We start from the raw sequence: 126,921 nt of genomic DNA, 5'->3' as shown, positions 1-126,921 counted from the left end.
TTCCAAGTAACAAAACTAGTAGTGAGATGAGATGGAAATACTGTATCGCTCTATTCAGGGAAAGAGAAAAAGAGGGTTAGCCATGCTAACTGTTATCTGCCATGTCTCTATACACTTTCCTCTTGTCCCATGTCCACACCCTGGCTCAACCTTAACCCGAGCCATAACCCTAACCCTAACCTTAGCCTTAGCCTTATGTTCAACCCTAACCCTAATCTTGGTTTGTCACACTTTTATCCTACTTTGCTCTGTGGACCCATAAGGTGCTGGAACTCAGCTCAGCCTGGCTCTCCCTTTGACCCAAGGTGCAGGAATCTGGCTCCGGATAGCTGGGTCGTTCCACTAAAAGAGTTCCTTTTGCGTCCCTTTGATATTTCAAGTAAAAATTGTGCACCAATATTGCATTTTAAAAGCCTGTTATATTAAATGAAGTGCCCTTTAAGATAGATCACATTGAGAATTAAATAAATTCAATTTTTTTATGAACAAAGACTTGCTAAAGTGCCAAAATCCATAATTTTGATATGTCCCTCTGTGCACCCTCTGTCACTTCTAGAAATATTTTAACCTTAACCCACACATTTCTTCAAGTTTTCACCATCATTGTAAAGCCCTAGTTATTATGTTGCTTTGACAAAGTCACTGCTGAAGATTATTATTTATTTAGTGTGATTAGTGATTCATTTTCGTTTGTCCCTCATTTTAAGGTCAATCCTGTTACGTGAACGGAACTCTCATTTTAATATGGTGAAACTATTCCTTTAAAAATATTTTTCAAAAGAAACATTGAATATCTAATAGTCAAATCAAAGTGTAAAAGCATGTGAGCTTGTTCTACTCTTTTTGGCCATTTTCTGGTGTTTTGTGGTGGGAAACTGAGCTGGTCGAGCATAACACATCAACCCTGTTACCCATAGATAGACAGGCTAGAAATATTTTTACAATAAAACTATTTTTTTGTGAAGCTTGCATTCAATTGCCACTTCCTGTTGCAATTCCCCCAATCAAAAGGTGATTTATGACTGATTTAAGATGAAATCGTCAAACCTGTTACGGTCAACCATATTACTTTATTTGGCGCTTAATGTCGAGGCACAGATCTGGGGAAGGGTACCAAAAAATGTCTGCAGCATTGAAGGTCCCCAAGAACAAAGTGGCCTCCATCATTCTTAAATGGAAGACGTTTGGAACCAACAAGACTCTTGCTAGAGCTGGCTGCCTGCCAAACTGAGCAATCTGGGGAGAAGGGTCTTGGTCAGGGAGGTGACCAAGAACCCAATGGTCACTCTGACGGAGCTCTAGAGTTCCTCTGTGGAGAAGGACAAATGTCTCTGAAGCACTCCGCCAATCAGGCCTTTATGGTAGAGTGGCCAGACGGAAGCCACTCCTCAGTAAAAGGCACATGACAGCTCGCTTGGAGTTTGCCAAAAGGCACCTAAAGACTCTTAGACCATGAGAAACAAAATGCTCTGGTCTGATGAAAACAAGATTGAAATCTTTGGCCTGAATGCCAAACGTCACATCTGGAGGAAATCCCTACAGTGAAGCATGGTGGAGGCACAATCATACTGTGGGGATGTTTTTCAGCAGCAGGGACTGGGATTGAGGCAAAGATGAACGGAGCAAAGTACAGAGATCCTTGATGAAAACCTGCTCAGGACCTCAGACTGGGGCGATGGTTCACCTTCTAACAGCATAACAACCCTAAGCACATAGCCAAGACAATGCAGGAGTGGCTTGAACCCAATATAACATCTCTGGGGAGACCTGAAAATCGCTGTGCAGCAACACTCCCCATCCAACCTGACAGAGCTTGAGAGGATATGCAGAGAAGAATGGGAGAAACTCCGAAAATACAGCTGAGCCAAGCTTGTAGTGTCATACCCAAGAAGACTCGATGCTGTAATCGCTGCCAAAGGTGCTTCAACAAAGTACTGAGTAAAGGGTCTGAATACTTATGTAAATGTGATATTTCTCAATTTTAATAAATTAGCAAGAAATTCTAAACCTGTTTTTGCTTTGTCATTATGGGGTATTGTGTGCAGATTGATGAGGGAAAAAAACAATTTAATCAATTTTAAAATAAGGCTGTAACGTAACAAAATGTGGAAAAAGTCTAGGGGTCTGAATACTTTCCGAAGGCACTGTATATTTAATTATGTGTATTCCCACCAATGCAGTCTGCTTGCTCTATAAAGTTCATACCTTTTCAGATGCTGTTTATTCCATGCAAGGGAACACGGTTGACCCCTAAGCCCAAGGCGGGAAGGGAGACCTATTGTATTGATGCAAATCAGGGGGACCAATTTAACATTCCACAATTCGATTAGACATCTGCATATTGAGCATCTGCTCCTGAAATCTGCCAATACCCCCCCCCCCCCCCCCCCCCGGGTAGCCCCCACGACCCCAGGGCAGCCTCTGTCCCTGGTTCCTCCCGCCCCATGACCCTGTCAGACCCTGGCACAATTGTTGACCCCGCCCTAGAGAAAGAGCAGCCGGAGTTCAAGGTAAATGTCCTTTTCTCTGTCTGTCTGCGGCCTGCCCAGTCCTGCCTTTGCCCATAATAATATGCACCGCTCTTTTCACTTTCTCACAGTTTTGTCAACCTTTGGACTAGATATGACTGTCTTGAAAATGAAGCTTTTCAGCTCCAAATCGGTGGGGTCTAATTTGGACCCCACCGATTCCTTTTCAATGGTAGGAATGATACAAAAGTGTGCCATAAATTGAAAGCAACATACAACAGACTGTATAAGTGGTGGGATTTTATGAAAATGCAACCCTAAAAACATAGATATACAACGGATGTAAAACATTTATACATTTTAAGACATACACACAAATTACACATGGTTTGTGCTAGTGACAGCAGATCACATTGCTTTTCTATTTCTTATGAATAACCCGTAGCAATGTTAATTTATTTTAACAGAGCAGGAGAAATTTGCTGGAGTTCTTTCTTTTTTTTGTAACTCGTTTTCTAAACTTGAAACAATCATGCACCTAAAAACCTACCTTCATATCTTAAAGGTCAATGCAATTGCTCACAAACACTAATCTAATCTACTAATTTAAGAATTTTTTATATGGTAATCTTTTCAGTTTTACTAGCTGTTAATAGAGGCATCAATATTCAATTGGTGGAATATGTTTTTATATATATCATATTTATATATCATATAAGTATATACTATACAGTGGGGAGAACAAGTATTTGATACACTGCCGATTTTGCAGGTTTTCCTACTTACAAAGCATGTAGAGGTCTGTAATTTTTATCATAGGTACACTTCAACTGTGAGAGACGGAATCTAAAACAAAAATCCAGAAAATCACATTGTATGATTTTTAAGTAATGAATTTGCATTTTATTGCATGACATAAGTATTTGATCACCTACCAACCAGTAAGAATTCCGGCTCTCACAGACCTGTTAGTTTTTCTTTAAGAAGCCCTCCTGTTCTCCACTCAGTGGCGCAGTGGTCTAAGGCACTGCATCGCAGTGCTAGCTGTGCCACTAGAGATCCTGGTTCGAATCCAGGCTCTGTCGTAGCCGGCCGTGACCGGGAGACCCATGGGGCGGCGCGCAATTGGCCCAGCGTCGTCCAGGGTAGGGGAGGGAATGGCCGGCAGGGATGTAGCTCAGTTGATAGAGCATGGCGTTTGCAACGCCAGGGTTGTGGGTTCGATTCCCACAGGGGGTATGAAAAAAATTATAATAATAATGTAAGTCGCTCTGGATGAGAGCGTCTGCTAAATGACGTAAATGTAAATGTAAATTACCTGTATTAACTGCACTGGTTTGAACTCGTTACCTGTATAAAATACACCTGTCCACACACTCAATCAAACAGACTCCAACCTCTCCACAATGGCCAAGACCAGAGAGCTGTGTAAGGACATCAGGGATAAAATTGTAGACCTGCACAAGGCTGGGATGGGCTACAGGACAATAGGCAAGCAGCTTGGGGAGAAGGCAACAACTGTTGGCGCAATTATTAGAAAATGGAAGTTCAAGATGACGGTCAATCACCCTCGGTCTGGGGCTCCATGCAAGATCTCACCTCGTGGGGCATCAATGATCATGAGGAAGGTGAGGGATCAGCCCAGAACTACACGGCAGGACCTGGTCAATGACCTGAAGAGAGCTGGGACCACAGTCTCAAAGAAAACCATTAGTAACACACTACGCCGTCATGGATTAAAATCCTGCAGCGCACGCAAGGTCCCCCTGCTCAAGCCAGCGCATGTCCAGGCCCGTCTGAAGTTTGCCAATGGCCATCTGGATGATCCAGAGGAGGAATGGGAGAAGGTCATGTGGTCTGATGAGACAAAAATAGAGCTTTTTGGTCTAAACTCCACTCGCCGTGTTTGGAGGAAGAAGAAGGATGAGTACAACCCCAAGAACACCATCCCAATCGTGAAGCATGGAGGTGGAAACATCATTCTTTGGGGATGCTTTTCTGCAAAGGGGACAGGACGACTGCACCGTATTGAGGGGAGGATGGATGGGGCCATGTATCGCGAGATCTTGGCCAACAACCTCCTTCCCTCAGTAAGAGCATTGAAGATTGGTCGTGGCTGGGTCTTCCAGCATGACAACGACCCGAAACACACAGCCAGGGCAACTAAGGAGTGGCTCCGTAAGATGCATCTCAAGGTCCTGGAGTGGCCTAGCCAGTCTCCAGACCTGAACCCAATAGAAAATCTTTGGAGGGAGCTGAAAGTCCGTATTGCCCAGCGACAGCCCCGAAACCTGAAGGATCTGGAGAAGGTCTGTATGGAGGAGTGGGCCAAAATCCCTGCTGCAGTGTGTGCAAACCTGGTCAAGACCTACAGGAAACGTATTATCTCTGTAATTGAAAACAAAGGTTTCTGTACCAAATATTAAGTTCTGCTTTTCTGATGTATCAAATACTTATGTCATGCAATAAAATGCACATTAATTACTTAAAAACCTCTACATGCTTTGTAAGTAGGAAAACCTGCAAAATCGGCAGTGTATCAAATACTTGTTCTCCCCACTGTAGCTGCCTTAATTTTGCTGGACCTGGGATTTCACAACACAATACCTTGATCGCGTCTGGCTATGATTGAACCCACAAACATATATCACTTCAAGTGAAGATGCATGCTTCACTTCAAAAGCTGTGTTGGAGATACGGGATTTGACAGACAACTTTGAGAGCCAAATGACTTAAGAGTTTTGATGACAAGCTATATTGAATACATTTAATTGGCCAAGAGGACGTGAAACGTTCATACAGACGTAAAGGGGAACAAATAGTATCGATGAATGTGTCACGTTCGTTGAAGGACGGGTCAGACCAAGGCGCAGCATGAAATGCATACATGTTTATTTATCAAAATAAACACACGAACAAAACAACAAAACGTTTAGTCCTCAGGCTAAACACAATACAAGCCTATACACGGAACAAGATCCCACAACCAATGATTGCCAATAGGCTGCCTAAGTATGATCCCCAATCAGAGACAACGAGCGACAGCTGCCTCTGATTGGGAATCACACCAGGCCAAACATAGAACTACACAACCTAGAATGCAACATAGAAATAATAACATAGAATATCCACACCCTGACTCAACATACAAGAGTCCCATGAGTCAGAGCGTGACAGTACCCCCCCCAAAGGTGCGGACTCCGACCGCACAAACCTGACATAACAGGGTAGGGTCCGGGTGGGCATTCCACCTCGGAGGCGGATCCTGCTCCGGGCGTGACGACCACATTCTCTCAGCCTCCCCGTTGCGCCCCTGGTCTGGTCTGGACCTCGGCACGCTGCTTCCCCTCTCCTTCCTCCCACGATGTACCAAGTCCTGTCTGGACCCTGGTGTGGGAGACCCCGAACCTGGAGAGGGGCTGACGTCTGAGTCTGGACTGGAGCCGCTGACCGGAGCTGGACTGGGCACCGGTGGAGCGGACTGCTCTGGCTCCGGAGTGGAGCTGCTGACCGGAACTGATCTATGCATCGGTGGAGCGGACTGCTCTGGCTCCGGAGTGGAGCTGCTGACCGGAGCTGGACTTGGCACCGGTGGAGCGGACTGCCCTGGCTCCGGAGTGGAGCCGCTGACCGGAGCTGGACTGGGCAACGGTGGAGCGGACTGCTCTAGCTCCGGAGTGGAGCAGCTGACCGGAGCTGGACTGGACCCCGGTGGAGCGGACTGCTCTGGCTCCGGAGTGGAGCAGCTGACCGGAGCTGGATCAAGCACCGGTGGAACGGGCACGGGCCGTGCCGGACTGGACACACGCACCACTGGTCTGGTGCGAGGAGCAGGCACGGGCCGGACCGGACTAGGAACACGCACCACTGGCTTGGTGTGAGGAGCAGGAACGGGCCGGGCCGGACTGGCGACACGCACCACTGGCTTGGTGCGAGGAGCAGGCACGGGCCGTACCGGACTGGGGACACGCACCACTGGCTTGGTGCGGAGAGCAGGTACGGGGCGTACCGGGCTGGCGACACGCACCACTGGTTTGGTGCGAGGAGCAGGGACAGGCCGTACTGGACTGGGAACACGCACCACTGGCTTGGTGCGAGGAGCAGGGACGGGCCGTACTGGAGGTCTGGAGCATAGAGCTGGCACAACCCATACTGGCTGGATGCCCACTTCCGCACAGTACATGTGTGGCGTGAGCACCGGACGCACAGGGCTGTGCACGCGCACTGGCGATACAGTACATAGAACCAGCGCAGGATATGCTGGACCGAGGAGGCGTACTGGAGACCAGGAGCATTGAGCCAGCACACCCCATCCTGGCTGGATGCCCATTTTCGCACGGCACGTGCGTGGCGCTAGCACAGGACGCACTGGACTGTGCCGGCGCACTGGCGACACAGTGCGTAGCTCCGCATAACACGGAGCCTGCACGGTCACACGCTTCCTAGCGTGAGTACGGGGTGTTGGCTCTGCTCTGAACCCAGGCTCCGCCAACCACCACGTGTGCCCCCCCCCCCCAATTTTTTTTATTGGGGCTGCTTCTCGGGCTTTCGTTGTGACTGCGTCCTCTTGGGTCGCCATTTCTCCTCTCCTGCCTGGGCTTCCTCCTTCGCCCAGGGTCCTCTATCGGCTACTCTTTCCTTCTCCACCCTCATCCCTTTCAGGGCCTCCATCTGCTTGGCCAGATCCTCTCTAATCTCCCCCCAAGTTCATGATCTCTGCTCCACTACCTGTGTCCAGGGTGTCTGCTGCTCCTGGGCACTTTGCTTGGTCCGTGTTTGGTGGGATCTTCTGTCACGTTCGTTGAAGGACGGGTCAGACCAAGGCGCAGCGTGAAATGCATACATGTTTATTTATCAAAATAAACACACGAACAAAACAACGTAACGTGAAGTCCTCAGGCTAAACACAATACAAGACTATACACGGAACAAGATCCCACAACCAATGATTGCCAATAGGTTGCCTAAGTATGATCCCCAATCAGAGACAACGAGCGACAGCTGCCTCTGATTGGGAATCACACCCGGCCAAACATAGAACTACACAACCTAGAATGCAACATAGAAATACTAACATAGAATATCCACACCCTGACTCAACATACAAGAGTCCCATGAGTCAGGGCGTGACAAAATGTAAAAAAAAAAAAAAAAAAAAAGGTTATCATCTGAGAGTGACGATATAATAATATAAATGTATGTAACTGAAGTGGTTTGATAAAATGTAACTGAGTAAAAAGTAAGTTACTTCCTTCAGAAATTACTTGAGTTAGAGTGCAACTACAGCTCACAGAGAGTAACTACAGAGAGTAACTAGAAATGTACTATACTGAACAAAAATATAAACACAACACGTAAAGTGTTGGTCCCATGTTTCATGAGCTGAAATAAAAGATCCCAGAACTTTCCATACACACAAAAAAGCTCATTTGGCAGTATGTCCAACCCGGCCTTACAACCGCAGACCACATGTAACCATGGCAGCCCAGGACCTCCACATCCAGCTTCTTCACCAGCGGGATCGTCTGAGACCTGCCACCCGGACAGCTGATGAAACTGAGGAGTACTTCTGTCTGTAATAAAGCCCTTTTGATTGGCTGGGCCTGGCTCCCCAGTGGGTGGGCCTGGCGCCCAAGTGAGTGGGCCTATGCCCTCCCATGCCTACCCATGGCTGCACCCCGGCCCAGTCATATGAAAATCGTAGATTAGGTCCTAATGAATTTATTTCAATTGACTGACTTCCTTATATGTACTGTAACTCAGTAAAATCGTTGAAATTGTTGCATGTTGCGTTTTTATTTTTGTTCAGTATAGTTCTTCCAATAATGTACTTCAGTACATGTAACGTGTTACTTGTAGTGTTTTACTACCCACCTCTGGCTAGAAACTCGTTGCAGGTTTAGAAAATACCTTCTTTTTTTTATCCTACCCTGTGATGTCACAGAAAAGCATTTAGGACCTTTATTCTTATCTTTTTAACCATAGATCATAGAAACGCGCTGTTTTCACATATGTAGACACTGGTATGGTGCTGGAGATAATGAATATGAGGTTGAAAAGGGGCGGAATTGCCCTTTAAGTATAGTTTAGAATTGTCTTTTACTTTCAATAATTAAAGGAAAACTCCACCCAAGAACTATCTTTTGGTATTTGTTTCATTAGTCCATTGTTGACACAGTCCCAAAATGTTTTGCTTGTCAGGAATGTTTGGTCCTTCTCCCAGCCTGCACTGGGGGAGAGGACGGAGGGGCAGAATGGCACTCTGGGTCACTTCAACATGGCAAGAGATTTAAAGAGATTGAACCCAGGGAACTTACAATTTCCTAGAGATGTATCCCTCTTTTATTTGGCTCTATAAACTCAAAAGAGCAAATGGAAGTGGCACATTTCATGTGGTTATGGCATTGCTGCATCTAGCATGAACAATGGTCAGTAAGGGGCGGATCCTAACTTCCACTCTAGTCAAATGTTCACTTAGTCTCCTATTGATATCAATGCATGTGTTATTTACACTTTCATTAAACATTTTGTACTGTGGGTTTTAAACGTTTATTTCATACCTTTTTTAGCATTATGAAAAGCTACATTTGAATATTTTACTTGTTCAAATGGTAACCATTGGACTAGAGATTCACATCCTGGTATAAATCTGACTGGGACACAATCTATCGATAACAAATCATGTTCATTGAATCATCAAACTACGCTAAGGCATTTCATCAAAGATACATAAATTGTTTTCCTTATTTCCTTATTTATTCCATGAATGATGGGATATAGCTAAAAAGATACATCTGGGATTGAGTTGTCAAATCTCAGGATCAAATTTGATTCCTTGTGTATCTTAGCCCTCCGCTCTCTCTTTTCATATATCTGTAGCTACAACACAATGTTAAACGCTTTTGTCCCTCATCTTCTTGCTCTGAACAGTGTTTCTGGCGAATCACAAAACGTGTCAAACGGGGGCATTGGACTTGGTCTGCCATGTTCTCCCATGGCTGCCTTTAATCCTATTACTGTCGGCCATGGCACATGGATCATGGCCTTTCATCCTCTCCCCATTAGGGTGTATTGGCTGTGCTGTTTACTACGGGGGTGGTGGTGTAGCTTTAATTACATTGTAAGCTATTCACCCCATCCGCGTGTCATAACGTGTTATCCTCCGATTCAGTTATATCCCGCCGTTTGGATCGTAGGGCTGAATGGGTTCGCTGTTGGGGCAGTGGGGCATTTTCAATCTGTTTCTTACCATGTTAGTTTTGACTGAATTCATGTTTCAAACTTGGTACTTAAGTTCTATAACATTTTGAACATTTGAATGTTTAGATTGGCATGATAACGAACTGCAGATTTAAAAGCAGTTGATATGAAATGAATGTATCTTAAGGCCTGTGGTGGAATGGAAATGCAGGCTGTCGAGTTGTGGTGGTTTGGTGTTCAAGCCAGTTCCTTACAGTCCGTGTGTTCCAGGTTGGAAATAGCTTTTTGCTACGTTTAACAATTGTGATACATTGGCCTCATTCTTTCCTATTGGATTTTTTATTCAAAAGCAACTGGAATGAAATATTCGCAAATACTATTTTTTCTCCCTTGAGTTTCACTTATCTAGGCAAAGCGCCGGCACACACACAACCCTCCGTGGCTCTCAATAGCCACATTTGCATGGACATTGACCAGAGTCAATTGCCTGTCAAATGCTATGCGTGATTAGACACCAGTGGATATAGGGCCTAATGCAGGGAGCCTCCTATAGAGTCCGGACAGTGGGTCCCCTCACCCTCCTCGCTCCCCCCCTCTTCTCTTGAACTTTTATCTCACCGCTCAGTTCAATGTTAACGTCCAGCAGTGTCCAGTCGGCCAGCTCCTGCGCAAAATCGTTCCTTCCCTCTTTTCTCACCCTCGCCTCCTCTTGTGTGCTGTCCAGCTGGCTGTGACCTCTGACCCGGAGACCCTCACTCCTGACCCTTGGACTCGTTCCCACGCCACACCCTTTTGTGTGGACCGCGCCATGGCAACGCCGCGGTCACTGCTGCCACGGTAACAGATGGACAGGGCCCTGGAAATAACTTCATTCGAGCCGCGGACAATCTGCCCAGGGGTACCCCCCCACATACACCCCAAAGCCCCCCACACACTCCCAACCCCTCCACCCCTGCACTCTGCGCCCGCAATTCCTTCGATTAATTCCACTGCGGTACTTCTGGTTATGCGATCTGATAAAGTCATTACCATGGCGATCTCAGATTTATCCTGGCATGTGCGCAGACAATGTTCATAGAAATAAGAAGAACATGTTGGCAATGCAGTAAGCCACGAAAAGCACTAACAAGATACACAAATATCCTATTTCATAGTGCTGGTATTTATGGTAGGGAGTGGTAGTGGGAGTGGTAACTAACTTCATCAGTTAGTTGTAATTATTAGCTAAACCACTTTTATTAGTCCTATTGTTTTTCTCACATTCTGCAAAGGGTAGCTTTAAGGAGAGATGTAAAGAGACAGATTGGAGAAATAGGGATTTGTATGCTACTCTAAAACAAATGGAAAGAATAATGGTATCATTAACATACCCAATAAGGTGCTTGCAGAACATTTTGTGAAAATTACATATCACTAATTACATTTTTTGACTTGACCAATTAAATAAATTCTGGGACAAATGTGTTAAATAAAACACAGGGATTGTGTTTAGTTGTGTTGAATGGGCCTGTGACCATGTTGGTGTTGTGGGCAAGTTTGTGTTGTCAAAACATACACTTGTCCTTTAAGAGCAGTCTGATCCTCAATGCCATTTCACCTCCCACTCAGAGTAAACAAACAAACACACAAAATGGCTCCTATTAAAACTGTCGAATCCTTCCAAAACCATCATATTTCACAAATCTGTACAATTAGGTTTGTAAAGGTAAATCTCATAGGCTGCATCTACACAGGCAGCCAAATTATTTTTCTTTCTTTCTACTAATAGATTTTTCAGAGCTGATCTGATTGGTCAAAAGACCAATTAATGACAAGAAGATCAGAATTGGGATGCCTGTATAAACACAGCCATATAGGCCTACATGAAAACAACAACACTACTAAAAACAAAATGATCTCTCTGCCTTATAAGAACAATTTTATTTTTATTTATTTTTTCTAACACTTTTGTACAGGGAGAGGTTAGTTGAAAATTCAGTATAAGATTCAAAAGTGGGAGACGTTTTCAGCTCAGCCCAACAGACTGACTGACCAAGGGGCGCCAATGGCAAACCCAAAAGACGGACCATTGAGGCAAAATCACACAAGCGCAGCCATTTATTGAATTTTGGATTTTGTATCCCTCTGTCCCGCATCTGCATCACTATCTTTGCCTCTCATTCCACCCATCCCTGCCCCCTGCCCCTTGCCCCCCCCCCCCCCCCCACTCCCCCCCCCCCCCCCCCCCCCCCCCCCCCCTGCCTCTCGCCCAGTTCATTGTACCAAAGGAGATTTTCTTCATTGAGGCCCAGTCTCTTAGGTAACCCCAGTGCTGCATGAAATGAAGAGAGAGACAGAGAGAGAGGGGGGGTGGGGGGTGGGGGGGGGGGGAGTGAAGGAAATTGAAAGACAGAAGGAGGAACAGGCAGAAAGGGTCGGAGAACGCGAGGGAGAAGGATGCAAGAGCAGAGAAGGCAAGAGTAAAGATGCTAAAGTCGGACAAGTGTGTCAGACATTGAACGCAACGCAGCTAAAACAAGAACACATCTGATGGAAGAAGATTAAAAAAGATTTCAGGATGAATTTCTACACCTTTGAGCAGCAAGGTTTTTATTTGTTATAACTTGTCAATGTTTTTAGGCCTCAACTAAGTGTAGTAGGTTTTTTTGTCTTTAAGGTACATTCAAGTATCTCAACATAGCTTGGACAGCCATGTCATAGACCAGATCCAGCAGTTTAAATCTCGTTGGATTCCTTGCCGGGACAGTGGAACAACTTCACTGCTGATCAACAGGTAACTATCACTTTGAAGAAACTTCTCAAGATGAATGGGTAAAAATGGGTGACTAGCTTTTATTTTCCAGCAGTGGCTGATATTCAGGAAGGGAAATCAACTTTATTGAACCTTCTAAACATCCTCCATGCAAAAAAATTGACGAAGTATTGTAAAAGTACTGATTTACTTTTTGATATTTAAAAGAGGCTAATTTAACCAGCTGTTAAGCTAACCACTTTTTTCTGTAATCAAATATTTAAGTAAAAGGGCATTTTCTGAATTCAGAAGAAAAACAAGACTTTATAAGACTTTTAAAAAGATTACTTTTTAGTTCAATAGTATCTACTCAAACAAATAACTGTAAACTTTAACTTTAAGGATGTGAAATACTTTAATTCTCTTTGTGGGGCATGCTGGGCTGCTCTTCAATTGTGAGCAGCACATGGAGCATCAATGAATGGCTGAGGCCTTTCGAAAGCGGCCCATATTAGTAGTTTTGAGACAGCTCACATAGAGACAACTGTTGCATAGAGCAATTCAGTTTGGGGGGCTAGTTTTGTTTCAACTTCTCACTTTTGTTTCCAGCTCTTACCTTGGCTGCTCATGTGTTAACACTCAGCTGCACTAAGTTATCATAGGGAGCTTTTGTCTCTTTGATCCGTGTGACCATGGGGAGCCCTTTTGTATGGGTCACATTACTACTGCCTTGGGGTGCTGCCCTGCAAAGTGACCCTGCGTTCATCATTGTGTCATGAACACACAGAAAGGGTGGATGAGTTAGGGATTCAGAGGCCTTAACTTCCCTATACGTTTCTCTGTGTCCTCTGTCTATCCAAACGTCCGCCCATCCATCCCTGCTATGTGCTGACCCAGGGGGTCCGGAGCTGATTGTCCAAACGCAATTCTTGTGTCTGCCTCCCTGAAACCAGGAGTTGTGGATGGACATCACGCCCCTGACCTCCAGAAATCTCCGGTAATGCAGACATGGAAGGGACAGAAGGAAACTTTTACCACACTGGGCTTTTTCCTCATAATTATTTGTACCTCTACTATTCTCCAGCTTCTAAATGTGGCTCACAGCGGCGGTTAAGAGCCACAACAAGAGGTTGAGTCTACTTGGAGGCTGAAGTCATTAGATGGAGAAATGAATAGCACTTATAATGTTAAGTACTGTTGAATATGTCCGGTTTGCATTTCAGTCCCTGTTTTCTAAGTTGCTTTTTCTTTCAAAGCTATTTAGAAAAGGTCTCACAAGATACACACTTCTAGCAGGAAAGGGGAGAGAGTGAGAGAAAATTAGATTCAATGAATGAAGTGAGGTGTGTGTGTGTGTTTGCATTTGCCTGTGTTTGGCAAAGTTCAGGGGTCAGGCTACGGAAGAATAGGGAAAACGAGAGTGAAAGTAAAGCAAATAAAGGATTTGTAGAAGGTAGGGAGAGACAGGGCTTGGGGCGAGAGAGTGGGATTATCAGGGAAGGAGGGATTTTCGAAGAGAAAGAAGGAGGAGAAAAGGGCAATAGGACATTTTTGGAGGGAAAGACAAGAGAACAAGGAAGAGAGAAATGTGTAAAGTACGAAGGAGAGAGAGAGAAGTACTAAATAATGAAGTTGAGAAGAAAATTGCCAGGGAGGAAGTTCGAGTGAGACTCGGGGAAATATCTATAGAAAGAAAAGAGAAAGAGAGAGGGAGGGGAAAAGAGAGAGAGAGAGATCAAGAGGGAGGCAGCATTAATATGCTAATGGCCTGGGTGAATGCACAACAGGCCCACTGACCAGGCTAATCACGGGTGGAAACACACTGGGGCTAAGCCTTCACGCAGCTCTCTCATCCACACTCCCGTGCACACACTGAGCACACACTACTGAACACACACACACAACCCATCCACACATACACTATTTGCACTGACCCACACAAATAACCTCATTTCTGAACGCAGATGCTTATAGACCACATTTAGCTTGTAATAGCAAAAAGTCACAGGAACATAGACGCACAATGCTCTCTCTCTCTCACTCTCACACACAAACAGTTGTTCAGTCAATGACCATGGTTATTTAGCTCTCTGAAGCCATGATTGGACTCTGTTGGCAAAATGTGTCCTCTGATGAGGTTTCTACCACTTGTTTTGTTAGGGTTTTCTCTTTACTCTGAGCTGGAGTCATTGAAGCCACTAATATTTACTGAAGAGATTGGCTGCCATCTGTCTGTCTAACCCAGACTGAAGGAGTGGAGTTTTTGAGTGAGCACGGGAAAGTGATGTCCGTTATTCCAAACAATTCCTGTAATAAATGCTGTGTACATGTTTATTAGCTATCATGTTACATGTTATACCATGTCTTTCACTAAAATAAACACTAATCAAATTAGTTGATGTGACTTTTTCCGTTTTTTTCCTCAAAGTGATTAGTAGCTATATATTGATGGAAACTAAATGCTTTATATTAATTGTCTTTGTTATCCATCTCAAGAGTTGAGTTTAAAACAAAAAAACTGTCACACTAAAACTATTATCTACAGTAACACAGATATAACCTGACAAAGGGTTAGGATTTAGGTATTGTATCTTGAGCGCTCAGTTGGCTACCCAGGGTAAGAACAGGCTACCACTCAAGTCGAGTGGGGCTTAGAGGGGAGCAGTGGAGACAGGTGGTGGTTGATATTAGAGCAGTACCTAGGGGCAACCTAGTCCTACACTGACATATGATCATATGGCTCAGCTAAGCTAGGCTAATGCTAACAGTGCTCTTGCCAACTCTTATGTCTGGCAGCAATTATGACAACAATGACCATAGGAGTGTCACAAAACCTTTATTTATAAAATATGTTATTCTACATTGCACAAATAGAGCTCTTTAGGCAAACAATATAATAGTCCTGTGTTAATTTTGTTAAATGAAATAATGAGATAAATCCCATAATGCAGTTAAAACATGATGGTAATAATACAATCAAATAATAATCAAATAAATAGTAAGGAAGTGTAGCCATAACAATAGCAACACCAATGGAAATGTAACACTCATTTAATTTGATTTTGTGATGATTCAAGTGCCCTCAAGTCCAAACCAGTCCCATCATATCTGGAAAACAAAAAACGGACCTAAGGTCAACGTCTCTACGGTCAACTTCGGTTAGTGCTATCCGGAAACCTTGGGAAGTCCCTACCCTAAACCCTAACCCCTACCCTAACCATAACCCTAACCTTAACCTTAACCCTAACCTTAACCCTTAACTTTTTACAACTTTAAATGTTTTAAATGTTTTAAACATGTTAACTTTTAACTTCAATGGGGTGACATCAGAGTTGGACATCCTAAGGACCCCACTTATACTTTACAGTCAACTTCACCCTACTCTGTCCCCTGGGCTGCTCTCTCCTCTCCCAGTCTGGCTTCAGCTCTGGACTTCAGAGAAACCATCTCCAAGTTCACCCCTTCCACTCGCTTTGGCCTCTTGGTGGGCTAAGAAAACACTGCACCAAGAGTCAGTAATATAACAATTCCCAGGTAAAGTACAATCCAACTGATTTATTCAGTGATTAAACCAAGACTTGGCTTCTAAAATATACATTTTGTTCACCTGACTTGTCACTTTTTAATGTCTTTACCTTGATGTACAGATAGGTGGTGGAGTTGGCTGTCACCGACAGTAGAAAGCTGTCAGTGGAGAGGCTGCAACAGAAACACATTTAATCAGGGGATTGATTATCTGTGGAAAGTCTGCTAATGTCAAAGTTATAAGTATGGTTCATTTTCAGTTACCTGTGACAGTGAGGGAGAGGAGCTCACTCTCAAAAGAGAAGTTATGTGAAAAAACATAAATCTCATAAACACAGCTGTAGTTCCCTTGGTGGGAGTAATCTGCAGCGGGAAAGAGGAAGGCAGCAGAGTGATTGACAGCTGGCTGAGTCTGGGTTGTGTTGGAGTCAGGGTACGCCCTGAGGAGGAAGGAGCCACCCTGAGTGGAGCAGGTGATGGTGAAGCTGTGGCCCCTGAACACCTCTAGTCCCCTGGTGGCCCCTGGAGACCCCTCCCATTGAGATGGTCAGGGAGATATCAGGCTTAAGCAGGAGATCTAGAAAAATTAAACAGAATTTTTTTTAAAAAACTCTTTATAGGGGCAATCAGCTGTTGCTACATCAATTTCTTGACTTATAAATTAATGTTATTTACCCATTGATTCTTGAAGAATATAATTATAAATGGCTCCTGAGCTTAGTTTGACTTTTGTACCCCATCAGAACCCCAAATATAAGCTTGTTTTACTCCAATGTTTGTAAATAAGATAAATGTAAACAAACACTATATAGCCTCAAAACATCATTAAACTAAAATGTTGATATCATAGATGGTCAGTCCTTGCATCCATAGCTCTGTCTATGAATTTGAAAGTGGTTACGTTTCTCCAAACCCCATCCCTAGCTTTTTATAGAAACAGGGGCGGGAGTGGCTTTGTTATTGTTTCAACTGCTGATTGCCGCTTTAACTAGTTTCCTCATATACTGTAGATATGACCATAACATCAGCATGTAACAGTGCTTGCCTGCCTCTCTTACAGGGGAACATCAGTGATGGGCCTATAGTGACTGAAATTACATTAAAATACAATAGAATTGTGTGATACTTAAGGTTGCATTGCTATTGAACTATTAATAGTTCATCATTATTAGAAGCAAAGCAGCCATACAAGTTAAACCGTGAGATGTGTAAAGGAAGTTGTATTTGTAAAAAATATAAAAATCCGCTGAACATCATTACTTTAGTATTACCTGAGCAGATCACCTTTAATGGAGTCACCAAAGTTGGCCCTGTGCCTCTTCCACACTCCCTAAGTGCAGGCTCAGGTCCATCACAGTAAACTTCAAACCCTTCAGTGCGGTTTCCAAGTAGTGTTGAACCAGTAGAGCCACAGCCCAGCTATCTGCACACTACATCAGCAACATCCTTCAATTTCAAGCCATATCCCACAGGCCACATAAATAAATATGCCATTTAGCAGACGCTTTTATCCAAAGCGACTTACAGTCATGTGTGCATACATTTTTGTGTATGGGTGGTCCCGGGGATCGAACCCACTACCTTGGCGTTACAAGCGCCGTGCTCTACCAGCTGAGCTACAGAGGACCACATATTCCCCTCTCCCTGTTGGTACCACTCCACTCTAGCAGCACAGCGACTGCCTCCTCCCACCAGCCTCACATCATCAGACTCTGGAGAAAGAAGAGTACATACTATTTATTTATATATTCTCAACAACAAAACACACATATATTGCTTCTCATATTAACTCCAGGTGAGAAACAAAAGTGAGTGAGTCAGAACTAAAGAGGCACCACAGCCAACCTCCCAACAGACTACCTCTGCATCCTGCTAGTCAAAGTCAGCTTCACACGCTGACGTCCAGGACTGATTGGACTTCAACTCCACTCTGCCAGAGCAGAAACCAGCTCCATCCACAAACTTTACAAAATCTGAACAAAAAGAGATGGTTGAACATTCAGTTTTGTTGATGATACTAGTATTTTCAGCCAATGAAATATGAACATTGAATATTAAATAAATAAATAAAATATCCTCATTTTGTTTCATACCATGTTTAATACAACACCTATCAATCTTACCTGAACAGATGGCATTAGCATAATTATGCTTATGATCACAGACACCATCTCCATATGAGGCTAATGTTCACTTCTCAAGAGTAGAATCCTGTCCTTAGAAATCAATAAACGCTAGTTAGTATCCTCCACTTCCCTCCAAACTGAGGTCTGTAAATTGCAGCTACAGTATTCCCACAGTCCATCTTTCTACACACAATATTAGCTGCTTTCAAGTCCCAATACAGTCCTCCAGTATCCATAGAAAAACACCTCTTGTTACGGTCCGGCTCTGTTGGTCCTGTTCCTGTTGGTGTTCCTTTCCCTTTTCTCCCCTGTGTGTGTTGTTTGTGTCTGTCTCCCCCTGCTGTGCAGTCAGAGGTTCTAGGTCAGCGGGCGTGGCCATTCTATCACCAGAGCAGTTACATCAAGCTGCAGCTCATTGGCACCAATCAAGCAGCAGATATCTACCCGGGCTGGACACCTCTCCAGCGCCAGTTCGTTCCTACACTTCCAGTGGTAACTTGGCCGTACAGCACTCTCAGTGTAGTTGTACTCTCTCAGTATTATTGTTGTTCCTGCCACGTTTTGTAACCTGTCTCTCCTTCGACCAGATCTCGTCTGTTCCTGCTGCCTACCTGCCTGCCTGCCTGCATGCCATTCCCACGCCGCTACCTGCTCCTCTGTTGCCTGATATGCTCATTATCCAGCTCTCAGGACTACTGGCTCTCCACCCCACTCAGCTCCTACCCCAGCCTGAAGCTATTCCACCCTGACTACTTCTCTCTGCCATACACGTTGAATAAACTACATCCTAATTTTACTCTCTTTGTCCGTGTGTCCGTCTCTGCACCTGAGTCCCCCACCCAACCTAATAGAACGAACTGGCCAAACATGGACTCAGCAGAGATGCCACATGAAACAACGGATGATGGCGTACAACACGCCCTCCATTCACAAGGAGTACTATTGGGACAACACGACCAACTCATCCGGACTCTATTGGATAACAACCAGCAGTTGTTGGATCAAGTATCTCATCTCACCTCTCAGGTAACTAACCTGGTAACACTCACTACCCTTTCTCCCTCTGCTTCTCCTCCGCCTGTTCCTCCTACAGTGGCTCCAGGCTCGGCTTCCGCTCCTGTCCTTCGGGAACCCCCTACAACCGCACCCGAACCTTTCACCGGGGATTTGAACAAATGCCGTGGGTTCCTGCTTCAGTGCCGCTTGGTGTTCCAACAGAAGCCCCTGTCTTTCGCCACGGAATCCTCAAAGGTACATTACGCACTGGGGTTAATGAGGGGCAAAGCTTTGATGTGGGCAGAAGCGGCTTGTTCTACTCAGCAGATTACCAGCCTGTCGTTTGACGATTTTTCCTCTCAATTGAAAGTTGTGTTTGATCACCCGGACTATGCCGGAACCGCCACAAAGAGACTATTGAAGCTACGACAGGGCACGGGTAGCGTGGCTGAATACGCTATTGATTTTTGGACCTTGGCAGCCGATTCCAAGTGGAACGACGAAGCTCTTCAGGGAGCGTTTGTTAACGGTCTAAGTGACACAATTAAGAATGAGCTAGCTGTTCGTGATGAGCCTGCTAACCTTCATGTTCTCGTTTCCCTGGCTACACGTATAGACAACAGGCTACGGGAGAGGAGACAGGAGAGTGGCGGTCGGGTCCACACCTCTAACGGGGCTCCCTCGCTTTCTGCAGTCCGAGCTACACCACCACTCGGACACCGACCACACACCTCAGCGGATCCCTCCACGGAACTAGACGAGCCCATGCAGCTGGGCCGTGCTCGTCTGTCCCATGTCGAAAAGGAACGGCGCCTACGGGCTGGTGAGTGCATGTACTGTGGGGACCGCACTCATTTCCTGGTTAACTGTCCGATTCGCCCAAGAAGACCAAGCTCGCAGGTTAAAGTGGGCGTACTTGCGAGTGTTATACCAGACTCAATGCCCACAGCACCCCGTCTAGTGATCCCAGTTACAGTCCAGTTCAGGAATCTATCTCTCCCACTAACTGCTCTCATCGACTCTGGTGCTGAGGATAGTTTTATTGACGCTAGCCTGGTTACTCAGGCTGAGATCCCTGTTAAGCCCCTGCCTAAGCCTATTACAGTAACCGCTATTGACGGACATCAGTTTGCCAACATCACCCACCAAACTGTCCCCGTTTCTCTCATGCTGTCCGGCAATCACAAAGAAACCATCCAGTTCAAAGTAGTCTCCTCCTCGGCCTCCCCCCTTATCCTCGGTTTTCCCTGGCTTAGCCTTCACAACCCCCATATTGATTGGCAAAACCACAAGATACACAGTTGGAGCACTCACTGCCATTCTGTTTGCCTTGGGTCGGCTATTCCGCCCTCGGTCGGCTCCCCTGTTTCCCCTGTCAAAACCCCAGACCTCTCTTCAGTCCCGGAGGAGTACCGGGACCTGGCCGAGGTATTCAGCAAGTCCAAGGCACTTTCATTACCACCTCATAGGCCATACGACTGCGCTATTGAGTTACTGCCTGGAGCGCCTTTGCCGTCCAGTCGGCTTTTCAATCTGTCCCGTCCTGAGAGGGAAGCTATGGAAACCTACATAGGCGACTCCCTAACCTCTGGCATCATTCGTCCCTCATCGTCCGCTGTTGGTGCTGGGTTCTTTTTTGTTGAGAAGAAGGACAAAACATTACGCCCATGCATTGACTACAGAGGACTTCATAACATCACAGTCAGAAATACATACCCCCTGCCTCTCATCAACTCAGCATTTGACTCCCTTCATGGTGCCACTGTGTTTACCAAACTCGACCTACGAAACGCTTACCACCTCGTTAGGATCAAGCAGGGAGACGAATGGAAGACTGGGTTTAATACCCCTCTCGGACATTTTGAATACCTAGTCATGCCATTCGGTCTCACTAACGCCCCAGCAGTGTTTCAGGCCATGGTGAACGATGTGTTGAGGGATTTTCTACACCGTTTTGTGTTTGTCTATTTGGATGACATTCTGATTTTCTCTAAGTCACAGGATGAACACGTCTCCCACGTCCGTCTGGTTCTCCAACGCCTCATGGAAAACAAACTGTATGTGAAGGCAGAAAAATGTGAGTTCCACCGGCAGTCCGTCCCCTTTTTGGGCTTTATCATTGAGCGGGGACAAGTGTCACCAGATCCTGACAAGATCAGAGCGGTTGTGGAGTGGCCCACACCCACGTCTCGGAAGCAGCTACAATGCTTCCTGGGCTTCGCCAACTTCTACCGCCGCTTCATCAGGGGTTTCAGCCGAGTGGTTGCCCCCCTGACCAAGCTCACCTCCCCTAAGGTGCCATTCCTATGGACGCCTGAGGCCGAGTCAGCCATGAGTACATTGAAGAAACTGTTCACTACCTCACCTGTTCTTATTCATCCTGACACTAGTTTGCAGTTTGTTGTGGAAGTGGACGCCTCAGATTCGGGGGTGGGGGCTGTTCTGTCACAACGTTCCCCCACGGACCAGAAGCTCCATCCGGTGGCTTTCTTCTCTAAGAGATTGACCCCTGCTGAGAAGAACTACGACGTGGGTAATCGGGAGTTGCTTGCTGTCAAGTTGGCGTTGGAGGAATGGAGACACTGGCTAGACGGAGCAGAGCAACCCTTCATAGTCTGGACGGACCACAAGAACCTGGCTTACATCCAGTCGTCCAAGAGGCTGAACTCCCGTCAGGCCAGATGGGCTCTGTTCTTCAGCAGGTTCAAGTTTATCTTAACATATCGTCCTGGCACACGTAATGTCAAGCCTGATGCTCTCTCTCGCCAGTTCACAGACACTGAAGACTCCAGCAATATTGAATCTGTTCTGCCCGCTTCCTGTTTGGTGGCGGCTGTTCATTGGGAAATCGAGTCCCTCGTCCGATCGGCACAAGAGTTGGAACCTGGACCGGCCGATGGGCCTCCCGACCTTCTCTATGTTCCCGCAGCCGTGCGGCCGCAAGTGCTCAACTGGATCCACACCTCACGCTTCTCCTGCCACCCTGGTATGAAACGAACACTATCGCTACTCAAGAGGCACTTTTGGTGGCCATCCGCCGAGGCTGACGTCCGGGAGTACGTGGCGGCCTGTTCCATCTGTGCCCAAAATAAGGCTTCTCACAGGGCTCCTTCGGGCCTGCTGCGGCCTCTCCCTGTCCCGAGTCGCCCTTGGTCTCACGTGGGCTTGGACTTCGTCACTGGACTTCCTATGTCTGAGGGTAATGACACTATACTCACCATTGTGGACAGATTCTCTAAATCTGCCCATTTTGTGGCATTACCTAAATTACCATCTGCCAGTGAGACAGCCGACCTCTTTGTCATACATGTATTCCGTCCCCATGGAATACCTGTGGACATAGTGTCCGATAGAGGTCCACAGTTTATTTCTCGGGTATGGAAGGAGTTTTGTTCGGCTCTGGGTGCCTCTGTCAGTCTTTCATCAGGTTTCCATCCCCAGTCTAATGGCCAGACTGAGAGGACCAACCAGGACCTGGAGGCTGCTCTACGCTGTGTGACATCCCAGAACCCGTCCACCTGGGCCAAACATCTCCCGTGGGTCGAATATGCCCACAATTCCCTCACCTCATCTGCCACGGGCCTCTCACCATTTGAGGCGGCTTTGGGGTACCAACCGCCATTGTTCCCGTCTCAGGAAAAGGAGTTAGCCGTTCCGTCAGTTCAGGATAACCTTCGTCGCTGCCGTAAGGTGTGGGTGGACACCCGTGAGGCTCTTCTACGGACAGAAGAGAGAAATAAGAGGGTGGCGGACAGGCACAGGGTAGTCGCTCCACAGTTCCAGCCTGGTCAACGTGTCTGGCTCTCCTCCAGCAACATTCCCCTGCGCACTGACTCCCGTAAGCTGTCGCCCCGATATTTGGGTCCTTTTGAGGTCGAATCCATCATCAACCCTTCGGCTGTTCGGTTGAAGCTTCCCCAGGCCATGAGAGTCCATCCTACATTTCACGTGTCCCAGCTGAAGATGGTCTCCTCCAGTCCTTTGTGTCCGCCGGCGGATCCCCCTCCGCTACCGCGCATTATTGACGACCATCCAGCCTACACGGTTCGGAGACTGCTGGACGTCCGGAGGCGTGGTAGAGGGTTTCAGTACCTGGTGGACTGGGAGGGATACGGTCCCGAGGAGAGGTCCTGGATTCCCAGACGTTTTATTCTGGATCCGCAGCTAGTGAAGGACTTCCATAGGGACCACCCTGACAAGCCGGGTGGGTCGCCGGGTGGCGCCCGTTGAGGGGGGGGTACTGTTACGGTCCGGCTCTGTTGGTCCTGTTCCTGTTGGTGTTCCTTTCCCTTTTCTCCCCTGTGTGTGTTGTTTGTGTCTGTCTCCCCCTGCTGTGCAGTCAGAGGTTCTAGGTCAGCGGGCGTGGCCATTCTATCACCAGAGCAGTTACATCAAGCTGCAGCTCATTGGCACCAATCAAGCAGCAGATATCTACCCGGGCTGGACACCTCTCCAGCGCCAGTTCGTTCCTACACTTCCAGTGGTAACTTGGCCGTACAGCACTCTCAGTGTAGTTGTACTCTCTCAGTATTATTGTTGTTCCTGCCACGTTTTGTAACCTGTCTCTCCTTCGACCAGATCTCGTCTGTTCCTGCTGCCTACCTGCCTGCCTGCCTGCATGCCATTCCCACGCCGCTACCTGCTCCTCTGTTGCCTGATATGCTCATTATCCAGCTCTCAGGACTACTGGCTCTCCACCCCACTCAGCTCCTACCCCAGCCTGAAGCTATTCCACCCTGACTACTTCTCTCTGCCATACACGTTGAATAAACTACATCCTAATTTTACTCTCTTTGTCCGTGTGTCCGTCTCTGCACCTGAGTCCCCCACCCAACCTAATACCTCTGCTCTCCGAGCGCAGGAGCTGGTTCCATTCACCACTTCCTGAGGGCACGGAAGTTGCCTCGGACTTCTCCGCCATTCCCGCGGACTACCAGGACCTCCGGGAGGTGTTCAGTAAGGCCCGGGCCACTTCGCTTCCGCTGCACCGACCCTACGACTGCGGAATCGACCTTCTACCAGGCACCACTCCACCCCGGGGACGACTGTACTCATTGTCTGGTCTGGAGACCAAGGCTATGGAGACCTACAGTCGTGGTCAAAAGTTTTGAGAATGACACAAATTTTAATTTTCACAAAGTCTGCTGCCTCAGTTTTTATGATGGCAATTTGCATATACTCCAGAATGTTATGAAGAGTGATTAGATGAGTTGCAATTAATTGCAAAGTCTCTCTTTGCCATGAAAATGAACTTAATCCCCAAAAAACATTTCCACTGCATTTCAGCCCTGCCACAAAAGGACCAGCTGCCATCATGTCAGTGATTCTCTCGTTAACACAGGTGAGAGTGTTGATGAGGACAAGGCTGGAGATCACTCTGTCATGCTGATTGAGTTAGAATAACAGACTGGAAGCTTTAAAAGGAGGGTGGTGCTTGAAATCATTGTTCTTCTTCTGTTAACCATGGTTACCTGCAAGGAAACATGAGCCGTCATCATTGCTTTGCACAAAAAGGGCTTCACAGGCAAGGATATTGCTGCTAGTAAGATTGCACCTAAATCAACCATTTATCGGATCATCAAGAACTTCAAGGAGAGAGGTTCAATTGTTGTGAAAAAGGCTTCAGGGCGCCCAAGAAAGTACAGCAAGCGGCAGAACCGTCTCCTAAAGTTGATTCAGCTGCGAGATCGGGGCACCACCAGTGCAGAGCTTGCTCAGGAATGGCAGCAGGCGGGTGTGAGTGCATCTGCACGCACAGTGAGGCGAATACTTTTGGAGGATGGCCTGGTGTCAAGAAGGGCAGCGAGGAAGCCACTTCTCTCCAGGAAAAACATCAGGGACAGACTGATATTCTGCAAAAGGTACAGGGATTGGACTGCTGAGGACTGGGGTAAAGTCATTTTCTCTGATGAATCCCCTTTCCGATTGTTTGGGGCATCCGGAAAAAAGCTTGTCCGGAGAAGACAAGGTGAGCGCTACCATCAGTCCTGTGTCATGCCAACAGTAAAGCATCCTGAGACCATTCATGTGTGGGGTTGCTTCTCAGCCAAGGGAGTGGGCTCACTCACAATTTTGCCTAAGATCACAGCCATGAATAAAGAATGGTACCAACACATCCTCCGAGAGCAACTTCTCCCAACCATCCAAGAACAGTTTGGTGACGAACAATGCCTTTTTCAGCATGATGGAGCACCTTGCCATAAGACAAACGTGATAACTAAGTGGCTCGGGGAACAAAACATCGACATTTTGGGTCCATGGCCAGGAAACTCCCCAGACCTTAATCCCATTGAGAACTTGTGGTCAATCCTCAAGAGGCGGGTGGACAAACAAAAACCCACAAATTCTGACAAACTCCAAGCATTGATTATGCAACAATGGGCTGCCATCAGTCAGGATGTGGCCCAGAAGTTAATTGACAGCATGCCAGGGCGGATTGCAGAGGCCTTGAAAAAGAAGGGTCAACACTGCAAATATTGACTCTTTGCATAAACTTAATGTAATTGTCAATAAAAGCCTTTGACACTTATGGAATGCTTGTAATTATACTTCAGTATACCATAGTAACATCTGACAAAAATATCTAAAAACACTGAAGCAGCAAACTTTGTGAAGACCAATACTTGTGTCATTCTCAAAACTTTTGACCACGACTGTACAATGTAGAAATTAGTAAAAAATAAAGAAAAAACATTGAATGAGTAGGTGTGTCCAAACTTTTGACTGGTACTGTAAGTGACAACGTGACTCTTTATTTACGTGAATCAAACACTTCTACCATCACTAGCTACAACACTATTGCTTGTAAACCAGTACTATGACTACGACATCCAAGCGAGTTCATCACAGCTGATCATTTCTAATATGAAAGTAAGTGGTCTGTCTACTTATATTTTATCCTTTCGCACCATTCTTGCTCTTCTTCTTCCAAATGACGACCCCAACAAGAGCAACGATGTCCAATAGGAGGAGTGCTACCAACACTCCAATGATGGGGGTGGAGCAAATGGTGGTTGGGTCATTTGCACCTGCAATCATCAGAATAGAGCTTTTAGATGGTTACTTCAAGTCACACATAGTAATGAATGTTTAATTTTCATCTACAAGAATCCCCAGCCACATTCCTCTGTCAATCTCAATAACAGTCCAGGAGGTCAGTATAAGAACATGGTCCTCTATGGAAGGAGGTATACTATGCAGGTGAGTATGGTTAGAAACTAGGAATATCAGGCACATTCAGTAGAAGGGTTCCTTGGGTGTAATGGATGTTGAATCAGTTAATCTCTCTCCTTATTTTACCCCTGTTGGACTTTCCCCAGTTGGTCTGGATCTCAGACTGAGTCAGAACCTTGATGAAGTCCTCCTTTGATACCAGTGACCTGAACCACACACTGATACTTGTTATTCTTCCACTCCTCAGACGTCACTGTGAGGTGGGTACTTTTCTGGAAGGTTCCATTATTGTTGGGAAGAGTCTCTCCATACTCCACATCTTCATGCTGATCATGTCCGTCTTTCTGCCAGATCACCATGACTCCACTGGGGTAGAAAACTGTAGCGTGGCAGGTCACTGGAGAGGAGGGGGTGGGGGGGGCAGAGAGAGAGAGGGGGGGGGGGGAGAAATAGACTGTTAGGGAGGTAAAGAAAAAGGGAATAGAAAGGGGAAGGACTTACATAGACAGAGAGCAGAGAAAATAACAGAGGAGGCAAAAGAAGAAAGAAACAAATAATAACATTGTTTTATTCAAAATTCTCAATTGTAGGTGCGAGAGAGAGAGAGAGAGAGAGAGAGAGAGAGAGAGAGAGAGAGAGAGAGAGAGAGAGAGAGAGAGAGAGCAAGAGAAAGAGAGCGGGAGAGAGAGAGCGAGCGAGAGAGAGAGAGAGAGAGAGAGAGAGAGAGAGAGAGAGAGAGAGAGAGAGAGAGAGAGAGAGAGAGAGAGAGAGAGAGAGAGCAAGAGAAAGAGAGCGGAGAGAGAGAGAGAGAGAGAGAGAGAGAGAGAGAGAGGGAGAGAGAGAGAGAGAGAGAGAGAGAGAGAGAGAGAGAGAGAGAGAGAGAGAGAGAAAGAAACCGACATACAATTTACAGAGAGAGAGAGAGAGTGTTTGTGTGTGCGTGCATGCATGCGCGTGCATGCGTGCACATGTGTGTCTGTGTGTGTCTATGATTGTGCATGTGTGTACATTCCAATGTGTGCTTGTGATTGTCTCTATGTATGAGTATTCCTGAGTTTGTTTGTGTTGTAACTGGCAGTGGGTTGTGGTATGTTCATAAAATTCAGGGAAGTAGGCATAAAAACATTGATTTTGGCATATTATTCCATCATTCATTAGAAACGTTTTTACTCACCGGCAGTGGCGGCTCCTGAAAAAATTCTCAGGAGGGGCAATTTTTCTGATGATTTAGGTGACCTACACACATTTAAAAAAAAGATATGTCCAGCAACAACATGAAGACAGGGGCAGCATATAAGTCAATACCAGAAGCATTTATTGACTGATCTCAAAAGTGTTGGCTTACCAGGGTTGGTGGAGCCCTCAGTTTCATCTTTGCCTCGCAAAGCTAACTCAAACACTCCGCAAAACTTCACACACTGGATTAGCCGGCTGAGGATGTGGCGGTTCTTGCTAATGTCGTAGTAAATATATTTGTTATAGTGAATATGGAATATGATATGTTGAGTAAAATGTTGTGCTAAGATCTATTTAGGTCAGGAGCTGGTTATAAGTTCTGTTCCTATCCAATAACAATGGACAAAAGGGTCCTATCTTGTCAGCCTTGTCAGCAGGTGGCCAAGGACAACACCCACGCCATAGGCCTCTCAGTTCTTCCAACTCACGAGTTCTTGCTCTGAGGACACACACACACACAAACACACACACACACACATCATCACTGTTAAACACACACACACACACACACACATCATCACTGTTAAACACACACACACACACACACAAAAATCCCCTCTCTTAGGCTGAACATTTGAAGACAGAGAACCCGACTCAGAGCCAATGCAACAGTGACAGTAGCCTGGAGGTGACCTCGCCCAACTCATCAGGACCAATCAGAAGATCAGAACTACTAGATTGAACCTACTTCATTTATTGCATAAAATGTCTGCACACAATGTTTCGGGGCTCTCTTCAGATAATAATAATAATAATAATAATAATATGCCATTTAGCAGACGCTTTTATCCAAAGCGACTTACAGTCATGCGTGCATACATTTTTGTGTATGGGTGGTCCCGGGGATCGAACCCACTACCTTGGCGTTACAAGCACCATGCTCTACCAGCTGAGCTACAGAAAGTGGATACTCATGGATGCGCATTGCAATTGTAAAATGTCAACACAATTGGAGACACCACGTCATTTTTGGAGACATGTTATTGACAGTAAACTATTGTAGATGCGACTGCTAACTAAATAAAACATTTTAGCTGGCTAGCTAATCATCTTAGCTAAATGTGGGGCAAACAATTCAGTTATTTACCGTTAATTTGAGGGATTGGGGTGAAAGAAATCGAGTTACATAGTGATACTTTACGATATACTGTATTGACAATATCGCAATATTTTAGCGCTAGTTGGCTGTACCTGCACCAAAACACCATTATTGTTCCTTCATAGCTTGTTCTCAATCTTTTCACATTGGGAGCCAATTAGTTTTCAGCACTTTTATTTCCATGACTGATCAAAACTCGTTCTCATGGCTTTCTGATCCCTCTGCAACAGACATATGGTGCGCAATAAAATCACAGTATCGAATCGCAATACGTATAGAATCATGAGACTCGCAATGCTGATGCATATATCTTATCGTGAGGTTCCTGGCAATTCCCAGCCCAAGTTCATTTGCCACAACAAATCTCTTCGCTAGCAAACGCGATGTCTTCTCCAAAACGACAATGTGTCTCCAGCAATGTTTACTTTTTTGACGTTCTATGGCATCTCCACTTTCCAAGCATATATGACCACATGTAATATTTTGGTAAGTGATGCAAATAGTGAACTATGTAGGGCCAGGATGTAAAATATATGTAGCTGCAGCAATTTCTCTTATCTGATATGGTAAGTAATGGGGCTTAATTTATTGCTCCCTAAGAGTTTGACGAACGGGTCCGTGAACGCGATTCCAGATATATTTACCTCTGAATAAACTGCCTTTATTACACCATATCCACATCCAGTAAACTTGTGATTATCAACACTAACCTCATCGTTGTGGCGGCGGACAGCTAGCCTGTATCCCTCGTCATCCAGTTGAGTGGCAATGTCTTTTTTCGTTCGTACCAATTTTTGGAAAATCCTCGGGTGTAGGACTTTCCGCCTTTAGTAGAAACCTGTTGAATTATTAAATTTGGTCTGGGAGGTCCTAATTGTTTCGTTGCCAATTTATCTTAATTTGTTCGCCGACAAAAAGGAACTTCTTTCAAAGACACAATCGAGTTGGACTGAAGCCTAGCCATTTTGATAGTAGTAGTGAATTGATTGAGGCTGCTACCTGGTCTTTTCTTAGTTACGTTCATTCGTGGTTACGTTATGTATGACGAAAGCGCGTAAGTGCAAGCCCACAGACACCCATAGAGAATGTATTGAAAGCTTTGAAATGTGAAAAAAATAGATTTTACATGACAGGCTATGAGAGACTTCTGGGCGATTTTCAACCTGACTGAAATCGCCCAAAAAACGGGCGGGGCCATTTGAAGCACGACTTTAGCCTGATTTGACATTTAGTGGCTGTCAGATCAGACGTGAACACTGATAACTGCTGTTGCCGTGATATAATTTTTTATACATTTATAAAAAAAATATATATATATATATTTTTTTTTTTGTTGTTATAATTGATTAGAAAAAAAATCCCTTCCTTTTCCCGTTTGGCAGTGCGTCGCCCATATCGCCCTATTGAACAAGCCGTCCCTGCTCACCGGTTAATATAATAACCACCGGTTAATCAAAAAAATTACATTTAGCGTGAAAAAGTTATTACGTTAACCGTTCAACATTTTATTACGTTAACCGGCAAGTTATTACATTAACCGGTTTTATTACATAAATAATGTGTTATTACAAATAGAAAAGTTATTACATTAACCAGTGTTATTATTACATTAGCCGTTGTTACAAGGCCTATTCAGCTAGCTCAAGCATCAGTAGCCTAAAATGTGGGTGGAACCAACCAGCAGAGGTTGACTTAAAAAAAAAAAATGTTTTACAAAACTAACAGTAAGTTGTAAGAATGTAAATCAACCATTAGGCCCAAAACAGTGCTCTCCTTGGGCCTGGAGCAGGGGGTCTAGATATTTTCACTAACTTTGAGGGCTTAGTTGCAACTCTTGATAGTTTATGTCTCCAGATAGTGCATGAAGGTTCAAATATAGTGATAAACTAAAGGCCTATAAATGACCAACTTCAATAATTAATTATTATTTATGTCAATATCTATGTCATTACCTCACATGCCTCTTGAAAGTCTACATTAGAGTATGCTGGTTCATTTTCATGGTCATCAGCACCAGAGTTTGAGGCTGTTGTTCATCTCTGTTCTATTCCTACTTCTGTTACACTGAGATCATGTATCTAAACAGAGAGCATCCCAAACAGCATCACCCCAGCACAGATATGACTTTGTAGCTTTCAGTATCAATATGTCATGAAAACACAGCCCATGTTGTAGGGGCAAATGAGGACAGACAGAAGATTGAGACACGTAGACAAGCAAACTAATTGAAAACTGTATTTAGTCTGAAACAGAAGAAAATGACTGATGACAGTCATAGTGTAATTATACCAAGTCTATGATAGCCATATGGCGTTAATACAGAAACATACAGTAAGGCCATCACCTCACTGAGAGGTCCTTACACTCTTTAGAATGACCCTGTATTATGACCAGACTTGGGAATGAGAAGACATATCTTGATATTTGCCAGGTTCATGTTGTTGCAGTTTCCCATCACTGAAATTCACTACAATGTGTTGAAAGGTCTTTCTTTTATATCTGATGTTTTGGAATAAAGGGAAAAAAAACACATACAGTATCAGTGTCTTTGTGACAATTGACAATGAAGTATTATATATATAGCCAGTTTAGATAACCTGCAAGCATATTCTGGTAAGCCTAAATACAGGGAGGTATAGCAGCAACTTGTTGCTGTAGGATTAGTTCTTACAATGGCCTTTACTCAAATCAATAACATGGGAGGAGGATTACTTTGATGTGAAAGAGGAGAAACAATGTATTCTTCCTATAGGATTCTCAGAGGGCTTGTGGTTTGGGAGGGTGACACAATTGAGCTATCTCAGGCTGTCTATGGAGCTTTATTTGGCATACTGTATGTGACCCATTGAAGTAGGTGAATCGTCTTGGATCTAGCTCCATTTGATATAGTTTTATATCATCACATTGAAAAACACAGCAATAAAATAATACAGCATAGAAATGCAATGGAAAGTACCGCACACAGACAAACGCGAGCAGCGTGCAGCGCATACACACACACACACACACACACACACACACACACACACACACACACACACACAGATAAGGGTGGAGTCAAACAGTATTGAGGTAAATACCACACCCTTTCATGTAAGAGCATCAGCATGCATCTTGTGTCTATCTATCCTCAATCATAAGATGGCCGACACATGGATGTTATTTCATATCCAAACTGCTGTGTGGGATGTCGGCCTATTACACTGACACATTATTTTCATTTAAGAAGTGCTTTTGTCTCACAAAGACTATAGGCTACTGAAATAAATAAAACAGTGCCAGTGGATACTAGCTGAAAACTCTTTGACCATAACTACAGTAACAGGCCTTCAAGTCTAACCAAGTCATCTTTGGTCATCATTTATCATTTTCTCTCCACAAAGAAAATGTGTTCTGGAATTCTTGACCACTCCCACAGTGTGCTCTGGTATGTGTGACAGGAATAAACAAATCAATAACCAAATCAAAAACCAAATCAAACCCTGATAAGAATCATAAAAGGGACAAACCATCAGTCACATAGACTACAGTGAACGATGGACAATGCCACAGTGCCATCTATAGGTAGACTGTAACTCTCCTCACCACTGTTTCAAATAAATCACTTGACTTTTGGGTGTCTTTGTAGCTCCGGGGGAAAGTTTCCCCTAGGTACAGATCTAGGATCAGCTTCCCATCCCCTACTCCTAACCTTAACCATATGTGGGAAAAATGCCAAACTGACCCAAGATCAGCATTTTAGGACAACTTCACCCTACTCGGTCATGCTCAAAGTAGAAGTTGCCTCTCATCACAAATTTTGGATCAGATTACCCTACTGCAATCCTAACATAATAAATGGTGGTGAAATAAATATCTGACCCTGTCATAGACTTCTTTATTGTCAACAGAAAGCTGGCATTTGGCACATACACCAGGAGGTAAGAAGGACAGAGCTGAGGCCATAGGTTGTTTATCAGATAAAAGTCTCAAGTCATGGAATCCTTCTTGCCACTTTGTTTCTCTGCATTTCGCAAAACAAACAGGAAATTATGTGACATTACAACGCAGGAAGAATGAAAAACATATTTTCTATTGAAAAGACAGCTGATTTCATCTGTTGATTGGATATGCAAAACATAATAAGCCATATTTGAATGGGATTAGAAATTGAATAGGGTTACAATGTTTGCTATAGAGTTATGTTTGTTATTTCACACGTAAAGAAAACGCCATATGGCATGAGTTGTTCAAAATCTATTTGTATCTATTGGTATGTCTTATAGGTGTGTGTGTGTGTATGTGCGTGTGCGAATGTGTGTGTGTGTGTGTGTGTGTGTGCGTGCGTGCATGTGACATAAAAGAGGTATACGCTCTTTTCAGTCTATGTATTGCGTCTGCTTGTTGTCCTCGGATGACCTAAATCAAATCAAGTGATTTTGACCATTCTGGTGAGCGTTGTAATGTTGGAGCGCCATCTTGTACTGAGTGTGCATTCTGCAGTGTTGACTTCGTGTTATTGCTTTGCGAAGAAAATCATGTTGTGTTCGAGCTCTCTGAATTTGCAACACAATTTATTTTTCACAACACGTTTTTGCATTTGTCCCTCATAAAATCAGTGTATGACTTAGTTTTACCACAGAGTTTCTAAATGTACATACTGTACTATTTTCACTTTCTACCATGGTGTTCTATCTATGCCTCGTCTGGCTATGCGCATGTCAGTGTCTGACTGTCTGCAAAATTAAAGTGAAAGGAGAGTTTGCTGTTGGGAGTTACAGGGGAAGTCCGACGTCAAAATCGTATTTCTCCTAATTTTTTTCTCATCCATCAGACTACAAAATAGTCGAGGACACTATCAAAGACAACCAGTGCTTGACTTGGAATGGCGGTACTCAATTTGGACATCTCTGGAGAGACCTGAAAATAGTTTTTCCAGAGACGCTCTCCATCCAACCTGACAGAGCTTGAGAGGATCTGCAGAGAAGAATGGGAGAAATTCCCTAAATTCATGGGCGGGCCATAGGGGGCCGGGCCCGCCCCCAAAAATGTAGTCAGTGTAGCCGCTCAACAGTTACCGTGCATTTTTGAAAGCTGGATGAGTTTTCGCCGGTTTACTCGCTTCAGTTTGTCATGGATATCCGTAAGTGGTTGAAAAGCCCACCAACAGTCTCCTCTGCCAAATTGGATACGACACCGACGCCTCCTGATGTTGTAGTTGGAGAAGGAGAACCTGGACGACAGTCTGAGCCTGATGCTAGTAACTCGGTGGAGGCCGACCCTGGGCCTGGCAGGACCTGCAGGTCAAGTGCAACCGCGACTGGGGCAGCATTTGGGCCACAACTGCCTGTTGAATCAGTGGGTGTGAGTGACCTCGGCATGGACAAACCCAAACAGGTTGTGTTGAGGAAATATCCAGTCAAAATGTTTGGTTAAAAAAAACGATCATTTTCCTCTAGCTGGTATTTGAACAGGGACTGGCTTGAGTACTCGGTGGAAAAGCACTCCGCATTTTGTTATGCATGCAGGATATTCAAATCTGTATCATCGGACGCGACCTTCTCGGTTAAGGGATTTAATGATTGGAAACATGCAATTGGAACAGGCAAGGGCTTAAATAAGCATGCAGCTTCAAAAGAACATGTAGCCTGTGAAGCAATGTGGAGAGATTCAGAAAAACGTAGAGAGACAGGAAAAGAGATTTCCACTCTCTTAAATTCAGAGCAACTGGCTCGCAACAGATACTACATGTCAGCTGTAATTTATATGCTGGAGTTTTTAGTGGTGAATCAATTGCCGTTACGTGGAGATAATGCTGGTTTTGCCAGTGTGCTAGATGATAATAGCTCAATGGGGCTGTTTTTGTCTCTCTTTGAGTACACCATGCGCAAAGATCCCGAACTGACACGGATTACAAAAACAATCCCACAGAATGCATGCTATACCAGCCCACAGATACAAAACGAGATTATCGAAATTATGAGCAAACTCGTGACAGAGGAGATAGCTGGTATTCAATTAAAGTGAATGGCACACGGGATCCTTTAGGCCAAGAAAACATATATGTAGTTGTGCGTTTTGTTGACAAAAACTATGGTCTGTGTGAGCGCCTCTTGGTAATGGCCACATCTGAGAAAGGTGATGAAGAGGCTCTGACAGGTGTCACCATTGATGAGCTCACCAGCGCCGGACTCAGCACAGACAAAATCCTGAGTCAAGTTTATGATGGCGCATCACTCATGTCTGGCAGGCATGGTGGTGTGCAGAAATTGCTCCAAAATAAGCTGGATCGTAACATACCATATATTAACTGCTTTAATCACCACCTTCATCTGGTTGTGATTCATGCCATGTCCAGTGAAGCAGCTGTCGATGATTTTTTTTGGAGTATGCAACATGCTGTACAACTTCATCAGGAAGCCAACCGTGGCTAATTCTGTACAAAGGCGATACCCTGAAACGTCTCTTGGACCAGAGATGGACTGGCCACTTGGCAACGGTCAAAGTTGTGGTGAAGAGTTTTCACGACATATCCACATTACTGTCTGAGGTGGAAAACACACGACATGTTGCTGGGCTACAGAGGCATGGGCCTCTCCAAGGGCAGCATGATCGTTGGCTGGGACAATAAGGTACAGGGAGGGAGTGGAGTGTGTGTGTGAGTGGTGTGTATGTGAGTGTTTATTTGAAAGCCTGATTTTTATAGCTCACATTTTCATCCTGATGGTACCCACCATTTGTGACTACCATTGGATTGTCTCCAGTTGTCATGTCTGTTGATGAGTATCAATATATTTGTGTCTTGCTGTCCAGGGCCCTGGTTTGTACTACATGGATGATTGTGGACTACAGGAAAAAAAAGAGGACTGAGCACGCCCCCATTCTCATCGACGGGGCTGTAGTGGAACAGGTTGAGAGCTTCAAGTTCCTTGGTGTCCACATCACCAACGAACTATCATGGTCCAAACACACCAAGACAGTCGTGAAGAGGGCACGACAAAGCCTATTCCCCCTCAGGAGACTAAAAAGATTTGGCATGGGTCCTCAGATCCTCAAAAAATTCTACAGCTGCACCATCGAGAGCATCCTGACTGGTTGCATCACCGCCTGGTATGGCAACTGCTTGGCCTCTGACCGCAAGGCACTACAGAGGGTAGTGCGTACGGCCCAGTACATCACTGGGGCAAAGCTCCCTGCCATCCAGGACCTCTATACCAGGCGGTGTCAGAGGAAGGCCCTCAAAATTGTCAAAGACTCCAGCCACCCTAGTCATAGACTGTTCTCTCTGCTACCGCACGGCAAGCGGTACCGGAGTGCCAAGTCTAGGTCCAAAAGACTTCTCAACAGCTTCTACCCCCAAGCCATAAGACTCCTGAACAGCTAATCATGGCTACCCGGACTATTTGCACTGCCCCCCCACCCCATCCTTTTTACGCTGCTGCTACTCTGTTAAGTATTTATGCATAGTCACTTTAACTCTACCCACATGTACATATTACCTCAACTACCTCAACTAGCCGGTGCCCCCGCACATTGACTATGCAACGGTACCCCCCTGTATATATAGCCTCCCTACTGTCACTTTATTCTATTGTATATATAGCCTCCCTACTGTCACTTTATTTTTTACTTCTGCTCTTTTTTTCTCAACACTTTTTTGTTGTTGTTTTATTCTTACTTTTTTGTTTAAAATAAATGCACTGTTGGTTAAGGGCTGTAAGTAAGCATTTCACTGTAATGTCTGCACCTGTTGTATTCGGCGCATGTGACCAATACAATTTGATTTGATTTGATTTGATTTGGATGATATCTCCCGAGTGGCGCAGTGGTCTAAGGCCACTAGAGATCCAGGTTCGAATCTAGGCTCTGTCGTAGCCGGCCGTGACCGGGAGACCCATGGGGTGGCGCACAATTGGCCCAGCGTCGTCCAGTGTAGGGGAGGGAATGGCCGGCATGGATGTAGCTCAGTTGGTAGAGCATGGCGTTTGCAACACCAGGTTTGTGGGTTCGATTCCCACGGGGGGCCAGTATGAAAAAAATAATGTATACTCACTAACTGTAAGTCGCTCTGGATAAGAGCGTCTGCTAAATGACTAAAATGTTTTAAAAAATAACGCCACACGTCTCTCTGGTCGTATGTTCTCTACTGGTTGTGGTAGCAGCTATGCATACGGAGTGGAGGACATGACGTTAGAGGAGGCGTACGAGCTGGGCCGCGGTGGCATCACCCACGCACAGAGACGCCTACTCTGGAGGTGTGGTCAACCGTGAGTGACCTTGTTCTGAACCTATACTCATTCTATAATGATTAATTTCATTTGACTTGACTTGAAGTCAGTTCATGTGAGACCATGTGAAGCATAGATAGCTGCAGGATTGAGTTTGATGTATGTTGAGATATTGTTTGTTTTGTTGTGTAAATTCCAGGTGTGAATTCCATTCAAGAGGTTATAACTAAATATAAAATTAAAATCTAATCTCATAAGTATTTATCCATATTAAAAAGTATTCATATGCTGAATCATAGGAAAATAAAATGTAAACAATACCTTTAAAATGCATTTATGTGTAACTGTGTCTGTGTTTGTCCAGTGTACCACATGCAGGAGGACGGCTGGATAAAGGTGTGTAAGGAGGACGTGTCAGAGCTGATCCACCACTACAGGAAGGGCATGTTCTGATCCCAGATCAGCCTCCATATCCACACAGACCACACTGTGTTCTCTCTCAACTGATCCTAACACTGCTCCAAATAAAGACTGTTTTCAAACTGCATACTCTGGCCTCCATTGTATAACCTGAAGGTCTTGCATGCCTAACAATGTTTTTGTACATTATGAGAATTTTCCAATTATTTACCAGTCCCAGTCATTGGAAAAGGTTTGTAGGATTGTTTAATACGATACTACAAACCTTGATTTTTATTTTCTCTGTAAAGTCTGACTCCTAATCGGGTTATCTTGCGTATCTGTCTCCTACATACTGTTGCCCTGAAACCCAAATACACGTCCCAATCCAGTCGAATGTGTTTGCCAAGGTATCTTTTGGTTGGCACCATACAGTCAACTTCCACTTTAGTGCAAGAGTGTATTGTACAAACTCTACAAACAACATTTTTGTAATATCAGGACATTTAATAGTGACGTGGTCTAATAAGGCGCTTGAGAAATTAATTTGCCAAAAAAACACAAGTAGCCTATTTCTCCCATATTTTGTTAATTTGCTCAGCATGATGAATCGGTTCCTGTAGATTTGAATAGCGCGTGCAGTAGTTACATTGGGAGTATTCTACAGGTCCCAGTGGGTTATTATAAATGGTAATTACATCCCTTATATCAACACCAGTCCATTAAATATTATTCAGTATCAACAGTAGCATCATTATTTTCTGCCTGGCTGTTTATTGATCAATAAATATGATTTGTTTCGTAGGTCAGAGTTCACTCACCTCGTTTTCCAGGTTTGAATCAGTCCCTGATTAGAAGAGAATGAAAATGAGCAGTGCTGTGGTCAGACAAGTGAAGATACTGAACATGATTTGTTCTAATCTCTATCATATGATAATGTTTAGAGGACAAAAGAGACGGAAAGCACAGATTATCCCTTTTTGTTTTTTTTTAAAAGCATTTTTTTTCAAACATTTACCAGACTCTTATTTCCAGAGCGGCTTACAGGAGCAATTAGGGTTAAGTGCCTTGCTCAAGGGCATATCGGCAGATTTTTCACCTAGTCGGCTCTGGGATTCTAACCAGCAACTTATGTTTCGGTTACTGGCCCAACGCTCTTAACCGCTAGGCTATCTGCCGCCCCATCATTTTTCATACAGGTCATCAAAATATATGTTACATCTTCTTAATCCCATATACAAAATAATATTGTTGCACTTCAAGTCCTTTGCTGTTTAGAACATATCTTACTGCAAACATTATTAAAAGACCCAGTATGACAGTTTCATTCCAATTTTGTGGACATTATTGAAAGGTCTCAAATCAAATCAAATTTTATTTGCCACATGCACCGAATACAACAGGTATAGACATTACAGTGAAATACTTACTTACAAGCCCATAACCAACAATGCTGTTTAAGAACAAAATTAAAATAGCAAATAATTAAAGAGCAACAGTAAAATAAAAATAACAGTAGAGGTTATATACAGGGGGTACCGGTTAGTCGAGGTAATATATACATGTGGGTAGAGGTAAAGTGACTGTGCATAAATAATAAACAATACAAATAGTCTGGGTAGCCATGATTATCTATCAAGCCATGGGTCTTATGGCTTGGGGGTAGAAGCTAGTTGATTATGTATCTCTTAAATGGATCACATTAACAATCCTGTTTTCAGGACTTGCATTAGATTTGGTCGATCATTGCTCTATGTGTAGAGCATCCATAATGTACAAAGTAGAAACACTTGCAATAAAATACATGTTCACTTGCCCCATCACCAACTTATTTCTACAGAACGTACAGTCAAAAAGTGTTAAGTCCCATCATAAATCAAACGATTTTCAGTAAAAGAGAAATATGTACAAATGGAACATGTGGATAGGCCTTGTCTGGCTTATGGCCATGCAATTAAACAAGTTACTGTGAGCAAAGTTATAACATGTTACACAATTACTGTATCACCAAAACCTACACGTGCTGCTCCACTACACATTCAAACAAATATATTTTGTTTTTCTAGTTTACAGCAATATATATTAAATGTGATTGTTTTGGTGGCTTCAGTTAGGGGAAAATCAAGCTAATTTATGTTTTATTTGTAGAATAATATAAATTCAGATCTTAATTTAACATCGCTCAACAATCGAATCCTTTCCAGAAACTTTAATGGCGTTCCATTGATTATATTATACCCGTAAGACTGAGATACATCTATCACACAGTGGCAATATTACAAGATTTTTTTTATATATGGATTCTGTGTTTACAGTGTGTGTGTGTGCTTGTGTGTGAGAAAGGTGTATGTGTGAGACTGATGTGTGTGTAAGTATACATATGTGTTACGTTCTTGGGAAGTTCAATGTTTGTTGTTTCCATTTAGTTCCTGTCCTCTTCAGCTCCTTCCTAAAACACATGAGAAGAGAGGGGTTACACACATTAACACATTCCAAACAGTAGCAGTGTGTTCCAGTGTGGTAGTGGTTGTTTCTCTAGTTTGCTCATTAATATGAGGACACCTTAAGTGACTTACTCTGATGTTAAAGAAGTGCAGAGAGGTCTCAAGTCTTTTGGACACCTTTCCCAGAGTTGTCAGAGTCAGTGTCGGAAGCTAAAACAGAAATGAAAGCAATGTATGAAAAAGAGACTGATTGAAAGATAATGAGTTCAGGTTCATTTACAAGTTCCTAATGCATGGTTCAGGGTAAATAAAACCTTCCATATAAACTAAGTAGCTACATCAATTGACATCTAAGTTTGAACCAGCATCAGAATCTTCAAGGAAAAGAGACTCAACCACATCCTTAAATGGACACAGTCAAACACAAAACAAACAATCTGTGATCTTTTTAGAATAGCGAACAACATGAAGGTCCCCACTTACTGCTGGTTGGAAGAAAGCCTGAAACAGAGATAAATGTGATGTTATTATTGACTCTGATTTGTTGGAATATTACAAGAGAACATGTTTGAGAGTATTCTGAATCCTGTATTCCTACTGCAGACATCACATACAACCTAAGTGACAACGTGACTCTTTATTTACATGAATCAGATCAAACATACTTCTACCATCACTAGCTACAATACTATTGCTTGTAAACCAGTACTACGACTACTACTTCTAAACTACTAACTAAAACACTTCTGATAATATCTAAGATGACAGTGTATCCTACATATGACAATAGAAAGAGGTCTTTCTCTCCTCACACCTTTCTTGTTCTTGTTCTTCTTCCAAATGAAGACCCCAACAACAACAGCAACAATGGCCAGGAGAGCTACAACCACTCCAATGATGAGGGCGGAGCCAGTGGTGTTTGGGTCATTTGCACCTGTAATCATCAGAATAGAGCATTCAGACAATAATGCTAGATGGTACATTTTAATCTAAAATGAACTCCAAGCAGCATCCCTCAATGTCAATAAAAGGTCAGGAGGTCAATGAGAACATGCAGTCATAAAGGGTAGGTTTACTAAGCAGATGAGTGAACTTAAATGAGGAATATTGGGCACATTCAGTAGGAGGGTTGGGTATAGTGTATATTTGAATCTTTCTCCCTCTTACCCCAGTTGGTCTGGATCTCAGACACAGTCAGAACCTTGATGAAGTCCTCCTTGATACCAGCGACCTGAACCACACACTGATAGTTGTTGTTCTTCCACTCCTCAGGCGTCACTGTGAGGTGGGTTCTTTTCTGGAAGGTTCCATCTAGATTAGGGAGAGTCTCTCCATGCTCCACATCTTCATGCTGTTCTTGTCCGTCTTTCTGCCAGAACACCATGATTCCACTGGGGTAGAAACCTGTAGCGTGGCAGGTCACTGGAGAGGAGGGGGTCTTCTGGAGCAGAGACACTGAGGGAGGGACTGGAGAGAGAGAGTAAAATAGAGAGAGGGGAGGGAAGAGAGACATACAGGCATAGTGATGAGAGAAACAAGTACAGGGAGTGGAACAGCAGGAGATAAAAAAAAAACTAAACTTGAATATGACATGCAGTATGGAAATGTAAAAGAAAATATACAATTTCACATCAGTTTTCTGCCTGTGGAGTAAATTCATAATCTCCTGTGTCTCTGTACCTGTCCTCTGCAGAGTAGTCTTCCCATAGTCCAGATACTTCTTCAGCCACTCAATGCACTCCTGGGTGAGGTAGAGTTTCTCCCTCTCAATGTTAGAAGGGTTACTTTCCCACTTAAGTTTGGAGTTGAATGCCTGCGGGACTGCGGCAATCCATGTCTCTGTCTTCAGGTCAAATGCCAGGAGGTCTATTCCATCATATCCAATATGGTGAAACCCATCTGTGAATCCTGTCTCATCATCCCACACACAGCCATACATGTCCTGGTTAAAGTGCATGCCTGAGAGAGAGCGAGATTACATTGTTAGGAACACTGACATACCAACATGAACTTTCTTTACACAGCACTCACATTGAACACACACAAAACCATACGGCTTTTGCATGGAGTAATTTCAATATCAAATTTGTTATCAAAATGTAGTCAAACAGTACAATCACACAGACTGAGGTCTCTGAAGCTCACCTCCTGTTTGATTGAAACGCATCTGTGCTGTCTGAATGTTGACTTTGGAAACTTCCTCTGCGTATCTCAAGTTCTCTGTGGTGCTATCCCAGTATTGCTTGTTAAAATACTCCTTCATCCAGCTCTGCTTGGGGACCTTAATCTTCGTGATGCTGTCATAGTGGCTAATGACCTGATCATTCACCATCCCCATTTCCACAAACTCTGGGACGTTTAGAATTCCTGAGGAGGCTGCGTTGAAGTAACGCAGGGAATGGGTCACTGTAACAGAGATAAGGTACGTTAAGGTACTGTACATGTAACGTTAAAGAGTGTTTCCCCTTTATGCATTTAGCAGCAGCCATGGCTGCCACTGCATGTTTTTTTTAAAGGACCAAAAGCAATCTCTGCTAGGCTAAGTGAACATCTGTGCCTCGCATACTCCCTTAAAAGACCTTCGCATAAAAAAGTAGAAAAAAGTGGCAATAGTACTGTTGGTCCATCTTGAGATGCTGTATCCAGTACATTAATTTTGACGTTTTTGCCGAGGAGATCTTAATCGCACAATTTAACAACTAAGATGTTTGGTGCAGTATTTCTCAAGTGAAAAAATGTGTGCATGAAAACAGGTAATCTCTCATTGAATGAAAACAAACACTTCATTGAAGAATCCCTACTGTTGACCAATCAAAGGGGCGTAGCCTTCACCTACCGACCATCGGCTTGCCTCGAAAAAATGGTGTGCATGAACAGCCGAAAAAACCCTTGCCCAAGCAAAAACATCTCAAGATGTCATCATAATATATACACAAACTGTTTCGGATGGGAAGCATGCGGACGCCTTTAAGAGAAGCAATAACGATGTTAGAGCTAGCTATCCTTCGTTGATATTATGGCATCACTTTATCAAACAAACCTAAATCTTCCTCAATCAATCAATCAATCAATCAATCAGAATATCCCCGTATTTCTGGAGTACCAACATACTACAAGCATGACTATGACATGCAAACTTATTGAGGTTATAAATACAGTTGAAGTCTGAGGTTTACATACACCTTAGCCAAATACATTTCAACTCAGTTTTTCACAATTCCTGACATTTAATCCTAGTAAAGATTTCCTGTCTTAGGTCAGTTAGGATCAACACTTTATTTTAAGAATGTGAAATGTCCGAATAATAGTAGAGAGAATTATTGATTTCAGCTTTTATTTATTTAATCACATTCCCAGTGGGTCAGAAGTTTACACACAATAAATTAGTATTTGGTAATATTGCCTTTAAATTGTTTAACTTGGGTCAAACGTTTCGGGTAGCCTTCCACAAGCTTCCCACAATAAGTTGGGTGAATTTTGGCACATTCCTCCTGACAGAGCTGGTGTAACTGAGTCAGGTTTGTAGGCCTCCTTGCTCGCACACGCCTTTTCAGTTATGCCAACACATTTTCTATAGGATTGAGGTCAGGGCTTTGTGATCCTTAATACCTTGACTTTGTTGTCCTTAAGCCATTTTGTCACAACTTTGGAAGTATGCTTGGGGTCATTGTCCATTTGGAAGACCCATTTGCGACCAAGCTTTAACTTCCTGACTGATGTCTTGAGATGTTGCTTCAATATATCCACATAATTTTCCTTCCTCATGATGCCATCTATTTTGTGAAGTGCACCAGTCCCTCCTGCAGCAAAGCACCCCCACAGCATGATGCCGCCTGCCCGGTGCTTCACGGTTGGGATGGTGTTCTTCGGCTTGCAAGCATCCCCCTTTTTCCTCCAAACATAACGATGGTCATTATGGCCAAACAGTTCTATTTTTGTTTCATCAGACCAATCTTTGTCCCCATGTGCAGTTGCAAACCATAGCCTGGCTTTTTTATGGCGGTTTTGGAGCAGTGGCTTCTTCCTTGCTGAGCGGCCTTTCAGGTTATGTCGATATAGGACTTGTTTTACTGTGGATATAGATACTTTTGTACCTGTTTCCTCCAGCCTCTTCACAAGGTCCTTTGCTGTTGTTCTGGGATTGATTTGCACTTTTCGCACCAAAGTACGTTCATCTCTAGGAGACAGAACGCGTCTCCTTCCTGAGCGGTATGACGGCTGTGTGGTCCCATGGTGTTTATACTTGCGTACTATTGTTTGTACAGATGAACGTGGTACCTTCAGGAATTTGGAAATTGCTCCCAAGGATGAACCAGACTTGTGGAGGTCTACAATTTCTTTTCTGAGGTCTTGGCTGATTTCTTTTGATTTTCCCATGATGTCAAGCAAAGAGGCACTGAGTTTGAAGGAAGGCCTTGAAATACACTGCTCGAAAAAATAAAGGGAACACAAACAACACAATGTAACTCCAAGTCAATCACACTTCTGTGAAATCAAACTGTCCACTTAGGAAGCAACACTGATTGACAATAAATTTCACATGCTGTTGTGCAAATGGAATAGACAACAGGTGGAAATTATAGGCAATTAGCAAGACATCCCCAATAAAGAAGTGGTTCTGCAGGTGGTGACCACAGACCACTTCTCAGTTCCTATGCTTCCTGGCTGATGTTTTGGTCACTTTTGAATGCTGGCGGTGCTTTCACTCTAGTGCTAGCATGAGACGGAGTCTACAACCCACACAAGTGGCTCAGGTAGTGCAGCTCATCCAGGATGGCACATCAATGCGAGCTGTGGCAAGAAGGTTTGCTGTGTCTGTCAGCGTAGTGTCCAGAGCATTGAGGCGCTACCAGGAGACAAGCCAGTACATCAGGAGACGTGGAGGAGGCCGTAGGAGGGCAACAACCCAGCAGCAGGACCGCTACCTCCGCCTTTGTGCAAGGAGGAGCAGGAGGAGCACTGCCAGAGCCCTGCAAAATGACCTCCAGCAGGCCACAAATGTGCATGTGTCTGCTCAAACGGTCAGAAACAAACTTCATGAGGGTGGTATGAGGGCCCGACGTCCACAGGTGGGGGTTGTGCTTACAGCCCAACACCGTGCAGGACGTTTGGCATTTGCCAGAGAACACCAAGATTGGCAAATTCGCCACTGGCGCCCTGTGCTCTTCACAGATGAAAGCAGGTTCACACTGAGCACGTGACAGACGTGACAGAGTCTGGAGACGCCGTGGAGAACGTTCTGCTGCCTGCAACATCCTCCAGCATGACCGGTTTGGCGGTGGGTCAGTCATGGTGTGGGGTGGCATTTCTTTGGGGGGCCGCACAGCCCTCCATGTGCTCGCCAGAGGTAGCCTGACTGCCATTAGGTACCGAGATGAGATCCTCAGACCCCTTGTGAGACCATATGCTGGTGCGGTTGGCCCTGGGTTCCTCCTAATGCAAGACAATGCTAGACCTCATGTGGCTGGAGTGTGTCAGCAGTTCCTGCAAGAGGAAGGCATTGATGCTATAGACTGGCCCGCTCGTTCCCCAGATCTGAATCCAATTGAGCACATCTGAGATATCATGTCTCGCAACATCCACCAACGCCACGTTGCACCACAGACTATCCAGGAGTTGGCGGATGCTTTAGTCCAGGTCTGGGAGGAGATCCCTCAGGAGACCATCCACCACCTCATCAGGAGCATGCCCAGGCGTTGTAGGGAGGTCATACAGGCACGTGGAGGCCACACACACTACTGAGCCTCATTTTGACTTATTTTAAGGACATTACATCAAAGTTGGATCAGCCTGTAGTGTGGTTTTCCACTTTAATTTTGAGGGTGACTCCAAATCCAGACCTCCATGGGTTGATAAATGTTATTTCCATTGATAACTTTTGTGTGATTTTGTTGTCAGCACATTCAACTATGTAAAGAAAAAAATATTTAATACGATTATTTCATTCATTCAGATCTAGGATGTGTTGTTTAAGTGTTCCCTTTATTTTTTTGAGCAGTGTACATCCACAGGTACACCTCCAATTGACTCAACTGATGTCAATTAGCCTATCAGAAGCTTCAAAAGCCATGACATCATTTTCTGGAATTTTCCAAGCTGTTTAAAAGGCACAGTCAACTTAGTGTATGTAAACTTCTGTCCCATTGGAATAGTGATACAGTGAATTATACGTGAAATAATCTGTCTGTAAACAATTGTTCGAAAAATTACTTGTGTCATGCACAAAGTAGATGTCCTAACCGACTTGCCCAAACTATAGTTTGTTAACAAGAAATATGTGGAGTGGTTGAAAAACGAGTTTTAATGACTCCAACCTAAGTGTATGTAAACTTCCGACTTCAACTGTAACATGTTTTCCTACAGCAGATGTCTGTTTTTATTAACGTGTTTGATCAAACCTATACAGAACCTATAGAGAAGGGCGCTCAACATGTACTGCACTGACACAAATTACTAATGATAGGTGGAAAGAAATTGATAATAGAAGATTGTGGGAGCTGTACTTTTGTGGGAGATTTTTTTAAAGATTTGACCATAACCTGTTGTTGAAAAAAACGTGTGTTATGGCTTTTCAACCTCTGCCATATCGTGGATTCAGAGACATCTACCTAATTGAACACCGTTTTTTTTATTTTTATGGAAGCTTCTCTAATGTTAAACATGTAAAGTGTGGTGTACCGCAGGGCAGCTCTCTTGGCCCTCTACTCTTTTCAATTTTTTTACCAATGACCTGACACTGGCATTAAACAAAGCCTGTGTGTCCATGTATGCTGTTGATTCAACACTATACGCGTCAGCAACCACAGCTAGTGAAGTCACTGCAACCCTAAACAAAGAGTTTCTGTCAGTTTAGAATGGCTGGCCGCTAGTCCTGAATATCTCTAAAACTAAGAGTATTGTATTTGGTACAAATCATTCCCTAAGTTATAGACCTCAGCTGAATCTGGTAATGAATGGTGTGGCTGTTTAGCAAGTTGAAAATACTAAATTACTTGGCGTTACCTTAGACTGTAAACTGTCATGGTCAAAACATATATACTGAACTAAAATATAAACGCAACATGTAAAGTGTTGGTCCCATGTTTCATGAGCTGAAATAAAAGATACCAGAAATTTTTCATATGCACAAAATGCTTATTTCTCTCATATTTTGTGCACAAATTTGTTTACATCCCTGTTAGTGAGCATTTCTCCTTTGCCAAGATAATCCATCCACCTGACATGTGTGGCATATCAAGAAGCTGATTAAACAGCATGATAATTACACAGGTGCACCTTGTGCTGGGGACAATAAAAGGTAACTCTAAAATGTGCAGTTTTGTCACACAATACAATGCCACAGATGTCTCAAGTTTTGATGGAGGGTGCAATTGGCATGCTGACTGCAGGAATGTCTACCTGAGCTGTTGCCAGAGAATTTAATGTTAATTTCTCTACCATTAGCCGCCTCCAACATCGTTTTAGAGAATTTGGCAGTACGTCCAACCGGCCTCACAACCGCAGACCACGTGTAACCACGCCAGCCCGGGACCTCCACATCCGGCTTCTTCACCTACGGGATCGTCTGAGACCAGCCACTCGGACAGCTGATGAAACTGTGGGTTTGTACAACCGAAGAATTTCTGCACAAACTGTCAAGAACCGTCTCAGGGAAGCTCATCTGCGTGCTCGTCGTCCTCACCAGGGTCTTGACCTGACTGCAGTTCGGCGTCGTAACCGACTTCAGTGGGCAAATGCTCACCTTCGATGGCCATTGGCACGCTGGAGAAGTTTGCTCTTCATGAATAAATCCTGGCTTCAACTGTACTGGACAGATGGTGTCGTGTGGGCGATCGGTTTGATTATGTCAACGCTGTGAACAGAGTGCCCCATGGTGGTGGTAGGGTTATGATATCGGCAGGCATACACTACGGACAACGAAGCCAATTGCATTTTATTGATGGAAATTTGAATGCACAGCGATACCGTGACGAGATCCTGAGGCACATTGTCGTGCCATTCATCCACCGCCATCACCTCATGTTTCAGCATGATAATGCACAACCCCATGTCGCAAGGATATGTACACAATTCCTGGAAGCTGAAAATATCCCAGTTCTTCCATGGCCTGCATACTCACCAGACATGTCACACATTGAGCATTTTTGGGATGCTCTGGATCGACGTGTAGGACAGCTTGTTCCAGTTCCCGCCAATATCCAGCAACTTCGCACAGCCATTGAAGAGGAGTGAGACAACATTCCACAGGCCACAATCAACAGCCTGATCAACTCTATGCAAAGGATATATGTCGCGCTGCATGAGGCAAATGGTGGTCACACCAGATACTGACTGGTTTTCTGATCCATGCCCCTACTTTATTTTATTTTATGTATCTGTGATCAACAGATGCATATCTGTATTACCAGTCATGTGAAATCCATAGATTAGGGCCTAATGAATTTATTTCAATTGAATGATTTCCTTATATGAACTGTCACTCAGTAAAATATTTTAAATTGTTACATGTTGTGGTTACATTTTTGTTCAGTGTAGAATCAATGGTTGTAAAGATGGGGAGAGGTCTGCCTGTAATAAAGAGATGCTCTGCTTTTTTGACACTACACAAAGCAAGTCCTGCAGGCTTTAGTTTAATCTTATCTTGATTATTGTCCAGTCATATGGTCAAATGCTGCAAAGGACCTAGTTAAACTGCAGTTTGCCCAGAACAGAGTGGCATGTTTTGTAATCAGAGGGCTAATATCATGCCAAATATCATGCCAGTCTCTCTTGGCTAAGAGTTGAGGAAAGACTGAATGCATCACTTCTTGTTTTTATAAGAAGCAATGTGTTGAAAATTCAAAATTGTTTGCATAGTTAACTTACACACAGTACTGACACACACGCACACCCCACCAGACATGCCACCAGGGGTCTTTTCAGTCCCCAGGTCCAGAACAAATTCAAGGAAACGTACAGTATTATACAGAGAAAAATAATTGCATGGACCTCCCTTCAATCTCATATAGCGCATGTGAACAGCAAACCTGGTTTAAAAAATAAATAAAATAGCAACTCCCCCATGTGACCTACTTTTTCTGTGCATATACTGACATGTATTTGTAACTGATAGATGCACACACACAGGCACACTGCATGTTAATGTTTTAAATGTATGTAAATTCTAAAGTATTTGGTCTGTAATGTCTTTTTCATTATCAGTCAGACCCCAGTAAGACAAGCTGTCGCCATTGGCGTCGGCAAGTGGGAATCCTAATAAAATCTAAAACATCTACAACAAAAAAACGAAAATACACTGTACTTCACTGCCAACTGCTATGAATCAAATAAATAAAAAACATGTAACAACATACATCACTAGTCTAGGGGGTTCATTATGTAAGTACACTATGACATTCAAAAATATATCGTTTAGGCCTGTAGCAGGGATGGGCAACTGGCGGCCCCTTTTGAAGGCCCTTGGATCAATAACTGTAGGGTCTCAACTTACTGTTGCTAGTTCGAATAGTATAATACACAAGGTGCAATTTCGAAATTTGGTTGTGCATCAGCAGTTTTCTCTTGTTATGGCAGTCACTGATAGTCGCTCAATTAGCCCATGTCAGCTAAAGATTTTTAGATTGGTAAATTAGTCTATCAGCCAGCTATCTAAACTATTAATCATGGTTGATTTACCGCCCGCCGTGGCCCCCCCACCCCCCATGGATTTTTGACCCCATCAAAGTTGCCCATCCCTGGCCTATAGGAACATAGAACAGACTGCGTCACCTAACACCAGGGCAAACGTAATACTTAAGGTTAATATCGGCACTTCACAGCCATTACAGCACACGATTTCACTTCTCACAGGGGACAGCCTACCTCCAATCAAGAGCCCACCTTGTTGGACATATAGTGTAATCAACACTTTTCCTTACTGCAATGTGTTTGTTTTATCGAGGGATGCTGTTATTCTATTCTAATTGTCTACTCGTCTTGTCTGTTTATTCTAAGGCCGTTGGCGGCCGAATTGTCCTGTTTTTCATTTGAAACAATAAAACATCAGCGTTTAAATGTCACGTGTATATAGCCTACAAAAAAATATTCCAATAATTAAAATATACTAAACAATAATGTGGAAATCACTGACCTGCTAAAGCTCCATGAATACCAAAGAGGAGAATCAAATACATCTTCATGGCGCTGATGAGTCTGGTTTTCCTTAGCTTACTTTAACGTTTTCCGAATTCAGGAACTGTCTGTAACTAATGCAGTAATGTATTATAATTTAATTTGCCTACATTACTGATTTGTTCCACCAAGTTTCAGAACAGCTAAGGAAACAACCACTGAAAATACGTTGTTGTCCTGGCAGAGCCAATTTATAAGGCGTAGGAACCCAATAGGAAATCAGAAAGATACTTCGTCACCAAACACCAGGAGGAAAAAAGTATTCAAGGTTATGATCGAAATTGAAAGTAAAGTCAGGTCACTTGATGTTGATGTTCAAAAACGGTTGGTAAAGGGAAAAAAGGTAGTCCATAGGGTGACAGATGGATGACTGAAAAAATACTTTGAAATAAACTAGGTTCAAAGCAAAGCCGTGTTCAAATTGTACCCTACTCTGTTTCTGCTAAAGGTCTCTGTTACTTTTTGAGACCATCGCAGAGCATATGCCGCGGTCAGAACAACTGGGAAACCGTGATATCAGTGATATTCAGGTCGTCGGACAAAGCCTATGGGGAAAATGAATGACGTTTTTGTAAGGTTTTTGGATAAATGCCGAAAATAAGGTCTGTGGTAAACACAGGTTTAGGAGATCTTACGTTCTGTTCTATGAGATTATCTTCATCAACTAACGTAGCCTAACTTTTTGTGAATTTTTAATAATTTAGGTAATTTAAAAAAGCACACAAAGGCTTCATAATTCATAAAGGTCATGTTAACTGACTGCTATTTTATCATAGAACAAAACGTAGATCTCCTAAGCCTGTGTTACCCTCAGAACTTATTTTAGGCGTTTGTTCCAAATTCCTATTAATTTTTCCCATAGGAGAGATTTCCGAGTTCCCAGTCGTTTTGAACGCAGCATCTATAAAGAGACCTGGCAATGTGGTGCCAGGACAACAACTTCTCCCTCAACATGAGCAAGACAAAGGAGCTGATCGTGGACTACAGGAAAAGGAGGGTTGAGCATGCCTCCATTCACATTGACAGGGCTGTAGTGGAGAAGGTCAAGAGCTTCAAATTCCTTGGTGTCCACATCGCAAAGAACCTATAATGGTCCAAAAACACTGACACAGTCGTGAAGAGGACAAGACAACGCCTATTCCCCTGCAGGAGGCTGAAGAGATTTGGCATGGGGCCACAGATCCTCAAAAAGTTCTACAGCTGCACCATCAAGAGCATCCTGACTGGTTGCATCACCGCTTGGTATGGCAACTGCTCGGCATCTGACCGCAAGGCGCTACAAAGTGTAGTGAGTGCGGCCCAGTACATCACTGGGGCCGAGCTCCCTGCCATCCAGGACATCTATACCAGGCGGTGTCAGAGGAAGGCCCTAGAAATAGTCAAAGACTTCAGCGGTACTGGAGCCTCGGTACTGGAGGCTCCTTAATAACAGCTTCAACCCCCAAGCCATAAGACTGCTGTAAAGTTATCTTATTATAATTGTTTACACTGGCTCAATGTACACTCACTGGACTCTAACCACACACCCACACATACTACACTGACACACACACACACACACAAAACACACACATGCATATTGACGCCACACACACACACACATTCATATTCCTTCACACTCTTCACACATGCTGCTGCTACTCTCTGTTTATTATCTATGCATAGTTACTTTACACCTACCTACATGTACATATTACCTCAATTACCTCGACTACCCTGTACCCCAGCACATTGACTCGATACCGGTACCCCTTGTATATAGCCTCTTTATTGTTATTTTATTGTGTTACTATTTCTCCAATAGTTTATTTAGCAAATTTTTCTTACTTACTTTGAAAAAAACTTACTTACATTTCACTGTAAGGTAATACCTGCTGTATTCGGCGTATGTGACAAATAACATTTGATTTGATTTGAAAATCTATTCACAGAGAAGTATCAGGACCATAGACATGAATAAAGCATTTGAGTCTTTGGGTCTGAGAAAAGCACCATAAAAATATTATGTATTATTTGACATATAAACACTGGTTATAATGGCATCATTTGTGAGAAGTCAGTTGTGACAACGTATATTCCGTTGACATGAGTGTTATAACTGTCAATCAGGCAACCCTTTCTCTCAGCCCTATCTGTCTTGACATCTCCCCTTCCTTTCCCTCTCTCTCTCTCCACTTTTATCTCTCTCTCCCCCTCCAATTTCTCCCTCTCTCTCTCCCCCACAAACTTTGTGGGCTTCAAGATGTCCAAGTGCACTTGATCTGCATTTGAAAGACAGACTTATTTAAAATTGTATAAGTGTTTCTTAGAAATATAGAATGGAAAAGGTAAGAAATGTACCCCATACAAGAGAACATGCTTTGGTACAGTCTTTAGGACAGTATTGGTGCGCGCATAACCCCCAAATAACTACCAGGGGTAGCTATCAGACAGCTATTTATCTGCTTCGCTATTGTTGGCAATGAGACCTGCCCACGCTGGTAGTTAAAACGTCAACAACAACAACAAATTATTCATGGTACTCTTGAGGTCGGCCCATTGTTTTCTATAGGGGAAATATAGGTATGTCTGTCTATTTCGCAATGTGTATATTTTGATTTTTTCAAGTCGGGCACCATTTTAATCATGAGAATCTCCCCTTTGTAATTATGTAAGTCTGGGCAGCGAGCTCGGTTGTCATGAAATGCTAGCCCCAAAATAATGTTTGCCTTGGAACCCGAGCTCAGCCCATTGTTTTCCTATGGAGAAGCATGCAGGTCTATTTCGCCAAATATCTCTCAATGTGTATATTTTGATTTTTTTCAAGTCGGACACCATTTTAATCAGGAGAATCTCCTCTTTGTAATTATGTAAGTCTGGGCAGCGAGCTCGGTTGTCATCCATCACTAGACCAGAAATAGTCAGAAGCTTTCATTTGTTCCATACTTCCTCATTACGCAGACATAAGCACTGTTGACACCATCGAGGTGCGGATGTTTACTTTCTACACGAGTTTTTTTTTTTTCGTCCTAAGAATAGATTGTAGTGGTGATATGAAAAGGGATACATTTTTTGTGTGCCATTTAGGCAAAATTGAATTCTAAGCATCATTCCAATCAAAATAGGCTCTGCGAACGTTCGATTCAATTCATTTGCTATGGGCTCGCGCTAGTGTTTCAGCTTAGCCAACGTTCTATTGCCGTTTTTCAGCCTTGGGTGTATTTTGACTCGTTCTATTGTCCAGCCTAGCATTGGCACGAGCTTGAAAGTATATCGTTACAATCTAGTGTCCATAACAAGCTAGCTAGTTGTGCTGCTAGCCTAGCCACACCGGCCAGCTGTCCTTCAAATTCCTTGGTAAGTACCAACTAACTAGGCTAGCTAGTCCCCCTAACTAATTAGACAGCAAGTCACCTTTTTTTGGTACGCTAGCTACACAGGGATAGCATGACACTAGTGTGGAATTACGATTCCACCGAAGTCTGACAGTTTTTTTTAATGCATGTCATTGTGACAAAATACGTTTAGAAAAGTAGTTAGCTAGTTACGATACAACAAAGGAGGACAATGTGCATGACATGTCAAGGAGAGTGTAATGAGATGGACCTAGGCTCGCAACTGTGTTGTTTTGACATTTTACTGTTTTTAGAATAACTAGCTAGCTATCCCAAAACATCTTCCCTTGTGTTTTTACTGCATAATTATTACCTGTGTGCCCAAAGACTTCAGTCTCATTCTTCACTTGTCTTAACAGCTGTCAAACTGGGTTGCTCAGTTGTAATGCTATCAACTGCAATCTAACCTATACACAGATCTTCTCTCACAGTCTATGTAGGCCTAATTACTTAAAAGTAATTGTAATGTGTGTAACATTTCTCTTCAACGTGTGTCATGCGTTTCCATAGATTAGGGGTTTTTAAAACACAAAATGGCGACTCCAGTCAACGTCCAAAACCCCAGTAAGACGTGGGAGCTGAGCTTGTATGAGCTGCACAGGAGCCCACAGGTAATGATAGTCACGTTCCACATATATAAATACTTAAATTACAAATGCATCCAGGTGAGAAGTGATATAACAGCATTGTATTGCATGCCCAAAAAACAGTGCAGTCCATTTATAGTTTCTCAGATAACAAAAATTGGTGTGAGGAACTGTGGAAGCATTGATCTCACCTACTTGTGAAAGTTCCATGGAAGGAAGGATGCTTTTTTGTGTGCATTTGAAACCAGCCATGGTCAATCAGTTTAAAGCTGACCCTTGAAGGACATGGATGGGCCATAGAGTTACCTGTATTGTCTGACACATTCCCCTCCCTGCCTGTAGGAGGCGATCATGGACGGCACAGAGATAGCGGTGTCCCCCAGGAGCCTCCACAGTGAGCTGATGTGCCCCATCTGTCTGGACATGCTGAAGAACACCATGACCACTAAGGAGTGCCTCCACCGCTTCTGCTCCGACTGCATTGTCACTGCACTCCGATCAGGGTGAGGGACACACACACAGCTGTAACGATTTGAGGATGACCCTTCATTCTCTCTACTCTGGAGTGTGCTCCAGTTTAAATCTGAAGAGAACCTCCATATTAAAGGTTATGAAATGAAAGCTTCTCTTTAACTCACCCTCATTCCTCCTCCTCAGGAACAAGGAATGCCCCACGTGCCGAAAGAAGCTGGTGTCGAGACGCTCGTTGCGGCGCGACTCCAATTTCGACGCCCTTATCTCCAAGATCTACCCCAGCCGGGACGAGTACGAGGCCCACCAGGACCGGGTGCTGGAGAGACTCAACCGGCTGCACAATAAGCAGGCGCTCAGCTCCAGCATCGAGGAGGGGCTGCGCATGCAGGCGCTTCACAGGTAGGAGATGAGAGGGGATGGGGAGTAGGGTTTATAGGTTTCCCAGAAATCCCAGTTGAAAGATTCTTGGAATCAGGAGAGAGTTGTCAGACGTAGTATGTGGACAAACGAACAACACTGCACAAGTCAGGGAAAGTTCCTCCTTTTATTGAGGATTGGAAGTGTAAAATATTATTATTATTATAAAATGGCTTCTCGCGCTCTGCTCACCCTTGACCCCCCAGAGCCCAGCGAGTGCGCAAACCGGCGCAGGAGAGCGACAACACAACCTTCAGCGGCGGCGAGGACAACGGGGAAGCACGCTCACACCTCTCCCATGACTCCGCTCCCTCCCTCGCGCCACTCCCCCCGAGCCACACGCCCTCCGAAGCCGGGCCCAGCCGGAACCCCAAGCGGCTCAGGGTGTCGGACGGGTCGGGCCCGGAGGTGGATGGGGGCAGCCCCACGCCCCCGCTCCGCCGCCACAAAGAGGGCCCCGGCTTGGAGATAGAGCTGGTGTTCCGCCCACACCCCCTGCTGGTCAACACACAGGACTACAGCCAGACCAGGTGAGGGGTGGGTGGTTATGCAGCTATGAGGTGTTCTGTTATAAATTATTGCAAATTATGGACATTTCAATTCGGAATGTATTCTTGAAGGGTCTTTTTAATTGTTTTGTTTTTATTGACACTCATTCCTCTCAGATATGTGAAGACCACAGCCAATGCAACAGTGGACCACCTGTCTAAGTACCTGGCTCTGCGTATCGCTCTGGAGGACAAACAAGGAGACAGCCAATCAGATGCAGGGACGGAGAAAGGGAAAGAGGGGGGGGCTAAAGGAGAGGAAGTAGCAGCAGGAGAAGGGGCCAGCCTGAAGAATATCAGTGAGAAACAATACACCATCTACATCACAACGTCAGGGGGCCAGTTCTCTGTGAGTACACAAGCTTATCAGTCATCTTTTTTTCAGGGTGGGAGCTATTATCAGTGAATTATTTAAATGTATTTGACCCCTTCTCATACTTAGGTCTCATATCTGTCCTTTTTATCTCTCTCTGCTCTACTTTCAACCTCATCCATTGCTTTGTTTTTATTCCTAGCATTCCTTTGACTTGTTCCTCTGGCTCACGTTTCTTTCATTCTCTCTACCTCAGACTCTGAACGGCTCCCTGACTCTGGAGCTGGTGAATGAGAAGTACTGGAAGGTCAGAAAGCCTCTGGAGCTCTACTATGCACCCACCAAGGACCAACAGCCTCAACCATCCCAGCCAAAGTCCCCACAGCCCAAAGAGGGGTGAGGAGCCCTCCCTCTTCAGCCTTTATCACTCCCTGTCTCTGACCGCCTACTGATCATGTGTTGGAGAGACTGTAAGATTTCTGTGTGTTACATGTAGCTGCTTCGAAGGTAGTCATTGGGAACATTCCATAGATTGCTGAAGGTCTTAAACTTTGTCCTCAGAATCTGACGTTTTTCTGTTTTCAGTAGCTTCAAATGAAACCTGAGTGTGAAGTTGTTTTTAGAATTCCTACAAATCAGATCTGTGTCATCCTTTTTTCCTTCATCTAACGGTTAACTGAAAATGCGGTCTGGACTGGTGCACTCACTGCCAGACAACACATACGTAGTCCAGCCTTCTTTCAAACCACAGACCACAAAGTATTGATGCTTGACATTGCGCCATATTCTGTCAATACATCATTTCAGATTAGCGTGAGGATTTTACATTAGAAAATGCTGTGGAGATTAACCTTTTTCTTTGAGATTTGGGATGACCAGTGGTCAAAGGATTGTTGAATTGAATATTATGCAAGAAAACTGCTATATAACAGTAGATTAAGACTGTTCTAGGCTTGCTTTGAAATTAATGATTATTTATCAAAGGTATTTAATTTCTTGAAGACCTATGCTGCTTATGGAGAATGTCAAGTAATAATGGTCAGTGGAGTTTATCCTAATGCTAGTTTCACGGCTTTCACTACCTTTATCAAGTCTTACCTGATGCACTTTGTTCTGCTGGCATATGGGTTCTTTTACCTCAGCTTTTCTATGATCTTTGTACAATTAAAGCAATATCCCATTTGGAACTGTTACTCAGCTTGTTATATATTGCAATTCCTCTGTTTCAGAGCCTTAAGATCCAGTCAGCACAATAAAACTGCAAGGATTGCATTGATATGAAACTGGTGCTGTGGTGTTATGACCGATTTGACAGGCCAATTTACTTCGTGAATCAATTCAATGAAACTTGGTTGCATGTTATGAGAACAATTCATGTGTAACACCAAGGTCAACAGTGCAGCATGCAATTCTACATACTATTACAATTAAACAGGTTGCAACTGAACTTATGAGCTCCTCCTAGGACTTCTGACTAATTCCCCTGGTCCTGTTGACAACCTTTTCAATCATACCACATTGTATATGAACGAGTATAGTATACAGTCTTCAAATCCTGGACTTGGTCTGTTTACAGTACTCAGTCCCCTCTTAAGGATCGATTTAGACTTGGGCACAACATTGTGGAACATTGATAAATTGACACTGTACAATAAGGAGTCACGAGTTCCATTCATGACATTTCCACAACCTTTGCCTACAGAATGCGGCCCAGGTGAGTGAAATCTCAGACCAAGAAGTCTTGCTGACCTTGAGGCTCCGATCTGAGTAGACTATGCAACTACAACAACCACACCAAAACAACCCAGTATAAAGAGACAACCAAACAATCAAATATATGAACTGTGCATTTATTGACACATGGGGAGCAGGGAGACTTTACTTCTTCTTGGACACACCAACAGTGCGACCACGACGACCGGTGGTCTTTGTGTGCTGGCCACGTACACGTAGACTGAAAGAGAGGGACAGCAAACAGTCAGTCATTACAAATGTATCCAGAAATTCAACATGTAAGGAAAATCCCATACTAATGGAATTTACTAGTCTTTGTAGGACAAAATGATTTGATCACACCGACAGCAGAAGTTGACAAATGTGCTTACCATTATACCATAATTGGTATGCTTACAATAAGCACTTAAGGAACTTGTGCTACACAGAGTTACTGCAATTGACTACAAAATAAGTTGGCTAAATGCCTCCTTGATACATCTCAGCAGTACAGAGATCAATCTACACATTGTTTAGGATCAGATGTTACATAGAACATATTCAAAAGGAGATTCCAAGCATACTATCTATTAAATGCTTTAGTCCAGGGCTGTGTCCAGTAAGCACAAAATGATAGGAAACTGTCCAAATATAGGGATTGAACTCATCCAACAAACTTACATTTTACATGTGCCCTCAAACAACCCAGAACTAAGCAGTATGTGTCTGGGAAACCAGCCCTTTGGCAGAATATTGGGATTTCCCCTTAAAAATATGTTGTAATTAAAATACAGAAAACAGCCATGCAATATAGCTGGACATCAGAAGAGCGCTTACCCCCAGAAGTGCCTGAGTCCACGGTGAGCCCTGATCTTCTTCAGCCTCTCAAGATCCTCTCTCAACTTGTTGTCCAGACCGTTAGCAAGGACCTACAACATACAAACAATTGTAAGGCTGGACTCTTGAGACAATTGTACATATTTAACTTTCAGAAATAAAAGTACTAAATTTGTATTGACCGTGCCACGAAGACAAAGGTTTACTTTAGCCAATAGATGCGACGTCAATACAAACTCATGTAGTTTAGTTCCAATTTTGAAAATAAGTCAGACACCGCAAGTCTGCTTCAGTCACGTACCTGGCTGTACTTGCCATCCTTTACGTCCTTCTGTCTGTTGAGGAACCAGTCAGGGATTTTGTACTGGCGAGGATTCTGCATAATTGTCACTACCCTCTCAACCTGGGGACAAATACATCAACATTAGTGAGATGCTTGGTAGAAAAAGACTAACTGATGTAACACAGACTGAGTTCGCAGATGACTGGGCCCCACCATCACAATAACTCATTGAGCGATGCAAGATGATCCATGAAATGAGTGCACATCCTGGAGTCAAACAACCCACACTGTGGTTTATTTGAATCCCAGCCTCATCCCCCCCTGCCTGAGTTTCCACAGGCAGTGCAATTCTGACCTTTTTTCACTAATTGGTCTTTTGACCAATCAGATCAGCTCTGAAAAAGATCTGATGCAATTGGTCAAAATACCAATTTTTTACATTTGAGTCATTTAGCAGATGCTCTTATCCAGAGCGACTTACAGTTAGTGAATGCATACACGCTTTTTTTCCCTCTTCTCTCCCATACTGGCCCCCCGTGGGAAACAAACCCACATCCCTGCCGGCCAAACCCTCCCCTACCTTGGACGACGCTGGACCAATTGTGCGCCGCCCATGGGTCTCCCGGTCGCGGCCGGCTGCGACAGAGCCTGGACTCGAACCAGGATCTCTAGTGGCACAGCTAGCACTGCGCCACTCGATCAGAATTGGGCTGGCGGTGTAAATACAGCTACTGATGCATACAGCTTTCATGTATAGCTAAACGGTATGTCCACAACTGCCCTCTGCATTCTTCTCACCTCATCATCAGTAAGTTCTCCAGCCCTCTTGCTGAGGTCAATATCAGCCTTCCTCAGGACAACATGGGCATATCGCCTGCCAACACCCTGTGAAGGAAATACACATGAACCATTACTTTAGGTCTCATTCCCACATTAGCCAACTGTGCAGACATCTCTACATGGTCCTGAGAAAGTCATTATTAACAAGCATAGCTACCTTAATGGCTGTGATGGCGAAGGCAATCTTCCTCCTACCATCAATGTTCGTGTTGAGAACACGAAGGATGTGCTGGAACTTCTCAGGAATGACCAGAGACTAGAGAAATGACATAACAAACAGGGTGAATACAGAGATTCACTTAGTTAGCTAACGTTAGCAAGCTAGCTACATCGTTGCTTCCTGAGGCCTGGCAGTGGGCTTTCTAGCCAGCCAGCAAACAGTGTGACTGTATTAACCATTTGTATTTCCACAACCAATGCCTTGAATTAAACACGTAATGTCAAATGTCAGCCTCCAACTGGCCAGCTTGTTACCGTAGTGACGAGGACTGACGTTAACTAACTCGGTAGCGAGTTCTTACTAAATTAGTTCGCATTAGACAACGTTAACAGCAATGAGACCAGCTTACCTAGTTAACATGGACAGCTAAAAACTGCTTGGTTAATAATACCAACCACCAGCACAACAAATTGTGCAAAACTGAGGTTTACAACAAACTATTTTGCGAATAAAACACCACAACCAAAGCCTATATTGACAAAAGCTGTACTTCCATGCAGCGTAGTGTCGGCGCGAAATCGGCATTTCAGCATAGGCAGTTAACTGTACATTTGTGTCAATATATGTAACTTCAATATGATAAATACAGGATACAAACTCTCAAACACAATGTTAACAATCATATCATAGTTGTACAATTTACAGACTGTCCCAAAAAGCGACGATGAATGCAGATATTTACAATAATCTTCATAGTCCAATTCGGCACTTACCATCTTGGAAGCAGGTTCCGTTCAAAGAGGAAATTCCGAGGCTCTCGCGATGGCTTTTGCCTTCGTTTCGAGAGTTCCCTGAGGAAGTGATTCCATCGGCGTAACTTGTCCGTCTAGGAACATTAACCGATATTAAATAGCTTTTTAAACAAAATACCAATAAATACAATATAAATTACATTTAAAACAGTGTATATTTGTATAATAATTGTATTCAACATATACATACCTTTATTTTCAACAGATTTCAAAATTATCTTTACTAATTGTTTTTCCTCACGTATACCGGGGACATTAGGAAATAGCATACTACGTTTGTGTTTTTGTTTTTTTAGGTTTGGAGGCTATGGCGGAGGGAGCAGTGACTGGAGCTGTGTCCGATGTAAACACAGCTGTCAACTCGACGGTGAATGCCATGTCATATTTACAAGATGAGGTGACGTTAGATAATGTTTCTGGCATACCAGATATATTTATGATAACTTGACTGTTTGACTTTTGTTGCTCTCTGTGTTCTTTACATCGACAACACCAGCTAGCTAGATCTTCTGATCTTCCTATCCTGGCAATCTGATCTGTCTAGCTATCCAAGCTAGCTACCGTTATTTAAATTAACTGTAGTGTTTGTTGTCGTTTTGCCTTATTGTTGTGTTTGCGTCAGAGATGCATTGCATCAGATGCAAGGCTAGCTAGCCAGAGTCACTGATTGCTTGTTAGCAAGTTAAAAACTCTAGTCGATGGCGTTGTTCCTGCACCAGAACTAGCATGCTACCTGCTAAAGTGACTCATACCTCAAAAGTCCCCTCTGGCCCCAAGTCAGAGTAGGCCAGTGCCCTAGACTTTTTTGAAATATATAAATATTAGGATGAGCAATGTCAGAGTGGCATTGACTAAAATACAGTAGAATAGAATACAGTATATACATATGAAATGAGTAAAGCAGTACAGTATGTAAACATTATTAAAGTGACTAGTGTTCCATTATTAAAGTGACCAGTGATTCCATGTCTATGTATATAGGGCAGCGGCCTCTAAGGTGCAGGGTTGAGTAACCGGGTGGTAGCCGGCTAGTGATGGCTATTTAACATTCTGATGGCTTTGATAGAAGCTATTTTTCAGTCTCTCGGTCCCATCTTTGATGCACCTGTACTGACATCGCCTTCTGGATGGTAGTGGGGTGAACAGGCCGTGGCTCGGGTAGTTATGGAGTAGTTAGCTAACTAATTGAATTGTTCCATCTTCCATTACAAAGTACATTAAAGCCATGTTGATTTACTGTCATTCTGCAACAGATGCAGCCTGACACAGATGTCATGGCCCCTCTCAACCTGGGTGACTTGGACTTGACCACAGACGAGTTCATCTTGGATGAAGTGGACAGTAAGTCCTTCAGCATTATTGTCTTTTGAATGAAGTAATGGTGATATCATCAGGTCAAATTGGTTCATAACCAAATAGTAATTTAGGTAATTAGTTCAGTGTTTTGGATAAATGTAAGAACCAACCTTTATGGAGATTAAACTAGCTACTTTCCTTTACACCCCCCCCCCCCCAGTTCATATACAGGCTAATCTGGAAGATGACTTGGTGAAGGAGGCACTGAAAACGGTAAAACCATGGACCATGGCTGCATCATGCATGTCCCTAAACGTCAACACATTTCAGTTTTCAATTTTATTTTCTGTTTTCATTTTATATATTGTAAATAAGGCTACATTCCTTCAACTGATGGTTTCCTTTAATCTGAATCTCTGTTTTTTTCAGGGAGTTGACCTCAGGCATTACTCTAAACAAGTGGAGGGTGAACTCCAACGGATTGAACAAGCTTCCATCAAAGACTGTATCCATTCATGGATTAATGTGTTGAATGATTGTGTGAAAGAATTAGTGCATTATTTATGGTAATTCCTGATAGATACAGTAGTTCACCATGATAGGTAATCCTTGACCAAGCTTGTGTCAGATATCAAGGAGAGCCAGAACATTGCCTCTCTGCACAACCAGATCACAGCCTGTGACTCCATACTGGAGGTGAGTGGATGATGCCCTCAATCAAAAGTATCAAGTGGCTTCATAAGTCCATTCTAAATGGATCCTAATTTTTGCATGTGCAGGGTCTGAAAGAATGCTTTTGCAATTTCCTATGTAAAAATATATAATGAAGCCAATAATACATCTCTTTCCTCCCCTCGCTCTCTCTCTCTCTCTCTCTCTCTCTCTCTCTCTCTCTCTATCTCTCTCTCTCTCTCTCTATCTCTCTCTCTCTCTCTATCTCTCTCTCTCTCTCTCTCTCTCTCTCTCCCACCTCCCTCCTCTCTCTTTCCTCCCCTCTCTCTCTCTCTCTCTCTCTCTCTATCTCTCTATCTCTCTCTCTCTCTCCCACCTCCCTCCTCTCTCTATCCTCCCCTCTCTCTCTCTCCAGCGAATGGAGGGCATGCTGAGCGGCTTCCAGAGTGACCTCTCCTCCATCAGCAGTGAGATCCAGACTCTGCAGCAGCAGTCGGTCAGCATGAACGTGCGGCTGAAGAACAGGCAGGCCGTACGCAGCCACCTCAGCCAACTGGTGGATGAGCTGGTAGTGCCCGGCGCTATGATCCAGTAAGGGAGTGTGTGTGTGTTTGTATTGTATACAGATTTGTAACAATACATGTACCTGTATATATGTTATGGGAGATATAGATAGAAAGAGGATAGGGAGCACATGTCATATTGATGTCTGTAATGAGAAAGTTACTTGACAGAGTCTCTATGATGTTGTAAGTGTTCCTATGGGCAAGCATGTATTCTAATAAGTGTTCCCCACTTTTTGTCCTTCTGCAGGATAATCCTGGAGAGCCCGGTTACGGAGCAGGAGTTCCTTGAGCAGCTCCATGAGCTCAACAACAAGATCAACTTTGCCAAAGAGCTCAGCTTCAGGGAGACTTTGGCCTGCTCTGACATCCAGGACATCGTGGACCGCCTCAAAATCAAGGTGAAGATACACGGAGGGAGGGAGAGAGAGAGAGAGAGAGAATGGGATGGGAAGAGGAGAAGGAGATAAAGTGAGGAATAATGGTGTGTAAGGTAACAAAAAAAAGATATTGTGTATAAAACAGGCTTTTATTTTGTTCCACAGGCTGTCGCAAAGATCAGAGAATTTATCCTCCAGAAGATTTATTCCTTCAGAAAGCCCATGACCAACTATCAAATCCCCCAGAACACTCTCCTCAAGTACAGGTAATGATACAGGCTTAAAAAGCACCACCACAATGTATCTACAAAAATCGAACTTTCTTCTTTGTACTTTAGGTTTTTCTATCAGTTCCTCTTGGCAAATGAAAGGACAGTAGCTAAGGAGATCAGGGATGAGTACGTGGACACCATGAGTAAGATCTACTACAGCTACTTCAAGTCCTACAGCGGCAGGCTGCTCAAAGTACAGGTGAGTGAATGACAAGGCGCTAAATCAAATGTTATTGGTCACGTACACATATTTTGCAGATGCAGCGAAATGCTTATGTTTTTAGCTCCAACAGTGCAGTAATACCTAACAATACACACAAATCCCCCAAAATAAAAAGAAATAAATTAAGAAATATCAGAATGAGCAATGTCAAAGTCTGAAGGAGTGAAGGAGGCTACATTTTGAAGTAAAAAATACCTTCTCTTGGTTTATAGGCTCAATATACCTTAATTCATGTTGTTACTTGAATTAGCAGATAATATTTAATACTGTTCTCGTAATATCTTTCTCGTGTCTCTTTATGTTGACAGTATGAGGAGGTGGCAGACAAAGATGACCTGATGGGAGTGGAAGACACGGCCAAGAAAGGTTTCTTCTCCAAGCCCTCCCTGAAGAGCAGGAACACCATCTTCACCCTGGGCCAGCGGGGGGCCGTGCTGAGCCCTGCCGAGCTGGAGGGGCCCATCATCATCCCCCACACTGCCCAGAGAGGGGACTGCAGGGTGAGACCACTGGCAGTGCTGCACTACCCAAATCAGACCACCCAAACCATACCAAATACTACTGCACGAGTGTAACAGACATTTTAAATGAAATTACCCTACCTTTTATTATAAGATGCTATGTACTACTTTGAAATCATTTTAACATGCATAGAGTGTAAGGTTGTGAGGCAAAGACACCAAGCCAACCCTAAACGTCTAGATATTGTTAAGCTGTACGGCTCCAATACACCTGTGCTTCTCTCACTACCTTCTTGTCACCACACTCATCTCAAAGGAATGTACAGCGGCAGTTATAATATTAACATTGATGTAGATTATCAAGTCACCCAACTAACCTTCTTCCTCCTGTCTCAGTATCCCTATGAGACGCTGTTCCGCAGTCAGCACTACGCCCTCTTGGACAACAGCTGTCGAGAGTTCCTCTTCCTGACTGACTTCTTCATGGTGGCTGGAAACTCTGCGCTGGACCTCTTCAACAGCGTCATGGGAAAGACACTCAGCTTGTTCCTGGTACGATGAGACTTCTCATACATTGCTGTTACAAAATAGTAAAGGCATAACCCAGCAGTTAATAGTGGAGTCCTTCTTTTTGTAAAATGATAATGGTCTCTAATAATGATATTACTCTTTCTCTATCATGCCTATACCCACCTCTCCCTCCCTCCCTCCTTTCCTCCCTCCCTCCCTCCGCCCTCCTTCTTTCCCCTGCAGAAGAGCATGTCCACCTATGTATCGGACTGCTACGACAGCATCGCTGTGTTCCTGTGTATCCACATCATCCTGCGTTTCAGAGCCATCACAACCAAGAGGGCCATCCCAGCCCTGGATAAGTCAGTAACACTCTCTCAGCGCAAATACTCCAATGACACTCCATACACTTTTAACTCGGAGCATAGTGTTATATGTCACATATCCTATTTCCTGCAGTATGCTATACACTCACCGGCCAGTTTATTAGGCACACGAAAATGGATCGCTCCTCCAGATAGTGAGTCACGTGGCCTTGGCTTGTTATATAAAGCAGGCAGACAGGCTTCGAGGCATTCAGTTACTGTTTGATTGAACGTTAGAATGGGAAAAATTAGTGACCTAAGCGACTTTGAGCGGGGTATGATTGTCGGTGCCAGGCGCACCGGATCCAGTATCTCAGAAACGGCCTCTCTTGGGCTTTTCACACACGACAGTGTCTAGGGTTTACCGAGAATGGTGCGACAAACAAAAAACATCCAGTTAGCGGCAGTCCTGTGGGCGAAAAAAGCTAGTTGATGAGAGAGGTTGAAGGACAATGGCAAGAATCGTGCAAGCTAACAGGCGGGCCACAAACAGACAAATAACGGCGCAGTACAACAGTGGTGTGCACAACGGCATCTCGGAAGGCACAGTTCGTGGATCCTTGTCACGGATGGGCTATTGCAGCAGTCGACCACACCGGGTTCCACTCCTATCAGCTAAAAAATAAGAAGAAGCGCCTCTAGTGGGCACCCAATCAACCACACTGGGTGAGTGGAAAAACATTGCCTGGTCCAACGAATCCCAGTTCCTGTTGCGTCATGCTGATGGCAGAGTCATGATTTGGCGTAAGCCTAATGAGTCTATGGACCCATCCTGACTGGTACAGGCTGGTGGCGGTGGTGTACTGGTGTGGGGAATGTTTTCCTGTCACACGTTAGGTCCCTTGATACCAATTGAGCAACGAACGTTTCCAACACCTTGTAGAATCCATTCCCCGAAGAATTCAGGCTGTTCGGGAGGCAAATGGGGGTCCGACCCGGTACTACATGGGTGAACCTAATATACTGGCCGTTGAGTGTATATTCTATATGTAAGGGGAAAGTCAGAAACAATTTATTGTTAAAACCTATGATACAGTAGTCTTTTTACTGTATGTTCTGTAAAATAGAACGTTTGGGGCCTGACATAAGACATACTAATGTAATTTGTTTAATGGAAATCACATTGATGTCAATGGATTTGGTAAAGATTTGTTAAAAGAAACACATCTTAACTCAGAATCGATCCTTGATGCACATTTTCATATGTCTATTATGTCATTGTTTCTCCATGGGGTGCCAGGTACTGGGAGGCGGTGCTGGAGCTGCTGTGGCCCAGGTTTGAGCTCATCCTGGAGATGAACATTCAGAGCATCCGCAACACGGACCCCCAGAAACTGGGCGTGCTGGACACCAGACCACACTATGTATGAACACACACGTATTTGACGTATTTTATGTATCAATGTCTAATAATACCAGACAGTTGTTGACACCAGTTGTGTTCATGTTTCAGATCACACGCAGATACGCAGAGTTCTCATCTGCCATCGTTAGCATTAACCAGACATTCACCAGCGAGCGGACCCACACCCTCCTTGGCCAACTGCAGGTGCACAACTAAACAACAATAAAAATAGTATAAATAGTGGGGATCCTACAATTAGCATGAACATTTGAAATGAGTGTTTTGTGTGATTGATATTGGTCCCGTGTAGCTCAGTTGGTATAGCATGGCGCTTGCAACGCCAGGGTTGTGGGTTCGATTCCCACGGCGGGCCAGTATAAAAAAATTTATGCACTCACTAACTGACTAAAATGTAAAATGTAATTGATATAGCTACCACTGGTATTTTCAGGTTGAAGTGGAGAACTTTGTCCTGAAGATGGCGGCAGAGTTCCCTTCACGCAGGGACCAGCTCATCTTCCTAATCAACAACTACGACATGATGCTCAATGTACTCATGGTGAGAATAACACAAGTTTAAAACCATGAACATGAATGATTAACTTATTTACCCACCTGAAATGACTCCTTTATTCAGTTATTAACATTTTTGTCATTTAGCAGCCGCTCTTATCCAGAGCGACTTTCACGTAGTCGGCTCTGGGATTCGAACCAGGTACCTTTCGGTTACTGGCCCAACGCACTTAACCGCTAGGCTAAGTCTTCTGAATATACAGAATTAAAATATGTCATGCTGTTTTCCTCTTTTTCTTTCCATGTCATAGGAGAGGGCAGCCGATGACAGTAAAGAGGTTGAGGGCTTCCAACAGCTCCTTCAGGCCAGGAACCAGGTAAAAATGCACAGGGATTCTGGGAAATTGAGTTTTGTCATGTGTGCCAGAGTCAAAGATAATCAGAGTTTACTCAAATGAAATGTTCCCCTCTTTCTTTCTCCTTTCATCAGGAGTTTATTGAGGAGATTCTGTCGTCTCCCTTTGGTGGCATGATAGCATTTGTGAAGGAGAGCGAAGCGTTGATAGAGAAAGGGCAGCTGGATAGACTAAAGAATGATGAAGGTGAGTAGAGAGAAAAGATACAGCCCTTTTGATCATTTAATTGTTTGCAGAACGTGCCCTTGTCTTTTTCACGGTAACCTTCTCTTTCTTCTACTTTCCTCCTGTCCTGACTCGTTCTTTATTACCTCTACTGTTTGGACTGTTTGTTTCTACTCTCCTGTGACACCTCTCGCTGTTTGACTTCCACCCAAACGATTGTCTTACATTTCTCCCACACCCTTCTCCCCCTCTCGCCATACCTCCCATCTCTAAACTCATATTGTTCTCTCTCTCTCCCCCCCCCCCCCTTTCTCAACCCCTCTCTTTTTCTGTCTTTCTTTCTTCTCTCTCTCTCAGCCCGGATCACACAGCTAGTCAGGGGGTTTTCCAGCACATGGAAACAGTCTGTGGAAGCTCTGAGTCAGAATGTCATGAGGTCCTTCACCAACTTCAAGAACGGCACTGGTATCATTCAGGTACTGCCTTCCTCTATGCATTTACTCTAAACAAGTCATAATATTGTACAGTATGTAGTTAAAGAGTATACAGAACTTTTGCCTGTAGGGGTGCTCTTGAGCCAAAAGGGGTCCCTTAAATTGACATAAATATTTTTCTTTTTTAAGATTTAAGCAACCATGAGTCATGGGCTGTTATACGTTTTATTCCTCTGAAGCATATCATTCAACTTTTGACTTTCTACTCCTGTCCTCCTATCCTCCAGGGGGCGCTCACCCAGCTCATCCAGTACTACCATGGCTTCCACAAGGTGCTGTCCCAGCCCACCTTCCGCAGCCTGGCAGTGCGCTCAGAGCTCATCAACCTGCACCACCTCATGGTCGAGGTCAAGAAACACAAGCCCAACTTCTAACTGGACACTTACAAGGGTAGAGACTGAGGAATTATGGGGATGTGATGGATTAAATGAAGGAGCTCAAAATCAGACATGGCCTGATTGGAAACGAGTAGAAGAGTATATCCCTTTGCTTGTGACATCGCTCCACTGATTAAGGACAACGTATTGCACGTGGGAACCTGTCATTTGTGATTTGACATTGTACCAATGTCAATGGGTAAGGTCTTGTGTGAAAGTGCTACCTTTTCTTTCATGGGTGCTGGGTTCTTTGCTTTCGGGGAGGGGATAGGGGGGTGAAGAGACAGAAATGGGATGAGGAAAGGTTCAGTGGTTATGGGGATTGACAGGAGAGATCACAGAAATCAAAGGCTGTAAGAAGAAATAGAGTAGATGGTCTATTCCAGACAGGGTTGCGCAACTCAGGCCCTCGAGTTGGTGCTGGTTTTCGTTTCTCCCTAGCACATAATTGATCAATTACATTCCCAGGTAGAATCCAAGTAGAATCCAGTCTTTGGATCAGAGAACCAGAGGTGTGCACCCCCAGTCTATTATGATTGTGAGAGGGAGGAGCACGAGGTATCATTGAAGTTCAGTGTGAAAAGGGAAAGAGTGGTATCTCCCGGGCCCTTGTTCTGTGTTCTCATACATGTACACTAAACAAAAATATAAACGCAACATGTAACGTGTTGGTCCCATGTTTCATGAGCTGAAATAAAAGATCACAAAAAGCTTATCGTGCACAAATTGTTTTACATCCCTTTTAGTGAGCATTTCTCATTTGCCAAGATAATCCATCCACCTGACAGGTGTGGCATATCAAGAAGCTGATTAAACATCATGATCATTACAGGTGTGTGCACCTTGTGCTGGGGACAATAAAAGCAACTCTAAATTGTGCAGTTTTGTCACACAACACAATGCCACATGTCTCAAGTTTTGAGGGAGCATGCAATTGGCATGCTGACTGCAGGAATGTCCACCAGAGCTGTTGCCAGATAATTGAATGTTAATTTCTCTACCATAAGCCACCTCCAATGTCGTTTTAGAGAATTTGGCAGTACGTCCAACCGGCCTAACAACTGCAGACCACTTGTATGGCATCGTGTGGGCGAGCGGTTTGCTGATGTCAGCATTGTGAACAGAGTGCCCCATGGTGGCTGTGCGGTTATGGTATGAGCAGGCATAAGCTATGGACAACGAACACAATTGCATTTTATCTATGTCAATTTGAATGCACAGAGATACCGTGACGAGATCCTGAGGACCAGTTTCGTGCCAGTCATCCGCTGCATCACCTCAAGTTTCGGCATAATAATGCACAGCCCCATGTCGCAAGGTCTTGTAAACAATTCCTGGAAGTTGAAAATGTTCCAGTTCTTCCGTGGCCTGCATACTCACCAGACATGTCACCCATGAGCATGTTTGGGATGCTCTGGATTGATGTGTACGACAGCGTGTTCCAGTTCCCGCCAGTATCCAGCAACTTCGCACAGCCATTGAAGAGGAGTGGGACAACATTCCACAGGCCACAATTAACAGCCTGATCAACTCTATGTGAAGGAGATGTGTCGCGCTGAATGAGACAAATGGTGGTCATACCAGATACTGACTGGTTTCTGATCCACGCCCCTACCTTTTTAAAAAGGTATGTGTCTGTGACCAACAGATGCATATCTGTATTCCCAGTCATGTGAAATCCATAGATTAGGGCCTAATGAATTTATTTCAATTGACTGATTTCCTTATATGAACTGCAACAATATTTTTGTTCAATACAGTTAAGGTCGGAAGTTTACATACACTTAGGTTGGAGTCATTAAAACTCGTTTTTCAACCACTCCACAAATGTCTTGTTAACAAACTATAGTTTTGGCAAGTCAGTTAGGACATCTACTTTGTGCATGACACAAGTAATTTTTCGAACAATTGTTTACAGACAGATTATTTCACTTATAATTCACTGTACACAATTCCAGTGGGTCAGAAGTTTACATAAACTAAGTTGACTGTGCCTTTAAACAGCTTGGAAAATTCCAGAAAATGATGTCATGGCTTTAGAAGCTTCTAATATGCTAATTGACATCATTTGAGTCAATTGGAGGTGTACCTGTGGATGTATTTCAAGGCCTACCTTCAAACTCAGTGCCTCTTTACTTGACATCATGGGAAAATCAAAATAAATCAGCCAAGACTTCAGAAAATAAATTGTAGACCTCCACAAGTATGGTTCATCCTTGGGAGCAATTTCCAAACGCCTGAAGGTACCACGTTCATCTGTACAAACAATAGTACGCAAGTATTAACACCATGGGACCATGCAGCCGTCATACCGCTCAAGAAGGAGACGTGTTCTGTCTCCTAGAGATTAACGTACTTTGGTGCGGAAAGTGCAAATCAATCCCAGAACAACATCAAAGGACCTTGTAAAGATGCTGGAGGAAACAGGTACAAAAGTATCTATATCCACAGTAAAACTAGTCTTATATCGACATAACCTGAAAGGCCGCTCAGCAAGGAAGAAGCCACTGCTCCAAAACCGCCATAAAAAAGCCAGGCTATGGTTTGCAACTGCACATGGGGACAAAGATCGTACTTTTTGGAGAAATGTCCTCTGGTCTGATGAAACAAAAATAGAACTGTTTGGCCATAATAACCATCGTTATGTTTGGAGGAAAAAGGGGGACGCTTGCATGCCGAAGAACACCATCCCAACCGTGAAGCACGGGGGTGGCAGCATCATGCTGTGGGGGTGCTTTGCTGCAGGAGGGACTGGTGCACTTCACAAAATAGATGGCATCATGAGGAATGAAAATTATGTGGATATATTAAAGCAACATCTCAAGACATCAGTCAGGAAGTTAAAGCTTGGTCGCAAATGGGTCTTCCAAATGGACAATGACCCCAAGCATACTTCCAAAGTTGTGGCAAAATGGCTTAAGGGCAACAAAGTCAAGGTATTGGAGTGGCCATCACAAAGCCCTGACCTCAATCCTATAGAACGTTTGTGGGCAGAACTGAAAAGGCGTGTGCGAGCAAGGAGGCCTACAACCCTGACTCAGTTACACCAGCTCTGTCAGGAGGAATGGGCCAAAATTCACCCAACTTATTGTGGGAAGCTTGTGGAAGGCTACCTGAAACGTTTGACCCAAGTTAAACAATTTAAAGGCAATGATATAAAATACTAATTGAGTGTATGTAAACTTCTGACTCACTGGGAATGTGATGAAAGAAATAAAAGCTGAAATAAATCATTCTCTCTACTATTATTCTGACATTTCACATTCTTAAACTAAAGTGGTGATCCTAACTGACCTAAGACAGGGAATTTTTACTAGGATTAAATGTTAGGAATTGTGAAAAACTGAGTTTAAATGTATTTGGCTAAGGTGTATGTAAACTTCTGACTTCAACAGTATACTATAGTGGCACAGTAAATGAAGTCATTCCAATATGTTATAATCTAAGTTTATTACAATCACAAGGCTGTAAAGGACCATCACATGCTTGTTTGTGTCATTTTCAATGCTTTACAGTGGCTTGCGAAAGTATTCACCCCCCTTGGCATTTTTCCTATTTTGTTGCCTTACAACCTGGAATTCAAATTGATTTTTTGGGGGTTTGTTTCATTTGATTTACACAACATGCCTACCACTTTGAAGATGCAAAATATTTTTTATTGTGAAACAAACAAGAAATAAGACAAAAAAACGGAACTTGAGCGTGCATAACTATTCATCCCCCCAAAGTCATTACTTTGTAGAGCCGCCTTTTGCAGCATTTACTGCTGCAAGTCTCTTGGGGATATGTCTCTATAAGCTTGGCACCTCTAGCCACTGGGATTTTTTCCCATTCTTCAAGGCAAAACTGCTCCAGCTCCTTCAAGTTGGATGGGTTCCGCTGGTGTATAGCAATCTTTAAGTCATTCCACAGATTCTCAATTGGATTTACATTTTACATTTTAGTCATTTAGCAGACGCTCTTATCCAGAGCGACTTACAGGAGCAATTAGGGTTAAGTGCCTTGCTTAAGGGCACATCGACAGATTTTTCACCTAGTCGGCTCGGGGATTAGAACCAGCGACCTTTCGGTTACTGGCACAACGCTCTTACCCACTAAGCTACCTGCCGATTGAGGTCTGTGCTTTGACTAGGCCATTCCAAGACATTTAAATGTTTCCCCTTAAACCACTCGAGTGTTGCTTTAGCAGTATGCTTAGGGTCATTGTCCTGCTGGAAGGTGAACCTCCATCCCAGTCTCAAATCTCTGGAAGACTGAAACAGGTTTCCCTCAAGAATTTCCCTGTATTTAGCGCCATCCATCATTCCTTCAATTCTGACCTGTTTCCCAGTCCCTGCCGATGGAAAAACATCCCCACAGCATGATGCTGCCACCACCATGCTTCACTGTGGGGATGGTGTTCTCAGGGTGATGAGAGGTGTTGGGTTTGCTCCAGACATAGCGTTTTCCTTGATGGCCAAAAAGCTCAATTTTAGTCTTATCTGAGCAGAGTACCTTCTTCCATATTTTTGGGGAGTCTCCCACATGCCTTTTGGCGAACACCAAATGTGTTTGCTTATTTTTTTCTTTAAGCAATGGCTTTTTTCTGGCCACTCTTCCGTAAAGCCCAGCTCTGTGGAGTGTACGGCTTACAGTGGTCCTATGAACAGATACTCCAATCTCCGCTGCGGAGCTTTGCAGCTCCTTCAGGATAATCTTTGGTCTCTTTGTTGCCTCTGATTAATGCCCTCCTTGCCTGGTCCGTGAGTTTTGGTGGGCGGCCCTCTCTTGGCAGGTTTGTTGTGGTGCCATATTCTTTCCACTTGTCAATAATGGATTTAATGGTGCTCTGTGGGATGTTCAAAGTTTCTGATATTTTTTTATAACCCAACCCTGATCTGTACTTCTCCACAACTTTGTCCCTGACCTGTTTGGAGAGCTCCTTGGTCTTCATGGTGCCGCTTGTTTGGTGGTGCCTCTTGCTTAGTGGTGTTGCAGACACTGGGGCCTTTCAGAACAGGTGTATATATATACTGAGATCATGTGTCACTTAGATTGCACACAGGTGGACTTTATTTAACTAATTATGTGACTTCTGAAGGTAATTGGTTGCACCAGATCTTATTTAGGGGCTTCATGGCAAAGGGGGTGAATACATATGCACGCACCACTTTTCCATTATTTATTTTTTAGATTTTTTTTAACAAGTTATGTTTTTCATTTCACTTCACCAATTTTGACTATTTTGTGTATGTCCATTACATGAAATCCAAATAAAAATCCATTTAAATTACAGGTTGTAATGCAACAAAATAGGAAAAACGCCAACGGGATGAATACTTTTGCAAGGCACTGTATTTAACATAAATTAAGATTACATTGCTGTAATAAAATTGAACAACAAAACAACAATCCCACTTTTATTATATATTACTATTATGAGTAGTATGTATGTAATAATCAAAATCACTGAACTTCAAAACTAAATATGATCTCAGGTTTTCATACCAATTAATGTAAAATGAACAAACAAAACTAAGTCTACGTAACTTCCAGAAATAAAAACTAGTCTTTATTTAAAGAGACTTTCCTGTCAAAATCTGGATTGGGTTCAATTCAACTTTATTCTTTGTTACAGAATTGGATTGACCTAAACTCTGTATAATACATGGAGCAGTAAGCTATGGCCTACACTGCGAAAGTGGCATAACACTGAATAAATTAGATGTTATTTTCTGGACACAGATTAAGTCTAGTCCTGGCCTAGAAAGCAGTTTCAATGAAGATTGTCTTGAGCTCGCTTTTAAGTTAATTAGGACTAGGGTTAATCTGGGTCCGGGAAAAAGGCTCAAACTTGATTTATTTTGTATTATTTTATTAAATGCCCTGGAACACATTGGCCAGACTACAACCAAATCTTATTTGCATTTCTTACATTTCTGTTTTTTTGAATTTCACTGTTTTCACAGGGGGAAAGCACTCTGATTTGCTGATTTGGCCTAGGGTGTAAGAAATATTGCAGACGGTCTGGGAAACCGGCCCAATAGGTTTAAACCTCGCTTACATGGCCGATCGTTGTTAGAGGAGATGTTGAATCAGGGGACTGAACAGCAGGACAAATAACATGAGCAGAGAGGAGGACCTGTTATATGTCGATTTACCTGGAGAGATAGGAGATGGAAACAACTTGTTCAGACTTCTATTGTCCATCACTCTGCAGTATCATCAATTCGGTATACTTTCCTTACACAATAAATATCTGGAATTAACTGCATTTTAACCTCTGGACATCTTACCTACAGGTGCTTGTTTATCCTCGATCTGAGGGAAATGTGGAGTTTTAACAACCTTTGTGGGACATGCTAAAGGGGAAAAATAGAGTAGTTAGAAATCCGAAAGATTAGTTATATTATTAACCATGTTCTATACCCAGAGAGGACGATTTGTTGCCACCATGGCTCAGGTATTTTACCTTCCACTGTAAGTTCAACAGTGCTAACAGACAGCCCATGGGAATCCAACACCTTATAGGTCCCACAGTCGTCCATCCTTAACCCTTTGAGGACCACCAACCGTTCAGCCTCCTCAAGACAACCCCTGTTGTCCTCTTCACCCCTTATCCACAGGACCGTCAACTCTGTGCTGTTCCTCCCCTGGAAGACCACTCTCATGGCCTGGGGAGTGTGGAGCTTCAGGGTCAGGTTTCCACCCACCCTCAAGGACTGCTTGGACTTGTGGTCTGGAGAGAATTACAGAAGAAATTAGGTAAGAGATCGTGAGGAAAGTGTAATGCTTGACCAATCTGAAAATGTGACTTCTGCACTTTTCAGGTGGTCTAAATGAGGTGCAGTGCCATAAAGTGACCTTCTGATCACTTTCACCTGGCCTTATAGCCCCACCTTGTAGTAAAGATAGTTCTACCCTTACCATGGACTGAGAGCTGGACACTCTGGATGAACACCCGCCTCTTCATACGTGCCCTGTCAACCACCATGAAGCTCTCGTAAAGCCCCACATCCCCAAACTGCACGTCACGCAAGATCAGAGAGCAGTCGCCCTCCCACAGCTTTTCCTCAGGTACCTCCACCCGCCCCTCAAACTCGCTTGCCTGCCACCGTTGCTCCCCCTTCTGTTCAAACACAGTCTCATCGGGTGTCTGCCACTGGACATGGCAAACTGGGATGTTTTCTAGCTGGGACTTCCACTTGCAGGGAAGGATGGCTTGGCTTCCCACAGGGGAAGAGATGGAGACAGGGATGGAAGGAAGGGATGAGGAGGCTGTAGGAGAGTTGGAACCAATGATTGGAAAATCATGGATTTTTTATTTTTTTTGCTAATGTTCATGTTCTAGTTAAGCAATAAGGCCCAAGGGGGTGTGGTATATGGCCAATATACTACAGCTAAGGGCTGTTCTTACGCATGACGCAACACGGAGTGCCTGGATACAGCCCTTCACCATGGTATATTGGCAATATACCACAAAACCCAGAGGTGCCTTATTGCTATTATAAACTGATTACCAACGTAATTAGAGCCGTAAAAATGAATGTTTTGTCATACTCGTGGTATACGGTCTGATATACCGTGGCTGTCAGCCAATCAGTGTTCAGGGCTCGAACGACCCATAATAATATGTGGATAGAGTTAATTTATACTCACCAACACAGCCGACAATCCACAGACAATGAAGATGTATGAAATGTCTAAAAAAAAGGAAAGGAAGAAGAATCAGCATAAGAGGATTAAATGAAAGCATATAAACAGTGCTATGAAAAAGTATTTGCCCCCCAAAAGTTATACTTTTGAATCATCTGTCCATAGAATGTTCTTCCAAGAGTCTTGATGATCATCCAGGTGCTTTTTGGCAAACTTGAGTCAACTTTTTGGACGACATGGTTCCAGTAATGCCTGGCCAAAACCAAACACTGCATTCCACAGTAAGAACATCATACCAAAGGTCAAGCATGGTGGTGGTGGTGGTGTGATGGTTTGGGGATGCTTTGCTGCCTCAGGACCTGGACGACTTGCCTTAATAGAAGGAACCATGAATTCTGCTCTCGATCAGAGAATTCTACAGGAGAATGTCAGACCATCCGTCTGTGAGCTGAAGCTGAAGCACAGCTGGGTCATGCAGCAAGACAATGATCCAAAACACACAATCAAGTCTTCATGAAAATTGCTAAAAAGCAACACATTTGAAGTTTTGGAATGGCCTAGTCAAAGTTCAGACCTAATCCCAATTGAGATGTTGTGGCAGGACTTGAAATGAGCAGTTTATGCTTGAAAACCCACACGTCACTGAGTTAAAGCAGTTCTGCATGGAAGAGTGGGCCAAAATTCCTCCACAGCGACGTGAGAGACTGATCAACAACTACAGGAAGCATTTGGTTGGAGTCATTGCAGCTAAAGGTGGCACAACCAGTTATTGAGTGTAAGGGGGCAATTACTTTTTCACACAGGGGAATTGGGTGTTGCATAACTTTTGTTTATGAAATAAATATGTAATTGTTGTGTTATTTGTTCACTTATGTTCCCTTTATCTAATATTAGGTTTTGGTTGAAGATCTGATAACATTCAGTATCACAAATATGCAAAAGTAGAGAAAATTAGAAAGGGGGCAAATACTTTTTCATAGCACTGTATACAGATGAAGTCGGAAGTATACATACACTTAGGTTGGAGTAAAAAAAATATGTAATTACTCCACAAGTCTGGTTCATCCTTGGGAGCAATTTCCAAACGCCTGAAGGTACCACGTTCATCTGTACAAACAATAGTACGCAAGTATAAACACCATGGGACCACGCAGTCGTCATACCACTCAGAAAGGAGACATGTTCTGTCTCCTAGAGATGAGCGTACTTTGGTGCGAAAAGTGCAAATCAATCCTAGAACAACAGCAAAGGACCTTGTGAAGATGCTGGAGGAAACAGGTACAAAAGTATCTATATCCACAGTAAAATGAGTCCTATATCGACATAACCTGAAAGGCCGCTCAGCAAGGAAGAAGCCACTGCTCCAAAACCGCCATAAAAAAGCCAGACTACGGTTTGCAACTGCACATGGGGACAAAAATTGTACTTTTTAGAGAAATATCCTCTGGTTTGATGAAACAAAAATAGACCTGTTTGGCCATAATGACCATCGTTATGTTTGGAGGGAAAAAGGGGGCTGCTTGCAAGCCGAAGAACACCATCCCAACCGTGAAGCACGGGGGTGGCAGCATCATGCTGTGGGGGTGCTTTGCTGCAGGAGGGACTGGTGCACTTCACAAAATAGATGGCATCATGAGGAAGAAAGATTATGTGGATATATTGAAGCAACATCTCAAGACATCATTCAGGAAGTTAAAGCTTGGTCGCAAATGGGTTTTCCAAATGGACAATGACCCCAAGCATACTTCCAAAGTTATGGCAAAATAGCTTAAGGACAACAAAGTAAAGGAATTGGAGTGGCCATCACAAATCCCTGACCTCAATCCTATAGAAAATGTGTGGGCAGAACTGAAAAAGCGTGTGCGAGCAAGGAGGCCTACAAACCTGACTCAGTTACACCAGCTCTGTCAGGAGAAATGGGCCAAAATTCACCCAACTTATTGTGGGAAGCTTGTGGAAGGCTACCCGAAACGTTTGACCCAAGTTAAACTATTTAAAGGCAATGCTACTAAATACTAAATGAGTGTATGTAAACTTCTGACCCACTGGGAATGTGATGAAAGAAATAAAATATGAAATAAATCATTATCTCTGATATTATTCTGACATTTCACATTCTTAAAATAAAGTGGTGATCCTAACTGACCTAAAACAGGGACTTTTTACTAGGATTAAATGTCAGGAATTGTGAAAAACTTAGTTTAGTTATATATGTATACACAGTGAAGGGGAAAAAGTATTTGATCCCCTGCTGATTTTGTACATTTGCCCACTGACAAAGACATGATCAGTCTATACTTTTAATGGTAGGTTTATTTTAACAGTGAGAGACAGAATAACAACAAAGAAATCCAGAAAAACGCAGGTCAAAAATGTTATAAATTGATTTGCATTTTAATGAGGGAAATAAGTATTTCACCCCCTCTCAATCAGAAAGATTTCTGGCTCCCAGGTGTCTTTTATACAGGTAACGAGCTGAGATTAGGAGCACACTCTTAAAGGGAGTGCTCCTTATCTCAGCTTGTTACCTGTATAAAAGACACCTGTCCAAATCAATTCATAAAATTTTTGACATGCGTTTTTCTGGATTTTTTTGTTGTTATTCTGTCTCTCACTGTTCAAATTAACCTACCATTAAAATTATAGACTGATCATTTATTTGTCAGTGGGCAAACGTACAAAATCAGCAGGGGATCAAATACTTTTTTCCCTCACTGTATATATATAATGTTATTGATGCAAAGCCTTATGGCCTATTATTATGTAAAAACTGTTGTCAAACAAAAGTCACAATTAGAGAAAAATTATAAAATATGTTTTACTTTCATATACTGCAAAATGATCTCAAATATTTTAAAAGTTTGAAACAACCTCACTAGTATATCTGACACTTATTGATGTTATAGCTTTAAAATAGAATGATTGTCAATGGCATGAAATCAGATTCGTTTCTCCTCCTGCGGGTGTTTCCAAAACAGTTAGGTTTCTATTGAGTTTCTTTGAAGCGACTGGCAGTGTGCCCTTCTCTGAAAACGAAACTCAAGAATATAGCGGCCCTAATGCACCCCATGCGTCTAATTTAGTTAACAAACTTGTCCATACATTATGTCATCGACCAATAAATGCATACATCTATCTCCTATGGAACGCCGTTTGGGTCTTTGCGTGTCAAAAAAAAGTACACTTCAAATAACATCATTTGACGCATCAAATAAGCTTTTAATTTGACACGTCAAATAACAATTATATTATAGAATGTTGTGTGTGCTGAATTTGCATGTGCAAGCCGATTGATTGGTCAACAAGCTTATTTGATTCGTCAAATAGTGTTATATTTTTCAAGACGCAAAGACCAAAACTGTGCTCAATCAATCTTCTCGTTTAAATGAGTTGCCCACTGCACAGTGAATACAATAGGCAAGAAGCATTTAGGCTATGTACAGATACAAATGCATTTTTTTCAATTTGACTCTAAGAATTGTTTAGATTATTTGCTAATTAAAATTAAATACATGTGTCGCTTACCGGTCCCAGTATATTCCATACATTTTCATTGTAACAGACTGCGAGTAGGTTGACCCTTCCTTGAACTTGAAAATTGTGATTGAGCCTGAGCAGTGGCAGAAAGCAAAGCAGCGCAAGCCCCGGGTGCGTCAGCTGAGCTACCAGAAACGAAAACTGGGAAAGAATAGGCCTGATGACTAATTACAGATTAATTTCATTTTAAGGAATTTGAAAATATAGTTTGCAAATGAGTTTAATCAACTATTTCACTTTATTTTCTAGCTGTTTCTGGACTACACTTTTTGTCCCATCACCTGTGGTCCATTTCGTTGAGGTTGGACAAAATGCTTCCCTGCCATGCAACCTGGCCAAGACCAAAGAGCTGTCAAAGGACACCAGAAACAAAATTCTAGACCTGCACCAGGCTGGGAAGACTGAATCTGCAATAGGTAAGCAGCTTGGTTTGAAGAAATCAACTGTGGGAGCAATTATTAGGAAATGGAAGACATACAAAACCACTGATAATCTCCCTCGATCTGGGGCTCCACGCAAGATCTCACCCCGTGGGGTCAAAATGATCACAAGAACGGTGAGCAAAAATCCCAGAACCACACGGGGGGACCTAGTGAATGACCTGCAGAGAGCTGGGACCAAAGTAACAAAGCCTACCATCAGCCTACCTACTACGCCGCCAGGGACTCAAATCCTGCAGTGCCAGACGTGTCCCCCTGCTTAAGCCAGTACATGTCCAGGCCCGTCTGAAGTTTGCTAGAGTGCCTTTGGATGATCCAGAAGAGGATTGGGAGAATGTTATATGGTCAGATGAAACCAAAATATAACTTTTTGGTAAAAACTCAACTCGTCGTGTTTGGAGGACAAAGAATGCTGAGTTGCATCCAAAGAACACCATACCTACTGTGAAGCATGGGGGTGGAAACATCATGCTTTGGGGCTGTTTTTCTGCAAAGGGACCAGGATGACTGATCTGTGTAAAGGAAAGAATGAATGGGGCCATGTATCGTGAGATTTTTAGTGAAAACCTCCTTCCATCAGCAAGGGCATTGAAGATGAAACGTGGCTGGGTCTTTCAGCATGACAATGATCCCAAACACACCGCCCGGGCAACGAAGGAGTGGCTTCGTAATAAGCATTTCAAGGTCCTGGAGTGGCCTAGCCAGTCTCCAGATCTCAACCCCATAGAAAATCTTTGGAGGGAGTTGAAAGTCTGTGTTGCCCAGCGACAGCCCCAAAACATCACTGCTCTAGAGGAGATCTGCATGGAGGAATGGGCCAAAATACCAGCAACAGTGTGTGAAAACCTTGTGAAGACTTACAGAAAACGTTTGACCTGTGTCATTGCCAACAAAGGGTATATAACAAAGTATTGAGAAACTTTTGTTATTGACCAAATACTTATTTTCCACCATAATTTGCAAATAAATTCATAAAAAATCCTACAATGTGATTTTCTGGATTTTTTCTTCTCATTTTGTCTGTCATAGTTGACGTGTACCTATGATGAAAATTACAGGCCTCTCTCATCTTTTTAAGTGGGAGAACTTGCACAATTGGTGGCTGACTAAATACTGTTTTTCCCCACTGTACCTCCAGGCTGTGTACGGGCTATTTTACCAAGAAGGAGATTGATGGAGTGCTGCATCAGATGACCTGGCCTCCACAATCCCCCGACCTCAACCCAATTGAGACGGTTTGGGATGAGTCAGACCACAGAGTGAAGCAAAAGCAGCCAACAAGTGCTCAGGATATTTGGGAACTCCTTCTTGGAAAAGCATTCCAGGTGAAGCTGGTTGAGAAAATGCCAAGCGTGTGCAAAGCTGTCATCAAGGCAAAAGGTGGCTATTTGAAGAATCTCAAATATAACATATATTTAGATTTGTTTAACACTTTCTTGGTTACTACATGTTTCCATATGTGTTATTTCATAGTTTTGAAGTCTTCACTATTATTGTACAATGTAGAAAATAGTAAAAATAAAGAAAAACTCTTAAATGAGTAGGTGTTCTAAAACTTTTGACCGGTAGTGTGTGTATATATATATATATATATATAACTGAAAAACAATAGTTTAACCTCTTAAGGATCATCCCTTTTGTTCAATTTTCGCCTAAAATTACATACCCAAATCTAACTACCTGTAGCTCAGGACATGCATATTCTTGATACCATTTGAAAGGAAACACCTTGAGGTTTGTGGAAATGTGAAATTAATGTAGGAGAATATAACATATTGGATCTGGTAAAAGATAATACAAACAAAAAAACATACGTTTTCTATTATTATTATTTTCATCATCTTTGAAATGCAAGAGAAAGGCCACTATATAATATTGCAGTTTAGGCGCAATTTTGATATTGGCCGTTAGATGGCAGCATTGTGTGTGCAAAGTTTCCAATTGAGGCAATACTGGACTATATTGTTTCAAGTCTGCCCAAATGTGCCGAATTGGTCAATTTATACATTTTCAAGTACATAATTATAGAGAACATACATAAATGATATGATAATACAAAATGTAAGTTTACACACTCCCAGGAATGTCATACATGATGGATCATTAGCTTATACACTAACTTTCACACATCTAGATGGCCGGGCGGGGTGGGTTTGGAGCCAGAGACAGCAAGGGTTCAAACTGTAGAATCCAGTTCCTAGATTTGAATATAAAAATGGATTTTATCAAACAAAACTATGCTACATTTTATCTCTGGGACCCTCAGGATGACAAATCAGAGCAAGATTACTGAATGTAAGTACATTATGTATCAAACCAGATGCAGTGATACGTTTTTTGTTGTTGTGCACTCTCCTCAAACAATAGCATGGTATTTTTTCACTGTAATAGCTACTGTAAATTGGACAGTGCAGTTAGATTAACAAGAATGTAAGCTTTCTGCCCATATAAGACATGTCTATGTCCTGGAAAGTTTGCTGTTACTTACAACAGTCATGCTAATCACATTAGCGCACATTAGCTCAACCGTCCCGTATACGGGACACCGATCCCATAGAGGTTAATGTGAATAAACCATTAATTAATGCATTTTCAAAGCACTAAGCATATGTTCATATAGATTACTGATAAAGACACTAACAAACTAGCCGGCTAATTGTTCATATACAGTGCCTTCGGACAGTATTCAGACCCCTTTACTTTTTCCACATTTTGTTAGGTTACAGCCTTATTCAAAAATTGATTAAATGTTTTTTTTCCCCTCATCAATCTACACACAATACCTCATAATGACAAAGCAAAAACAGGTAGAATTTCTTTTTTGCAGATTTTTACACAGAAAAATTACATTTACATAAGTATTTAGACCCTTTACTCAGTACTTTGTTGAAGCACCGTTGGCAGTGATTACAGCCTCGAGTGTTCTTAGGTATGAAGCAACAAGCTTGGCACACCTGTATTTGGGGAGTTTCTCCCATTCTTCTCTGCAGATCCTCTCAAGCTCTATCAGGTTGGATGGGGAGCGTTGCTGCCCAGCTATTTTCAGGTCTCTCCAGAGATTTCCGGGCTCTGGCTGGCCCACTCAAGGACATTCAGAGACTTGTCCCGAAGCCACTCCTGCATTGTCTTGGCTTTGTGCTTAGGGTCATTGTCCTGTTGGAAGGTGAACCTTCGCCCCAGTCTGAGGTCCTGAGAGCTCTGGAGCAGGTTTTCATTAAGGATCTCTCTATACTTTGCTCCGTTCATCTTTGCCTCAATCCTGACTAGTATCCCAGTCCCTGCCGCTGAAAAACATCCCCACAGCATGATGCTGCCACCACCATGCTTCACCGTAGGGATGGTGCCAGGTTTCCTCTAGACGTGTCGCTTGGCATTCCGGCCAAAGAGTTCAATCTTGGTTTCATCAGACCAGAAAATCTTGTTTCTCATGGTCTGAGTGTATTTAGGTGCCTTTTGACAAACTCCAAGCGGGCTGTCATGTGTCTTTTACTGAGGAGTGGCTTCTGTCTGGTCACTCTACCATAAAGGCCTGATTGGTGGAGTGCTGCAGAGATGGTTGTCCTTCTGGAAGGTTCTCCCATCTCAGCAGAGGAACTCTAGAGCTCTGTCAGAGTGACCATCAGGTTCTTGGTCACCTCCCTGGCCGGGCGGCCAGCTCTAGGAAGAGTCTTCCAAACTTCTTCCATTTAAAAATGATGGAGACCACTGTGTTCTTGGGGACCTTCAATGCTGCAGAAATGTTTTGGTACCCTCAACACAATCATGTCTCTGAGCTCTACGGACAATTCCTTCGACCCCATGGCTTGGTTTTTGTTCTGACATGCACTGTCAACTACGGGACCTTATATAGACCGGTGTGTGTCTTTCCAAATCATGTCCAATCAATTTAATTGACCACAGGTGGACTCCAATCAAGTTGTAGAAACATCTCAAGGATGATCAATGGAAACAGGATGCACCTTAGCTGAATTTCGAGTCTCATAGCAAAGGGTCTGAATACTTATGTTATAAGGTATTTCTGTTTTTTGTTATTAATACAATTGCAAAAATTTCTAAAAACCTTTTTTCGCTTTGTCATTATGGGGTATTGTGTGTAGATTGCTGAGGATTTTTATTTATTTAATCAATTTTAGAATAAGGCTGTAACGTAACAAAATGTGGAAAAAGTCAAGGGGTCTGATTACTTTCCGAAGGCACTGTAAGTCAACAATTGGAAAATAAATACCATAACAATACCAGTGTAGTATATTGGTGCTGTATTGATGTTGTGACTACAGCTTTTCAATAGTGAAGTCTTTTTCAGTGTCATCCAAACTAACATTTTGGAGGTATTTGTACTTTAGAAGCACTCGTTTTCCAAAACAACTGGTTGAAATTATGTGGTTAGATAAGGCGGGGTCACTGTAAATAAAGTATAATGTAAATAAACAATACACTCTTATTTTAAGTCATTTTATTAACCTTGAACACATCCATAATAGTAGCCTACAGCAGCTAAAGGCTACATTTGCACTGGAAAAAATCTCAAGCAATCTTATGCTAATCCTATGACTACAACAAATTAACCTTGTTACTTAGTTGATATAGAATTGTATTTATCTGATGTTACATCTCTTCATTTTCTGATCATACTGTGTATGATTACGGCAACCTATTTACTTATCTTTCAAACATTGTCTGCCTGGATTACAACACTTCCTTAAGCAGCAGACCATAAGGACGGATGGAGTTTTCCACAATAGCTCTCTCTTGAACAGGAGATGATCCCTCAGGCACATAGACCAGCCAGTAACGCTCTCTCCGACACTTTTGCCTTTTCTGAGGGTTGATCCTATTCTGTAGCACCACCTTGTAGGTTTTGTTATCTACTTTGGACGTGAATCTCTTGGAGAACTTCTCAGCTATGTTAATGTCCGGTGTTGAGTAGACTCCTCTTCCGACAGTAGCACCAGCATCATCTCCATCTCCATCATTCCTGATGATGCCCTGATCCGTCCATAGCAGGTCCATGGTAGGACACTGGCCAGGCCTTGTCTCCGGTCCCCAACCATCTTAATTGTTTGAAACCTGAACATTTTACTAAATATTATGAGGCATGTCTTACCTTTAAAAATTTCTAACAGATATTTTCATCTCTGTCTCATGAAACCGCTAGCATGTGAGGTGCGATTTTGCCAATGGTGTTTGCCCGCAAATTGCATTATGGAACGAACATTCGCACAGTAGCCTACTTCCTTGTCTGCATTGCTGTGCTTATAGTGTTAAGAAATAATAGTTAATGAACATTTTAAGCTAAGCATTCTGATCTGTTGCACTAGCCTCATTGCTTTAGACATTTTGTGGGATGTAACATAGGCCTACTGGTTGTATACATTTGGGATATATCGTCCCAGAGTATCACGACTCAGGATAAAACCCAGATGCAGACAGTTCGAAATAGCAAAAGTTTATTTACAAAAACAGGGGGCAGGTAAACGACAGGTCAAGGGCAGGCAGAGATCAATAATCCAGAGCAGTGTCACAAGGTACAGAACGGCAGGCATGGTCAGGGTCAGGGTCAGGACAGGCAGAATGGTGAAAAAGTAGGGGCTAGCGCAAAACAGGAGTATGGGAAAACCGCTGGTAGGCTTGACAAGACGAACTGGCAACAGACAAACGGAGAACACAGGTATAAATACACAGGATAATGGGGAAGATGGGCGACACCTGGAGGGGGGTGGAGACAAGCACAAAGACAGGTGAAACAGATCAGGGTGTGACACAGAGTCTGTTTTGAATATAGGCTATTTATTTCTCGCACACAACGACAAGCTGACCGATAGTATACACTTCCTAAATTTGGGGTGCAACTCCTAACATTGGTTTACATATCAGACAAAGCTTAGTCTGCTTTTTTGGTTTGTTTGGTTTCCTGTTTATTATAAGGGTGCAGGTAAAGAGTATGCACTTCTTTATAACCAGTGGTTGACTGTCAGGGTACACAGGCTACTCGTCATCAATCCTGTTCAAGGTTTCTGTTTCTGCTCAGCTCTCCTCCAACAGTGATCCTAGCTCTGGGCTGGGCAGCAGTGTGTGGTAACCAAGGTGTGGTTTACGTTCCAGACACAGAAGTGGCAGAGAGGGAGGTGGTGTCATGTTGGACACTTCTAATGCCTGTGATGTCCCCAGTCTCGGCCTTGTTTGGCACCCTCTGTGTCTTTGGACTCTGTTTCCGGTCAGGTGAGCTTGCTGCAAATCCTTGGCTTGCCGCCCTAGATTTAAAAAGGCTATATTTATAGAGGCAAGTTTGCACTTATTTGTAATCAATGCATCAAACCAAAGCATTGTGTGTGTATGTATATATATATATATATATATATATATATATATATATACAGTAATCCCTCGTTTATCGCGGGGGTTACGTTCCGAAAATGACCCGCGATAAGTGAAATCCGCGAAATAGAAAACTTTTTTTTTTTTACAATTAGCAACTATTACATGTATACAAATACAGTGACTCACGTGTAGGCCGTTTCGTCGACATTATGGGTTTAGAAGATGTTCGAAATTACAAGATAATTTGGCCAACTTAATGTAAATTTGCCAAGCTGTTTTATGTACGTACACATAACTGCACGAGACGACAAAATGATAGCACAATTCGTAGCATGTTTTGATACAAGAAGCGGGAGTGAGTTTTTAGCGAATCAGAATGCAGAGCACAATGCACCAAAAAAAAAAAAAAAATGCATTATGAAAATCCGCGAAATAGCGAATCCGCGATAAGTGAACCGCGAAGTGGCGAGGGATCACTGTATATACTGGACAGAAATATACATATATACTGGACAGAAATATAAATGCAATAATTTCAAAGATTTTACTGAGTTACAGTTCATAGAAGGAAATCAGTCAATTGAAATAAATTAATTAGGCCCTAATCTATGGATTTCACATGACTGGGCAGGGGCGTAGCTGTGGGTAGGCCCACACACTTGGGAGCCAGGTCAACCCACTGGGTAGCCAGGCCCAGCCAATCAGAATTAGATTTTCCCCACAAAAGAGCTTTATTAAAGACAGAAATACTCCTCAGCATCCCCCCTCATAAGACTACCCCGCAGGTGAAGAAGCCAGGTGTGGAGGTCCTGGGCGGGCGTGGTTACACTTGGTCTGTGGTTGTGAGTAGGGTTGGATGTACTGCCAAATTCTCTAAAACGACATTGGAGGTGGCTTATGGTAGAGAAATTAACATTACATTCTCTGGCAACAGCTCTGGTGGACATTCCTGCAGTCAGCATGCCAATTGCACGCTCCCTCAAAACTTGAGACATATGTGGCATTGTGTTGTGTGACAAAACTGCACATTTTAGAGTGGCCTTTTATTGTCCCCAGCACAAGGTGCACCTGTGCAATGATCATGCTGTTTAATCAGCTTCTTGATATGCCACACCTGTCAGATGGATGGATTACCTTGGCAAAGGAGAAATTCTCACTAACAGGAATGTACAATTTGCGCACAAAATTTGATAGAAACACACTTTGTTTTGGCATATGGAACATTTCTGGGATCTTTTATTTAATCTCATAAAAAATGCGACCAAAGCTTTACATGTTGCATTTATATTTTTGTTCAGTGTTATATATAACAATAGTTTAATGTGAATAAACCATTAATTAATGCATTTTCAAAGGACTAAGCATATGTTCACATAGTTTGCTAGTGTCTTTATCAGTAATCTATCAGGCAAATTGTTCATTTAAGTCAACAATTGGAAAAGGAATACCATAAAATACCACTAGGCAGCAGTGTAGTATATTGGTGCTGTATTGATGCTTTGACTATGTGGTTAGATAATGCGGGTTCACTGGAAATTAAAGTATCATGTAAATAAACAATGCACTCTTACTTTAAGTCATTTTAAAACCCCTGAACACATCCTTAATAGTAGCCTATCAGGTAAAGGCTACATTTACACTGGGGGAAAAAATCTAACAATCTTATGCTAATCCTATGACTATAACAAATTAACCGTGTTACTTAGTTGATATAGAATTGTATTAATCTGATGTTACATCTCTTAATTTTCTGATCATACTGTGTATGATTACGGCAACCTATTTACTTATCTTTCAAACATTGTCTGCCTGGATTACAACACTTCCTTAAGCAGCAAACCATAAGGACGGATGGAGTTTTCCACAATAGCTCTCTCTTGAACAGGAGATGATCCCTCAGGCACATAGACCAGCCAGTAACTCTCTCTCTGACACTGTTGCCTTTTCTGAGGGTTGATCCTATTCTGTAGCACCACCTTGTAGGTTTTGTTATCTACTTTGGACGTGAATCTCTTGGAGAACTTCTCAGCTATGTTAATGTCCGGTGTTGAGTAGACTCCTCTTCCGACAGTAGCACCAGCTCCATCTCCATCATTCCTGATGATGCCCTGGGATCCGTCCATAGCAGGTCCGTGGTAGGACACTGGCCAAGCATCGTCTCCGGTCCCCAACCATCCATCTCCATCCCTGTATTTGTTCAAAACCTTCAGGGCAATGCGGTTCCAGCCACAGGGTCGGACGTACTGCTCCTTTCCCCGAGTAAACACTGCTTCCCCATCCTTAACATTTGTAAAGTCGTAGTCATACCGAGAATCAAGAAACTCATTCACATTCACAGAAACAGTGGTTTGTGGAATGGATGCGGCGGATGGGGCATCTGGTAAAGCTAAGGCAACTTTTAAAGACAATGTCCCCAAACTTGGGTACTCCAACTCTAGAAGGCCCTCTTGTACGTAGAACTCCTTTAGTGCAACTACATTGACAAAGTCCTGTGGGGTTAGTGAAAGTGTTCCCGCAGTGGCTGATTCCACGTTGCAACCTGAGACGGCAGACAGAGCCTCCAAGATGAGATTTACGTTTGGCATGGTGAGAGTTAGAAAACTCGAAAACAATTACGGAAAGAAGACTTCACAGAGAGCAGAAAAATCCTTCCTCTTTGTGATCAGACACGAAGACGTCTGCTCTTGTACTTCCACCTATGCATAGACTGTGCTGTGGAATGTCATCTTCACTTTCTCTTTCAGTGACTGGAAAAACAAGTTAGTGTATGGTAAACGTACACTGACTGTACAAAACATTAGGAACACCTTCCTAATATTGACTTGCACCTCCTTTTGCCCTCAGAACAGCCTCAATTCGTCGGGACATGGAATCTTCGAGGTGTCGGTAGCATTCCACTGGGATGCTGGCCCATGTTGACTCCAATGCTTCCCACAGTTGTGTCAAGTTGGCTGGATGTCCTTTGGGTGGTGGACCATTCTTGATACACACGGGAAACTGTTGAGTGTGAAAAACCCAGCAGAGTAGCAGTTCTTGACACAAACCAGTGCGCCTGGCACTTACTACCATAACCCGTTCAAAGGCAGTTAAATATTTTATTTTGCCCATTCACCCTCTGAATGGCACACATACACAATCCATGTCTCAAGTCTTAGAAATCCTTCTTTAACCTGTCTCTTCCCTTTTCATATACACTGATTGAAGTGGATTTAACAGGTGACCGCAATAAGGGATCATAGCTTTCACCTGGATTCACCAGGTCAGTCTATGGCATGGAAAGAGCAGGTGTTCCTAATGTTTTGTGCACTCAGTGTAGAATGATAGTGTACAAATCTTGATCATCCCCTTTCTTGTTATGGTTGAATGGTAGCAGCAAAGACAGAAGGGAATGCAAACGCTTAAATAGTTAAGACTTTGAATATATCTCAAGTTTGACAAGTTTACTTAAAGTGACATTACAAAATAAAAGTTTGTATTTTTTCAATCTGCAGTTGTTACATTTTTTTTCACTTTAAGTAATTATATATACCCATTGATTCTTGAACAATATAACTTATAAATACTTAATGAGCTTAGTTGAACCGCCTTACCCGATCAAAACCCCAATTATAACCCCAATCATAAGCTTGATTCTATATTCTCAAAACATGATTAAAACTATCATTTTGATCTTATGGATGGTCAGTCCTCGCATCCATAGCGCTGTCTATGAATTTGAGAGTGGTTATATTTCTTCAGCCCCATTGGTCAGCTATTTACCAAAACAATGGCAGGTTAACCCATTTGTTATTGTTTGAACTGCAGATTGCCTCTGTGAATTGTTGCCTTTCAGGTAAAACAACATATTTGTGCAGCACCTGTGTGAACAGGAATTGAAGTCTCAAGGTAAAAGTACTTCTGTAAATGATTGAAGTCACAATGGTTAGGACTAAACCTTATCTAACTGTAAATCTATGCCTGAGAGGTTTGGATGGCATGAAGTCAATATTTAATCTCTAACCCTGATATTTTTTCATAGGAAGTGAGTCAGCGCTATGCCAGTCTGAAGCACACTGGTAAGGCCCGCCCCCATTGCTCAGGGAGTCCTTCTGGAAGGTTCTCCCATCTCAGCAGAGGAACTCTAGAGCTCTGTCAGAGTGACCATCAGGTTCTTGGTCACCTCCCTGGCCGGGCGGCCAGCTCTAGGAAGAGTCTTCCAAACTTCTTCCATTTAAAAATGATGGAGACCACTGTGTTCTTGGGGACCTTCAATGCTGCAGAAATGTTTTGGTACCCTTCTCCAGATCTGTGCCTCAACACAATCATGTCTCTGAGCTCTACAGACAATTCCTTCAACCCCATGGCTTGGTTTTTGTTCTGACATGCACTGTCAACTACGGGACCTTATATAGACCGGTGTGTGTCTTTCCAAATCATGTCCAATCAATTTAATTGACCACAGGTGGACTCCAATCAAGTTGTAGAAACATCTCAAGGATGATCAATGGAAACAGGATGCACCTTAGCTGAATTTCGAGTCTCATAGCAAAGGGTCTGAATACTTATGTTATAAGGTATTTCAGTTTTTTGTTATTAATACAATTGCAAAAATTTCTAAAAACCTTTTTTCGCTTTGACATTATGGGGTATTGTGTGTAGATTGCTGAGGATTTTTATTTATTTAATCAATTTTAGAATAAGGCTGTAACGTAACAAAATGTGGAAAAAGTCAAGGGGTCTGATTACTTTCCGAAGGCACTGTAAGTCAACAATTGGAAAATAAATACCATAACAATACCAGTGTAGTATATTGGTGCTGTATTGATGTTGTGACTACAGCTTTTCAATAGTGAAGTCTTTTTCAGTGTCATCCAAACTAACATTTTGGAGGTATTTGTACTTTAGAAGCACTCGTTTTCCAAAACAACTGGTTGAAATGATGTGGTTAGATAAGGCGGGGTCACTGTAAATAAAGTATAATGTAAATAAACAATACACTCTTATTTTAAGTCATTTTATTAACCTTGAACACATCCATAATAGTAGCCTACAGCAGCTAAAGGCTACATTTACACTGGAAAAAATCTCAAGCAATCTTATGCTAATCCTATGACTGCAACAAATTAACCTTGTTACTTAGTTGATATAGAATTGTATTGATCTGATGTTACATCTCTTCATTTTCTGATCATACTGTGTATGATTACGGCAACCTATTTACTTATCTTTCAAACATTGTCTGCCTGGATTACAACACTTCCTTAAGCAGCAAACCATAAGGACGGATGGAGTTTTCCACAATAGCTCTCTCTTGAACAGGAGATGATCCCTCAGGCACATAGACCAGCCAGTAACTCTCTCTCCGACACTTTTGCCTTTTCTGAGGGTTGATCCTATTCTGTAGCACCACCTTGTAGGTTGTGTTATCTACTTTGGACGTGAATCTCTTGGAGAACTTCTCAGCTATGTTAATGTCCGGTGTTGAGTAGACTCCTCTTCCGACAGTAGCACCAGCTCCATCTCCATCTCCATCATTCCTGATGATGCCCTGATCCGTCCATAGCAGGTCCGTGGTAGGACACTGGCCAGGCCTCGTCTCCGGTCCCCAACCATCTTAATTGTTTGAAACCTAAACATTTTACTAAATATTATGAGGCATGTCTTACCTTTCAAAATGTCTAACAGATATTTTCATCTCTGTCTCATGAAACCGCCAGCATGTGAGGTGCGATTTTGCCAATAGTGTTTGCCCGCAAATTGCATTATGGAACGAACATTCGGACAGTAGCCTACTTCCTTGTCTGCATTGCTGTGCTTATAGTGTTAAGAAATAATAGTTAATGAACATTTGAAGCTAAGCATTCTGATCTGTTGCATGAGCCTCATTGCTTTAGATATTTTGTGGGATGTAACATAGGCCTACTGGTTGTATACATTTGGGATATATCGTCCCAGAGTATCACGACTCAGGATAAGACCCAGATGCAGACAGTTCGAAATAAGAAAAGTTTATTTACAAAAACAGGGGGCAGGTAAACGACAGGTCAAGGGCAGGCAGAGATCAATAATCCAGAGCAGTGTCACAAGGTACAGAACGGCAGGCATGGTCAGGGTCAGGGTCAGGGTCAGGACAGGCAGAATGGTGAAAACAGGGGCTAGCGCAAAACAGGAGTACGGGAAAACCACTGGTAGGCTTGACAAGACGAACTGGCAACAGACAAACAGAGAACACAGGTATAAATACACAGGATAATGGGGAAGATGGGCGACACCTGGAGGGGGGTGGAGACAAGCACAAAGACAGGTGAAACAGATCAGGGTGTGACACTGAGTCTGTTTTGAATATAGGCTATTTCTTTCTCGCACACAACGACAAGCTGACCAATAGTATACACTTCCTAAATTTGGGGTGCAACTCCTAACATTGGTTTACATATCAGACAAAGCTTAGTCTGCTTTTTTGGTTTGTTTGGTTTCCTGTTTATTATTAGGGTGCAGGAAAAGAGTATGCACTTCTTCATAACCAGTGGTTGACTGTCAGGGTATACAGGCTACTCGTCATCAATCCTGTTCAAGGTTTCTGTTTCTGCTCAGCTCTCCTCCAACAGTGATCCTAGCTCTGGGCTGGGCAGCAGTGTGTGGTAACCAAGGTGTGGTTTATGTTCCAGACACAGAAGTGGCAGAGAGGGAGGTGGTGTCATGTTGGACACTTCTAATGCCTGTGTTGTCCCCAGTCTCGGCCTTGTTTGGCACCCTCTGTGTCTTTGGACTCTGTTTCCGGTCAGGTGAGCTTGCTGCAAATCCTTGGCTTGCCGCCCTAGATTTACAAAGGCTATATTTATAGAAGAAAGTTTGCACTTATTTGTAATCAATGCATCAAACCAAAGCATGTGTGTGTGTGTGTGTGTGTATATGTATGTGTATATATATATATATATATATATTGGACAGAAATATAAATGCAATTTCAAAGATTTTACTGAGTTACAGTTCATAGAAGGAAATCAGTCAATTTAAATAAATTAATTAGGCCCTAATCTATGGATTTCACATGACTGGGCAGGGGCGTAGCTGTGGGTAGGCCCACACACTTGGGAGCCAGGTCAACCCACTGGGTAGCCAGGCCCAGCCAATCAGAATTAGATTTTCCCCACAAAAGAGCTTTATTAAAGACAGAAATACTCCTCAGCATCCTCCCTCATAAGACTACCCCGCAGGTGAAGAAGCCAGGTGTGGAGGTCCTGGGCGGGCGTGGTTACACTTGGTCTGCGGTTGTGAGTAGGGTTGGATGTACTGCCAAATTCTCTAAAACGACATTGGAGGTGGCTTATGGTAGAGAAATTAACATTACATTCTCTGGCAACAGCTCTGGTGGACATTCCTGCAGTCAGCATGCCAATTGCACGCTCCCTCAAAACTTGAGACATATGTGGCATTGTGTTGTGTGACAAAACTGCACATTTTAGAGTGGCCTTTTATTGTCCCCAGCACAAGGTGCACCTGTGCAATGATCATGCTGTTTAATCAGCTTCTTGATATGCCACACCTGTCAGATCGATGGATTACCTTGGCAAAGGAGAAATTCTCACTAACAGGAATGTACAATTTGCGCACAAAATTTGAGAGAAACACACTTTGTTTTGGCATATGGAACATTTCTGGGATCTTTTATTTAATCTCATTAAAAATGCGACCAAAGCTTTACATGTTGCATTTATATTTTTGTTCAGTGTTATATAACAATATTTTAATGTGAATAAACCATTAATTAATGCATTTTCAAAGTACTAAGCATATGTTCACATAGATTACTGATAAAGACACTAGCAAACTATCAGGCAAATTGTTCATTTAAGTCAACAATTGGAAAAGGAATACCATAAAATACCACTAGGCAGCAGTGTAGTATATTGGTGCTGTATTGATGCTTTGACTATGTGGTTAGATAATGCGGGTTCACTGGAAATTAAAGTATCTTGTAAATAAACAATGCACTCTTACTTTAAGTCATTTTAAAACCCTTGAACACATCCTTAATAGTAGCCTATCAGGTAAAGACTACATTTACACTGGGGGAAAAAATCTAACAATCTTATGCTAATCCTATGACTATAACAAATTAACCTTGTTACTTAGTTGATATAGAATTGTATTCATCTGATGTTACATCTCTTAATTTTCTGATCATACTGTGTATGATTACGGCAACCTATTTACTTATCTTTCAAACATTGTCTGCCTGGATTACAACACTTCCTTAAGCAGCAAACCATAAGGACGGATGGAGTTTTCCACAATAGCTCTCTCTTGAACAGGAGATGATCCCTCAGGCACATAGACCAGCCAGTAACTCTCTCTCCGACACTGTTGCCTTTTCTGAGGGTTGATCCTATTCTGTAGCACCACCTTGTAGGTTTTGTTATCTACTTTGGACGTGAATCTCTTGGAGAACTTCTCAGCTATGTTAATGTCCGGTGTTGAGTAGACTCCTCTTCCGACAGTAGCACCAGCTCCATCTCCATCTCCATCATTCCTGATGATGCCCTGAGATCCGTCCATAGCAGGTCCGTGGTAGGACACTGGCCAAGCCTCGTCTCCGGTCCCCAACCATCCATCTCCATCCCTGTATTTGTTCAAAACCTTCAGGGCAATGCGGTTCCAGCCACAGGGTCGGACGTACTGCTCCTTTCCCCGAGTAAACACTGCTTCCCCATCCTTAACATTTGTAAAGTCGTAGTCATACCGAGAATCAAGAAACTCATTCACATTCACAGAAACAGTGGTTTGTGGAATGGATGCGGCGGATGGGGCATCTTGTAAAGCTAAGGCAACATTTAAAGACAATGTCCCCAAACTTGGGTACTCCAACTCTAGAAGGCCCTCTTGTACGTAGAACTCCTTTAGTGCAACTACATTGACAAAGTCCTGTGGGGTTAGTGAAAGTGTTCCCGCAGTGGCTGATTCCACGTTGCAACCTGAGACGGCAGACAGAGCCTCCAAGATGAGATTTACGTTTGGCATGGTGAGAGTTAGAAAACTCGAAAACAATTACGGAAAGAAGACTTCACAGAGAGCAGAAAAATCATTCCTCTTTGTGATTAGACACGAAGGCGTCTGCTCTTGTACTTTCACCTATGCATAGACTGTGCTGTGGAATGTCATCTTTACTTTCACTTTCTCTTTCAGTGACTGGAAAAACAAGTTAGTGTATGGTAAACGTACACTGACTGTACAAAACATTAGGAACACCTTCCTAATATTGACTTGCACCTCCTTTTGCCCTCAGAACAGCCTCAATTCGTCGGGACATGGAATCTACGAGGTGTCGGTAGCATTCCACGGGGATGCTGGCCCATGTTGACTCCAATGCTTCCCACTGTTGTGTCAAGTTGGCTGGATGTCCTTTGGGTGGTGGACCATTCTTGATACACACGGGAAACTGTTGAGTGTGAAAAACCCAGCAGAGTAGCAGTTCTTGACACAAACCAGTGCGCCTGGCACGTACTACCATAACCCGTTCAAAGGCAGTTAAATATTTTATTTTGCCCATTCACCCTCTGAATGGCACACATACACAATCCATGTCTCAAGTCTTAGAAATCCTTCTTTAACCTGTCTCTTCCCTTTCATATACACTGATTGAAGTGGATTTAACAGGTGACCGCAATAAGGGAGCATAGCTTTCACCTGGATTCACCAGGTCAGTCTATGGCATGGAAAGAGCAGGTGTTCCTAATGTTTTGTGCACTCAGTGTAGAATGATAGTGTACAAATCTTGATCATCCCCTTTCTTGTTATGGTTGAATGGTAGCAGCAAAGACAGAAGGGAATGCAAACGCTTAAATAGTTAAGACTTTGAATATATCTCAAGTTTGACAAGTTTACTTAAAGTGACATTACAAAATAAAAGTTTGTATTTTTTCAATCTGCAGTTGTTACATTTTTTTTCACTTTAAGTAATTATATATACCCATTGATTCTTGAACAATATAACTTATAAATACTGAATGAGCTTAGTTGAACCGTCTTACCCGATCAAAACCCCAATTATAACCCCAATCATAAGCTTGATTCTATATTCTCAAAACATGATTAAAACTATCATTTTGATTTTATGGATGGTCAGTCCTCGCATCCATAGCGCTGTCTATGAATTTGAGAGTGGTTATATTTCTTCAGCCCCATTGGTCAGCTATTTACCAAAACAATGGCAGGTTAACCCATTTGTTATTGTTTGAACTGCAGATTGCCTCTGTGAATTGTTGCCTTTCAGGTAAAACAACATTTGTGCAGCACCTGTGTGAACAGGAATTGAAGTCTCAAGGTAAAAGTACTTCTGTAAATGATTGAAGTCACAATGGTTAGGACTAAACCTTATCTAACTGTAAATCTATGCCTGAGAGGTTTGGATGGCATGAAGTCAATATTTAATCTCTAACCCTGATATTTTTTCATAGGAAGTGAGTCAGCGCTATGCCAGTCTGAAGCACACTGGTAAGGCCCGCCCCCATTGCTCAGGGAGTGCCAGGATTGGCCCAGGGAGATGTTACATATGCAACAGTGGCCCAATGTGTTCATCCAGGCGCATGATGCATCACATGCACTGCTGACATTGTTCTTTGAATATCCGTTCTTGATGGAAATATGATTGTATTTTGATTTGTGCATATATGAGTGTTTCTGTAAATGTTGAAAAGGTAATGTAATAATTATTGTTGGTTTTCTCCAAAGAATCTCAATATAATTGTTTTAAGCCAACAGGATATAGAATTAGTTGGCTAAAATAATAGTATCTTACGTATCTTGAAAGATGAAAATACATTTATTATAGGATTAAAGAGCAACCTGTGTAAAATGTACTCATACTGTAATACAAAGAGGTAAAATACGAACTGTCTGGTAAAGGTCATCAGTCAAATCAATGTTTTATTCTCTCCAAACCCTGGGATGCTGGTCGAGCAGTGACCACAGCGGAATAGATGACGTGATGCTGGTCTCCCAGTACCCTCGATCTTTCCCTCCAGTTCTGCCGACCCAGAGATGCATACTGAACCTCAGTGTCTTCCACATGAGAAGGGCTCTGAGACACACACGGAAACATACAAATATTTACATTTAAATTTTAGCAATGTTTTCAATGAGTGATATTCATTTGTACTCACTTCTTCCCCATCACTATGTGTGATCTCAGACTCTATAAGACAAAATATGAAAAAATACATTGTTTTCAATGAGAGCAATACTTGGGAGAATGCACACATTTTACACAAACCCTACTATAAAGACTTTCCTGTCAGCAAACAATTGGACAGTGTTCTTTACCTAGATTTGACAAGCACCTAGTCTGGAGTTCAGTTCCTTCCTGCTTGTGTTCTGTCAGTATAGGGAATAGAGTAATTTTGTCACGTTTGTAAAAAAAGGTTGTTGCATGGCTGTATAGGCCAATTTCATTTATTACAAACAAGATCAGAGGCATATAATATAATTGTTTAGATTTTTTTTACCTGTACTGCATTTCTTTCTTCTTTTGCTCAGTCTTCCTATCAGCAAAAAGCCCAGCAGACCAGCCAGAAGCACCACGATGCATAGTCCAATGACAGCTATCATCATCACAACTAATAGACAAAAGCATGAAGCACAATTTGATATGTGAAAATGTCACCTGATAACAGGACGAAAGCCCAGTTCATGCTCTCTGAAGCGAGCACACAGCATGGAGGGTCGCTAACAGTAAACACAATGTTGGGTGGATGGCACATACAACACATAGTAATATAATAGGATCTCTATGGGGTGGCACGTATGTTCTTTATTTTGCATCGCGACTTTAGTCCATCTTCTTTAAATTTCAAGACCCTCGATATTGAACAACACACACTGCCATTTCAATTTCACCACAAAGAGCAAAAACAAGGTTTTTACCCCAATTTGTGTCTGAACTTTCGTGGACAACCTACCATTTGTAGGGCGTGTCTCTCTGTTCTCTCTCCAAACAACATCTGAAAATTATATAGTATATTGGTCATATAATATACTTTTACAGCTCACAGTTAAAACCCTGGATTTTGGTGTAATATTTATACTTTTAAGAACTGCAAGGTGTTGCTTTGTGTTACCTGTTTGCATAACAGCAGTGGTACTCTGGATGTTGAGGTGATCTGGGTTTGCAAAAAAAGGTTATGCATAAGCATGACATTTTAAGTATGATACTGTGAAATGAAAATACACAGACAATTAAATAGATACAGTGTAGATATAAGGGAAAAACAGGAGTAAAATGCAATTTGGAAAGCTCTACCTGTTAACACCATTACTTTGGCTGCCGTTTCCCCATTACACAGGTACTCTCCAGAGTCCCCTGGCTGCAGATTGAGGATCTGCAGGGCACTATCTTCATCATAGGAAAACCTTTTGTGGGTGTCCTTTCTCTCCATTTTTACGGTCCCATTTCTGAACAGAGTCGAGATGGGTTCTCGTTTCGCATGACTATCTTTCCTGAAGAACCACCTCTGCTTGGCTTTGCTAGATACTGTACAGGGCAGCAATAGGGCTCGGCCAGCAGAAACAGCAAACCTTTGGCCTGTGGGAAGATATATTTATTGTACTAAATATTGGTAACAAGAGTATTTGACACTGATAGTAATATGCTCATTAGATGAACAAAGTAGGCTATGTTTCTGCTCCCACTTAACAAAGCAATGTTCAACCTGGGCATTGACATTTTTCTACAAAGTCACAACTGCAATTACAGCAGATCTCGACAGATGGTTTAATCTAACATTATCAGGTCGAATTTCGATAGTCAAAATGAATGTCTTGCCTAGACTGAATTTATTTGTTAGTACGCTTCCTTTGCCCACGCCATTAGGGTACTGAGATAAGAAAAAAAATGCAGTCTTAAATTTGATATTGAAACAGAAATGTCCCAGAATTAAAATGACTAGCCTCCAGAAACCCAACGTTTTTGGGGATCTAGGTTTACCAAACTTCAAGTTATATGCTTTGTCTCTAGTGCTCTGCCCACTTAAGAAATTGTTTGATCAAGATAAATGTCTTCCTTGGTTGGAAATAGGGGAAAATATAGTGTCAACATTTACATTGAAATATGTACTATTCTCTGCCTTTGCTCCTAAATTTTGACATACTCAGTTTGGACCAATCATCGCCTGCTCAAAACAGACCTGGCAACAAATCGAAAAAAATGGGTAATTGGGAAGTGCAATGGCATACCCAAACACCAATACTTAGAAATAATGCACTACCTTTGGTATTTTTCTTTGTATTTTATTAGGATCCCCATTAGCTGTTGTAAAAGCAGCAGCTACTCTTCCTGGGGTCCACACAACACATGAAACATGACATAATACAGAACATTAATAGACAAGGACAGCTCAAGGACAGAACTACATCAATTAAAATATATATCTATACACTACCAGTCAAAAGTTTGGACACACCTGCTCATTCAAGGGTTTTTCTTTATTTTTTAAAACTATTTTTTAAATTGTAGAATAATAGTGAAGACATCAAAACTATGAAATAACACATATGGAATATTGTAGTAAGCAAAAAAGTGTTAAACAAATCTAAATATATTTTATGTGTGAGATTCTTCAAATAGCCACCCTTTGCCTTGATGACAGCTTTGCACACTCTTGGCATTCTCTCAACCAGCTTCATGAGGTAGTCACCTGGAATGCATTTCAATTAACAGGTGTGCATTCTTAAAAGTTAATTTGTGGAATTTCTTTCCTTCTTAATGCTTTTGAGCCAATCAGTTGTGTTGTGACAAGGTAGGGGGGGGTTTACAGAAGATAGCCCTATTTGGTAAAAGACAGAGTCCATATTATGGCAAGAGCAGCTCAAATAAACAAAGAGAAACGACAGTCCATCATTACTTTAAGACATGAAGGTCAGTCAATACGGAAAATGTCAAGAACTTTGTACGTTTCTTCAAGTGCAGTCGCAAAAACCATCAAGCGCTGTGATAAAACTGGCTCTCATGAGGACCACCACAGTAATGGAAGACCCAGAGTTACCTCTGCTGCAGAGGATACGTTCATTAGAGTTACCAGCTTCAGAAATTGCAGCCCAAATAAATGCTTCACAGAATTCAACTGTTCAGAGGAGACTGTGTGAATCAGGCCTTCATGGTTGAATTGCTGCAAAGAAACCAATCCTAAGGACACCAATAAGAAGAAGAGACTTGCTTGGGCCAAGAAACACGAGCAATGGACATTAGACCGTTGGAAATGTGTCCTTTGGTCTGGAGTCCAAATTTGAGATTTTTGTTTCCAACTGCCGTGTCTTTGTGAGACGTGTTGTGGTTGAACGGATTATCTCTGCATGTGTCTGCAGGACAATGACCCAAAACACCTCCAGGCTGTGTAAGGGCTATTTTACCAAGAAGGAGTGATGGAGTGCTGCATCAGATGACCTGGCCTCCACAATCTCCCGACCAGACAATAATCAAGATAAGACAAAACTAGAGCCTGCAGGACTTGCTTTTTGGAGTGTGAGGATCAAAAAAGCAGAGTGTCTCTTTATTACAGACAGACCTCTCCCCATCTTTACAACCATTGAATCTATATGTTTTGACCATGACAGTTTACAATCTAAGGTAACGCCAAGTAATTTAGTCTCCATAACTTCTCAACAGCCACACCATTCATTACCAGATTCAGCTGAGGTCCAGAATTTAGGGAATGATTTCTACCAAATACAATGCTCTTAGTTTTAGAGATGTTCAGGACCAGTTTATTAATGGCCACCCATTCCAAAACAGACTGCAACTCTTTGTTAAGGGTTTCAGTGACTTCATTAGCTGTGGTTGCTGATGCATATATGATTGAATCGTCAGTATACACACATGCTTTGTTTAATGCCAGTGGCAGGTCATTGGTAAAACTAGAAAATAGTAGATGGCCTTGAGAGCTGCCCTGCGGTACACCACACTTTACATGTTTGACATTAGAGAAGCTTCCATTAAAGAAAACCCTTTGAGTTCTATTAGTAGATTGCTCTGAATCCACGATATGGCAGAGGTTGAAAAGCCATAACACATAACTCCCTTTGAGAGGGAAACGTATTATTTTTAAACAATGGTCTGAACAAGGAATTCATAAACTTTCGGACATAATGAATGATTAAGGTTTATTATCCTTTTATGACCTAAAGAATATGTATAATTTAACTGGTTCGTCATTGTTTTTTTATACATGTTTTTTGCAGTTAAGAACCGCTATGCACACTTATGGAGCCATTCCATCCACTCACTGAGTTTTTATGTAGCCAGTACACAAGTGGAGGTTTTGTATTCAATCTATATAAAAAACTACTAGAAGCCCTCCATAAACCAATGGGAAGAGTTACGGTATGGAATACAGATCTTAAAGACTACAAACAAAATACAGATTGGAAAAGAGTCTAGAATGGGCCTCCCGAGTGGCGCAGTGCCACTAGAGATCCTGGTTCGAGTCCAGGCTCTGTCGCAGCCGGCCGCGACCGGGAGACCCATGGGGCGGCGCACAATTGGCCCAGCGCCGTCCAGGGTAGGGGAGGGTTTGGCCGGCAGGGATGTTCTTGTTCCATTGTGCACTAGCGACTCCTGTGGCGGGCCGGGCGCAGTGCACGCTGACTTGGTCGCCAGGTGTACGGTGTTTCCTCCGGCACGTTGGTGCGGCTGGCTTCCGGGTTAAGCGGGCACGGTGTCAAGAAGCAGTGCTGCTCGGTTGGTTTGTGTTTCGGAGGACACACGACTCTCGACCTTCGCCTCTCCCGTGTCCGTACGGGAGTTGCAGCGATGGGAGAAGACTGTAACTACCAATTGGATACCACGAAAAAGGGGGGTAAAATCCCCCCCCCCCCCCATAAAAAAATTGTTATTTAAAAAAAAAATATATATATATATATATATATAAAAAACGATTTTAAAAAAGAGAGTAGAACAATATCCCAATGACCTCCCGAAATTTGAATCATCAACTGATACACTACAAAAATTCCTTCCATTTTATTTGACTCCGCAGAAACGCTGCCAATTTAAACTGGCTCCTATTACAACTTGTCTGTTGTGTTCTCAAATAAATATTGGAACCTACATGCACATGATGTGGGACTACCCCAGTGTGAAGACGTTTTGGTCACAGGTTGCCAGGTGTGTGTCGAGCATAGTTGGTGCTGCCATTCCCTATCTCCCAAAAATATTATTGTTGAAGGATGACTCTTCACTGACTCGAGTCACAGTACTCCAGAAACGAGTATGTTTGTCTGAACTGACTGCGGCAAAAATAATGTTAGTGACCAGATGGAAGCCTCCACATAAGCTCAGCATAACTCAATGACTACAAAACTTCCTTGACTTTATTTCACTAGAGCGCTCCATATCTCGTATGAACAGCGCCAAGGAAACAACATTTGATACCGTACATTCAATAGAGCAGTTGATAAGTTCAAAAGCTTATTATGAGTTAATGTAATGCAATCATGTTTGAATTTATCAACTGTATTTGGAATATCTGTGTAGAATATCGATGTATGCAGGCTGATTCTATTCATGTGTGTCTTGGTCCCACAAACAGTTTTACAAACATAAGATAAGTTACCCATTATGTTTTGTTTTGTGGATAGAAACAGAATGTCCACAACATGAGCCCGTGGGGGGAGGGAGGGGGAATAGGAATGGGTCGCACCTACTAAGACGCGGGGAGGGAGAGTGGAGATGGGACCGACAGGACAAATAATGCTTATTTTATTTATGTTTTCTACTGCTTTTAATTTCTTTATACATGTACTTTTTGAATATGAATGCCTGTCTGTGATCTGAACACCTCGCAAAAATAAATAACAATAATGAAAAGTTTGTCACAACAATAATAATAAGTATGTTTCAGCTAATTTTCTTTAAAATAGTTTACTATCACTCCAATGACAGAGCAATTTCACTGATGGTTGTCCACTTTTCCTGCTTGAAATTGATAATTGGTTCAACCATTATTTATCGCCAGTCAGCGGTCCATTTTCAGCTCTCATCATCAAGGACAGCAACCAATATATTTTATAAAAATTCTAGAGTGGTGGTCAGACATGCGCTACATTTCACATTGTAAGCTGTCCTCATACCTTTCAGTACCTCCACGTCTGCTACTAGCTGGTCGTTGCAATAGTAGTCCCCTGAGTCAGATGGCTCCAGCTCTTCTATAACCAGAGATCCATCAGGCTGGAGGTGATATTTCTGGTGGTTCCGGTAAGCAACCGACTGGCCTTGTTTAGTGACTATGATCCCGTTGACGTGGTGTCGCCACTGTAAGTCAACAGTGCCACTGCAGGCCAGGTACAGACGATGATCCTCAGGCACTGAGACTCTTCTCACTGAGGGCAGACATAACAAGCGTGAAGTGAGTTTAGTCTAATTAGAATAAACTGGACTAACTGATATGTTGGGAAATATAGAAATCATTTTGGCAAGTTTGGCAACACCTCTGAGCATGTCTGCTTTGTGTCACAGCTAATTTCATCTAAGACTAAATGTGGGGTAGTGTGTTGGATCAGGGGTGTTTTCTGAGAGCCTGACTTGTCCCAAGCCTCTGCAATCATCTGAGTGCAGTCTACTTCCACAGTGGCTGTATGTAGAAGAATATAACTTTTTGTCTATCACTGCATGCAAGGCTGTGTGTCACTCATATCTTCCTGAGTCCATTTTGGTCCTGCTTCCTGTGCGATCCACTATTCCTCTTTATCTAATGGGAACATGTCATATCTTTAGAGTGGGAATAAAATTAGCCCACTTTAAGGAAGCTAACATGTGTGTGGGGGTTTTCGAGACAAAACCATTAAAACAAATACAGGTATTAATGGTGGTATTGTTTGGAAAATGTTACTGTCACAATGAAGATATAGTTATTTTGGCCTCTGTTATTTTGGCAACTATGATTGTTCACATATTGTAATATAAAGTGCCTTCAGAAAGTTTTCACACCTTTTGACTTTTTCCAAATTTTGTTGTGTTACAGCCTGAATTTAAAATGGTTTAAACTGAGATTGCTGTCCCTGGCCTACACACAATACCCCATAATGTCAAATTGGAGTTATGTTTTTTGAAAATGTTACAAACAAATTAAAAATTAAAAGCTGAAAAATCTTGAGTCAATAAGTATTCAACCCCTTTGTTATGGCAAGCCTAAATAAGTTCAGGAGTAAACATTTGCTTAACAAGTCCCATAATAAGTTGCATGGACTCACTCTGTGTGCAATAATAGTATTTAACTTCTACGGGATCGGTGTCCCGTATACGGGACGGTTGAGCTAACGTGCGCCAATGGATTAGCATTACTGTTGTAAGCAACAGCAAACTTTCCAGGACATAGACATGTCTTATATGGGCAGAAAGCTTAAATTCTTGTTAATCTAACTGCACTGTCCAATTTACAGTAGCTATTACAGTAAAAAAAAATACCATGCTATTGTTTGAGGAGAGTGCACAACAACAAAAAACTTATCACGGCAACTGGTTTGATACATTCACCTCTGAAGGTAAATAATGTACTTACATTCAGTAATCTTGCTCTGATTTGTCATCCTAAGGGTCCCAGAGATAAAATGTAGCATAGTTTTGTTTGATAGAATCCATTTTTATATTCAAATGTAGGAACTGGATTCTACAGTTTGAACCCTTGCTGTCTCTGGCTCCAAACCCACCCCGCCCGGCCATCTAGATGTGTGAGAGTTAGTGTATAAGCTAATGATCCATAATGTATGACATTCCTGGGAGTGTGTAAACTTACATTTTGTATTACCATATCATTTTTGTATGTTCTCTATAGTTATGTACTTGAAAATGTATCAATTGACCAATTCGGCACATTTGGGCAGACTTGATACAAAACAGTCCAGTATTGAAATGCTTCACTGGATCAATCTGAAACTTTGCACACACAAATTTAAATTGCGCCTAAAACTGCAATATTCTATTGTGGGCTTTCTCTTGCATTTCAAAGATGATGGAACCAAAAATAATAATAGAAAACATATGTTTTTTTGTTTGTATTATCTTTTACCAGATCTAATATGTTATATTCTCCTACATTAATTTCACATTTCCACAAACTTCAAAGTGTTTCCTTTCAAATGGCATCAAGAATATGCATATCATAGCTTCAGGTCCTGAGCTACAGGCAGTTAGATTTTAGGTGAAAATTCAATTTTATTTCTTTCATCAAATTCCCAGTGGGTCATACGTTTACATACACTCAATTAGTATTTGGTAGCATTGCCTTTAAATTGTTTAACTTGGTTCAAACGTGTCGGGTAGCCTTCCACAAGCTTCCCACAATAAGTTGGGTGAATTTTGGCCCATTCCTCCTGACAGAGCTGGCATAACTGAGTCAGGTTTGTAGGCCTCCTTGCTCGCACACGGTTTTTCAGTCCTGCCCACAAAATGTCTATAGGATTGAGGTCAGGGCTTTGTGATGGCCACTCCAATACCTTGACTTTGTTGTCCTTAAGCCATTTTGCCACAACTTTGGAAGTATGCTTGGGGTCATTGTCCCATTTGCGACCAAGCTTTAACTTCCTGACTGATGTTGCTTCAATATATCCACATCATTTTCCTTCCTCATGATGCCATCTATTTTGTGAAGTGCACCAGTCCCTCCTGCAGCAAAGCACCCCCACAGCATGATGCTGCTACCCCCGTGCTTCACGGTTGGGATGGTGTTCTTCGGCTTGCAAGCGTCCCCCTTTTTCCTCCAAACATAACGATGGTCATTATGGCCAAACAGTTCTATTTTTGTTTCATCAGACCAGCGGAAATTTCTCCAAAAAGTACAATCGTTGTCCCCATGTGCAGTTGCAAACCGTAGTCTGGCTTTTTTATGGCGGTTTTGGAGCAGTGGCTTCTTCCTTGCTGAGCGGCCTTTCAGGTTATGTCGATATAGGACTCGTTTTATGTGGATATTGATACTTTTGTACCTGTTTCCTCCAGCATCTTCACAAGGTCCTTTGCTGTTGTTCTGGGATTGATTTGCACTTTTCGCACCAAATTACATTCATCTCTAGGAGACAGAACGCGTCTCCTTCCTGAGCGGTATGACTGCTGCATCGTCCCATGGTGTTTATACTTGTGTACTATTGTTTGTTAACAAGAAATGTGTGTAGTGGTTGAAAAACGAGTTTTAATGACTCCAACCTAAGTGTATGTAAACTTCCGACTTCAACTGTACATGTACAAATTACCTCGACTAACCTGTACCCCCGCACATTGACTCGGTACCGTTACCCCCTGGATATAGCCTCGTTATTGTTATTTTATTGTGTAACTTTTTATAAAAAATTTTACTTTAGTTTATTTAGTAAATATTTTCTTAACTATTTCTTGAACTGCATTGTTGGTTAAGGACTTCAAGGTAAGGTCAACACCTGTTGTATTCGACACATAACATTTGATTTGATTTGACCTATTGGTAGTTAACCTTTTTTTTTAAGCAGACATTGAATATCTCTTTGAGCATAATTAATTACACTTTGGATGGTGTATCAATACACCCAGCCACTACAAAGATACAGGTGCCCTTCCTATCTCAGTTGCCGAAGAGGAAGGAAACCGCTTAGGGATTTCACCATTAGCCAATGGTGACTTTAAAACAGTTACAGAGTTTAATGGCAGTGATAGGAGAAAACTGAGGATGGATTAACAACATTGTAGTTACTCCACAATACTAACCTAATTGACAGAGTGAAAAGAAGGAAGGCTGTACAGAATAAAAATATCCCAAAACATGCATCCTGTTTGGCAACAATGCACTAAAGTAATACTGCAAAAAATGAATAGAAAGTGTTATGTTTGGGGCAAATCCAATCACAATTAAGGTGGCACCTTAATTGGGAAGGACGGGCTTGTGGTAATGGCTGGTGCGGAATCAGTGGAATGATATCAAATACATCTAACGCATGGTTTCAATGTGTTTGATGCCATTCCATTTGCTCCATTCTATACATTATTATGAGCCGTCCTCCCCTCAGCAGCATCCACTGAATCCAATACAACACATTACTGAGTGGTGGCTACATCATGTTATGGGTATGCTTGTAATCGTTAAGGACTGGGGAGTTTTTCAGGATAAAAAAGAAATGGAATGGAGATAAGCACAGGCAAAATCCTACAGGAAAACCTGGTTCAGTCTGCTTTCCACCAGACACTGGGAGATTAATTCACCTTTCAGCAGGACAATAACCTAAAACACAAAGCTAAATCGACACTGGAGTTGCTTACAAAAAAGACAGTAAAGTGGCCGAATTGGGACTTAAATCTACTTGAATAGGTATGGCAAGACCTGAAAATGGTTGACTTGTAATGATCAACAACCAATTTGACAGAGCTTGAAGAATTTTTTAAATAATAATGGTCAAATGTTGCACAATCCAGGTGTGGAAAGTTCTTAGACACTTACCCAGAAAGACTATCAGCTGTGATCGCTGCCAAAGTATTGACTCAGGGGTGTCAATATTTATACATTGCAACAAAAAAAAATATGTTTTCACTTTGTCATTATGGGGTATTGTGTGTAGATGGGTGAGAGAGAAAAAACAATTTAATCAATTTTTTATTCAGGCTGTAGCACAGCAAAATGTGGAATAAGTCAAGGGGTATGAATACTTTCTGAAGACACTGTACATCTTCATGAAGTAGCATCTCAAATCAATTTAGGAAATAAAGTTAAATAGAAATTGCTCATAATTCTTCTAATACACTATGGTTTTCCCAGTGTATACTCCCTCTTTTTATGTTTTGTTCATTTTGTCTTGAATAGAAAGAAAGTATGGGTGGTGTGCGTGTAGTACTCAATCAATGCAAAGAACAAAATGTTCACTGTACCTGTAGCTGTTGCACTGGAGGTGAGGGGAATCATCAGAAAACACAACAAAGGCTTGAAATAGCTCCACATCTTTCACCAAAACTCTTGACACTGCAGAGTTCATCGGTATATGTGATAGTAACCCCTCCTTCACTCTTCCTCTGTTCCCTGTTTAAACCAGACCAAGACCATGTGTGTCTGTGTGGTCATGACTGAGACAGTGACATAATGGTGACTGATGGGCAGCATTATACTCCTTTAATAGCATTATACCATTGACTCAACATGAGGATAACATTTGATAGTGGAAATCCCAAATGTTTCATTATGGTTCAATGAGAGGACATTGACACGTCTTATCACATATACCTGTTATACTGTGTGTCATATTGCATGTACAATACATATTTATTTCATACTAATTTAAAAATGCCTTATTTTTTGGATTGATTGGTGAATAAGAGTCCATTCACACATATCTGGAAGTTGAGACAGTGTTTAATTACATCCTCGTGAGTACAGATTTGAACCAGGTGGGACCCCGGCAGAGTGACTTTCCAAACAATGCTATTAGAATGATGACAGTAGTAGCGAAATAAATGCTTTGTACTAGTTTTGTGCATTTGACATGCTCTCGAGTCTCGAGACATACCAGACGGTTCAGAGATGTTGGACATACAGGAACCTACTTAGCCTACTTAATACAGTGGAGGGCGCCAAAGAACAACAACCCCCCCGGGTGCACGTTTTGGTTTTTGTCCTAGCACTACACAGCTGATTGAAATAACCAACTCATCGTCAAGATTTGATTATTTGAATCAGCTATCTGAATTGACCCTTTATGTACAACCTTTTTAAAATCATCACATACGTTGCTGCAAGTGTCACTTTATTCATAGTTCTACATTCATTGTCGACATTTACATATCTAGCTCAATTACTTCGTACCCTTGCACATCGACTTGGTACTGGTACCCCTGTATATAGCCAAGTCATCATTACTTATTGTGTATCTATTATTACGTATTATTATTTTTCTATTTTCTCAAGCTCTGCATTGTTGGGATGGGCCCGTAAGTAAGCATTTCACTGTTAGTCTACACCTAGCATGTGACGAATACAATTAGATTTTGATTTGATGCTTAAAGTGATTAAGCAATTCAATGTATTTCAAAGAGGCTATCGTTTTTCTCATGTTGTATCTATATTTTCATTCCTTTCCATACATCATTTGAGCAAAGAAAATATTCCTTATTGTTGGACAGTTGATTGGTTTTCATAACCTGTCCTTTGACAGGAATGTCTAATTACATGTCTAGTATTGGATATTTTTAACGTCTCTCAAAATTCTGATGCGCGAGTGGGCCGAATCACCTTTAAAACGTCTGCTTTCTGACCACCCACAACGGTTTACGCAGTGTAAATAGTAAAACTATTATTGGACAGGTCGATTGAAAAATCAATCTAACAAATCGTTGCTTTGATTGGATCCTGCATTGAAAATGGGGCGGGCTTTTGCCGGAAATGTCGTTTCCTTGTCTGGATGTCATCATATGCGAGATGGTGCTGTGGACCGAATGCATATTATGAAACAAAATAAATACAAAATCTAATGTTTCGCGTAAGAAATTATCGTTTTCTTTTGTACATTGATGGACCCAATCACAAATTGAGCATAATTAGCTGTAAAGTCGTTTTTGTTTGATATAATTTATCAGGTGATTACACCCCCTCTAACAAACGCTTTTGTGGCTATGACTACGGATTTACTATCTGATTTGGATAGTCGTTTCTTCGCTGATAACCTTCTGACAAGCGAAGATTGGGGTAAGTGAGAGAGAGAACTACATAAATGCTACTGTAATGTATGTTTACCACCTGGGCAGCATGGATGCGTTAGCTAGCTACGTAGCTAACTAGTTAAAATGATCCGCTACTGTAGCTAACTAACGCGACTTTTAGCTGATCACGAACCCGTGAAATTGACTATGCCTATTCCCTTTCCTAAACCCAGGCAAAAAAATCCAAATGTGAAAGTTAGTTGTAGAATGATACGCAGTTTGGGGTGGTTTGGTTTCTTTCGTGGGTGTGTGTCAATGACTAGCTATATATGTACACTGGGCAACAAACCGGATATGTTAGCTAGTTATCAAAAATATTTGGTATTGATGTGAGAAAAGCTTGTGCTGTGCAAGCTTTCGTTTTCCATAACATAAAGGCTAGCTGGAAATACCTTCGGTCCCAAATACCTGAATTACAAACGTATGCAATATATGAAACAACCATAGGCCTTAGCCTACCTAAAGACTGAAAACATAGTTAGCTATGGGACATCTGGTGGTCTGGAATATCTGGGCATCTGTCCCTTTCTTAAATCAATAGAATTTGCATCTTTCTTGCTTTCATTGTAGGGCACTGTATTTGAGATAACTTCCCCTTTTACTGACTCCCTGAATATTGCTTTTGTATGCTCAAGTTTGCAGACTTAAGTCTTTGGTTATCTCATGCAATCTGTAAACTGTGAGGGCTTTAATTTCCTGTGATCACTGAACCTGATTAACTCTAACATTTACTCTTTATGATAGACATAATTTAAACAGGCCTGTAGTATGAATCAAACCAACTGTGGAAAAGGTTTTATAGTTGTAAAGGATAGCCTACTCAGTATTCTTTCAGCGTTCTTTCAAGAAAAAAACACCCCACGATAATGTAGGCTAGAACTATATTTTTCATTTCAGCCCATAAGTTGGGCCTCTAGTTAACGGGGTCTGCTATTATCAGGAGTAGCTACGACTTTTGCTATCCCTTGGCTAATTGAAATTCAACAGTAATGGGGAACAATTCTCAGCACAGAGAAGGTTGTTATCGGATCCCTCTGCTATTGAAGCTGGGTCACCTCAGGGCTGAAAACCTCCATCTCATTTATTTTAAGCCAGCTTCCCCTCAACTGCTTAGATTTCCCTCTCTTTGCAACGCCAGAAAACCCAAACTGGACTCCTGTGAATTAAACCCGTTTTTAATGTTAAATGGGTGTAGAAAAGCATCAAACCTTGAGCTTATTTTGGGTATTGTGTTTATGATCACCATCATCATTTACAAGTAGATCCCTCTTCTTGTTTTAGCTCAAAGGTCAGAGTCATGCATTTCAACTCTTGTCAAACCAAATAAGGCACGGGGAACCATGGCGGACAAGAGGTCGCAGTGGGACATTGATAAGGCTTTACAAACGCCATAGCAACTGACACTCAAGCAAATAGACTTGAGTCTGTCCATATTAATAATTATGTTCCTACAGTACTAACTAATTGGTCTGTCTGTCTGTCTCAGATGCCTGTCTGTACCAGTGTGAGAGCATGGAGGAGGGAGAGGACGGGGAGTACACGAGAGGACTGAAATATGAAACATCGGTACGGACAAAGAGAGTTTCTGCTCACAGACCCTGACTATTATCTGGCCACTGTACTGCACATGTTTTGATCACCACATTGAAGTTAATCCAAAGCTATGACCAATGCTAATCGCTCTTTCAATGACTTAGACCAAATTCCCTGTCTACTCAACATGAGGCCTATTTCAATCTACATCCCTACAATCAACCATTGGAAATGTCTTGTTTGTTAGTAATATATGAGGTAACCACCACTGTTACTTCCATATCTGCTTTCACAATATGGTCCAAATTTGAGATCCAACAACACAGGTAATTAAAATGTTCAAATCTTCCATTGACTTGATTTGTGCAGAAGTCTCAGTTACGAGTGTATCTCAAATTAAGATTTGGTCCATAAAGACTAGGCCTATCTGATACAAGCATCTCAGTCAATTCAGAGTTGCCAGGCCGTCATTGTAAATAAGAATTTGTTCCTAATTGACCTGCTTGGTAAAATAAAGTTGAAATAAAATACAGTGTGCAATAGTGCAGCAGTCTGCTCATTCTTGCTCTATGAGAGTAGTATCAGAATAAAGCAGGCAGCGTTACACACTAGCTAGCAGTGGTGAGAGTTCAGTGTGTGATGCCAAGATGAAATGAGGTAACTTGAGTGAGCCTGAGACGGGCCGGCCGATAATGGGGCTGATTGCCTGTAGGGGCAACCGATTGCGTGCCCCCTATCGACCTACTGACTAATCCAGACGATGGCCTAATTCTGCGCTCCACTTCCTTGCTCTCTTCGCAGTTTGACAACGATCTCGTGCTGACTCTTGATCCCGACAATCCCACGTCACCATGGAGACACCTGGACGACAACCTTCTCACAGGTGCAGAGATTAATAAAACATGGCAGGAAACATGAGAAGAGGTTTTCCTTTTGAAAGTATTAGTTGTGGTAGTAGACATGTTATTACGACTATAGAAGGCCCATAAGGTAAAATAAGGACATGAATGAAATAGGCCTAATGATTTCTCCGTGTTATTTTAAAGATCAAACATGTACAAGGCTAATGCAGGATTTATGTACAATAAGCTTTCGAGCTGTTTGACCTCAAAGTATAAGTGGAAATGTAATTATGTGAACATCAATACTTCCCTAATGCACTACCACTCCAATTTATCAATAAGGATGTCATTGTAGCTCAGCATCAGTTGTGGTGTACTTGTATAACCTTTCTCCCTCCCTCCTCTCTCTTTGCCTTTCTCTCACTCTTAAGGGGACAGTCCCGTATTGAAAGAAAAAATGACGATAACGCAGCCTTTGCCAGTGGACATGTGTAAGTTCCTCTTTGGCTATTGCTTACGTGTGTGTGTGTGTCTTAGTTTATGCTTGAATGTGAAATATTCACTGTGTCCTTTGTATAATTTGTGTGTGATGTTCCAGTGTTCCGGGTGAAGGCGGAGCCTCCCTCCCCTGCCTCCTCGCTGGCCTCAGACTGCTCCCTGACGTCACTCCAAGACTCACAGGTCAGTCCAGACAGAGATCAGCTTCCACACCACACTACTAAAAGCATCTTATGCAATATTGATGCACCACAGTTTAGAGACTCTGAGATACAATGTTCACAAAGTGCTAATTTTAGAGCCTAGTTAGAGTATGTCAAAACTAACCAATGTGCAACAAAGGTGTGAAGCCTTTTTTTAATGTCTTCCACATCTCTCTCTTTCTACCACTCAGATCACAGTGAAAGGGGAGAACCCGCCCACACCTCCTTATATGTTTGGAGATGTGCTGTCACCACCACTTGGCACATGTGAAGTCACAGTGGCCTCCGCACAACATGCCCAACCACAGTCCCAACTGCCCCCACAGCCACAGCAACACCAAACCGCAGCCAACAATGGCATCGACGCACAGGCCACAGGTGTGTGTTGCTACAGTGATGTCAGCTATACTGGAGGTGTACATGCTGCACAGGAAAGAATTCAGCCACAAGAGAGCAGACTTCATATCATGTACTTTTGATGCAAATGTTCTTGGCAGACATTTATAGTGCATGGGAGTGGTTTTAACTCCCACACTGTCATGCTCTCTGTCACACTATCATGTTCTCTCTATCGCTCACACACTCCCTCCCTCCCTCCAGTCCACCCCACTGCGGCCACGATCAAAGCCAGTACCATCCTGAGCAGTAAGCCTCCCATCCAGCCCAGGCCTGTGTGTGTAGCAGCTCTCCCCGTCCCCCAGGCTCCCAGTCCAGCCAAGGCCCTCATACTGCACAGCCTGCCTAGCATGGACCAGAGCAGGCCTGGTAAGTCCTGGGACCAGACTGACCATTTTTCACACATGACATTCCAGGCTTACCATTTGGTGAATGCACGAGGTTCATTAAAGGGGAGGCTTGAATTACATTTTTTAAATTTCTCTGTGTGTGTGTGCACTTGCTCAAATCGCTACAATACCTATCAATGTATATTCCTGCGACGATTGTTGATTAGAAAGCTATTTATAGGGGCCTCCCGAGTGGCGCAGCGGTCTAAGGCACTGCATCACAGTGCTAGAGGCGTCACTACAGACCTGGGTTCGATCCCGGGCTGTATCACAAATGGCCGTGATCGTGAGTCCCATAGGGCGGCGCACAATTGGCCCAGCGTCGTCCGGGTTAGGGGAGGATTTGGCCGGCGGTGCTTTACTAGGCTCATCGCGCTCTAGCGACTCCTTGTGGCGGGCCGGGCGCCTGCAGGCTGACCTCGGTCGTCAGGTGAACGGTGTTTCCTCCGACACATTGGTGCGGCTGGCTTACGGGTTAAGCGGGCGGGTGTTAAGAAGCGCAATTCGGTGGGTCATGTTTCGGAGGACACATGACTCGACCTTCACCTCCCGAGCCCGTTGGGGAGTTGCAGCGATGAGACAAGATCGAAATTGGGGAGAAAAAGGGGGTAAAGTATAAAAAATTTAATCTCAGAGTATTTTTTTTATTACCCGTATTCTGGATTTTAGTGTGTCTGTCTGGTAAGATAATTTATTATGTAATGGCATGGTTATGTAATAGCTAAGTGATGTTCCTTTCCTCCCATAGTGGTGCTTTCCCAGTCTGTCTGTCTGGGGTCTGCTCCAGCCATCGTCAAAATGGAGCCTGTCTCTCCCACCATGCCTCACGGCCATTGCCCCACGGCCCCATTCCCCAGCAAACCCATAGTCCCAGCGTCCTCTCTGCCAGGGAACAATGGCATCGATGTGAGTGTCTGTCAGTCACATGTCAGTCAGTCAGTGAGTAGGATTTGGTCTCTTTCACTCTCTTCAACTGTTGTATTACCTCAGGCTTCACTGTCAGATCATACACCATGCCATCAGCTGCTGTTGACAAGTTCTGCCATGATTACATTTCATGCATTCTCCACTCCGGCCGTGTCACAGATGAAGGTGATGAAGAGGCAGCAGAGGATGATCAAGAACCGCGAGTCGGCGTGCCAGTCACGCAAGAAGAAGAAGGAGTACCTGCAGAACCTGGAGGGCCAGCTGAGGGAGGCGCAGCAGGAGAACGAGCGCCTCCGCAGGGAGAACCAGGCCCTGAGGGAGAGGCTTGCCGGGAAAGAGGTACAGGAGGGGTGGGGAGAGGGAGGGAGGGTGGAGTGGGAGGGAAGAAAGTACAGTGGAAGGGAGAAAGGAGAGGTATGGGAGGAGAGTAGTGGCGGAGGTACAGGAGGAGAATCAAGGGGAGGGTAGGATAGAAAGAAGGCAGCAGGGGAGCTGGAGAGCCAAGAAACCTCCCTTAAAGGTGCAATATGTAGAAATCGCTCTTCCATTTCCTGGTTGCTAAAATTCAAATAGTTCGCCTAATTTCACTTTGTGACAAAACAAGCAATGTGTACCATCAAATCCGCTGTGAAATACTGTGTATTTTCAATAACCAAAACCGGGCATAAAATTAGGTATTGGCGGGTAAGAATGTCTATTTTACCAGCCACGTTGGCAGGTGGTCAATTTGCAGGGCTCTACAGTGTGAGCATTACATTTACGAATAAAAATATTCAAAAGTCAAGTATGAGCACAGTATGAAAATGTATGCACTCACTAACTGTAAGTCGCTCTGGATAAGAGCGTCTGCTAAATGACTAAAATGTAAATGTAAAATGTGCTAGTTGCGATTAATTGTAGAAAAATGCTGCAGAAGCTGTTTTCAAAGTATTTCTGCTGTTTTGTTTCATAGCTGCTAATCACACAAAGAAATACGAATCCTATATCCCACCTCACGCAACAACACTGCCTGGCAGGAGAGCTGTGCGCTCTGAGTGAAGTGCTGATAGATTCATTTTTGCGCATAGAAGTTGGTCAAATTAACTCTACAGTGAGACTTTGTCCTCGTGTTTGTTGGCTATTTACATTGTTTTATTCACAAGCTAGGTTGTTTTTCAACGTTAGTTTGAGTCTGCTGCTTCAACTGATAGCGAGGAGATGCCCTAGTAAGATCCCAAATATCACAGACACACATGACATGACACAAGTGGCCCTGTTACCACGGTAACCTCCCGCCCTTATAGGCGCAGCTGAAAATGGTCTCTTCTGATATTTTGATTAAAATTAAGGGAAATTGAGCAATATACCACATTACTTTTTACTAACACATTTCTTGTTTTAATCATGGTCATCCGTTCTGTTTTTATTTGTAATTTTTCGCTGTGATAATGGCGAAAAAATATTTTGGCCGGTAAAGAATCTGAGTGGCTGTTAGATTTTAAAAAATCTACCTGCCACAGTGGCTGGTGGACCAAAAAGTTAATTTTAGGCCCTGGACCAAAAATATAGTATTTTCAGCTGTTTGAAGCTAGTGTACAAAACCGAAAGTAAAAAATGAAACTTGAGAGAAGCATAGAAATACTGCACATAGAACAGATCTACCGCTTCTTAGACTTGCTTTTAATATGAATGACAGATCTATGTGAATTTGGTCGGATCGACCAAAAAGTTACATATCGCAGCTTTAAGCAAATGTGTTCGGCGATTACATTACTGAGCCAGAGCTAGATTTCCCTAATGAACTGGATGGACTGCATTGCTTTCAATTAATCTTTCCAAATGAAAGTCTTAAGAATGTGGTTAAGATTTGTCTGTACATGTATTTTAATTTTTTAAAGTATTGACTAGGGATACATTCAAAGAGGGCATTGAGGACACATGTTTGTACTTGCGTGTGTACGCTGTGCTTTAACACTCCTCTCTCGGTGTTCCAGGGCAGTGAGTCTGGGAACAACAAGAGGGCCGTCTGCGTCATGGCAGTGCTACTCTTTATGACCTTCAGTTTCGGCCCTGTCAGGTAAAAGTCACTGTTCATAGTCACTGCCATTCAATGAAGTGTTAACAATCGGCAAATTGGCCAAAACAAATCCTTTGTTTTTAAAGAGTACATTACTCCATGATTTTAATGTTTTGATTTTGACCAAATGTTTCTTCCAGTATCACAGACAGGAAGCTGGAGACGGGGTTACAGGAAGAGGTGGTCCCTCACACAGGAAGACATCTCATGGAGTTTGAGGCGGCTCAGGAACACAGCAGAGTGGAGGAAAGGATGGATCCTGAGGAGGAGGGAGGAGAGGATGGGTGGAAGGGAGGAGAGGAAGAGAGGGAATCCACTGATTCATATCAGTTTAGGTGGGTAATAAAGTCCAATTCATAGTTAATTCTGCATATCCATGATGGTGAGCCTGTTCGTTATGACCTTTTCACAGCCATCTGCGACTGCTGGCCATGTGGGTCGTACATCCAATCATGCATCTACCAAAGGTTCTAATCGATGAGGCTTTGCAAACATGGCTTCAGTCAAGTAGAATGCCCTTAGAGAACATTTTACATTTACAGTTTAGTCATTTAGCAGACGCTCTTATCCAGAGCGACTTACAGGAGCAATTAGGGTTAAGTGCCTTGCTCAAGGGCACGTCGACAGATTTTTCACCTAGTCGGCTCGGGGATTAGAACCAGCGACCTTTCGGTTACTGGCACAACGCTCTTAACCACCAAGCTACCTGCCTCCCCAGAACAAGGCAGTGTTTGAGCTGTGCAGAAGATTTGGATGCAGTCATACTGGTCTGATCTTGGAAGTATGTAACAGGCTGTCATAAAATGAATGATGTCCACATATGACTTGCCTGTTAAGAGTTTACTTTGTGTTTACAGCTTTTTAAGGACTTGTGCCCTTGAAAGCACTAGGTTTCCATAGAATATTAGTGATATACTGGTTAGGCTTTCAGAAGGATGTTGAATCTGTTCAAAGTTGCGGTTTCATGTTTGGCTGTTTTCAGGAACCTGAGTGACGTGTTCAGCGACGTGAAGGACTTGGTCCTGCAGGACATCGGCCGCTATTTCACCTCCAATGACTGCAGGCAGTTCAACCGTTCCGAGTCCCTCAGGTCAGCAGCGTTGCTATGGTCGCAACTCAGGAGTCGCTCTCTGTCATCCCATCTCTCACCAAATGATGCAGATATGATATTGTTACTCCCATCTTCAGTGCACCTGTGCTCTCATATATCTGTGTTCAAAGGAGGCGGTGTATATCATATCCTCATAGATCCCACTGTATGTGTTTATTAGTAGTTTCTGTGTACTCATCTTGAGTAGAGCTGACTGTTTCACTTCCTCCTTCAGGCTGGCGGATGAGCTGAGAGGATGGGTTCACAGGCACCAGATCGAAAGGAAGATGTCTGGAGGGAAGCCAAAGATAGTGAAAAAAGCTAGAATAGCGCAGGTGCGTTTTCATCTACTTTTTTAGTATTTCTGTATCAGATCATATTTTCGTAGTATTTCAAGTTCACATGTGCACGTGAGTAGGCATGATACCCTCTGGTGTGTTGAACGACCTCGTTGGTGTTCATGTGTATTGTTTGGTTACACACATGCATCATAGTTGTTTCCCTTCCCTTTTCTACAGAAGGCACAGCTAAGGAAGACAAACTTCTCAAGATATCTTCCCATACAGACCCATCGTTCCATTGAAAGGTAACCGTTGTAGACTACTTTTCCCAGTAGTCAACAGTGGGTGTATATTCTTCCATTTCTAAGTGATTCCTTGGCTTTTGCTTGTTCACTTGTACCATACTAAACCAAATATGGTATTTGCATCAACTGAGGAAAAAAGCTGCTGGAATGAGTCCGACCATTTTTATTGGTATTTGTCTTAGCCCAACTTCCCTTCTGTCTCTCACAGTCAGATACAAGTGTTCCCTGCTGGTCCAGAGATCAGCTACAGTGACTTCATGGACGCTATTGACCGGCGTGAGGACACCTTCTACGTGGTCTCCTTCAGACGGGTAAGACAGAACAGCAACGCCAAACCTCTACGGAAATGAAACAGTGTGAACAAAACGGACAGTTGGTGTCATTCACATAATGTAAAACAAATATGTCCGACATTTATGAACATACTTTCTCTTTGTAGGATCACCTGCTGTTGCCAGCCATCAGCCACAATAAGACCACACGGCCCAAAATGTCTCTGGTGATGCCAGCTATGTCCGTCAATGGTGAGTTTTTTTTATTTTTATATCTAGATAGAACTATCAGCAGTTTAGAATTATGCCAAATTATAGCCTCATTGCACTGCTGTACACTTCTAAAGATATTGTCAGATATCACTTTTTTGAGATGCCCTCGTAATCTTTGAACAATGGAGAACTTTGAATTATGAATTTCGTTTACGTACAATTTACGTATTATGTAAAATTGTCAACACTTATGTGTTATGTGCCCTTGAGCAAGGCAGTAATCCCTCATTTGCTCCAGGGGCACCATACTACAATGGTTGACCCTGTAAAACAACGCATTTCACTGCACCTATCCGGGGTATGTGACAATAAAATCTTTTTTTTGTTTGTTTAGTTAGCCTCTGTATCTGTCTATCTATTGTACACTCTCCTCTCCCCATCAGTATCTGTCTCTTTTTTCACATTACACTCTCTCTCTCCCTCCCACAGAGAGTTTATATAACAAATCCCAGGGATATGAGATGATGATGCAGGTTGATTGTGAGGTCATGGACACACGGATAATCCCAATCAAAGCCTCCGCTGTTCCCCCGTCCCTCCGCGACCCCCCTCCTGCTCCCCCCGCCCACCATCACCATAGCAACCACACCTCTCTCCGAGGCCGCCACCATCCCCACACCGGCGGAGCGGCATCCCCACGGCAACCCTTACCTGTCAGAAGACGGGAGGCAGAGTATTACATCAGCCAGGGGGGCGGGGTTTGAGGTTAGTGAAGGTAAACAAATGAGAGGGGGATTAGAGGAGAAAGAAGAGGTAGTGGAAAACGGGATGGAGAGGGTAATGGGAGATTGAATAGGTGACGTGAGATGGGGAGGAGGACTTAATAAGGGAGAGTGGAAGGGTTGTAGGAGGCAAATCTGTTAGGGAATTACGGAGGCCATCTGTACTAATTGAAACAAATGTTTAACAATTGCGTTACGGTGCCACGATGTTGAAACGTTGTCTCAGCAACTCAAAGCAAATGTGTTTATTCTACTGAAGACTCAATATCTGAATCAATATACTAATAGACCAATGGGTAATACCCAATTCGCAAACCTACTCTGTTTTATATTGAAAAAGTCACAAAAAAACAGAAAAAAAGAGGAAGCAAACCTAAAAGGTGATGCCATCATCCACACTATATAACCTCATGTCACTTGACACCCTCTTTTTTAACATTCTAGGATTAAAAGTTTACTAAATAATTTCTTAATATATACTTTTTAAAAACCTGCCCAAACATTGACCTAGCAGTTCACTGCACTTAGACGGCGCAGAATTAATCACTGAAATATATGCAGCTTTTTTTTTTTTGGAGAGGTTACGTCTGTATATTTGTGTTTATCGCTCTCCATTGAAATTCCATTCAGAGGGCTCCTGCAGAAAATGCAGGTCGGAGGCTAGTCGGAGGCTTAGATTTGGGTTTTGTTTATTTTTATGTGAAATGGGTTTGGATTTGTATGATGATTATTTAACTTGGGCTTCTTGGTTGTAAATATAAATGGTAGCTGTTGAGATATTATTTTTTAATTCATACATATATTTCACTCTGTCCTCTAAACCTCTTCATCTTATGGGCACAAACCTGCTGTTCCTATGCTCCAGAAGTGAGCACAGTAATAAATAAGTACATGGATGGACTAAATATATTTGCATTGAACGCAGACGACCACCTTGATCATACAGTGTGTTTGTATATACTGGTAATTTTCTGTCACTTGCGCAAATCTTGCAGCTGATCCACTGTATCTCTATGTAATTATGAAGAACAGCAACAGATGTGGTAGCAGAGAAAAAAACCTAGGATGTATTAACATCTGAATAAATTCTCAATGTCATCAGCAATATAGCAATGTTAAATTACTGACACCTTATCCAGAATCATCCAGGGACTCTGAAATTATAAAATTGATTGTGTTTCTTATACACAGTATATGTGAAGTAATTCCAGTGAACTGTAAGCGTCGTTTTCAGTTTTTTTTGTTTGTTTGTTTTTTACCCCCCAAATGCAGTCAGCCTGAGTCTTCTGACCAAAAGTGGTTTCTGAGTCTACAATGAGATGTGAAGTCATTTTCTTTAGTTGCAAACTCTCTGAACTCTCTGTATGTTTTGTCTGTCTTTCTCTGCCTGAAGCACTGCATACACTTCTTCGGCAAGTGTATATGTTTGAGATAATAATGCCGTTCTCATGGGAATACCACCCATGTTTTTTTTCATTTTTATATAAAAGTATTATTATCCAAATAAATTAATAAAAAAAGTTTTGTTAGGGGTGTTGAGAGGTCTCTATTTGTAGTCTTATTTCTATTTCAGACCCTACTTTTGCCAATGGAAATACAGGAGCACAATGCTACTAGTAATATATGGTGAGATGTCGGACCCAAGACATTCCCTTTTGCATTTACATGTCAATTGACTCTCACACAAACACACTCCCCACACACACGCACATTATATGTACACACACAGACACACACACAAACGTTATGCATGAAAATCTATGGTTATAATGGTAGCAATGTTACAGAAGAGTATTAGGGCCAAGTGAAGAGGAAAAAATATATAAACAGCAACAGGTGGTGGTACTTGGATTAGAATTTTTTGCATGATAGTACTTCTCTACCTATGTATGTAACCACGGTTCCTCCTTCTGAAAATAATTGTATTTTATTTATTAAAATTGTTATTATTTATTTGTATTTTTTATTTTATTTTAATTATATATATATATATATTTTTTAGTCATTTAGCAGACGCTCTTATCCAGAGTGATTTTCTGTAATCTGTGGCACAACCTTTACAAGGTCCTACTACTTATAATAATATGGTTGTTATGTGCTAAAAGAGAGGATTTCCTTCTTACTAAAGCCAATTCTAACGTATAGTTTCACCAGGTCTAACTGCAGGCATTTCATTGGTGGCGCCCAGCAACAGGGAGCCAGGGAGACATGCCGTTAACCAAAACCCCTACTTTAATCTTGAAATGTAACTGACTTTATTCTCAACATTTTGACTTTATTCTCAATTTAATTTTGTGTTTATTCTCGAAATATTGCCACTTTATTCTCTAAATATTGCCGCTTTATTGACAAAATTTAATTTAGACTTTATTCTTTACTATCGTGCCAAAAAATTATAATCCAAGTACCACCACCCGTCGCCATTATTATTATTTCACTTGGCCCTAATACTCTTCCGTACAATGTACATACAGTGGGGAAAAAAAGTATTTAGTCAGCCACCAATTGTGCAAGTTCTCCCACTTAAAAAGATGAGAGAGGCCTGTAATTTTCATCATAGGTACACGTCAACTATGCCAGACAAATTGAGGAAAAAAAATCCAGAAAATCACATTGTAGGATTTTTTATGAATTTATTTGCAAATTATGGTGGAAAATAAGTATTTGGTCACCTACAAACAAGCAAGATTTCTGGCTCTCACAGACCTGTAACTTCTTATTTAAGAGGCTCCTCTGTCCTCCACTCGTTACCTGTATTAATGGCACCTGTTTGAACTTGTTATCAGTATAAAAGACACCTGTCCACAACCTCAAACAGTCACACTCCAAACTCCACTATGGCCAAGACCAAAGAGCCGTCAAAGGACACCAGAAACAAAATTGTAGACCTGCACCAGGCTGGGAAGACTGAATCTGCAATAGGTAAGCAGCTTGGTTTGAAGAAATCAACTGTGGGAGCAATTATTAGGAAATGGAAGACATACAAGACCACTGATAATCTCCCTCGATCTGGGGCTCCACGCAAGATCTCACCCCGTGGGGTCAAAATGATGACAAGAACGGTGAGCAAAAATCCCAGAACCACACGGGGGGACCTAGTGAATGACCTGCAGAGAGCTGGGACCAAAGTAACAAAGCCTACCATCAGTAACACACTACGCCGCCAGGGACTCAAATCCTGCAGTGCGAGACGTGTCCCCCTGCTTAAGCCAGTACATGTCCAGGCCCGTCTGAAGTTTGCTAGAGTGCATTTGGATGATCCAGAAGAGGATTGGGAGAATGTCATATGGTCAGATGAAACCAAAATATAACTTTTTGGTAAAAACTCAACTCGTCGTGTTTGGAGGACAAAGAATGCGGAGTTGATTCCAAAGAACACCATACCTACTGTGAAGCATGGGGGTGGAAACATCATGCTTTGGGGCTGTTTTTCTGCAAAGGGACCAGGACGACTGATCCGTGTAAAGGAAAGAATGAATGGGGCCATGTATCGTGAGATTTTGAGTGAAAACCTCCTTCCATCAGCAAGGGCATTGAAGATGAAACGTGGCTGGGTCTTTCAGCATGACAATGATCCCAAACACACCGCCCGGGCAACGAAGGAGTGGCTTCGTAAGAAGCATTTCAAGGTCCTGGAGTGGCCTAGCCAGTCTCCAGATCTCAACCCCATAGAAAATCTTTGGAGGGAGTTGAAAGTCTGTGTTGCCCAGTGACAGCCCCAAAACATCATTGCTCTAGAGGAGATCTGCATGGAGGAATGGGCCAAAATACCAGCAACAGTGTGTGAAAACCTTGTGAAGACTTACAGAAAACGTTTGACCTGTGTCATTGCCAACAAAGGGTATATAACAAAGTATTGAGAAACGTTTGTTATTGACCAAATACTTATTTTCCACCATAATTTGCAAATAAATTCATTAAAAATCCTACAATGTGATTTTCTGGATTTTTTTTCTCATTTTGTCTGTCATAGTTGACGTGTACCTATGATGAAAATTACAGGCCTCTCTCATCTTTTTAAGTGGGAGAACTTGCACAATTGGTGGCTGACTAAATACTTTTTTTCCCCACTGTATATGGTCAACGCCGCCTGTTTTCTTTTCTTATTGAAATGAATTTTCATAAATAAAACTTTTTACATTTCCTCTTTCTCTGAATATGAGAAGTTTGAGCTGCTGCCCTTTTGTTTGTAGAAAACGAACATTGAGTTTGATAAATAAAGCAGTTTATTATTTTAAAGTACACTGTTGCACTTCTCTTGAACATACCAAAAAAAGCAGGAGCAACATGAACATAACTCTAAACATAACTCAACCAACTTTTTTTGTTTGTCAGTTTTCCTTTGAATTCTTACGGCTCCAGTGTGTCACCATTTTTCTGTAACCTTGATTTGATCTCTTTATTTAACCTTTATTTAACCAGGTAAGCCAGTTGAGAACAAGTTCTCATTTACAACTGCGACCCGGCCAAGATGAAGCAAAGCAGTGCGATTAAAAACAACACAGAGTTACATATGGGGTAAAACAAAACAAAGTAAAAAATACCACAGAAAATATATATACAGTGTGTGCAAATGTAGCAAGTTATGGAGGTAAGTCAATAAATAGGTCATAGTGCAAAATAATTGCACCCCCATAGAGACTGCCATAGGTCCACACAACAGGCCCTCTTAAACCGAAGGCCAGAGTAGTTGGTCTCATTCCAGCAGCTTTTATTGTCAGTTGATACAAATACCCTCCTTGGTTTAGTCTAGTGCAAATAATCAGAAAATAAGCATATAATGCCTTCTCTACTGAATGCTTTCACTTTGTCGCTACTGCGTTTTCATCTTGCTACTGCATGTAGCCTTACAAATACACTGCAAATTATTAACAAGTCAAATTTGTCTTTGCAGCAGGAGGAGAAATTTCCATCAGGGAACTGCATGCAAAAGGACAACCTAAAAGTACAAAAAAACTGGTCTGGTGACCAAGTAAACAAAGCTTCATATAGACTGCCAGCTATGTTTTTCAGTGCAAGAACAAGAACCCATCATTATTCAGGGACAAGCTGAGGTAGTTGAATGTTCAGCAGAGACTGATGACATGAGATGGTAAAGTATATTTTAATTCCCAGAGGACAGGGCACTGCTTTGACAGAGAACCAAGGGCCTAATTGCTGAAGTAATGCCTAACTATAAAGCAGAAGGCAGATGACCAGGGCAAATAAGAGCGACAGGTTAGCCATCATAAATGCAGGATGGGGCCTCCTTCACTCCGTGACAAAGTTGAAGCTCAGCTCACACACGCACATATCCTATTCCTGGGGTATTCAGAAAAACGAGTCAAGAACAGTCCTAAAAAAAGTCTGCCTGACGTGACTTTGACATTAACTTTAGTTACTTTAGGGAATGTCAAAGTAATCAGTCAGATGGGTTCTTTTTCAGTGTCTTTTCTTGCTCATCTGGCTTTATGGATAACAAAGAGCGCATTGGTAAAGGTTAATACAACTGAGACACTCAAAACATGTTTGTCTTCATCATGCATCTTTCTCAGCTAGGGGGCACTTGAGTTCTATGCATTGTCGCTTCTCTGTGAATCAGACCCCAGTCTTTGATGGTGGGGTTGTATGACCCAAAAAATAAATCTCCATGTCAGACCCTTACAGGACCTCAGAATAGTCCATAACATTTGGAGACATTTCTGTCTGGTCACGAACGGTCTGCAGGGAATGCTACTTTCTTTTTCGAAAACATTTTCTCCTATTTTGGAGGTAATAAAATTGACTTTTGGCTCAGAAAACATGGGAAAAGAGGGATGACTATAACCAATTTTGATAAAGTAAAAGGTTCAAAGGAGAGTGTTTTGGCTTTGGCCCCTTAGGGGCGACACTGTAAACATGACAATTCTGCCTCCAGAACATTCCAATGATTTTCTTTAGATCGCACTTTAGTATAGCTGCTCGGTGCGGTGTAATTTACACTGATTTACAGGGTGATTTTACCAGTCCACTGGAGTCTGTTAGTTAGAAGCTAATGTTTCTTGTACAATGTTGTTATTTCAGTAGGTAGTATGTCTTGGATTTTAAATACAGTAGGAAATATCCTCTCACTCACTCACACACACACACAGCTGCTTAGGGTGTATTGGAAGCCTGTCTGGCCCTCAGGTAGGGGTTTACAGTCAGCTTCTACATTTCCCACCAGAGTTACAGACATGAAAGATAGACCCAGTAAGCAAAGTTACGTTAAAAAGATGTGTAAAATACGAGACATTGAAGTAGGTTCATTTTAGGTTCTGAATGTAAGGTGAAAATATGTATTTTCCAGATGTTGAAATTAGGTTTATTTCGGTTCTGAATGAAAGTTGAAGACGTCTAATAAAATAAATTAAACTACAATTACATTCTCAGTAACGCTTACATAAATGTAATTTTTTTCTTGATATGTTGTTGTTTATCTACCTTAGTTGAATGCACCTGACTGTAAGTCGCTCTGGATGAGAGCATCTGCTGAATGACCAAAATGTAAATGTAAAAACAAACACATGCAAAGCATGCTGGGTATTATTCAAATGAGTTCCACATCCAAACAAGTACACATTTGGTCGATCCGGACTAGACCAAATAATAACAAATCATAGACGTCTAGGCTCACAAGTTTGAACAGCACAGTTCAGTACAGAAGAGCACTGTATAGTACAGTGAAGTATGGGACAGGACAGTAGTTTAATTCAGTACTGCAGAGTACAGTACAGGTTAATTCAGTATAGTACAATACAGTAGAGTTTATTTCAGTAGAGTACAGAACAGTTTAGTTTAGTAGACTACATTCGAGTAAAGGAGGGTACAATATAGTAAATTATACTCTACTGTGCTTTACTGAACTCTAGTTTACATTTCTTTACTCTGTGCTCTACTGTACTGTACCAGTGGCTGTCCGCCCATTAGGGTGTTTGGGGCGGCGCCCCGCTTGTGATTGGCCTCAATTATGTATTTATTTATTTACAAAAATGTATATATTATATATTTCATGGATTATGTTTTAAATGCTCATAAAAGTGTGGTAAATGTGTACATTGTACGGTTTAAAAAATACACTGCTCCAAAAAATAAAGGGAACACTTAAACAACACAATGTAACTCCAAGTCAATCACACTTCTGTGAAATCAAACTGTCCACTTAGGAAGCAACACTGATTGACAATACATTTCACATGCTGTTGTGCAAATGGAATAGACAACAGGTGGAAATTATAGGCAATTAGCAAGACACCCCCAATAAAGGACTGGTTTTGCAGATGGTGACCACAGACCACTTCTCAGTTCCTATGCTTCCTGGCTGATGTTTTGGTCACTTTTGAATGCTGGCG

General features: G+C 42.6%; 7 protein-coding genes across 11 annotated transcripts; 3 read left to right on the top strand and 4 right to left on the bottom strand.

Moving 5' to 3' along the window:
* Window positions 1–38,517: 38,517 nt before the first annotated feature.
* Window positions 38,518–50,298, bottom strand: LOC311132912 (major histocompatibility complex class I-related gene protein-like). The gene is made up of 8 exons (XM_084166290.1): window positions 49,734–50,298; window positions 41,750–42,010; window positions 41,285–41,563; window positions 40,772–41,071; window positions 40,419–40,538; window positions 40,088–40,105; window positions 39,737–39,814; window positions 38,518–39,609 (listed from the first exon to the last, which is right to left on the bottom strand). Exons 1-7 carry the CDS (start codon window positions 49,780–49,782, stop codon window positions 39,765–39,767), a joined length of 1,077 nt encoding a protein of 358 aa, XP_084022416.1. The 5' UTR covers window positions 49,783–50,298; the 3' UTR covers window positions 38,518–39,609; window positions 39,737–39,764.
* Window positions 50,299–52,251: 1,953 nt separating this feature from the next.
* Window positions 52,252–56,767, top strand: LOC311132709 (E3 ubiquitin-protein ligase RING2-A-like). 2 transcript variants are annotated; one of them, XM_084165982.1, is made up of 7 exons: window positions 52,252–52,336; window positions 53,659–53,759; window positions 54,078–54,238; window positions 54,393–54,608; window positions 54,833–55,156; window positions 55,292–55,523; window positions 55,744–56,767. In XM_084165982.1, the coding sequence occupies exons 2-7, from the start codon at window positions 53,682–53,684 to the stop codon at window positions 55,885–55,887; spliced, it is 1,155 nt and encodes a 384-aa protein (XP_084022108.1). In that variant the 5' UTR covers window positions 52,252–52,336; window positions 53,659–53,681; the 3' UTR covers window positions 55,888–56,767. The 2 variants fall into 2 exon arrangements, with proteins under 2 accessions (XP_084022108.1, XP_084022107.1); XM_084165981.1 differs by lacking the exon at window positions 52,252–52,336 and adding an exon at window positions 52,713–53,110.
* Window positions 56,768–57,321: 554 nt separating this feature from the next.
* On the bottom strand, window positions 57,322–60,181 carry LOC311132710 (small ribosomal subunit protein uS13). The gene is made up of 6 exons (XM_084165983.1): window positions 60,094–60,181; window positions 59,318–59,416; window positions 59,119–59,205; window positions 58,339–58,440; window positions 58,038–58,129; window positions 57,322–57,441 (listed from the first exon to the last, which is right to left on the bottom strand). The coding sequence occupies exons 1-6, from the start codon at window positions 60,094–60,096 to the stop codon at window positions 57,366–57,368; spliced, it is 459 nt and encodes a 152-aa protein (XP_084022109.1). The 5' UTR covers window positions 60,097–60,181; the 3' UTR covers window positions 57,322–57,365.
* A 241-nt stretch (window positions 60,182–60,422) lies between these two features.
* On the top strand, window positions 60,423–68,897 carry LOC311132412 (vacuolar protein sorting-associated protein 52 homolog). Of its 2 annotated transcripts, none has more exons than XM_084165697.1 (19): window positions 60,423–60,529; window positions 61,386–61,473; window positions 61,649–61,701; window positions 61,858–61,933; window positions 62,057–62,124; window positions 62,516–62,691; window positions 62,914–63,064; window positions 63,209–63,309; window positions 63,382–63,514; window positions 63,847–64,038; window positions 64,396–64,551; window positions 64,753–64,871; window positions 66,115–66,238; window positions 66,328–66,423; window positions 66,671–66,778; window positions 67,044–67,109; window positions 67,223–67,334; window positions 67,671–67,789; window positions 68,035–68,897. In XM_084165697.1, the coding sequence occupies exons 1-19, from the start codon at window positions 60,440–60,442 to the stop codon at window positions 68,179–68,181; spliced, it is 2,175 nt and encodes a 724-aa protein (XP_084021823.1). In that variant the 5' UTR covers window positions 60,423–60,439; the 3' UTR covers window positions 68,182–68,897. The 2 variants fall into 2 exon arrangements, with proteins under 2 accessions (XP_084021823.1, XP_084021824.1); XM_084165698.1 differs by having other exon boundaries at window positions 60,425–60,499.
* Window positions 68,898–71,617: 2,720 nt separating this feature from the next.
* On the bottom strand, window positions 71,618–79,419 carry LOC311131753 (uncharacterized protein). Its single transcript, XM_084164879.1, has 6 exons — window positions 79,345–79,419; window positions 75,823–75,866; window positions 75,091–75,441; window positions 74,636–74,902; window positions 74,460–74,525; window positions 71,618–74,324 (listed from the first exon to the last, which is right to left on the bottom strand). The coding sequence occupies exons 1-6, from the start codon at window positions 79,371–79,373 to the stop codon at window positions 74,242–74,244; spliced, it is 840 nt and encodes a 279-aa protein (XP_084021005.1). The 5' UTR covers window positions 79,374–79,419; the 3' UTR covers window positions 71,618–74,241.
* A 17,574-nt stretch (window positions 79,420–96,993) lies between these two features.
* LOC311131663 (uncharacterized protein) lies at window positions 96,994–108,052 on the bottom strand. Its single transcript, XM_084164777.1, has 9 exons — window positions 107,965–108,052; window positions 103,215–103,463; window positions 98,392–98,673; window positions 98,210–98,251; window positions 98,051–98,092; window positions 97,598–97,708; window positions 97,416–97,466; window positions 97,256–97,287; window positions 96,994–97,173 (listed from the first exon to the last, which is right to left on the bottom strand). The coding sequence occupies exons 1-9, from the start codon at window positions 108,032–108,034 to the stop codon at window positions 97,012–97,014; spliced, it is 1,041 nt and encodes a 346-aa protein (XP_084020903.1). The 5' UTR covers window positions 108,035–108,052; the 3' UTR covers window positions 96,994–97,011.
* Window positions 108,053–109,516: 1,464 nt separating this feature from the next.
* Window positions 109,517–120,672, top strand: LOC311132910 (cyclic AMP-dependent transcription factor ATF-6 beta-like). 3 transcript variants are annotated; one of them, XM_084166288.1, is made up of 18 exons: window positions 109,517–109,565; window positions 109,663–109,771; window positions 111,272–111,351; window positions 112,120–112,201; window positions 112,592–112,651; window positions 112,759–112,841; window positions 113,053–113,239; window positions 113,462–113,626; window positions 114,395–114,552; window positions 114,733–114,912; window positions 116,547–116,629; window positions 116,770–116,964; window positions 117,612–117,719; window positions 117,955–118,054; window positions 118,238–118,305; window positions 118,514–118,616; window positions 118,745–118,829; window positions 119,280–120,672. In XM_084166288.1, exons 1-18 carry the CDS (start codon window positions 109,557–109,559, stop codon window positions 119,552–119,554), a joined length of 2,130 nt encoding a protein of 709 aa, XP_084022414.1. In that variant the 5' UTR covers window positions 109,517–109,556; the 3' UTR covers window positions 119,555–120,672. The 3 variants fall into 3 exon arrangements, with proteins under 3 accessions (XP_084022414.1, XP_084022413.1, XP_084022415.1); XM_084166287.1 differs by having other exon boundaries at window positions 114,395–114,585; XM_084166289.1 differs by lacking the exon at window positions 109,517–109,565 and having other exon boundaries at window positions 109,598–109,771; window positions 114,395–114,585.
* Window positions 120,673–126,921: the final 6,249 nt, after the last annotated feature.

Source organism: Coregonus lavaretus (assembly GCF_964263955.1).
Source record: "Coregonus lavaretus genome assembly, chromosome: 7".
Taxonomy (NCBI): Eukaryota; Metazoa; Chordata; class Actinopteri; order Salmoniformes; family Salmonidae; genus Coregonus; species Coregonus lavaretus.
Note: the sequence above shows the minus strand (reverse complement) of the source record. Positions and strands in the feature narration are given on the sequence as shown.

Bases quoted from the DNA above. Each gene is read 5' to 3' on its own strand.
- LOC311131663 (XM_084164777.1), bottom strand. From the start codon at position 108,034: ATGTGGAGCTATTTCAAGCCTTTGTTGTGTTTTCTGATGATTCCCCTC. The intron at 103,464-107,964 runs GTACAGTGAACA...GTCTGCCCTCAG, and splicing joins CTCCAGTGCAACAGCTACAG to TGAGAAGAGTCTCAGTGCCT. The intron at 97,288-97,415 runs GTAAAGAACACT...TTTGTCTTATAG, and splicing joins TAGGTGCTTGTCAAATCTAG to AGTCTGAGATCACACATAGT.
- LOC311132412 (XM_084165697.1), top strand. From the start codon at position 60,440: ATGGCGGAGGGAGCAGTGACTGGAGCTGTGTCCGATGTAAACACAGCT. The intron at 61,702-61,857 runs GTAAAACCATGG...TGTTTTTTTCAG, and splicing joins TGAAGGAGGCACTGAAAACG to GGAGTTGACCTCAGGCATTA. The intron at 67,790-68,034 runs GTACTGCCTTCC...CCTATCCTCCAG, and splicing joins ACGGCACTGGTATCATTCAG to GGGGCGCTCACCCAGCTCAT.
- LOC311132710 (XM_084165983.1), bottom strand. The intron at 58,130-58,338 runs GTACGTGACTGA...TGTATGTTGTAG, and splicing joins AGGATGGCAAGTACAGCCAG to GTCCTTGCTAACGGTCTGGA. The intron at 57,442-58,037 runs GTAAGCGCTCTT...CCTCTCTTTCAG, and splicing joins GGACTCAGGCACTTCTGGGG to TCTACGTGTACGTGGCCAGC.
- LOC311132709 (XM_084165982.1), top strand. From the start codon at position 53,682: ATGGCGACTCCAGTCAACGTCCAAAACCCCAGTAAGACGTGGGAGCTG. The intron at 54,239-54,392 runs GTGAGGGACACA...CCTCCTCCTCAG, and splicing joins GTCACTGCACTCCGATCAGG to GAACAAGGAATGCCCCACGT. The intron at 54,609-54,832 runs GTAGGAGATGAG...TTGACCCCCCAG, and splicing joins CGCATGCAGGCGCTTCACAG to AGCCCAGCGAGTGCGCAAAC.
- LOC311132912 (XM_084166290.1), bottom strand. From the start codon at position 49,782: ATGAAGATGTATTTGATTCTCCTCTTTGGTATTCATGGAGCTTTAGCA. The intron at 42,011-49,733 runs GTCAGTGATTTC...TCTCTGTTACAG, and splicing joins TATTCATGGAGCTTTAGCAG to TGACCCATTCCCTGCGTTAC. The intron at 40,539-40,771 runs GTAAGAGGGAGA...TGATGATTACAG, and splicing joins TGAGATCCAGACCAACTGGG to GTGCAAATGACCCAAACACC.
- LOC311131753 (XM_084164879.1), bottom strand. From the start codon at position 79,373: ATGAAAATGTATGGAATATACTGGGACCG. The intron at 75,867-79,344 runs GTAAGCGACACA...CCTTTTTTTTAG, and splicing joins TATGGAATATACTGGGACCG to ACATTTCATACATCTTCATT. The intron at 74,903-75,090 runs GTAAGGGTAGAA...AATTCTCTCCAG, and splicing joins TGTCCAGCTCTCAGTCCATG to ACCACAAGTCCAAGCAGTCC.
- LOC311132910 (XM_084166287.1), top strand. The intron at 116,630-116,769 runs GTAAAAGTCACT...TGTTTCTTCCAG, and splicing joins TTCAGTTTCGGCCCTGTCAG to TATCACAGACAGGAAGCTGG. The intron at 118,055-118,237 runs GTGCGTTTTCAT...CCTTTTCTACAG, and splicing joins AAAAAGCTAGAATAGCGCAG to AAGGCACAGCTAAGGAAGAC.